Source organism: Vulpes lagopus, chromosome 5 (assembly GCF_018345385.1).
Source record: "Vulpes lagopus strain Blue_001 chromosome 5, ASM1834538v1, whole genome shotgun sequence".
NCBI lineage: Eukaryota > Metazoa > Chordata > Mammalia > Carnivora > Canidae > Vulpes > Vulpes lagopus.
Window position 1 is genome coordinate 76,253,996 of NC_054828.1, and position 121,896 is coordinate 76,375,891.

Genomic DNA, 121,896 nt, shown 5'->3' on the forward strand with positions numbered 1-121,896 from the left:
AATATTTACAAGTGTTATATACTCCCCTTGGATTGACTCCTTTATCGTTATGTAATACCTTCCTTTGCATTTTTTGCAGTCTTTTTTTTTTTAAGTCTAATTTGTCTGATATGAATATTGCTACTCCAGATTCTTTGGATTTACTTTTATATGGACTATAATTTTCCATTCCTTCACTTTCAGCCTTTATGTGTTTTTAGATCTGAAGTAAGTCTCTTGTAGGTTGCATATTATGGGTCTTGTTTTTTTTGGTTTGTTTTTGTTTTTAAATCCATTTAGCCATCTTATGTCTTTTGATTAGTGCATTTAGTCCATTTACATTTAAAGTTATTATTGATAAGTAGGTACTTATTGCCACTTTGTTCATTGTTTTCTGGTTGTTCTTGTAGTTCTTTTCTGTTCCTTTCTTCTCTTGGTTTCTTCTCCTGATGGTTCTCTTTAGTGTTTTGTTGGGGTTACTTTCTCTTTATGTGTTATGTATCTATCGTAGGATTTTGGTTTATGGTTACCATGAGGTTCATAGACATTGACTAATATATATAGCAGTCTATTTTAAACTGTTCGCTGCTAAAGTTCAAATGGTTAATTTTGTTTGGGACTCTGAGCTTCTTGGATGTGGTTGTCTGTTTCATTCCCCAGGTTAGAGAAGTTTTGAGGAATTATTCAGATAAGGTTGTTTCCTCTTACTCTCTCTCATCTCTTTCTGAGACCCCTAGAAAGCAAATGTCAGTACATTTAATGTTGCCCCAGTGGTCCCTTAAACTATCATCATTAAAAAAAAATTATTTTATCTGTTTGAAAGAGAGACCAATCAAGAGAGAGAGTGCACAAGAGAGAACAAGCACAAGTGGGGGCAGGGGCAGAGGGGGAAGCAGACTCCCCACTGAGCAGGGAGCCCAACATGGGTTTTGATCCCAGGACCTTGGGATCATGACTCAAGCTGAAGGCAGACACTTAGCTGAATGAATCACCCAGGTACCCCAAAATATCCTAATTTTTAAAAAATTCTTTCTTTTTTTCTTCTTCTTCTTTTTTTTTTTAGTTCTGATTAGGTGATTTCCACTATTCTACCATCCAGATTACTGGTCTTTTCTTCTTTATCATTTAATCTGCTGATTAATTGATTCCCTCTAGTATATTTTTCATTTCTGTTATTGTGTTTTTCAACCCTGATTGGTTCTTTCTTATATTTCCTAACTCGTTCTTGAAGTTTTCACTGTGTTTGTTCATTCTTTTTCTGACTTTGTTGAGAATTTTTATAACCATTACTCTGAGTTCTTTCTCAGGTAAATTACTCATCTCCATTCCATCAGGGTTTTTTTTTTTTTTCTTATTCTTTCATTTGTAATGTGTTGATATTTCTCCTCTTTTTGTTTGACTTTCTATGTTTCTATGAATTAGGTGGAACAGCTACCTCTCCCACCTGAAGTAGTGGCTTTATAGGAGCACCCCTTATGTAGACTGCATTGCCTGGAAGCTTTGACAGTGCAGCTGGAACTGGAGCAGACACTGTCAGGAGGGGATACCAGGGTGTGCCATACCAGGGCCACCTTGGCAGGCACCTGGGTCACCAGGCTCGCGGGAGTGGAGTAGCCATTCCACAGCTGCCTTGGCAAGCTAGAGCTGGGGCAGGCATGGGTGAGGGTTCTGTGCATACCATGCCAGGGTCACCTTAGGGGTTGACTTGAGCTGGTGTTCACCAAAGGCCAGGGGAATGCTTGGGGGGTCCTAGAAGGCTTGCTAGAGTGACTGGACCTTATTTCCACCTGTACTATTAAGGTTAAAAGGGGACATCATAGTGCTTCAGTCTGAGTTACAGCAGTTCCCTGCTTGTTTGGTGACCACTCTAGGGTTGGTAAATAGATTTACTTCATTTATAGGCCAGTTACCTTTTCAACCACTGTTTTCTCACTGTACCTCAGCCTGGATGAGTTTGTGTGTGGGTCCTTAATGATATCCCTCCCTACAGCAAGCCACTGCATCAGGGTGGGGGGTTCCCATTATTACTATTGTCTCTGTCTCTCCCACCACTCTCTGTGAGATTCCTCTATCATTTGTTGTGCAGAATCTATTTAGCCCTCAGTTCTACTTCAGGAAGAATCGATCTATATGTAGGTGTAAATTCAGTGTGTCCATGGGAGGAGGTGAGTTCAGAGTATTTTTATGCTGCCGTCTTGGACCACCCTCTGCCTGGTAATGAGAACTTTTACTATTTACTTCCTTATCAACTTTCAAATATAAAATTCAAATATAAAATTCATAATATTAACTATAGTGACCATGCTGTACATTATATCCCCAGGACTTACTTATTTTATAACTGGAAGTTGGTACCTTTTGACCCCCTCTACTCATATTACCTACCCCATCCCCCACCTCTGGCAACCATCAATATGTTCCTTATATCTGTGAGTACCATTATATATGTTGATGCTCATATTGTCCCAGATTTGGCCTGTGTGACCTGTTTCAAGTTGGCTTCTATGTCCTTTTAGCAAAATGCTATTTATTTCCTATTTTCTTGCACCATCCCTGGAATCTGCCATTTCTTCAAGAAGCCTTGGTTCCTTTTACTAGGAAAAGATATTTAGAAGCCAAGGACTGAGCTTTAGGTTTGTCCCTTGCTACCTGAGTATCATTACTTCTAGGCCCTTTCAATAGACAGAGCTGAAAAAAAAATTGCAAGTTTGCATTTCTAATATATAAAAGATTAAATTTCTTATATATATGATTTAAGATCATATATATTCATATATAATGTATAAAAATTATATATTTTAAATTGTTGAGTATTTGATAGCTCTAATTCCAGTCCACTGCTGCAGGATTCTTTCTTGCCTTCCCCCTATTCATACTTGTAATTTCATTCTCTGTCTGGGAGTCCTACTTCCCAATAATATCAAATATTTCTTATTTGCTCAACTCTACAGCACATGCAAAGATGTTTTGGAATCACTGCACTTTTAGCACTATTAAAAACAAGCCTACCAAGTACAGTTCAATATTAATTTACTTATTTTAATTTTAGACTAAGGACTATTGTCAAAAGTTACTTAAAATAATTATTTCCTTCCTTCAGAATGATTGTAACTTATTTTAATTACACTTAGATTAATTTGTTCCTGTCTGTGCTGAACTTGAGGATTTTTTTCTCCTATCCCATTTTTTTGGAATATATAAAACATTAACATGGTAAAATAAAATCACTATTAAAAGATATACTTGTAGAAATGTCACTATCTCTAATTCCTTTGCCATTTTCAACCATTTCATGTAATCAATTTTAAGTTTTTCCCTGGATTTCTTAATGCAAAATAAGTTAATAATGTGTATCTTCTATCTTTTGTCACATAAGAGGTAGCAAATCATACATGCACATTTTTGCATTTTTTCACTTAATATATGCCAGAAACCACTCCATATTGATCTAGAGATATGTATCTGCCCCCTCCCTTTTTTTGGTTTACAGAGTACTCTAATGCATGATTGTGCCATGTTTTTCAACCAATATTATATGTATGGGTATTTAGGCACAGCTTCAATATTTTTGCAACTAAATATAATGCTAAAATAAATAAACTTATGTATTTGTATTTCTTATAGAAATGTATCTTCAGGGTAAATATCTAGAAGTGAGATTGCAGTTCTGTTAAATATTCCCCTATAGGGGAATTTGTATTCTAACCGGCAATATAATGAATACCTATTAACTTATATCTCTAAAAAAGTTTGTCTGACTTTTGAATAACAATCTGATAAGTGAGAAATTGCTTTAAAGGGTGGTTTGAGTTTCACTAATCATGTGTGAGGTTAAATATCTTTTAGAACCATTTTCATAAAATTTTGGTGAATTGACTGCTCATCTTTTTGTCCATTTTTCTGATTTTTAAAATCATTTTTATCCCAATTTAAGAGTTCTTTTGTATATTAATAACATCAGCTCTCCATTGATAGTTACAAATATTTTTCTGCCACTTTATCACTTGTCTTTTGAGTTTGCTTATGGTGCTTTTTGTTATGAGGTTTTCTATTTTAAGTATTTGAATTTATTAATTGTTTTGTACTGTATTTTAATTTTTGAGTTATAGTTACAAAGCCTTTATCAAAACCCAGCTTGTAGAAGAATTCTCCCATATTTTTCTAGCATTTATATATTTCCCTTTTTTACACTTAGATCTGATTCATTTGTCATTTATTTTTGTGTATGGTATGAGGTATGGTTCCAATCTTATCTTTTTCCAAATGGTTATCCAATCCCAACACTATTTATTTTAAAGTCCATTTCCAGTAAGTTGAGAATTCCAATTATATACTAATTTTCATTACATTTGTTTCTGGAGTTTCCATTCTATTCCAAGTCTCTGTCAAATACTGTAACATGATCCTTTCACTTATAGGGACTATCATGTTTTAAAGTCTCATTTCAGCTTTTCTTCACTAAATACTAAATATCATGAACTTTACCATAAAGCTCAAGAGGGAAAAAACCACTTGTTCATATTCCTACTTGGATTGCATTGAATTTCTATATTAATTTAGGGAATACTAGTATCATTTAATACTGACTTGTCCTATTCAATTACAAGGAATGTGTTTTCATTGGTTCAAATATACTTTTCTGTCTTGCAGGATTATTTTACACTTCTCCTTGTATATAGGCTTTCTTATTTCGTATTGATTTTATTCTTTTTTCCCCCCAAGTTTTTATTTAAATTCCAGTTAGTTAACATACAGTGTAACATTAGTTTCCGGTGTAGAATGTAGTGATTCATCACTTAACAACGCCCAGTGCTCCTGGGTGTTATTCTCTATGTTGGTAAATTGAACACCAATAAAAATAAATTTATTATTTAAAAAAAAAATAAAAAAATAAAGGGTTAAAAAAATGAAATAGGAAAAAAAAAACACCCAGTGCTCATCACAAGTACCCTCCTTAATGTCTATCACCCATTTAACCTGTCCCCCCCACCTACCTCCCCTCCAGTACCCTCACTTTGTTCTCTAGTCAAGAGTCTGTTTTCTAGTTTGCCTCTTTCCCCCTCCCCATGTTTGTCTGTTTTGTTTCTTAAATTCCACATGTAAGTGAAATCATATGGTATTTCTTTCTCTGACTTATTTCACTTAGACTAATACTTTCAAGCTCCATCCACATAATTGCAAATGGCAAGATTTTATTGTTTTTTATGGCTAACATTCTAGTGTGTGTATGTGTGTATACGTATATATACACACACACATACATACCACATCCTCTTGGAGATATATATACACCACATCCTCTTGATCCATTCATCAGTCAATGGATATTTGGGCTCTTTCTATAATTTGGCTATTATTATTGTTAATGCTGTTATAAACCTTGGGGTCCATGTATCCCTTTGAATCAGTATCTTTGTGTCCTTTGGATAAATACATAGCAGTGCAATTGCTGGATCATAGGATAGTTCTAATTTCGACTTTTTGAGGAAGTCCATACTGTTGTTCAGAATGAGTGTACCAGTTTACATTCCCACCAACAGTGTAATAGGGTTCCCCTGATGATGAGTGATGTTCAGCATCTTTTAATGTGTCTATTAGCCATCTATATGTCTTTTTTTTTGAAAAATGTCTATTTATGTTGTTTCCTTTGCTTGCAGAAACTTTTTATTTTGATGAAATCCCAATAGTTTATTTTTTGCATTTTTTTCCCTTGCCTCAAGAGACCTATCTAGGAGAAGTTATGCCTAATGTCAAAGAGGTTATTGCCTGTTATCCTCTAGGATTTTGGATGGTTTCCTATCTTACATTTAGGTCTTTCACCTATTTTTAATTTATTTTTCTGTAAAATGTGAGAAAGTGGTCCAGTTTCATTCTTTTGCATGTTGCTGTTCAGTTTTCCCAACACCATTTATTAAAGAGACTGTCCTTTTTTCCATAGGATATTCTTTCCTGCTTTGTGGGAGATTAGTTGATTATATGGTTGTGGGTCCAATTCTGGGTTCTCTATTCTGTTCCATTGATCTATGTGTCTTTTTTTGTGCCAATCCCATACTGTCTTGATGATCAGCTTTGTAATATAGCTTGAGGTCTGGGAATTGGGATGCCTCCAGGTTTGGTTTCCTTTTTCAACATTCCTTTGTCTATTCAGGGTCTTTTGTGGTTCCATACAAATTTTAGGATTGTTTGTTTCAGCTCTGTGAAAAATGCTATTGATATTTTGATAGGAATTGCATAAAATGTGTAGGTTGCTTTGGGTAGGTAGTGTAGACATTTTAACAGTATTTATTCTTCCAATCCATGAAATGTTTTTCCATTTTTTGGTGTCATTTTCAATTTCTTTTATAAGTGTCTTACATTTTTCAGAGTACAGAACTTTTACCTCTTTGGCTAGGATTATTCCAAGTATTTTATGGTTTTTGTTGTGCAGTTAGTTGTAAAGGAGATCAATTACTTGATTTCTCTTTCTGCTGCTTCATTATTGGTATATAGAAATGCAACAGATTTATGTACATCAATTTTTGTATCCCGTGAATTTACTGAATTTGTGTATCAATTCTAGTAATTTTTTGGCGGGGTCTCTTAGTTTTTCTATATAGGGTATCATGTCATCTGCAAATAGTGAAAGTTTGACTTCTTCCTTGTTGATTTGGATGCCTTTTATCTCTTTTTTGTTGTTTGATTGCTGAGGTTAGGAACTCTAGTACTATATTAAATAACAGTAGTAACAGAAGATATCCCTGTCTTGTTCCTAGACATAGAGGAAAGCTCTCAGTTTTTGCCCATTGAGGTTATTAGCTGTGGGTTTTTCAGATATGGCCTTTCTGAAGTTGAGATATGTTCCTTCTATTTCTCCTTTGTTAAGGCTTTTTAATCATCAGTGAATGTTGTACCTTGTCAAATGCTTTTTCTGCTTCTATTGAGAGGATCGGATGGCTCTTATCCTTCTTTTTTTAATGTGGTGTATCACACTGATGGATTTGCAAATATTGAACCACTCTGGCAGCCCAGGAATAAATTCCAGTTGATTGTGGTGAATGATTCTTCTAACGTACTGTTAGATTCAATTTGCTAGGATTTTGTTGAGAATTTTTGTATCCATGTTTATCAGGGATATTAGCCTGTAGTTCTCCTTTTTAGTGGAGTCTTCGTCTGATTTTGAAATCAAGGTAATGCTGGCCTCGTAGAATGAGTTTGGAAGTTTTCTTTCTGTTTCTATTTTTTAGTTTGAGAAGAGTAGGTATTAGTTCATCTTTATTAGTTCATCATTATTAGTTCTTAGTTAGTTCATCTAGTTAGTTAGTTCATTAGTTCTTTATTAGTTCATCTTTATTAGTTCATCATTAGTGTGTGGTGTAATTCCCTTGGGAACTCATCTAGCCTCAGAATTTCGTTGGGAGATTTTTGATGACTGATTCAGTTTCTTTGCTGGTTGTTGGTCTGTTCAAGTTTTCTATTTCTGTTTCAGTTTTGGTAGTTTATATTTTTCTAGGAATTTATCCATTTCTTCTAGATTGTCTGATTTGGTGGCATATGATTTTTCACAAAATTCTTATAATTGTTTGTATTTTTGTGGTGTTGGTTGTTATTTCTCCTCTCTCATTTGTGATTTTATTTACTTGAGTCCTTTCCCCTTTCCTTTTGATAAGTCTAGCTAGAAGTTTATCAATTTTATTAATTTTTTTTCAAAGAACCAGCTCCTGGTTTCATTGATCTGTTCTACTAGGTTTGTGTGTGTGTGTTTCTTTCTTTCTATATCATTTCTTTCTGCTCTAATCTTTATTATTTCCCCTTCTTCTCCTAGCTTTTGGCTTCATTTGTTGTTCTTTTTCTAGCACCTTTATGTGTAACTTAGGTCATTTATTCAAGATATTTCTTGCTCCTTTAGGTAGGCATGTATTGCTATATACTTTCCTCTTATGATCCCTTTTGCTACATCCTAAAGGTTTTGGATGTTCATGTTTTCATTTTCATTCATTTCCATGTATTTTTTCCTTCTTTAATTTCTTGGTTGGCCCATTTGGTTTTTAGTAACATGTTCTTTAACCTCCATGTATTTGTGGTCTTTCCAAAGTTTTTCATGTGGTCGACTTCAAGTTTCATAACATTGTGGTCAAAATATGCATGGTATGATCTCAATTCTTTTGTACTGGTTAAGGTCTGATTTGTGACCCCATATGTGATCTACTCAAGTGTCTCATGTGCACTTGAAAAGAATGCATTTAGGATAAAATGTGCTGTATATATCTGTTAAGTCCATCTGGTCCAGTGTGTCATTTAAAGCCACTGTTTCCTTGCTGATTTTCTGTTTAATCTGTCCATTGTTGTAAATGGGGTATTAAAGTCCTCTACTATTATTGTAGTATTATCAGTAAGTTCCTTTGTGTTATTATTGTTTTATATATTTGGGTGCCCCAAAATTGGGGCATAAATGTTTACAAGTTTGAGATCTTCTTGTTAAATAGATCCCTTTATTATAATATGGTGTCCTTCTTCATCTCTTATTATAGTCTTTATAATAAGTTAGTTTAAAATCTAGATTGTCTGCTTCCAAGATCCTTACATATTGAACTGGAAAACAAAAGTCCCCCTAATCATTTTAGTTTTTTTAGCATCACATATTTATTGTTCTTGCAAATATTTTGTCAACATATTGATATATTTGTGTTAATAAAATTTAATAAAATCAAAACTTTGATTTAGTAAAAATAAAAAAATAGAACTGTCAAAAAACAAATAAAAATAATATAAATTAAAAAATAAAATCTAGTTTGTCTGATATAAGTATGGCTACTCCATCTATCTTTTGACATCCATTTGCATGATATATGTTTCTCCATCCCCTTGATTTCAATCTGCAGGTATCTTTAGGTCTAAAATGAATCTCTTGTAGGTGGCATATAGATGGGTGTTCTTTTTTTAAATCTATTCAGACGCTCTATGTCTTTTGATTGGAGCATTTATTCCATTTACATTCAGAATCATTTTTTAAATTAAAAAATATTTTTTGTTTGTTAGGTACACTTCATGCCCAGCTTGGAGCCCAAGGTGGGGCTTGAACTCATGACCTGATATCAAGATCTGAGCTGAGATCAAGAGTTAGACAGTTAAATTACTGAGCCACTCAGGTGCCTTCAGAGTAATTTATAAACAGATATGTAGTGCCATTCTATTACTTCTTTTGTCATTTTCTGGAGATTTTCTCATTCCTTTCTAGCCTTCATCTCTTTTGGTCTTCCCTTCTGACTCAAAGAGTCCCCTTTAATATTTTTTGCAAAGCTATCTTAGTGATCACATACTCCTTTGGTTTTTGTTTTTCTGCGAAACTCTTTCTCTTTCTTTCTATTCTGAATGATAGCCTTGCTGGATAGAATATTATTGGCTGAACATTTTTCCCATCCAGTATTTTGAGTATATCATGCCACTCTCTCTGTCTTGCCAAGTTTCTGTGAAGAGATCTGCTGCTAACACCTTGGATCTTCCCTTAAAATTTAGCTACTTCCTTTGTCTTGCTGCTTTTAGGATTTTTTTCTTTATCTCTATATTTTGCAAATTTAACAACAATATGTCTTGGTGTTCACTTGCTTTTGTTGATTTTGATGGGAGATCTCTGTTGCTTCTATATTTGGATGTCTGTTTTCTTCCCCAGATGAGGAAAGTTCTTAGCTATAAGTTCCTCAAACATTCTGCCTCCTTTTCTCTCTCTTCTTCTGGGATTCCTATTATACATACGGTATTACATTTGATGGAGTCACTAAGTTCCCTAAGTCTACTTTGGTGATTTAAATTTTTTTCTCTTTTGTTCAGCTTCATTATTTTCCATAATTCTCTCTTCTATATCACTTATACATTCTTTTGCTTTTTCCATCCTTGTGGTCATTGCATCCAGTGAGTTTCACATCTTGGTTATTGTATTTTTCATTTCAGCCTGATTGGTTTTTTTTTTTTTTTTTGGTCCCTTATCTTTGTGGTAAGGGTGCCCCTGATGTCATCCATGCTTTTCTCAGGCCCAGCTAGTTTTATGATTGCTTATGATTGCTGTTTTAAATTCTGGGTCAGGCATATTGTTTATATGTTTTGATTATATTAGATCCCTGGTTATGACCTTTTCTTGTTCATTCTTTTGGGATAAATTCTTCCATCTTGATATTTTGTCCAGGTGTCTGTCTTCCTGTGTGTTGGGAAAGCCCATTATTTTTCCTGCTCCTGAGAGTAATGGCTTTATGAAGAAGAGTTTCTATGATGTTCAGGGCCCAGTGCTTCAGGAAGTGTCTCTGGTTTGTGGTGCGTGCCCTCCGTGCTGTGTTTTGGTTGCTCTATCCCTTAAGTCAGTTCTCTGCAGAGTTTTTCCTTACCTACAGTAGGGAGTGTTAGGACATTGGCCAGAGTGTGGTGATTTTTAACTAAGTGTACCCTCGTCTGCTTGCTAAAGGTACTATTAGCAATACTATTTCCATTAGAACTGAAGTCTTGCAGGGATTTCTGGGTAGCTCAGTGGTTGAGCTTTTGCCTTTGGCTTAGGGCATGATCCTGGGGTCCTGGATAAAGTCCCACATCAGGCTCCCTGCTTCTCCCTCTGCCTATGTCTCTGCCTCTCTTTGTGTGTCTCTTATGAACAAATAAATAAATCTTTTAAAGAACTTAAGTCTTGTAGAACTCTCTGGTCAGGAGACATGATGTGGGCAATGGGTTTTGTTGGTCTTCTGGGAAAGAGGCTTACTGTGCTGTGAGACAAACTTGACCGAGAAGGGCAATAACAGCAGAGTGCAGGGGTGTGGGACCTGGTGTAAATGTTAGGCAGCCAGTGTGGGTACTGTGCTGTTTCCTTCAGGTGGCTCTGTGTTTATGCTGAGGAGCAGGCGAGGGAAATGGTACTAGCCTACTCCTTTGTCCCTGGAGAAGGGAGCCCATGCCTGCTGCCCTAAGGGAAGCACTTTCAGAGGAGCGAAAATTTTACCCTCATGCATAACAGGCATTTTTTTAGATCACTAATTTCACACTGCCTGTCTCTGAGTCCCTTGCCTGTCTCTGAGTCCCTTGCCCTTGCAGCAGCTCAGTGTACCTTGGGCTCTACCCTAGCCAGACCTGCTGATTTTTAAAATTCCAAATTTCAGGGGCCTGGTTGGGACCTGCACTGATCCTCTGGGAAAGGGTTTCACTGCATTGGGACTAATGCAGGTTTGGCCCTAGAGGTCTATCACACCAGAGTGCAGGGGTGTGGGATTTGGAGCAAGCAGCTAAACAACCAGTATCCTGCTTAGCTGCCCTCAGCAGGTGTCTCTGCACAAATGCTGAGGGGCAGAGAAGGGAAATGGTGTCTGCTGGTTCTTTTGTCCCCAGAGAGACAATGCCACTTCTCACAGATGCACTCCAAAAAGTACAAACAGTCTCTCCCTGGATTCCTTAAGTGATCCTCAGATAGTGCAGTCTGCCCCAGGGTTGTTTCCCTGTGTCCTCTCTAGGAGTAGAGCAGTGCTCTCAGGGATCTACCAGCCAACCCCAGGAGCCTCTAAAACTCTAATCTTAGAGACCCACTAATTGCAAAAACTCATGAAATTCACTCGGTCTTATTTTCCCTCATCAATATCTTTGGGGAAGTGTTCTTGTGCATATACCCGTGAGCTCCACTCTCGCCTTTCTCCACGACCAGGGCTCCCTCCCCTCTGTAGTACCCATGACCTATTTCTCCTCCATACCATATCTCCACAGTTCCTATCTTCCTCAAAGTGGCTTCTTCTCTCCCTTTAGTTGTACCTTTTGCCCTTTCAGTCCTCTGATTGATTTCTTGAGTAGTCAGAATAGTTTGATATTTATCTAGCTGTGTTTAAGAGACAAGGCAAGCCTTGGGTCCTCCTACTATGTAACCATCTTAGTTCTTCCCATGTTGATTTTATTCTTGAGTATTTTGTCTTCTTTGTTGCTATTTTAGATATGCTCTTTTCCTTTCCTATATTCTAATCAGTTATAGTTGGTATATATGAACACTTGATTTTTATGTACTTAATTTTACATCCTGATACTCTGAGGGGTCTTTTTATTGCTTGAGTTTGTTTTATCATCAATTCTCTAGGGTTTTCTAGGTATACTGTCATATTATCTATGAACATAGATAGTTTTACATCATTTTTTCCAGTTAGACATAAGAATGTCTAATTGTTTTGTCTTTCTATTTGCATTGGCTAAAACATCCAGGGTAATATTAAATAGTAGAGAATGTAACAGGTATTTTTTCTTTGTTATTGACCTTAATAGAAATGGCTTTAGTGTTTTCTCATTTAGTAAATACATTGGCTGTAGGAATGAGGGTGTACACACACACACACACACACACACACACACACACACAAACACACAATTGAAGTGTAGTTGACATGTAATATTAGCTTTAGGTGTACAATATAGTGATTTGACAATTATATACATTACAAAATACAATAAATGTATTTGCCATATCATCATACAAAGTTATTACAATCTTACTGAGTTTATTCCCTATGCTGTACTTTACATCCTTATAACTTTGTTATTTTTTAACTGAAGTTTGTCCTTCTTAATCCCTTTTACCTAGTTCTTCAATGCCCATCTCTCTCTCTTCTGGCAAGCACCATGTTGTTCTCTTTATTTATGAGTGTTTCTTTTGTTTGTTTGATTTCTTTAGATTCCATAAATAAGTGAAATCCTAGGCTCTCTTTCTCTGACTTATTTCACTTAGCAAAATACCTTCCAGGTCCGTCCATGTTGTCATAAATGGCAAGATTTCATTCTTTTTTTATAGCTCAGCATATTCCATTGTGTATAAATACCACATCTTGTTTATCCATTCAACTATAAGTTGACCCCTTTATCATAGATTAATTAGCCATATAAGTGTGAACTTATTTCTGGGCTTTTTATCCTATTCCATTGATTTATGTGTCTATTTTTGTGCCACTACCATACTTTTATTATATTACAACTTTGTAGTATATCTTGAAATCGGGAATTATGACACCTGCAGCTTAGTTTTCTACAGATTGCTTTGGATTTTTGGGTCTTTTATGGTTCCATACAAACTTTAGTATTATTTTTTTCTAGTTCTGTGAAAAATGCTCTTGGTATTTTGATGGGGATTTGAATCTGTAGATTGCTTTGGGTACTATGGACATTTTAACAATATTAATTCTTCCAATCAATGAACACAGAATATCTTTCCATTTGTTCGTGTCATTTCTTTCATCAGTGTTTTATAGTTTTCAGAGTACAGGTTTTTTACCTCACTGGTTAAGTTTATTCCTAGATATTATTTTTTGGTACAGTTGTAAAGGGAAATGTTTTCTTAATTTCTTTTTCTGCCACTTTGTTAACAGTGTATAGAAGTGGTATATATTTTGTATTCTATGCAACTTCATTGAATGTATTTATTAAGCTAGTAGATTTTTGGTGGGGTCTTTTTTTTTTTTTTTTTTGGTTGGGTACAGTATACTTTATTGATGGTACATGACAAGATAGGGCTCTCCAAGCCCCTCCCCTTCCTCGGGGTCTGGGATGTAAATTGGAGGTCAGGAGATTCTCAGTGTGTTGGGGGATTAAGTTGGGGAAGGGATTCCCCAGCAGCTGAGGGCCTCTCTCTTCCTCTTGTTCTTGCTGGGGCTGGTGGTCCAGGAGGCTCTTACTCCTTGGAGGCCATGTAGACCATGAGGTCCACCACCCAGTTGCTGTAGCTGAATTCATTGTCATACCAGGAAATGAGCTTGATGAAGTGGTCATTAAGGGCAACGCCAGCCCTGGTGTCGAAGGTGTCACTGTTGAAGTCACAAGAGACAACCTGATCCTCAGTGTAGCCCAGGATGCCCTTGAGGGGGCCCTCCGAGGCCTGCTTCACTACCTTCTTGATGTCATCATATTTGGCAGCTTTCTCCAGGCGGCAGGTCAGATCCACAACTGACACGTTGGGGGTGGGGACACGGAAGGCCATCCCAGTGAGCTTCCCATTCAGCTCAGGAATGACCTTGCCCACAGCCTTGGCGGCGCCAGTGGAAGCAGGGATGATGTTCTGGGCAGCCCCTCAGCTGTCATGCCACAGCTTCCCAGAGGGGCCATCCACGGTCTTCTGGGTGGCAGTGGTGGCATGGATGGTGGTCATAAGGCCCTCCACGATGCCGAAGTGGTCATAGATGACTTTGGCTAGAGGAGCCAAGCAGTTGGTGGTGCAGAAGGCATTGCTGACAATCTTGAGGGAGTTCTCATACTTCTCGTGGTTCATGCCCATCACAAATATGGGGGCATCAGCAGAAGGAGCAGAGATGATGACCCTCTTGGCCCCGCCCTTCAAGTGAGCCCAGCCTTCTCCATGGTGGTGAAGACCCCAGTGGACTCCACAAGTACTGAGCACCAGCATCACCCCAGTTGATGTTGGCGGGATCTCGCTCCTGGAAGATGGAGATGGACTTCCCGTTGATGACAAGTTTTCCGTTCTCAGCTTTGACCGTGCTGTGGAATTTGCCGTGGGTAGAATCATACTGGAACATGTATACCATGTAGTTGAGATCAATTAAGGGGCCACTGATGGCAACAATATCCACTTTGCCAGAGTTAAAAGCAGCCCTGGTGACCAGGTGCCCAATACGGCCAAATCCGTACACTCCGACCTTCACCATCGTGTCTCAGGGACGCGGCTGGCCCTGCACCAGAAGATGCGGCTGTCTGCGAACGGGGAGGAGCAGAGAGTCCACCATTTCTTATTTTATTTATTTTTCTCTTGACGCATTTGCTAAAGGTTAATCAACTTTATCTTTTCAAAGAACTAGCTCTTAGTTTTTATTTTTAGTCTCTTTTCATTTACTTCCACACTAATTTTTATTTCCTTTCTTCTATGTTTGGGCAGTGGCATCAGTGGCTGCTCTTTCTTTTCTCTTCTTTCTTTCTTTCTTTCTTTCTTTCTTTCTTTCTTTCTTTCATTCATTCATTCTTTTCTTTCTTCCCCCTCCTCCTCTTTTTCTTCTTCCTCCTCCTCCTCCTTCCTTGTTCCTCCTTCTTTTCTTCCTTCCTTTTCTTCTTTGGCTTTGTTCTTCCTTTTAAAATTTCTTTAGGTGTAAAGTTAGTTTGAAGTTGTTCTTTTTTCTTAAGGTAGACCTCTATCACTATAAACTTTCATCTTAAAACTGCTTTTGCTTTGTCTCAAATATTTTAACCCATGTTTCCATTTTCATTTGTCTCCAGGTACCTTTTAATTTTTCTTTCTTTTTTGTTGTTGTTGACCCTTTGGTTGTTTAGTAGCATGTTTTTTTTTTAGTTTCTGGGTTTGTGTTTTTCCAACTTTTCTTCTTGTAATTGATTTTTGGTTTCATACTGTTGTCACTGAAAAAGATGTTTGGCATGACTTCAGTCTTCTAAAATTTATTGAGATTACTTTTGTGATCTAACATGTGATTTGTCCTGGAGAATTTGTTCCATGTGCACTTTAAAAGTATATATATTCTGTGGTTTTTGAATGGGCTATTCTGTATATATTTGGTTTAATATGTCACTCAAAGCCACGGTTTCCTGATTTTTCTGTCTGTATGATTTGTTAATGATGTAAGTGGTGTATTAAAATTCCCTACCTTATTGTCTTATTGTCAATTTCTCTCTTTATGTCTATAAGTAATCGCTTTGTATATTTAGCTACTCCTAAACTGGATGAATAGTTATTGACAATTCTTATATTCTTTCGTTGGATTGACCCCTTTATCATTATACAATGCCCTCTTTGTCTCTTGTTACAGTCTTTGTTTAAAATGTATTTTGTCTGATATAAGTATTGCTACCCCAGCCTTTTCACTTCATTTATATGGAATACCAGTTTTCATCCCTTCACTTTAAGTCTTTAGACTTTATTCTGAAATGAGTCTGTTATAGGTAGGTATAGATGGGTCTTTTTTTTTTTTTTAATCTACTCAGTCACCTTGTATCTTCTGATTGAAGCATTTGGTTTATTTATATTTAAAGTGATTATTGATATGGATGTACTTGCATTTTTTCTGGTTGTTTTCTGGTTATTATTGTAGTTATGTTCCTTTCTTTTTCTCTTGCTTTCTTCCATTGGAATTTGATGACTTTCTTTAGTGTTATACTCAATTCCTTTCCTTTTATTTTTGTGTATCTATTATAGGTCTTTAGTTTGTGTCTACCAAGAGGTTCAGCTATAACATCCTATGTATATAGCACTCTATATTAAGTTCATGGTCACACATACTAAAAACATTACATTTTTTTCTTCTCTATGCTTTACATAGAAGATATTGTATTTTACATCATTTTATTTTATATATCTTTAACTTGCTTTTGTTGGTATAATTGATTTTACTACTTATATGTTTTACCTCCATACCAGCTTTATAAGTGACATCTCCTATTTTTATTGTACGTTTGCTTTTACCAGGGACATTTTTTCCTTTCATAATTTTCTTACTTCTAGTTGTGACCTTTTCTTTTTCACTTGAAGAAGTCCCTTTCACTTTTCTTCTAAGGCAATTTCAGTGGTGATGAACACCTTTAATTTTTGTTTGTCTTGGAAACTTTATTTCTCCAATTCTTAATGATAATCTTGCCAGGTAAAGTATTCTTGCTTGTAGGTTTTGTCCTTTAGGCGCTAGGTATGCTCTACCACTCTCTTCTGGCCTGCAAAATTTTCTGCTGAAAAACTACCTGATAGCCTAATGGGGTTTACTTTTCTCTTTTGAGATTATGCCTTTATCTGTATTTTTTGCCATTTTATTTATTATGTTCCTTGGTCTGGACATCCTTGGATAGATCTTGTTTGGAGCTCTCTGTGCTTCCTGAACCTAGATGTTTGTTTCCCTCTCCAGGTAGGTTAAGATTTTCAGCTATTACTTCAAGTAAATTTTCTATCTTCTTCCTTTGGAATGTTTATAATGTGAATGTTAGTACACTCAACGTTATCAAGAGGTCTCTCTCTAAGATTTTACTTATTTATTTATTCATAAGACAGAGAGAGGCAGAGACATAGGCAGAGGGACAAGCAGGCTGCAGGGAGCCCGATATGGGACTCAATCCCAAGACCCCAGGATCACGCTCTGAGCTGAAGGCAGACGCTCAACCACTGAGCCACCCAGGCATCCCAAGAGTTCTCTTAACCTAGTCTCATTTAAAGTTTTTGTTGTTCAGCTTGGTTGCTTCTCACTACCCTGTCTTCCAGACTGCTAACTTATTCTCTTGCATCCTCTGATCTGCTGATTCCATAGGGTATATATTTTCTCATTTACATTATTCTTCAGTTCCAACTTACTTTTTTATGTTTTCTATGTCTTTTTTTGATGTTTTCATTGAGTTCATTGATTCTTTTTTAAACTCTAGTATCTTTATGATCATTACTTTGAACTCTTTATCAGGTGTAAATTGCTTGTTATCAAAACCAGGTGCTCCAAGGATATCCCTGTGTAAGCTTGTGCAATCTTTTATTTTGGCTGGACCATGAGAACTTCTGGCATGCTGATAGGTGGGATAGCTCGTTACACACCTAAGTTAGAGACTCCGCTGTAGCTACTGCCAGGACACTGGTGGGTGAAGCTAGTGCCCTACTCCCAGGACAGCAGTTCTTTTTTGGGCGAATGCCATTCCTGAGGCTGCCCACTGGATGTGGTGGGATGAGACTCGGATAGAGGGTTACCTGCAAACCCAGTATAGATGGGTTAGGTAGGTAGGGTCTGCAGCGAGAACACCAGGAAGGGCAAGCAGTGCAGCAAGGTAGAGGGACAGTGTCAGAATTGGCTCTCACATTCTTCCATCCCACTAGGCTGAAGGAAGGCAAGAAAAAAAATGGTGCCCACCAGCCTTTCCATTTCTGGAGAAAGCTCCTGCAGGTCCCTGCCTCTTAGGTACACATCCTAAAATTAGTCAATAAATTTTCATGTATACCCCAAGCACTTTTTAAAGTGGTGCTTCTATGCTGTGTCTCATGCTGAGTGTTATAGTGCCCTGGCCCTTTTAGAGTGGAGACTCAGTTTCCTATAGCCCTACACCTCTCCCAGAGCCAAGTCTCACCGATTTTTCAAATCCAGATGTTATAGTGCTTTGTCTTCCCCATGAAGGTCTCCAGGGCTGGGGGTGCCCAGCATAGATTTGATCCCCTCACTCCTCCATTCCTGTGATACCCCTCCCATTTGTGGGTCATTGCTCTAGGAATTTGGTTTGTCTCTGCCTTTCCTATCCTTCTGTGTGGCCTTCTCTTTATCTCTCTAGCACTGAAAGATCTCTTCTTCCAATCAACAGGTTGTTTTTCAAGTGAGTTGTGTTACATATAGTTGTTGCCTTGGTGTGTCTGTGGGAAGATGAATTCAAGATCTTCCTAGCCTACCATCTTCCCCTGCTCTCATATTTCATCATGTTTAGGCTTTTTCCATCAATTCCTATTTGCGTATTTTAAAAAATCACGATGATTACTGAAGTTTGCCCAAGATTTTCTCAGCATCTGTGGTGATAATCTTATAATTCTCCCCTTACATATGTTAGAGAATATTGCCTCAATTTTCCTCTCTCTCTCTCACACACACACACACACATAAGATATATTGTAGGTATAAAGTTAATGATAGTTATATTTCTCTTATACATTTCATTCATTTAAGGTATCTTTCTTTGGTCCTTTGTTTTGAATTATATTTGGACTAAAATGAACATTTGTCAATCTCAATTTTTTTGCTGTTAGTATTCCTTGGCATATACTTTCTACATTATTTTATTATAATAAAGGAAGTAATAGCCCATCTCATACATTGTGCAATCCTTTAGTGGCAACCCAAATATTAGTTGACTTCTTCCCAAGTATGTGCAAACTATATTATTTTTCTGGGATCAAATTAATGGGAAGTTCAGAAATTCCATTTTTATTATACCTAGTATCTATAAGTGTTAAATGAAATGGCTATTTTCTTGTTATCTGTATCAGTAAGCTCTTACTCCATAGAAAACAACCACAAACTCTAAGTGCTATACAGCAATAAGCATTTGCGCTGCAATAAGCATTTATTTCTTCTACGAGCCCTCTGCTTTAGGCTGAGGGAGACCTGCCTCTCACTCACAGTTCTGTAGGTCAGCTGGGGATAGCTCTATTTCACATGTGTTGCTCTAAGGCATAGGCTAATGGGACAGCAGCTACTCAGTGGAACATCACATGGTGACAGCATAGGGAAAGAAAGCAAATTAAACAACTGAGGCCTTAAGACTGAAGGTCAGAATTGCAGAGTATCACTTTTACTCACATTACATTGATCAAAGCAGGTCACATAGCCACCCAAAGTCTAGGAGTGTTGATGTATACTATCCTGATGATGAGGCCAGAGACAGATGTGGATGCAAGAAGTTAAGAGTTGATGACAATTTAACCTCTACATTGACCTTGTACCTATAGTTTTTTTTTTCAAGGATTTTTTTTTTTTGTTAAATCCATTTATCTCCATATAGCACTACAAAAATAAATTTTATATTGTTTAACTCTCACTCATCTCTTGGGATAGCTGATCTATTTAATCTTATCCCAAGTTATTTAAGTTTATCCTCTTTTCTTTTTAATGGCTTTATGGAGATATAATTGACTTAAAAGATTGTATGATACTCAGTGTACATTTTGATTTGTAATATGTATACATTGTAAAAGTATTCCCCACATCTAGTTGACACATCTGATACCTCACCTATTTTTTTTAAAGATTTTATTTATTTATTCATGAAAGACATACAGAGAGAGGCAGAGACACAGGCAAAGGGAGAAGCAGGCTCCCTGCAAGGACCCTGATGTGGGACTCGATCCCGGACCCTGGGATCATGCCCTGGCCGAAGACCGATGCTCAACCGCTGAGCCACCAACGTGTCCCCCACATATTTATCTTTTTTTGGGGGGGGTAGTGATAACATTTTAGTTCTCTCTTACCAAATTTCAGTTATACAATAGTGCTGTCAACTATAGCCACCATATTGTTTATTAGATGATCAGACTTTATTCATTCTATAGTTGAAAGTTTGTAACCCAAATTCTCCTTATTTCTTCTACCTGGGGAACGCTTTTCTACTCTGCTTCTATGAGTTTAACTTTTTTCTTTTAGGATTCCACATACCAGTGATACCATGCAGTATTAATCTTCCACTGTTGGGCTTATTTCACTTAGCATAATGTCCTCAAGGTCTATCCATGTTGTTAGCAAATGGCAGGATTTCCTTTTTCTCGTGGTTGAGTAATATTCCACTCTGTGTGTGTGTGTGTGTGTGTGTGTGTATCATGCCTACTCTATCCATTCATACACTGATGGACACTTAGATTGTTTCCACCTTGGCTACTGTGCGTAATATTGCAATGTACATGGGGATGCATGTATCTTTTTAATATTATGTTTCATTTCCTCTGGATATATACCAGGAAATGGGATTGCTGGATTTTATGTTAGTTTTTTAAAATCTTTTGAGGAACCTCCATATTGTTTCTCTTAATAGCTGCACCAATGTACACTCCCACCAATGATGCACAATGGTTCCCGGTTCTTCACCCTCACCAATACTTACCTTTTTAAAAAAATGATAGTCATTCTAACAGGTGATATAATATCTCTTCATGGCTTCAATTTGCATTTCCCTGAAGATGATTAATGTTGAGCACCTTTTTACATGCCAGTTGGCTATTTGTATGTCATCTTTGGAATAAATGCCTATTCAGATAATCTGCACATTTTTAAATAAAAAAAATTTTTTAATTGAATTGTATGAGTTTTGAATACTTTTATATATTAACCCTTTATTGGTAAGTGATTTGCAAAAATGTTCATCCTACTCCATAAGTTTTCTTTCATTTTTTCATTTTGATGATTTCTATGATGTGGAGAAGCTTTTCTTTTTTTCTTTTTTTTAAGATTTTATGTATTTATTCATGAGAGACACAGAGAGGCAGGCAGAGACACAGGCAGAGGGAGAAGAGGCTTCCTCCAGGGAACCTGATGTGGGACTTGATCCCAGGACCCTGGGATCATGCCCTGAACCAAAGGCAGACAGATGGTCAACCACTGAGCCACGAGGCGTCCCTGGAGAAGCTTCTTAATTTAATATAATCCCACTTACTTATTTTTGCTTTTGTTGCTCTTACTTTTAGTGTCAAACCCAAAATATCATTGCTCAGACTAATGTCAATGAGCTTATCTACTATCTTTTCTTTTAGGAGTTTTATCGTTTCAGGTTTCACAGTCTTTAATCCATTTGAGTTGATTTTAGTAATGGAGGCGTTCAATTTCATTCTTTATATGTGGCTATCCAGTTTTCCCTACACCATTTACTGAAGAAAATGTCTTTTGACCATTTTATATCCTTGACTCCTTTGTTGTAAATTAAATGGGTTTATTTCTGGTCTCTCTTCAGTTCCATTGATCCATATTTCTGTTTTTATACCAATATCATACTGTTTGATTACTAATAGCTTTGTATTATAGTCTGAAATCAGGAAACACATCAGTAGCTTTGTTCTTCTTTCTCAAGATTGTTTTGGCTATTTAGGATCTCTTGTAGTTTGATGCAATTGTTTTTTCATGCTTCTGAAAAATTTATTTTTTTTAAGATTTATTTATTTATGATAGACGGAGAGAGGGAGGGAGGGAGGGAGAGAGAGAGAGAGAGAGAGGCAGAGACACAGGCAGAGGGAGAAGCAGGCTCCATGCCAGGAGCCCGACGTGCGACTCGATCCGGGACTCCAGGATCGCGCCCTGGGCCAAAGGCAGGCGCTAAACCGCTGAGCCACCCAGAGATCCCCCTGAAAATTTTATTTTAATAAAAGATCAATCTGGAAGCACCAGGTACACCAAATGTGCAGTAGCAGTGAATACAGATTTGTCGGAAACAAATCCCTCAAGCCGCTATAAATTTTGTCTCTTGTCTAATTTGCTTTGTAAATGGGGGAGAGTAGGCACAATAGCATCTACTTTTATTTTGGTAAGATATAATTAAAATATATCTTGTATTGCATATTTCCAATTATCCATGCATATTTTAAGATGGTTTGTTCTGTTTCTGTGAAAAATGCCACTGGAATTTTGATAGTGATTGAATTGAATCTGTAGATTGCTTTGGGTATTATGGACATTGTAAATTATTCATTCTTTCAATCCATGAACACAGAGTATCTTTCCATTTGTTTTATTTTATTTTTTAAAAGATTTTATTTATTTATCCATGAGAGACACAGAGACAGAGAGAGAGAGAGGCAGAGACACAGGCAGAGGGAGAAGCAGGCTCCATGCAGGAAGTCTGACGTGGGACTCGATCCCGGGTCTCCAGGATCACACCCCGGTCTGAAGGCCACACTAAACCGCTGAGCCACCGGGGCTGCCCTCTTTCCATTTATTTGTGTCATCTTCAGGGTTTTTTTTTTTTTTTTTTTTTTTTTGTTGTTTTGATCACTATCCTATAGTTTTCAGTGTACAGGTCTTTCATCTTTTTGGTTAAATTTACTTTTAGATTTTGTTTTTAGTTTTAACTTCTAGGTATTTTTTAAATGCAATTTTAAATGGGATGGTTTTCTTATTTCTCTTTCTGATAGCTCCTTATAAGTGTATAGAAACACAGCTGATTTTTATATTGATTTTATATACTGCAACTTTACTAACTTTATTTACTCTAACAGCTTTTTGGTGAAATCTTCAGGTTTTTCTATGTTTAATATTGTCACCTATAAATAGTGATAGTTTTACTTCTTCCTTTCCAATTTGTATGCCTAACTGTTCTGCCAAGTACATCCAATACTATGTCTAATATAAATGAGACTAGCCAGCCATGTCTTGTTCCTGGTCATAGAGGGAGTTTTCAGCTCTTCACTGTTGAGGATGTTAACTGTGTTTCTCATATTGGACTTTTATTATGCTGAAGTATATCTACCCTATACTCACTTTATCGAGTTTTTATCATAAATGGGTGTTGAATTTTCTCAAATGCTTTGTCTGCATCTAATGAGATGCTTATGACTTTTATTCATTTCTTCATTTTCTTCTTCATTTTATCTCTAGAGTAAATCCCAGTTGATCATGGTGTATGATCCTTTTAACGTGCTCTTGAATTCAGTTTAGTAATATCTTACTGAGGATTTTTTTTTTTTTAATCTCCACTCACTAGTGATATTGGCCTGTAGTTTTCTTGTTCTTGTCTGGTTTTGGTATCAGGGTAATGCTTGTCTTGTAAAAATGAGTTTGGAAGTATTTCATTCTTCTTTTATTTTTCAAAGAGTGTGAGAAGGACTGGTATTTTTTTTTTTCTTTTTTAAAGATTTTATTTGAGAGAGCATGAACAGAGGAAGGGGGAGAGAGAGAGAGAACAGATTCCCCACTGAGCAGGGAGTGGGGCTTGATCCCAGGACCCTGAGGTCATGACCTGAGCTGAAGGTAGATTTAACTGACTGAGCCACCCAAGTGCCCCAGATTGTATTATTTTTTTAAAATATGTGGTAGAATTTACCAGTGAGGCCATCAAGTCCTGGATGTGTATTTATTAGGTTTCTGATTACTGATTTAATCTCCTTACGAGTAATTGGTCTGTTCAAAATTCCTTTTTCATGATTCAGTAGTGCAATTGTTGGATCACAGGGTAGTTCTATTTTTTTTTTTTCTCTCTTAGAGACAGAAATAGAGTATGAGGAGGAGGGGGAGAGGGAGAATCTTTTTTTAATTTCATTTATTTATTTATTTATTTGTTTGTTTGTTTATTTTTATTTATTTATTTATTTTTGGGAGATAGAATCTTAAGCAAGCTCCACACCCAGTGTGGTAACCAAGGTGGGGCTTGATCCCATGATCCTGAGATCATGACCTGAGCCAAAATCAAGAGTTGGATGCTTAATAAACTGAGTCATCCAAGCACCCCATTTTTAACTTTTTGAGGAACCTCCATACCATCTTCCATAGTGCCTGTACCAGCTTGCATTCTCACCAACAGTGCATGTGGATTCCTTTATCTCCACATCTCACCAACATTTGTGTTTTTTATTTAGCCATTCTGACAGATGTGAGGTGATATCTCAATGTAGTTTTGATTTGCATTTCTCTGATGATGAATGATGAGCATCTTTTCATGTGTATATCTGCTTTGAAGAAATGTCTGTACATATCTCCTGTCCATTTTTTAATTGGATTTTTTTGGGGGGTGTTGAATTGTATACTTTCTTTTGGATACTAACCCTTTATTGGATATATCATTTGCAAATATTTTCTACCATTCAGTAGGTTGTCTTTTTTATTTCCTTTGCTGTGTAGAAGCTTTTTATTTTGATGAAGTTCCAATAGTTTATTTTTGCTTTTGTTTCCCTTGCCTCAGGAGACCTATCTAGAAAGATGTTGTTACAGAGGAGCTTAGTGTTTTATTTTTTTTTTTTTATTTTTTTATTTTTTTTGAGCTTAGTGTTTTAATTGGACATTACTGTATTTGCATTTACTGATTAACAACATACTGATTTGCTTCTACCAGTTTACTTTTTTTTATGTCAATCTGTGTCCGGTTCTTTTTTGTTTTGTTTTGAAGGGAGTTGTTAAATTGATATTTATAGCTTCTCTCTAAATAAAGAGACCACTTCTTGGTTTAATCCCCACCATACCCTCCAATTCTCACCTGCAACAGCATATGCAAAAATACAATGAGGTACTATTTTTAAAATACTAAAAGAAAGAACCTTCAAACAGATTTCATATCTAGCCCAAAAGTCATTCATACCTGTATGAATAGTAAGAAGATCCTCAGATATATTAAGTTCTTCAAGTAGGATGAGGGAAGCATCTTAGTTGTCCAAGGCAGCCTCTGCTGGTTTTTATTCCTACTTGAATAATTCTGCCAAGTGTTTTTAAATTTTCTTGTGTGTGTGGTGAACTTTGAGGCTTTTGAGATTATACCATAATATGTCTAGCAGTAGGAGGTTCTTATCTCTTCTAAGGTGTGTATTCTTTTTATTGCTTTTATTAGTTTTCCGAGGACACTATCAATCTCAAGTAGTTAATCTTTAAATATAAGAAACTTGTCATACATATATATGCATATATGTATATATATACATAAGTATATGTATAAGTATGTATACTTATGTATATATATATAAGTACATGTAGATATATGTATATATATATAATGTATTTTTTCTATTTCTTTATTCTTCCATTTCCTTTTGTAAGGTCTTACATCTAATTGTTTAATTTTTAACTATCATTCTTCTGAGAAATTCATTCTACTAGTTATCCCATCTTTTGAGTTTTTTCACACATACTTCCATTTGATTCTTTTTTTATAATTTTCATATTGCTGGGATCTTCCTTTAGGTCTTTCAATATAGTTATTTTACATATTGTAAATTCTTAGTTTTTCTGTTTGAATATTATTTTAATGTTAACTTTTTCTATTGAGGCAGTTTTAATCCTCAGGTGTCTTATTATAGTTATATTACCCTGGGAATGTTTGACTATCTTTTAATGTGCATTGGAGGATAGATATCCAGGATCCAGTCCAGACATTCAGATCATCAGCCCTAGTAGCTTTAGAACAGAGGGGAATGAGCCCGAGGGCAGGGAGACTCAGGTGCCACAGATCCACTGTCATCTTTTTTTTGTTACTCTATCCAGCAGTTCCTTAGATCTGAGCTTCACCTTTGAACTCTCAAATAGAAAAACAATATGGGGGAGAGGCACTCCACAGATTTTTTTTTTCCAGCTCTGTGGATTTGAAGAGAAAGGATAGAGGGGTAGGTGCTTGAGGCTGCTCATTCTCAATCTATTGGCCACACAGGTCTTTCTTCCTGCCCTGATTTTACCCTTGTAGTTATCTGGGCTCTTGCCTTGAATTTCTGTAGGGAGGTGGAACGTAACAATGGATCCAAGGGAATGTTGGGGTGGGGTGGTGGTGGCATGATCAGAATAGCTCTTCTTGAACAGCCTCCCAGAGCCACACAAAGGCACTATCTCTATACACCAGTTTAAGACTTTCCATCCACCCTGGAATTTTTAATGTTTGTATTTCTTAGATTCTATGCTTCCATTTTTAGTTCCTCCAGGGTTGATTTTGGAGGAAAGAGCCCAGGTTAAATTGACATTTTTGGCAGGTACTAAAATGTCCTCTTCCAAATTGTTTAGAATATGTAGTCGATGGATACAGAAAATAAGTCATACTAAGAATTTTGGTTTTTACCCTAAGAATGAGAAGCCATTGAAGGTTTGTTTTGTTTTGTTTTCCCATTGAAGGTTTTAAAATGCGTGATGAGAGGATTTGACTTTAAGACTACTCTGGCTGCAATATGGCAATCAGAATGGAAGGGAGTAAGAGTCAATATGTCAATATAAGGTCAAAGTTAGAAGGGCTTGCAGTTGTCCTTATGAGAAACAATGATAGTCAACACTAAAGTGATGGTGGAGATGGAGAAAAGTGGATGAATTCAAGAGATATATGCAAGCCCATTGTGTAAGTTATCACTCATAACTGAATGGATGTATTTGGGATAACTGGAAGGGATTGAGTTAACTCAATTTTGGGTGTGTAAATTAATAATCTCTTTGAAATATTCATTAGACATGTCAAGTAGGCAGCTGAGTATATAGGCTTGGAGTTCAGAGGACACAGCTGAGCTAGCTAGAGGACTCACATATTTATAAATGAATGAAATAACCTTGAGAATTCAGAACAGAAGAAGGGGACCTGGAAATGGAACCTTCAGAAACTCTAACATTTAATGGCTGGGTGTTATAGAGTTGTCCTCCAAAATTTATATTTGAAGCCCTAAGCCCCAGTACCTCAGATTGTGACTGTATTTGCAGATAGGGCCTTTAAAGGATAATTAAGTTAAAATAAGGCCCGTAGAGTGGGCCTAATCCAATCTGGCTAGTGTCCTTATAAGAAGTTTGGACACACAGAGTAACAACAGGAGGGAGCGTACACAGAGGTAAGATCACATGAGGATATAACAAGGAGGCAGCCATTTGCAAACTAAGGAGAGAGGCCTCAGAAGAAACTAAATCTGCTGACACCTTGATTTTGTACTTCAAAGCCACAAGAACTAAGAGAAAATTATTTTCTGTTGTTCAACAGCTACCCAGAGAGTGGTTTGGTTATGGCAACTCTAGCAAAATAATACAGTAGGTTAAAAAAAGATTATGGGGGGAAAATGTACAAGGGTGATAGAAGATAATTCCTGGAGATTATTTTGTCACAGAGGAGTACTTTGTCACAGAAGCCAAGGCAAGTGTTTCAAGAAGTGGGAAGCAGTCAACAGTGTTAAGCCTGGCTGACAGGTCAAGATGAAAACTAAAAATGGTCCTCTGGATTTCGTGAGTTGGGAGTTCGACAGTATTAACACAGATTCTTGGTGGTGTAAAATATAGAGAGGCAGAAAGGTATGGGTTAGAGTGGAGGGGAAGGTGAAGAAATGGCAGATGATTATGGATAATTCTTGAGGTTTGTGATAGAGGAAGGAGGAATGAGGAATGGAGTTCTTTTTAAATGGGAGAGACTTATGAATAATAGTGAAAGGGAATATAAAGGAAGGGAAAAGAAATGTTGGGAAATATCAGGAAGGGAGACAGAACATAAAGACTCCTAACTCGGGGAAACGAACTAGGGGTGGTGGAAGGGGAGGAGGGCAGGTGTTGGAGGGGAATGGGTGACGGGCACTGAGGTGGACACTTGACGGGATGAGCACTGGGTGTTTTTCTGTATGTTGGTAAATTAAACACCAATAAAAGTTAATTAAAAAAATAAAAATAAAAATAAATGGGAGAGACTTGCCTTGTTTTTTCTCTGGGAAGTTTTCAGTTTAAAAGCAGAAATTGAATGTACACACAAAGGAATTGGTAGAATAGCATTCTTCTGAAGGGTGGAGGGGACAGCTGAGATTGGGGAGGGTTGACACTTTATTAACAGAGAAAGAGGGGTCCCTGGGTGGCTCAGCAGTTTAGCACCTGCCTTGGCCCAGGGCATGATCCTGGAGTCCTGGGATCGAGTCCCACATCAGGCTCCCTGCATGAAGCCTGCTTCTCCCTCTGCCTGTGTCTCTGCCTCTCTCTCTCTCTGTGTCTCTCATGAACAAATAAACAAAATCTTTAAAAAAAAAAGAAAATTAAACAGAGAAAGAAAGGCTGGGAACAGATGTAGACACCTTCAGAGTAACTCAGGGGATAGAGGAATGACTGCTTGTGGAACAACTGGTGAAGGTCCTTGGTTTTTAAGCCATCTTTGCTTCCTAAAATGAAATCTCAGCTCAACTTTGCCTTATGGCTAGTGTCATTTCCTCTCATATTCTGGCATTTGGTTGGCTGGTTGTCTCTTTTCAGGGTGGTTGTGAGTCTTCACCTTAATGCCATTGGTATTTTAGTGAGAAGTTTTGAGAAGCTTCAAAGGGCAGCTGCTAGCCAGACACCATAAAAATGACAAATTTCTGTCTTCTCAAGTTTTATATTTAAATACTTAAGCCATCTGGAGTTTATGATATATGGGGGACGTCTGATACTTTTCCCAAATTGCTAGCCAGTTATTTCAATACCATTTCAATTCAACAGATACACTGGAGTGCCTACCAATCACTGTGTGTTATACGAGAAATCTTTCTCAAAGACCTTAGTGTTTCAGCAAGGGTTAAGTAAATAGACCAATAAATGTAAGCTACAAGCAAGAATGTGCTGTAAACATAATTATCATTAGCAGTTCAAACACAGAGATTGAATTTTTGTACAATTATAGGAAATGCCTTTTTCTGGATTCTTAAAGAAAACCAGACCTGACAGGGGTCAGTGGAGAGTTGGAAAGAGGAGAAGGGGTTTAGAGGAGTAAGGAAGTCAGGGAGAGGAACTGGCATGATGAGCAAAAGCCCAAGTGAGAAACTGCAACACATCTTTGGGAAATAAGGTTAGATTATGGTGGAAGGTAAGCAGTGCTCAAGTTCATACTGAGTAGAGAGCAAAGAAAACTCACTGGCCTAGATAGTTTGGGGCTATAAAATGCCTTGAAGCTATACTTAAAGAAGGCTAATTAACTTAACATACACTTTAGATTGATGGGGCAAAAAATTAAGTCATAGGCTTGTTATAAAAGGTAAAGGATAGTTTATTAAAAATCAGGAAAATGTTCATGTTGTACATATGGAAAAAGTTCAACAGACTTATCCCTGCTTATTAAGATAATGAGGATCCTTTCATATTTATGTAGAGGTACAAACTTTTCCACAGAAGCTCATCAGTGAATAAAATCTTGTACTGTCCTCACAACCCTGTCTTAGCATCCTCACAGGGGCAGGCTAGAAGGCATCAAGCATAAGTGGAGAGGCTACTTTTAGGCAAATAGGCTTGAGTGATATAACATAGAAAGGGCCCACTGCAACCCTCTGGCTAAACACAGACAGGCCCATCAGGCAACCCACCTCAAAATATCCACAGGCCTTCACTGATCAATGGGCTACTTACAACCAGGCAGTTATCAAAAAAGGAAGATTCCACATACTGCCATACCTCCTCACATTCCCCCCTTAAAAACCAGGGTGCCTGGGTGGCTCAGTCTGTTAGGCATCAGACTCTTGATTTCAGCTCAGGTCATGATCAAGCCCTATGTTGGGCTCACACTGGGCATGGACTCTGCTTAAGATCCTCCCTCTCCCTCTCCCTCTAAAAACAACAAAAAAACAGCCCCCACTCTGCTTCCTTATAGATGGTTTCTCCTCTGCTGTCCTGCCTGCAGCTCCCTTGTAGTATATTGAATAAACTTCTATCACCTTTGTTCTGCCTTAGGTGGATTCTTTTCATGACCTGTGCCACCCACAGGTTTCTACTTGTCAATATCCCCACATTTGGGGCCCTCATCCAAACAGGAGAGACACCACAATATGCTGTTAGAGAACAAAACCCTTGGGATGAACAGAGTAGGCAGATTTTCTCTTTCCCAGAGAATGACAGTTCTTTGGGAAAAGGGAAGGTATTATAAAAGTTAGGAAAGACTTTTGAAGACATAAGGCAGTGTTAATGACTCTGAAATGCTGAGGTAGACAAGCAAAGCAGGGGGCTGCCACTACTAAGTGACCCCATTTAAGGGAGAATGTGTTTTGAGTTTCCTAATCCTCTGTATTATTTTGCTCAACTTATGAGATAAAGGTTCATGGCCCAGGGCCTCCATCCAGAGGAAAAAATCTCATATGGCTAGAGCATAGAGGACATAGTGCAGGGTGATAATGATGCACCTCTACCCCCAAAACAACTGTGCCCCTGAAAGGTCAGCTATGTTCTCTTTGAGAGTGAGTTCCCTGCTCTGATGCTTCCCTCAGATGTTCAGAAACATCCATAGTTGTCCCTGTGCCTTCAGAAGTGAACGCAGCTTTCCAGGAGAGCATACAGCCTCTGCAAATCAAGTTTTCTTTGCATTTGCTAATATCTATTTGTACCAAAGCTGCTGCTAAGGGCATGACCATTTACCTGTGCATCAGGTTAGGTTTCACTATTCTCCCTTTAAAGAGTTCCAATTCTGTGTCTAGTTATAGGAGAGACAAGATGCCAGTCAAAAGGTTCAAGTTATGGGGATCCTGGGATCGAATCCCACATCAGGCTCCCGGTGCATGGAGCCTGCTTCTCCCTCTGCCTATGTCTCTGCCTCTCTCTCTCTGTGTGACTATCATAAATAAAAAATTTTAGAAAAAAGGTTCAAGTTATGATAACCTGTGTGTCAAGGCCTAGCAGTAAGAGTACGAGTTAAGAGGCAGTAAAAATGAAAGAATTTTGGGGCACCTGGGTGGCTAAGTCAGCTGAGCATCTGACTCCTGATTTTGGCTCAGATCATGATCTCAGGGTTGAGATTGAGCCCTGTGTTGGACTCCATGCTGGGCATGAAGTCTGCTTGAGATTCTCTCTAAAAAAAGGAAAGAAGTTTTAGGAGAAAAAAAAAATGAAGGAATCATGAATTTAGGGTCTAACAGGTTTTCACACAGACGCTAAAATTGTCGAAGGGTGAAGGTACCAGGGAGGGAGTTAAATAGAACAGCACAATCCAGGTGCTATAGATACCACCTTCCTTAAAAGGTCCTGTCCTGGTTCTGCATGCCCCACTAGCCAGGCACCTTGAAATCAAGAGCCCAGGGCAGAGGCTTCTGAAGAGGTCTCTGCAGAAGTGCTGAGGTCTTAAAATCAGCAGAAATTAGGCTGGTTTAGGTCAGCCAAGACTGAGGCTTTTTGTACAAAAGCATAAAAAGCCACAGTTTATATAGCATCTCCCCTGAAAGATTCATTCTCTTGTGGTTCTCAGCCCCTGCCCTCCCTAGTACTACTAGTCATTCTGTGCTGGTTTTGTGCCATTTCCACAATTCCCTTATTTCTTTAAGCTGAACTTGATTTGGTGGAAGGGGAAAGGTGATCCTGTCACATTAGACAGGCCTCTAGGCCAATATTCTGCCTTCTAGATCTTGATGCTGAGCACTGTGAAAAGAAGGGCAGGAGAGGCTCCACTCATCTAGATCAGGAATCTCACTTGTCAGGGTCTGCCCCTCAGAGTCCTATCATTTGTCCCAAGGCATAAAAGGAAGGTGCTTCCTTCTCCAGAGCAACCTGTTTCATTTCTCCTTAATCTACACACCCAACCCTCTGTAAAGAAATTAGTCTGATGGAGGGGAAGAAAACTGGATTGAGGAGAAAGCAAGCAATGAAACCATTAGAGAAAGAAAATTTATTATTATGCAAATAAGCTATGAAAACTGGAGCCCTGGCAAACTGCCAGAGGACTTTCCCAATTAAGGTGTGCATCCTTGTATTACTGATACTGAATCAGAGTAACACATCCTAAAGAACAAAATGAGAATTCAGAAAACACAGTATCTCAGAGGCCCACCAGATCTGGACTCCTTTTTGAAACCCTCTAATTCAGTAGCTCTGGGGAAATATTAACTGCTAAGGCATCAGCTGTCTTGGGGAAGAGGAGGACTGTGGATGAAGAACAGCCACCCTGCTTCTAGGAAAGTAATATCTGATAAGGAGAGTCAAGGAAGTTCTATTTCACGACTTTAAAATCAACTTTACTAAAACTGATAGTTCTCTAATTTAGTAATCATAGAAATAATCACTCTGGAAGTAGCATGACTTAATTCCCTTTCACCATCTCATAAATTCTTCAATACTGTTAGTACTCATTACTGCTGTTATCTCATTATTAAAACTCTTCTGATAGTGTTTGAATTGTACAAGCATATTACATGTGACTTTTCTGCTGTTTTTATGGTGATTTAAGTGTCCTGAAAAACAACACTGAATTAATAAGTAAAAAGATGAAGTTTCTGTATGATTATAACTCTTAGGGGTCAGTTCAGCTTCTGGTGATTATCTTTTTTTAAGACTCAATGTAATAGTTTAAATAATGCTAACTGATACAGCAAAGAGAACATTCAAAGAAAATACTAGTCTGGTAGTACTAAATTATATCCTAATAGTCAATAAGCATTTCAAAATGCATCCTAAGAATACGCTGAATAGGTTCAAAAATAAAATAGTTTACTCATTTGTTTGTTCATTCAATTAAACAGAGTGAAATTCTTAGAATTAGGCCTTGCTACAGGCCTCAAGCATCTCTAGAGACCTGATGTGAAAAGATTCAATTTTATCAAATGACAATTATTCAGTGAACCCCTCCCTTCATACACCTTTTAATCTACTTGCTGGCACCCAGAAATGCTTGGGTGTATTTATCTCCCTGGATATGTACCAGTTATAAAGTACTTCTTAAGTTTTTGTTTCATTGGTGGGGGACAGAGTAAAAAATGTGGCAGAAGCAGCCCAGGCCTTGATTAGTGATACCAGAAAATGCAAGATATTTTCTCTGAGCTGAGAGAGCACATTAATAAGATCACAAAAGGATACATGTAAGTTGGGATGCCTTTTGCAGCCAAGTGTTTCCGAATAAGTCGTTCAGTACCATACCAGTTAAAAGCTTTTGTGGCATGTCCAATGCGTGGAAGATGAACACTTGCTATTAAAGAGGGAAAAAATAGATCATGATGTTGTCATTTGTCAAAAACTTGATTCAGTATAAATATATATAAGAGACAACTATACTTTCAGTCACTTTGTGGTTTCCAACAGACAGAATGTATATAATCATGGTATGCATCCCACACAAAGCATACAATTACAATATCAAAAAAATATTCTGGGGTGGGACCATAGTATGAAAAATTAAGTAATTCTATTAAACACAAAAGACTTACAGGCTCTGGAAGTAAGAAGGTACAATGAACATAGAATATGATCAATGTTGGAGATAAAAAGATTTTTAAGAGGGGGAGGGGGAGAGGGAGAATCTTAAGCAGGATCCATGCTCAGTGTGGAGCCGGACTCAGGGCTCAATCTCATAACCCTGAGATCATGACCTGAGCTGAAATCAAGAGTCGGACACTAATGGATTGACCCACGCAGGTGCCCCATAATAAACAGATTTTTTAACAAGTCAATCAGTTCAACAAACTCTGAGACACAATGGAAATAAAACTTCACTCTGACTTTTGGCAGAAAACTATCTGGTAATGTGGACAGTGTGTGGCTATCCAAGAGGGGATGGACTTTTGGCAGAAAACTATCTGGTAATGTGGACAGTGTGTGGCTATCCAAGAGGGGATGGGATAGGATAAACAGCATTCCTCAATTACATCTAACCAGATTACTACATCTCTGGTCTTCTGCTTCCTCATCTTTAAAATCATGATACAACTACCCAGTGCAGGGAGATGGTCCACAGAGATAATACAAAAGTGACCTGGAAAGGAAAAGAGGCTAAGATGATGTGGTGGTTACTTGTGTGGTCTCTTATATGGGGGCTTACTTTTATCATACATATAGAATGAGGTTTTAACATTTCTCACCTCCCTTTAAAAATCCTATCACATGCCTGGAAATGGAAACGCATCTACTCCTGAGCACAGATGAAAAGCTTACCTTTCTTTTTCTTTGCTGCTAAATAGATCTTCTTCAGGCCCTCTTCTAGGGCTGCCATCTTAATGCCAGACAGGACATTGGAGCGATCACGGTGCTGAGCCACAATCAAGGCCAACTAGGAGGACAACCAACACATGGTTGACTATGACATGAGAAGGCTGCACTGTTAACAAAGTGACCTGCCCATGGGGGGGGGGGGGGGGGGGGCTTTGTCTCCATTGTCTTTGTTTTTTTTTTTTTTTTGTCTCCATCATCTTTGAATGCTCTGCCCTCAAAAACCATGTCCTACCAGATTCATGACTTAATTTTCCATCATCGTTTTATTTTGTAGTAACTTTATACACATGCATTTCTTTTTAAGATATGCTAAAACCAGTGTTCAAAATATGCTGTCTTTCCGAAGTACTCTCAACAGTAGAGAAAGAATTTTTCAGTCTTAGGAGCAGAAAGGACTTTACAGTTTCCTGTATCCAGCCCTATGGCGGATGCTCAAGTCAGCTCCCAACCCTCATTCCATCTCTGTTCAAGTAATTCCCACCTGTCCTAAGTGGGGGAGACTGGAGAAAGTGTCAAGAGAATGTCTGGGACTGACATCTCTACCATCCTATTACAACCGGTTGTAAATAGTTTTGAGTCACTTGAGCATTTATGCCATAACCACTAGGTTGTTCTTTTTTTTTTTTTTTTTTTTTTTAGCATTTTAGAAATGACTGAAAAAAAAATGACTGAATAGGCAGAAGCCACTTTGTTGTCAAACACACAAGTCACCAAACTCAAGATATATATATATGTCCCTTTCAGCCTGGTTTCTAAATTTTTCTCAGTAAGATTTGGCTTTAAATTGAATACGAAGAAAAAAAAATAAAAAAATAATTGAATACGAATTCAGGCCCTTGAGAAAGCCAGGTTAAGTGTGGTTAGTAAAACATCTTAGAGGAATTATAAGAGGACTGGTAAAGTAAGAGACGCTTAAGATGGAAAAGGTGAAATCTTTTTTTTTTTTTTTTTTTTGAAGAAAAAAAGGGTGAGCAGGGGGAGGGGCAGAGGGAGAGGGAAAAAGAATCGCAAGCAGGCTCCACGCTCAGCACAGAGTCCTGTTGCAGGGCTCAATCTCAGGACCCTGAGATCATCACTTGAGCCAAAATCAAGCTAAATGCTTAACCAACTGAGTCACCCAGGTGCCTCAAAAGAGAATTTTAATACAGGTAAAGGAAATACAGATCGGCTCCTCCCCTCTGCTTATGGCTAGCTACTAAACAATCTTTTACACAATTTTTCACATAATAAATGAGGAAATGCTTGGAGTTTTTTTTTTAATTTTTTTTTTTTTTTTTAATTTATGATAGTCACACAGAGAAAGAGAGAGAGAGAGAGAGAGGCAGAGACATAGGCAGAGGGAGAAGCAGGCTCTATGCACCGGGAGCCCGACGTGGGATTCGATCCCGGGTCTCCAGGATCGCGCCCTGGGCCAAAGGCAGGCGCCAAACCGCTGCGCCACCCAGGGATCCCACGCTTGGAGTTTTGAGTCATGTTTTCTTATTCAATGTTTCCTGAGCATTTCCCATGAGCTGGTACTGTGTGAGGTATTAAGGATAAAATGACAAAATGAGTCCACACTCTTCAGGAGGAGACTGCTTTAGGTCAGCGCAGGGAACAAGCCAAGTTAGGGGACAGTGTTGTAACAACTATGATAGACAAAAGCAAGGGAGATGGAGAGAGTGTGGTGGAGTGTGAGGCCCAACCTGCTTGTTATGGGTTGAATTGTGTCCTCTCAAATTCGTATGTTGAAGCCCTAAGCCTCACTACTTTAGAAGTGACTGTATGTGGAGATCGGGCCCTCAAAGAAAGCAAGTAAGCTAAAATGAGGCCCCTAGGGTGATGCCTAATCCAGTCTAACTGCTGTGCTTACAGAAAGAAATATGGATATACACTGAGACACCAAGGATATATACATTGAGACACCAGGGATTGCACAGAGAGGAAAGACCAGGTGAAGACACAGACAGCAGGCGACCACCCCTAAGCCAAGGAGAGAGACAACAGAGGAAACTAGCCCTGCTGGCACCTTAATCTTGGACCAGAAGCTTCCAGAACTAAAGAAATTAATTTGTTTTCTAAGCCACCTAGTTGGTAGTGTTTTATAACAAACTATAGAAATGATCCCTGAAAGTACAGTCTTGGGGTGTTTTGTTAGAGTAGCCCCTGCGACTACTACACCGACAGGCCCACATGAACAGAAGTTTCAAGGAGATGATGTAAGCCAAAATTTAGTTTTGATAAGAGACTTTTTTTTACTTACCAGATCTTGTCCTTTGTTTCTTGACTCTTTATCATCAACAGGAAATAAAAGGACACCTCCCAAATTCAAGTCTGAGGTAAAGTAAAAGAGCAACAGACAGAATGTGAGGTTCACTCCAGAACGAAACCCCTGACAAGGGGCTCTTGTGAATGCCCCTGACTCCTTTCCTTTTCCGGTCAATCAGGTTGCAATCTCACCTTTTCTCATTCTCTTAACTTCAGTCACTGCCTTATAATCACAGTGGATCATATGATCTATTCCTGAGGGTTGTTTTTGCTCAAAAACATTTTTTAAAATGTTTTATTCTGGTAAAATACACCTAACATAAAATTTACCATCTTAACCATTTTTAAGCACACAGTGCAATAGTGTCAAGTACCTTCATGCTGCTATGCTATCCATCTCCACAGTGCTCTTCACCATGCCAAACTGACACTCTATATTCAGTAAACATCATCTCCCCATCTCCCCTGCAACCACCACTCTTTCTACCTCTGAATCAGAATACTGTAGTTACTTCACCTATGTGAAATCACATAATACTTGTTCTTTTGTGACTGGCTTATTTTACTTGGCATAATGTCCCCAGGATTCATCCACGTTGTTGCATGTGTCAGTTTCCTCGTTTCCAAGGCTGTATGAATATATACCGCACTGTTTATCTATTCATCCACTAGACACTTAGGTTGCTTCCACCTTTAGGCCATTGTGTGTAATAACGCAACATGTGTGTACAAATATCTGTTTGAGTCTCTGCCTGCAGTTCTTATAAGAGGGACTGCTGAATCATATGGTAATTTTATTCTTGATTTTTTTCAGGAAACACCAGACCGTTTTCTATAGCGGTTGCATCATTTTACATTCCTACCATCAGTGCAAGTGTTCTAATTTCTCCACATCCTCATAATACTTGTTACTGTATTTTTTTTTTTTGAGAGGTAACTGACATATAACATTGTGTAAGTTTAAGGTGTACAACATACTGATTTTATTATGCTGCAGTACAATTGCCATAATACTTGTTATTGCGTATTTTTTTCATTGTAACTGACATATAGTGTAAGTTTAAGGTGTACAACATACTGATTTTATGCAGTTATGCTGCAGTACAATTGCCATTGTAGCATTAGGTAGTATTTCAATCACATCCGATAATTGTCACTCCTAGTGGTAGGAACAATTAAGACCTAGACTCTTAGCAATTTTAAGGTTTGCAATAAAGTTCTGCTGTCTGTAGTCCCTGCACTGTGTATTAGAACGCTAGGACTTACTTATCTACTAAGTACAAGAATGTACCCTTAAACATCATCTCTACCATTTCCACCAACCCCAGCCTCAGGTAACTACCATTTCATTCTGGTTTGTTTTTTGTTGTTTGTTTTGTTTTGTTTTAGATTCCACATGTAAGGAACGTGTGTGTGTGTATCCATATCTTCTTCCATTTTTGTTGTCAGGCACCCAAGTTGTTTCCATACCTTGACTATTGTGAATAATGCAGAAATCAACATTGGAGTGCAGTTATCTCTTAGATAACCTGTTTTTTCTCTTCCTTTGAATAAATACTCAAAAGTAAGATTACTGGATCATAGGATAGCTCTAACTGTAATTTTTAAAGGAATCTCTATACTGTTTTCCACAATGCACCAGTTTGCATTCCCACAGATCCTGAATGATGGTTTCCTTTTCTCCATATCCTCATCAATACTTATTATCTCTTGTCTTCTTGATGACAGATTGACAGGTGTGAGATGATATTTCATTGTAGTTTTGATTTGCATTTCCCTGATGATTACTGATGTTGAACATCTTTTCATGTCCCAGTTGGCCATCTGCACTTTTTCTGGAAAAATATCTATTCAGTTCCTCTGTTCACTTTTTAATCAGATTGGTTTTTTTGTTTTGTTTTCTGTTGAGTTGTTGGGAGTTCTTTATAAAATTTGAATAGTAACCCTTTACCCGATGTGTGGTGTGGTTTTCAAATATTCTCTTTCTGTAGGTTGCCTTTCCATTTTGTTAGGTTTTTGTTGTTGCTGTTGTTCTTTTGGTGTCTTCCCCCAAAAATTACTGCCAGGGCCAATTTCAAAGAGCTTCTTCCCTAAGTTTTCTTCTAGGAGTTTCATGGTATCAGTTCTTATGTTTAAGTCTCTGATCTATTTTGAGGTAATTTTTGTGAGTGGAATAAGGTAAGGGTCCAATTTCATTTTCCTGCAGGTGGTAATCCAGGTTTCTCAGCATCATTTGCTGAAAAGACTATTTTCCCTATTGGATGTTCTTGGCTCCTTTATCAAATATTAGCTGGCAATGTATGTAGAGGTTTAACTCTGGTGTCTGTATTCTGTTCTGTTGGTCTATGTGTCCATTTTTATTTTGGTACCATATTTGTAGTATAGTTTGAAATCGGGAAGTGTGATGCCACTTGCTTTGTTCTTTCTAATGACTGCTTTGGCTATTCAAGGTCTTTTGTGGTTTCATTCAAATTTTAGTATTTATTCTATTGCTGTCAAAAATGCCACTGGAATTTTGATAGGAAATGTATTAAATCCAGAGATGACTTTGGGTAAAATGAGCATTTTAATGATACTATCTCTTCTGATCGTGAAATATCTTTCAATTGTTTGTATCTTCTTCAAATTCTTTAAGCAAAGTCTTGTATTTTTCATTATCTAGATCTTTTACTTCCTTGGTTAAATTTATTCTTTGGTATTTTATTGTGTCTAACGTTACCGTGAGTGGATAGTTTTCCTTATTTCTTTTTCAGATGTTTCATTGTTAGTACACAGAGAAGGAACTGATTTCTGTGTGTTTTCTTTCTTTCTTTCTTTCTTTCTTTCTTTCTTTCTTTGTATGTGTGTGTATTGATGTTCAATCCTGCCACTTTACTGAATTGACTGATTACATCCACTAGTTCTTTTTCCAACTGATTAAATCCAACATATTGGGAATTTGGGACTTTTAATATATAAGATCACATCATCTGCAAACCATGACAATTTTAATTTTTCTTTTCTGATTTGGATGTTTTTTTAAGAAGTCGTCTTGCTTGATTGTTGTAGCTAGGACTGCTGGTATTATGTTAAATAAGAATGGAGAGAAGAGGCAGGCACCTCTGTCTTATTCCTGATTTAGAGGAAAAGCTTTTGATTTTTCTCTGTTGAATACAATGTTAACTGTGGATAACATATATGGCTTTTATTATGCTGATGTATGTTCTTCTTATATTCTATTGAGGATTTCCATCATGAAAGGATGTAGTACTTTGTCAAATGCTTTTACTGCATCTATTGAGAGGTTCAGTGATTTTTGCCTTTCATTCCACTAATGTACTGTATCACATTTGATTTGCATATGATGAACTATCCCTGCATCCCAGTGAGAAATCCCACTTAGTTATGGTGTGTAAATCCTTTTAATGAGTTCTTAAATATGGTTTGCTAGTATTTTTTTTTTTGAGAATTTTTGCAACAATATTCTTCAGGATATTGGTCTATAGTGTTCTTTCCCTATACTGTTCTTACTTGGCTTTGGTATCAGGGTAATACTGGCCTCACAGAACAGTCTGGAAGTGTTCCTTCCTCTTCAATTTTTTGGGAAGAGTTTGAGAAGGGTTGGCAATAATTCTTAAAATGTTTGGTAGAATTCATCCATGAAGGCATCTGGCACTTTAAAACCTGAGTCAATCTCCTCACTCATTATCAGTCTGCTCAGACTTTATATCTCTTTCTGCTTCAGTCTTAGTAGGTTGTGTGTCTATGAAATTTATCCATTTCTTCTAGATTATCTAATTTGTAGGTATAAAATTGTTCATAATAGTGACTTATGATCTTAAACGTTTTTCTGCAGTGTCAGCTATAATTTCTCCTCTTTCATTTCTGATTTTGAGTTTTCTTTTTAATGGGTCTTGCTAAAAGTCTGTCGATTTCATCTTCTAATTTGTGTTAATAAAACCATAAAACTACAAACAAAACAAAACAAAACACAACAAAAAAAGCTCTCAGAGTCACTGATCTTTTCTATTGATTTTCTGGTCTCTAATTTTATTTATGTCAGATCTGATCTTTATTTCCTTCCTTTTGCTAACTTTGGACTTAATTTGTTCTTCTTTTTCTAGTTTCTTGAGGTATAAACGTGGGTTATTTGAAATATCATTTAATATGCATTTATTGCTATTAACTTCCCTACCAGAAGTGCTTTTGAAGCATCCATCAGTGCTTGGTATGCTGTGTTTCCATTTGCTTTGAGATATTCTTTGGTTTGCCTTTTGATTTCTTCAACTCAATGGTTGTTCAGGAGTGTGCTATTTAGTTTCCATATATTGGTAGATATTCTAACTTTCCTCATTAAAGATCTCTAGTTTCATACCATTGTGGTTGGAAAAGATACTTGGTATGATTTCAGTCCTATTTTGCTATGATTTGTTCTTGCTCTATCATATGATGCATTCTTAAAAATGTTCCATGTATACTTGAGAAAAATGTGTATTCTGTTGCCATTGGATGAAATTTTCTATAGATGTCTATTAAGTCAGTTTGATGTAATATTTGGTACAAATCTATCATTTCCTTGATGCTTTACTCTGGATAATCTGTGCATTGCTGAAAGTGATATATTAAAGTCTCCTATTGGGACGCCTGGGTGGCTTAGCAGTTAAGCATCTGCCTTCGGCTCAGGGTGTGATCTTGGAGTGCCAGGATTGAGTCTGACATCAAGCTCCCTGCAAGGAGCCTGCTTCTCCCTCTGCTTATGTCTCTGCCTCTCTCTTTCTGTGTCTCTCATGAATCAATAAATAAAATCTTTTAAAAAAAAAAGTCCTATTGTTTGTTGTCTATTTCTTCCTTCATAGTTGTCTTCCTTCATAGTTGTTAATATTTAATATATTTAGATGCTCTGATGTTAGGTGCATATATACTACTGTTACATCTTCTTGATGGATTAATCCCTTCATCATCATACCTTACTTGTCTCTTGTTACCATTTTGTTTTAAAGTCTACTTTGTCTGATACAAGGATAGCTATTCCCACTTTCTTTGGTTCCTACTCACATGGAGTTATCTTTCTCCATCCCTTCACTTTGTGTTTTTAAGGCTCAAATTGATCTCTTGTAGGCAGCAGATAGCTGTGTCCTGTTTTTTGTTAGCTTTTTTCCATCAGCCACTCTGTGCCTTTTGCTTGATGAATTCAATCTACTCACATTTAGAGTAGTTAATTTATAGAAGTCCTTACTAATGCCACAGTATTTGCTGTTTTCTAGTGGCTCTGTATTTCCATTTTTTCTTTTTCCCCTCTGTTTCTGCCTACCTTCATACACTGGTTATTTTCTGTGGTGGTATAGTCTATTTCCCCTTTGTCTCTTATGGATCTGCTCTAGGTTTTTGCTATGTTGTTACCATAAAACATCTTACAGATAAAACAGGCCATCTTATCTGATAGTAACTTATATTCAATCGCCTATTAAGGCTCTCCTTTTATCCTTTTTTACCTCTTTTTATGTTGCATATTAACAATTTATAGTACCCATGGTACTTTTTACTGCTCTTTTCCTTTAACCTTTATACATCATCCTAATATAGATTACAGTTACCTAACTCCATCTATTTTTCATTTTGACTAATGTATTGTGTACTTCCATGTTTTCATGCTATGGATTAGTATTTTTCATTTCAGCTTGAAGAACTCCTTTCAGCATCTTGTAGAGCAATTCTAGTGGTGGTGAACTCCCTGAGCTTTTGTCTAGGATATCTTATCTGCAAGATAACTTGGCCAGAGACTTGGTTGGTGGTCTTTATCTTTGGCACTGAATGTCATTCCACTCCCTTCTGGCCTGTAGTTTCTGCTGAGAAATCTGCTGATAGCCTAATGAGGGTCCTTTGTAGGTTATGTTCTTCTCCCCCCTACTCACCCTCCCAGCTTCATTTAAGATTCTCTATCACTGATTTTTCAGTTTCATTATAATGTGTCTTGGAGAAGATCTTTCTGCATTGAGATAATGGGATGACTTATTAGCTTTGTGGACTTATATGTCCAAGTCTTTCCTCAGTTTTGGAAAGTTCTCAGCTATCATTTCTTTAAATAAACTCTGCCCCTGAGGGGCGCCTGGGTGGCTCAGTGGTTGAGCATCTGCCCTTGGCTCAGGTAGTGATCCCAGGATTCTGGGATCAAGTTCTACATCAGGCTCCCCATGGGGAGCCTGCTTTTCTCTCTGCCTGTCTATGCCTCTCTCTCTCTCTCTCTCTGTTTCTCATGAATAAGTAAATAAAATCTCTACAAAATCAAACAAAAAAAAAAAAATCTGCCCTCAAGTCCCTCTCTTCCCTTTATGGAAGACTGCTTATTCTGATATTTCTCTTACTCTGATAGTTGTCTTTTTGATCCAATCCCATAGCTCATGTACTTTCCTTGCTCTTTTTTAATCTCTATTCTTTCATCTCTTCTGTGTTATTTCAAAATTCCTATCCTATAAGTCATGTATTCTTTCTTCCATCTGGTCTGCCCTGCTACAGCTGCTCTCTATTGTATTCTTCATCCCATTCATCAAATTCTTCAGCTCCAGAATTTGTCTGGTTCTGTTTTACAGTCTCAATCTCTTCGGAACAGAACTCATTTTGTTCATATGGTTTATTTCTGATTTCAATGAGTTGCCTTTGAGTTTTCTTGTAAGTCTTTGAGTTTATTCATAACTGCTTTTCTGAATTCTTTATCAGTTAGACTGCAATATTCTGTGCCTTTGAGCTTGGTTGCTGGAGAACTGTCATTTTGTTTCTGTGATGCCAAATTTCCTTGATTTTTCACATTTCTCATGTTATGCACTGCTGCTTTTGCATTTGAAGTAGCATATACCTCCTTAACTCTGTGCTCACTACTTTCAGCAGGTAGTTTTATCTTCTGTAGTATTGTTACTATCTAAGTTATTCCTTGTGCGTGAGGTATACCTGCTCCACCCTTCTTGCTCTCTTGGGACCAAATTTTTAAGTCTTTGTGTCAGCTCTTGTTATTACAATTCACCAGGTTGGCTATTGGAAATAGCATTCTAGAAGAAGCATTCTAGAAGGTTTGAGGTTTTATTCTTTGACCAATGACCATGGCCTATTCTGGGTGTGCTCCCTGTCCACCAGAGCTTGTCTCACAGACACATTTGGGAGCCTGCACAAAGAGCTGGCAGCAGAGTCAGGAAGAAAGGGTTTAGCCTAGGTGTTTTGGGGGAGCCTGTAAACCCAGGAAGGAAATGCCTGAGTGTAGCATTCCCAGAGACTTGTGGGTGAGCTTCCTGTTGTACACAATCCCTCTGATGCCATTCGAAATTCTGATCTGCCTCCTCCCAGTCACAGAGCTCCCACCTTAGTACTCTGGGTGCTTGTAGAGAAAAATGGGTTTCTTCAGCTGTGTTCCATCTAACTGGGACAGCAGGAGCTTACTAACCACTTTCCTTTCCCTTCATAGGGGAGATCACCTCTACTAAATACATTAGTCCATTCAGTGTTTCCTTGGGGGAAAGGCAGCAGGAGAGTTTCTCTTACCACCTCCACTGCAACCAATTCCTATCTTTCTTTCGTTTTTTCCTTCTCCAGTGGTATGCTGGAATCTTCCTACAGGAAGGCTGGATTTCTGCAAGTTCTGTCTCCTCCATGAGTAACCCCCCACCCCTACCCCATCAGCACTCATCTGATTTTTGCCTGACATGGGCAGGAGGGGTCTAGGCAACTGTGCTGTTTCCACAGCCTGTAGGAAGATTTGTCTGTCTCTTCTGGGTGGCAGCTCCTTTGGAGTAAGGTGCTAGGTCCCCAAAGACCTACCAATATGTTTTTGTTTGTGTATGGATGTCTAATTTATCGATTAAAAGAGGGAATAAAAGGAGGAACATTGCTTATGTCATCTTCTTCATTTCCGAATTTTTATGATCTCCCAATTCAATGTCCCCTACATATTACCTACAGAGTACTCCTGCAGGCATTGGAGAGTGAATGCAAACTAGAGACATCTGGGGATGTGAAGGGAAGAGCATTATGAACTTTAAATTTCTTCAGAAGTCTTAGCTTTGTTTTTAAGCACTCAAACATTGTACTCTACTATATCTGTATCTATCTGTACATTTTCCTAACTCATCCAAATCAAATCAAATTAATGCTCTAGAAAAATGTGCTAAAATAATTCTATGGCTTTATGTACTTCGGTTTGAACCCCAATCTTTTAAGTCATTCTAAAGAGTCTACTGGCTCTGTTAGGCCAAGTATCTCCTAAATGACTAACCATTACCCACTAGATAAGATCCTGCTTAGAATGGCATCTCCCTGAAAAAGCCATATGCAACCTTCTATAATGTGGTCCAAATCCTTCTCTTTAAAATCAAACTCTCAGGGTGCTTGGTGGCTCAGTGGTTGAGTGTCTGCCTTTGGCTCAGGTTGTGATCCAAGGGTCCTGGGATCAAGTCCCACATTGGGCTCTCCACAGGGAGCTTGCTTCTCCCTCTACCTATATCTCTCATGAGTATATAAATAAAACCTTTTAAAAAAAATCAAATTCTCCTCTCTTCGTCAGCCTCAACCCCCTCCTCTGGCCTGCCTGGCCTACACACCATTCCCTAAACACATTCACCATGTAACTGCCTGGGTCAATCAATACCCTGTACTGGGAATGACAGGAGTTGTGGGAATATCAAAAAGTATGAGACATAGTCAGGGATCTTTTTCCATTTCTCTCCACCCACTTAAATTCAACCTATCTTTCCAGGCCCAAGATTACTTTCACTATCTTCACAAAGCACTCCCTGGTAATTCTAGCCCACATTTTCATCTACCCTAATTCAGTTCTTCAGAAAAAGAACGTACCCTCTCAACCCTGTTTTGTCATTGACACTTACACCTTAACTCTGCAATGTAGGTTTAATCTTCACAGTCTCCTCTCCAAGGTCATGCAAATCCAATGGCCTTTTCTCAGTTCTCACCCTCATTTGGTGCCTGACAATGCAGACCTTCCTGACATCCTCTCCTCTTTCATTCTCAAGATTCTCTTAGTTGACAATTCCTTCTGTCTCCTCTTCTTGTTGCTTCTCTTAAGTGGAGGTTTTTTCCATGCTTTGTTCTCTGCCCTCTCATTTTCCCATCCTGCTTCCTTCACAGTTTCAGACAAGGATCCAAACAAGCTTTCCTCGGTCTTGATGTCTTAGCTCTGATCTGTCCTGAATTCTCTGCTTTCCCATTGCCCAATCAATATCTAGATCTCAGTTATTTTAACCTATTAAATCTTCTGTCAGTGAGCTATTTTAGTAGAAAGAGTATTCCTTCTAGGTCCTTACATCCCTTTCTACCCTAGAGAACTAGGCAGAAGAATTAGGGAAAACCAATCTGAGGAATCTGAAGGGCTCTTCTCTATTGAACAAACTCCCTTGGCCTCTCAAGTCCCCAGGAAATAATGACAATAGTAATTTTACTCCTTTTGCTACTTTGTGATTTCTCCACATAAAAGAAGGTACCCTTTCTCCTTCTCCATGCCAAAGGAGACTTCCAAGTTCCTCTGGCCCCAAACATCTTTACTTCTGTCTCTAAGAAGTGCTGTATCTCAGCCTATACTAACCTCATAAGACAACCTCTTCCTCTTCAACATTCAACCCGACCTCTTGTTAGCACTTTCATGGTGGGTCTGATTTCTCTCCTACAGGTCTCTGACATTTTTTGGAAATATTCCCTTAGGTAGATGGGGTGAGTTGGTCATAGTGGAGGTAAACAATGAAATGCTCTTCATGCCAATACTTGAACACGCACACAGGGATTGACATTATCAAAACACCTGTATATCCACTCTCCTCATTATAGTCCCATGACGTAGGTAGAATAAGTACTATTCACAAATTACAAATGAGAAAACAGGCACAGGGAGAGTAAGAGACTGCCTCAAAGTCACAAAACTAGTTTAATGATGCTAAAACTAGCTAATGAGACTCCAAACTAGCTCTCTTAACTCTTTAATGTTTCATAACCCATGTGATACCTATCCTGTGCTCTCTCTTCGTTTATTCCATTCCTACCCCTTTTCTCTGCTTTGATTCTTACCTTTCATTTTCCCAGCTAGCTCATATATTCTTCTTGGCTCAGCAGACCGTGTTTCCAAAGCTGTGAACAAACCACCTCTGCCCCAGCGACCAGAATCATCTGATAGAAAACAAACAAAAAACATCCAAATTCCAGTTCACAATTCAAAAACACAAAAAAGTATGCCAACGAGATTTGTAGGAGAATGGTTTTTCAAAGGGAAGAAACACCTATGTGGCCTCCCAGGAATACCACGGGTTAGACTTCTCAAATATGTTTAGGTTTTATGGAATACACCTGGCTATCATAATGGGAAAGATGGAAAGCAGTTGTAACATAACAACAACTAAAGCATTGGTAATACAATAGCATACAACTCCCATTTTACAGGTAAGGAAGAAAAAATGTTAAATGACTTATTTGAGCTGCTACTAACATAGCTGGTTAGTACCTTCTATTTACAGTCATTCAATCATCCTACAAATATTTGTTAGCATGTATTATGTGTCAGACACTGTTCTAAAAACTAGTGTTACAACAGTGGATTAAAAAAAATCCTGCTCCCATGAAGTTTATTTTCCAGTGCAATGAGACAATAATATACACAAACACATACATAATATATCAGGTGGTGATACATGTAATAAAGCAAAATAAGGTAGGAAAAAGGGTAGAGAATAACAGAAGCATGGGGGTGGGGTCTGTTTTATGTGAGGCACTTAGGGGAGATCGGAGATGCAGACATTTAAATAATACTTATTGTGGCTCTCTGTGGAAAGAGAGTCCAGGCAGAGGAAGTAAAAAGTGCAAAGATCACAGAAGTGGGGGGAACATGCTTGGAGTTTTACTTTTTCTCAAAAGATGTCTCTCCCCCCTTCTTAATTAAACACCTTGTGCAGAGAACAGGAAATTATCCAACTGTACCATTAAAGAAACCTGAGGCCCAGGAGATTAGGCTATGCAACCAGTTAAAGGAGAGCACCAAGAGTCAAATCTATGTTGCTGGATTCTAAAACGTGCCCCCTTTTGACCACAGGACTGCACTGGACCAATAATCACCCCTTCGTCAGGCACCATAATCACCCCTTGGTCAGGCTTCAGCCTCCTCCTCCCCAGTTCTTAGCACCATAAAGAACAAGGCACCCATCCTGGGCCGGTACGACTTCTCCTACCTACGCAGTGCACGATGACAGCATCCTCTGCCCCAGCCTGTGGGTGGGTGACATCACCTCTAACATACTTGATGGCAGTTGAATCTGGATCTTCATAATCCAGCTGGGCAGAACTCTCATCTTCCTGGTCCTCTAGATCCTCTGGTTCGCTCTCCTCAGAAGGCAGGCAGAAGGACTGGTAATTGTTGGATTCCCACCACACCATCCTTCAACAGGCCAGAGAGAAAAGGAAATTAACCTGGTCTATCACAATTTCCCTCAGAGCATACTCCATCCTGCTATTCACAAACACCAAGTGCCCAGGGGAAATGCAATTAGACAGTCACCCTGATTGCAGTATTCTGCTCATTTGTAAATCAACAAGAAGTCTTACTGACTAGCCTAGTTGCCTCCTGACTACACTTCAATAAAGAGCAGCCACCAGATGTCCCTTTTTTTTTTTTTTTTTAGATGTCCCTGTTTTTAAGAACAAGATTAAGGTACTTTCAAGTGAACTACTCTTTGTCAGACAGCTACAATAAAATCTTAACATCTTCTCACTTCAACTGAAAGAGTCTTTCTACCTTAGGCACTCAGGACATTTTGCAAAAGGACATTGTTAGGGTTAAAGTCCAATCTTTAAAAAAAATATTCTATTATCAGAAGGAGCTACCAGTTTTATAAAAATTTACTGCAATTTTAAAGTGTTCAACTGCAGATTAAGTGTATCCTTAAAACATGACCCTCACCAGCTTTTTTATAATATCATCGAATAATACATACTTTTTCTCATGTTCCACCTTTTCCTTTTTCCTCTTTTTCTCCTCCATTAGTCTCTTTCTCTTAGCTGCTGCTTCTTGTCTCTTCTTCCTTCTATCCTCCAGTTCCTCTGGGCTCAAAATCCGTTTCCTTTTGGTAGATTCCTCTGAAAGGCCTGGGAGGAGAACCTGGAAGAACAAGATCTATAACTGGGAAGTTGGAGGCTGCATATCCCTTCATGAGTTCCATTCATCTCCTAGAACACATTCTGTGTAGACAGCAACACGCTTAATATTTCACAAAACTGCATCTCCATACCCCCTTGTATGGTGGGAAGTGGTGGCAAGACACTTCGATTTACTGTTCACATTACACATCTCATTGGCCCTGTGACCAGGATAGTCCTCTAAACTTAACCAAAGCACATAGTTGTTATAGCAGTACATCATTTGATTAATTTCAATAGGAATCAGGTACTTCAGAAAAGTAACCTTTTTTTTTTTTATAAAAAGCATACCCTACAAGAGGCCATTTTAGGTTTAATCATTTTTATTTTTTTATAAGATTTTATTTATTTGAGAGCAAGAGACAGAGCATGAGCAGGGGGTAGGGGTAGGGGGCAGAAGGAGGGGAAGAAGCAGACTCTCTGCTGAACATGGAGCCAGATGCGGGGCTCAATCCCAGGATCCTGGGATCATGAACTGAGCCAAAGGTAGATGCTTAACCAACTGAGCCACACAGGTGCCCGGATTTAACTATTTTTAAAGGAAATCCTCCTACAATGTATTATATAATTCTTTCTCAAACATTATTTCAACATCACGATTTATCTTTATAATAGCTAGCATTTAATGAGCACATACTAAGTGCCAAATACCAAGGACATTACATATATTGTTCATGACTGTTACCCTCTCTTAGTGGCATAGGGATAAATTATTGGAAGCATTTTGGTGATCTCTTCTGGGATGGCTAAGATGGACAGGGCTGCTTTCACCTGCATTAAATGGTAAAATACACTCTTCTTGTTAATGTTATTTATGGTAACTTTTACATAGGTTCTATACGAGAGTAAATTATATTTCAACAAATATTTACATACTTATTTCTCAATAAATTACTCCCATTATCATTTTTTATTCTCGTAGGGTGTGAATTTGGGAGAATTTATTCTTTTATATGAGTAGTCCTTACATTGCCTTTATTTCGGAGTAACCGGCCCTCTTGAGTAGTTTTCTCCAAAAAGGTCTTTTGAAGGTTCACCAGTTGTTCAAATGATTTTCTGTCTTCTTTACTAGGCTCCTTGGAATAATCTTTACCTTCAAATAAGTACATATGGTTTTCTAAGAACATAAAACACAAAAGAGAAATGTCAGATACTAGAGAAAAATTGATTAATTCTATTCAAAGCAATAACCAGGGCAAATAAGAGAACAGCCTGTATTCTCAATGGGCTAAGACTAGCTTGTGATGAAGGTACTGATTTTGGATCCCACTAACAGTGACAGGTAGGGATCTCACACATTTACTATTTAAAGGAGAGGACATGGCTAATGCCCTCTGGTCTATCTCTAGTTGGTCTACAAGTCTCTGCTGGATACCTCCTCCCTGTTGAATCCTGGGATCACACTCATCACTAATTCCACACCACTCTTCAGCATAGGTCTCACTGATAATAAGATCACTTAATAAAAGATAACCAAGAACATAATTTTTTTATTCTGCACATACTTAATACTTAACTCTTTCCCCTCTTTTCTATAATATAAAAGGAACAAGTGGGAAATCAGTGAGAAAATGGAGAATCACAAAAATAATCCCTTTTATTCATTTCAGATTTCATGAAGTAACTTTATGAGCCTCCCCACAATCCTGGTATAAGTAACTCTGCTGAAGAAAGGGAGAAATGAGGCTCAGACAAGGATTAAGGGACTCCCTGGTTCTTACCGCTAATAAATGAAGAAGGCAAGATTTTGACTCAAAAGCCAGCATGCTCTTTTCAGTGCCTTACTGTTGTTTATAGAAGAATGGAGAGTGAACAGGCCAGCAAATACTAATTATAGTAGTAACAATAATGAAATAGTATAATCTTGACAGTATTTTATGCTATCAGAACACTTTCACATCTATTATCACATTTGATTTTTCAACTACTTAAAAGAGTAAAGCTACATTAACAGCACCATTTTACAGATGAGGACACAGAGGCCGAAAGGTTGGGTGATGTGCCAAGATCATGAATCACCGATAAGGAGAAGTCATGACAAGCCAAGATCAGCAACCACAGAGAGGTGAGATAATGATTCTAAAGTGAAGCATATTTAATAGCACATATTACCAAAGAATGTATTTTCACAGCATTATGAAATCAGCTTTAAGTATGTTTTCTTTGGAGAGTATGAAAGCAAAACATTTCATTCTCAAGAGATCAATTGCTTCACACTTATACCCAAATCCAACCAGCTGTAATTCTAATTGGCATTTGCTAATTAAATCAGCAGGGGGCTTTCAATGAGGTGCTCTATCAACAAGTGGAAAAAAAAAAAGAGCTGGGAAGTGTCAAATATGATCAACATATGTAGCTTCATACTGCATGTAATTCTCAACTTATAAACATGCTTTTTAAAAAACCCTGCCATTCCAGATAAAGCAATCCTATTTTTTTATTTGTTTTTAATTGGAATTGCTTTAACTAATGTCTTTCATATTCATTTATATTATTTTTAATCATACTCCCTGTTCTCATTCTGCAGCCAAGAGGAGGCTGGAGACCATAGGCCTAGACCTTCATCTATGTCCTGCTAGGAGAACCATCTACCACAGAATGAACATGTACTCACTGATCAAAGACAAGATTCCAAATTTTAATACAAGTAGGAAATCTTTTCTGGCAGCTGCACTGACTAAGGAATAAAATATTTCTGGAAAACAGCAAAATTTTATTTTGTCCTAGTAACATTAGGAAAATAAGCTGAAATTAATCCAGATGAGTGCAGAAATAGGTGCAAGCTTCAGTATTTCATGTAATCCAAGTATAACTTCAAAACACAGTCACATGGATCCATTTAGAGACCTAAAACCCCTAAATGGCAGTAAAGGGATTTTGAAAAGATATGAGACAATAGTGGATGGAAAGTTCAATAACTCTTGGAAAATATAAAAAGTGGCTGAAGCAATGAGAAAGCACAAGCAAGGGGACTGGCAGAGGGAGAAGGAGACTTCCCACTGAGTAAGGAGCCCGATGCGGGACTCAATCCCAGGACCCGGGATCATGACCTGAGCCAAAGGCAAATGCTTTAACCAACTGAGCCACCCAACTGCACTGCCCCTTTTAGAGCTCTGAAAAGCACCACCTGCTGCTTACTCTCTCTCTCAAATAAGTAAATAAAATATTTAATAAAAAAAAAAAGTGGGGCGCCTGGGTGGCTCAGTCAATTCAGTCAGTTAAGCATCTGTACTTGACTCAGGTCATGATCCTGAAATCCAGGGACAGAACCCAGCATCAGGCTCCCTGCTCAGCTGGGGGTCTGTTTCTCCCTCAGCTCCCTATCCCACTTGTGCTCCGCTCTCTTTTGCTCTCTCTCAAATAAATAAAATCTTAAAAAAAATAAAAATAAAAGTTATATTGAATGTCTCAAGAGAGGACATTATGAAAACGGGATGAGATTAAAACTAAGAAAGAGTACTCAAAGAGTAAAGATGGGATACTAATATTAAGAAATTTAAAAGCAAAATATGAGAAGAGTCCAAGATCTGTGTCCTATAGAATAATACTAGCTGCCTAGTAAATTCCAATCTCTCCATATACCCTATGAAACCACCCCTAATCCATGTCTACTATAAAACTAGGAGTTAGAGAACATTATAAACTTCCATTTGGAGGTAAATAGAGAAATAAACATCCAAGTGCCAACAGAGCCAGCTCCTAAGCCCACACCAGAGTACAAAGTGAGGTAGAGACTAGCAGTGTTGGATGCAGACCCCAAAAATAGTGCCACACCCTACATGGGAAAATGATAAGGGCAAAACATCTCAGACTCAGTAGATCAGAACATGGGCTACTAAGGAATTGAAATGAAGGGACCAGAAAGTGCATGCAGCCAGCAATCTGGGAAGGCACTGCTTCTGGAGGAGAAAGAGGCAGTTCTGTGGCAAAAAAAAGGGAAGGAAGTGATTGAAATTGCCAGTTTTATGGCAAAAAAGGTAAGCAAGTGATGGAAATTGGGAATTCTAGAGAAACAAGAGAATCACAAAACTAGAAGTCATGCCTACCCCATCCCCTACCAAAAAAGGAGGCATCATCTAGTAAAGAAACTACATGTCTGCATATCTGTGGAATAAGATACTCTTGAATTAAAAAGTCTAGAGTAAGACTCTCAAACCTCACCCAGTCCACACTGAATCACTGCTGCCACTGGTGCAAGATAAATATAAGTAGAAGATAGCAAGGAACATCCTTACAAAAACTACTATGTGAAAAAACACCTCAAGTCAGAAATTCACGTACCCAGAGCTAAAATGGACAAAAAAGAACAAATGTTGACCAAATTCAGAAAAGATAAAATCATTTCATGGTTAACTGTATTATATCACTTAAAAAAAAATTAGTGGCACCTACACCTTAAGGGGGTATGGTGAAGGTAAAATGAAAAAACAGATATAGAACACATGATGCAGTACACACTTCTGATCAAGTACAGAATAAATGTTCAACCAGTGTTAACAACAATGTAAAAAAACCAAATCATTCTACTGTTCAGAAAAGCAATCACTATGTGGAGGGTGCCATACTAAGGACAGTGGGATTTATGAATAAAGGAGAAGATACTTGCAACCAAGGCAGAAATAGTACAAATTAGAATCTTTGAGATACTACTACAAGTGTTAATATCATTGAGTGAGTTCAAAGTTCAGCTACAAATTGAGAATTTCCAGTCTAAGAAGAATTCTTAGACCAAGAATTTTAAAACAGCGTGCCTAAGATGAGAATAGGGCTGGGTAGGAAAAGATGCCCCAGGGAGCACTATCCAGGACTTTCTATGGGGACCAATCTCACTCAAGTCTAACTCAGGTGGCTGTGCCATTCGCTCTACCCTTACCCCCAACTTACTGCCTTCCTCCTGCTCCCTGACTCCTCCTTCTGTTGTTGCCAAGGCATCAGAGATCCATTGGCCATTTTTTGTTTCTCCCAGGATTCTCTCCAGGTCTATTTCATCCATGGTGCTCCCCTGAGACGATAGCAGTTTATCCAAACCGAATTTGAGTATCTCACTCAACTTGAATGGAGAAAACGAAAAAGTCCAGTTAGTTCTCATGAACCAAGTATTGGATGTCAGTGATTTGTTATGTAGCTTAATGACACAAGGCAAATTCCTTCTCTGTTGGTCAGCCATTCTTCTCTCCCCATGATGATACTGACAAGGCTATTTAGTAGGTGGATGGTTGCCAAGCAGAGAGGTGATAAATCAGTGATGCTGACTTTGACAATTCTCCATAACAACAAGAAAAATTAGTCAATTTTTTTCCTAAAGAATAGTAACATCCTGCATTAACTATAGCACTTCTCAGAATCTTTTTCATGGGCACTTCTAGCAGCCGCATCAGAGACTCAGTTAGCTTCTCTCCCATAGATAAACTTGGAAGAAGACGGCTATACTGGGTACTTTCCCTCTACTATTAACTGACTTATTTCCTTTGGTAACCTGGGTTCCTACCACAGCGCTCTATGGAAACACCTTTACAAAGGCAAGTTAACAACTGACAGCCACCAGACCTGAAGGCCATTTCTCAATTCTAATCTTCTTGGATATTCCCCTGGCACTGTACTATCCTGCTTCTCTTCCCTTATCTCAAATGTACCCTTAGCCTACTACCTGGGGACATAGGAATCACTCAAACAGTTCAAATAATTTCCCTGGCTTTAGCTTCCTACTTCCAGATTTGCAACTTCTTAAAGCACTAACTCTTTGAGATTCCAAATCAAGGTAGACTCATATCTTGGCTTCTAGTTCCTATCTTATCCTTTTAGACTGGGTTAGTTATCTCTAGATGGCCTAGTATTTGTGAGCCAAACATGGTGGGAACATAAACTGTTCCCAACACCAGCTGTTTGAGAGTTCTGTCAGACTTCTTGCCCAGCTCAAGGATACCAGAAGGTTACATTCTGGCTCTAACATCTGCTTTCTCACTTAGTCCATCCAGACTATACTAGTTATCTCTTTGGTTGCCAAAAAAAAAGGTGACAACCCAATGCCCTTGTTTCAAATGAAAGCAGTCTGTTGTTTTAAAATAATCCAATAATAAAAGACGTGGTTGTGGCTTATTAAATCTAAGAGGTATAAGATTTTCAAGTCCTGAAAGAAGGAAGCAGGTTCATTACCCTAGAGAAAGGCAGATGTGAACATTTATTGAATGCTTATTGTACACTAAGTATTGTCTGAAGTGCTTCTGACTATTTTAGATATTTGATCCCCGGGACAAAATGGAAGAACTTAAGATATATTATGAGTTCTAATTTTAACGCAGGGGTTACTATAGAATAACTCAAAGCCTTCTTCCAGAAGAGAAAATCTTCAAGTCATTGTTTGTTTCCTACCCAGTATTCCCTACTTCAAGTAATTAGCTCTATTCGTTCATCCATTTTTCCTAAAGCATAATTTTGAATTCTCATTTTCCCTCCTCTATGAAGATTAGTGATCAAACGGTCTAGGGTTAAGATGAGGTATGGGGGCGGCCCCGGTGGCGCAGCGGTTTGGCGCCGCCTGCAGCCTGGGGTGTGATCCTGGAGACCCAGGATCGAGTCCCGCATCAGGCTCCCTGCATGGAGCCTGCTTCTCCCTCTGTCTGTGTCTCTGCCTCTCTCTCTCTGTATGTCTATGAGTAAATAAATAAAATCTTAAAAAAAAAGATGAGGTATGGGATCCATAATCATTTATTATGCTTAGTTCTTTCATTTATCTAATTTTTTTAAACAATCCTCTGAGGTAACTTCCAGTATTCTCATTTTTTGAGAAGCAGAGTACACCTGAGAGGTTTTAAGGTATCTGCTCAAAGCTACACAGCCACTAATTGACCAGGTGTGGATCTGAATCCAAGTGAGGGGGATCTAAAGCCCATCCTTGTTATTCCATATTCTGCTTAATATATCATGTTCATTTTTAGCTCCTTACCTGCATGCAGTAGATACCATGGCAGATATGTTTGGCCAGGGAACAAATGTATGGCTGGGGAGAGTTGGTTGTTAATGCTAGTTCTTTGTGTTTACTTTCTCACCGACAACAAAGTACTGACAACATGACACATTCTTAAGGGGGACACAATGTATTATACCTGGAGGTCTGCATCGGCTGCAGGTTTCTGGGCCCCCAGAGTAAAATGGCCTCCCTCTATGATTGCATTGGTAAGCTGCAGTTTGGAGGCTGCTTTCCTACAGACTATTTCCTCCACAGTGTCTCGGCCAATCAGCCGAATAACTTTAACAGACCTGTATGGAGTCAAAGGAGAGGAATCTGCTGTGAGGGTCTACACGGGTGAGCACAAGGTTGATATCCCTAAAAGGAAACAACCCAAAATACCACATCCAGAGTACAACTGAGGGGAGACTGTACTATGTGGGCCTGAGCATTTGTTAGAGAGATCTGGCCTGACAAAAGCTTTCCAAGGGATTCAAGGAAGGGATGAGGAGAGGACCATAAATGGGTTTCTGATGGGAACAGAAGAAGAAAACCTCTGGTAGATCTCAATTGTCCTCTGGTCAAAGGATAAGATTCATCTTTTTAGCATAACTCCACAATTCTATAACTTCATTTTTAAACTAAATTAGATCTTAACTCAAGAAAAAGGAATTAAATAACTTCTAAGGGTTCCTTCTAGTCTTTTCAGTGTTTGTGCTTTTAGTGAAGCCAAGTCTGGTAGTCACAGGACTAGCTTCTTCATTTCCTTCCCACGCCAGAACTGCTGAGGAGCCCAGGATGTAGAATAAGGCTGGTGTTGCAATCTCTCACTTGTTCTGGCCAATCCGATGAGCCCTGGCTGCTGCCTGCAAGTCATTCTGAGGATTGAAATCACTGTCGACAAAAATAACGGTATCTGCAGCCGTTAAGTTCATGCCAACTCCTCCTGAAAACAATGCAAAACGAACGTGATGAGCAGCATGCTGGCCAGAACCAGATAATAAAGACGCAAGGCTACAGTGGTATGATTGCTACAATAAGATCCGTCAAGACAATTGGCGTCACCTTGCAAACTGACACCCCATCCCCAACTCCAGGACCTTGTGTGATTAACAGTGCTACCTGGGCTCATATTGCCTGACTTGGGAAAATTTAACTACCAAAAGTAACAGAATGAGAGGAGCAGGGACAAGAAGCAAAAGTGCATGCTTAAATTAGTGCCAGGAAACAACTTTAGAAGGCTTGATGGGTTTTAGGATACTCTTTGTAAGAGGATGCATCCTCTTTCAAAGGAAAACAGCTTTAAATACGCAAGAGGTCTTCTGCTGTGGCGCCATTAAGAGAGGAGTTAATATCCACCTCAGGTTACAACTAAGGTAGCAAGATCCCGGATGCAAGCTAATGAGAATAGGGGATGACATTTATTTTACACTCCTAAGTAGAGCAGGAAACTACCTCCCTCTGACAGGAAAAAACTTTAGAAAGTCTTTTCTGTATCTGTTTCCATATTAATTAAAGAGAAGGTAACAAAACCAACCACAGGACAAGAACACTCCATGGGACAACTTTCTGATCCTTCTTCAGCGTTGTAGGAAAACGGCTAAGGAGGCTCTTTGGATGATGAGAATTAATTAAGAGAACCATGAAAGCAAATTACAGCCTTGTCTTTGATTAATGTGGAAACAAGTACAAAAGGGATTCCCTCTTGCCAGGGGTTGTTACAGCTCATTGCTGAAACAAGCGAGCCTGAAAGGGCTTGTTCCAAGAGCCTGAATTAAGAACTAACTTTTAAGATGGGCTACTGACTCTAGGCTGGCTCTCAAGACAAGTCAGGGAGGAACATTCTAATTAAAGACTTCATATAAAATTAAACTTGGAATAAAGTGATAATAAAGACTGATTACTGAGACATGTTAAATTATACCTTATAATAATGCCAGCTACACTTGTGCTGTGCTTACTACATGCCAGGCACTGTTCTAAGCATTTTACATATTTCAACTCCTTTAATCCTCACAACAACCTTATGAGTAGTGTATTATTATTCTCATTTTATATATAAAAACAGAGAACCCAAGGGACTTAGCAGAGATCTCACAGCTAGAAAGTGAAAAGGCCAAGAGTCAGTCCCACAATGTCTGTCTGGCTTCAGGGCCTTAAGCTTTTATCCACTGCACGTTAATGATCTCTCAAGAACTTATTAACATGTGCTATATAAAAATTATCATCTTCTTCTTGGGTTAATGTCATCTCAGTTCAGCTCTGCCTCATGGAGATGTAAGGTTTTACAAATAAGCCAGTCTCCAGACTTATCGTGAGCTATTACTGCCACCTGGTGGCAATATGCTTGCTTCAATCACAGAAATATTTGAAAGTTTGAGGAAAACCTGTTAAATAAATAATACGCTAATCTACAGCTAAACAGTGATGGCAAACATGACCATTAGTGCTTCAAAAAGGCTCACGTCCAAGAATATTTCAGTTCTTAAAAGATTACTCAGTATTGATTGGTTCTGAGTACTCGTCCTAATTTTAGACTTTTCAAACATAATGATACTCTGAATATGAAAATGATGAAATCAGTAACGCATAAATAGACCTGTTTTCCAACACTGAAGATACACTTGCCCTGATCCTTCCAGTGTCTTCTAAGACCATCACTGAGACAACAGAGAACGTGAATAAACGGCTGATTCAGGGTGCAGTCTATAATGGAAGCAACTGAAGCCAAATGCATGGGATTATACATACCTTTGTAATACAGAGATGAGACATACACAAGTGAAACAATCTCCTTATGGTCAAGATTCTACCTAACACATCTTTTATGCTCCCTTACAGTACGAGACACTTAATAAATACTTTCTAAGAAAGATGGAACTCTCTCTTTATAAAGATATTGATCTACCTTTAATAGAGGACACACATCCCTTTAGTGTTCCTGCATCTATTCCATCAAGATTTAGGTCTATAAAAAACAACATAATGAAACTAAGATTCTAAAAATGCAAAACTAATTTAAGGTTGACTTGCTCCATGACATAAGAATAGTTTCATCTCTAAGAACTGATTTCAAACGACTGAAGCATCTTTTAAAGCAGTCTTTAACAGGTAAAGCACTATAAATGTCACATAAAATATTTATGACTTAGCTCATAAAGATAGTGTTAAAAATAATTCTAAAGAGCTAGTAATTTCATTATAATCACAACTTCTTTTAAAAATGAAATTTTAATTAAGCTTCTACAGCACTATTCCAGAGTTACTTATGGAGGAGGGATAATTAGCAGACAGGCTGTTATCTCACTTCCCAAATTCACAGCTGGCAAGGAAAGTGTTCTTTACTGAATGTGAATAAAACTTTCCACAAAATTACAGACATCGTATAGGACAACCCCAGGTCAGTGGTCAATGCAAATTAAAATTATTTTCCAACAACCCCTGATTTTAGCCGTACTTCTCTGAGCTGGGAGCTTAGATAACTTAGACAGGAAAGAACTCCATGCTAGGGGTTAACTTACAGCCACTCCCTCAATTCCCCTTTTTTTACGTTCCTAGGCAACAACCTCACCTTTCAGAGAATTAAGGGAAAACATACTAATTGTCAGGATGGAAAAGTACTGTGTCTCCCCTATTTGTCTGCTTTTGTCAATACCTATGTGGCCTACCTGCCCTGGTACTCAGAAGAAAAATAAAAACAGCCTGCTGTCCAAAGTTCTTAATGGCCAGGTGTCTCTCTTCTCCTCTCACAGAACCATCCACACGCTCGTAGCTGTACCCTTCAAAGAGAAAAAGAAAAAAGAATAGAAACTCTTTTCATGTATTCTCTGGGGAATAAAACATTGTCAGCTCAAAGCCAAATGCTAATTTTGTCCCTTTCTGTATATAGGTATGCCTCTACTTTAAGCAAATCCCATGGGAAAAATCTAAATTTAGGTGATATTTCATTGTCTTATGAAAGAACTCAACATAATATATCTCTCTGGATATTTTAAGTACATGCAGTTGAAGTACTTGGCATTTGTGGAGTTAACAGTCAATTCTGACTATCCCAACCCTGAAGCACATGTGAACCATGCTATGTAGTAGTTTCTAACTCTGCATGATAGAATTCTTACTTATGCAAGCAGTAAGACAAGTACTTGGGCGCTGGCAAGTGAGCCTGCCCAAAGGCCCAGCAGCTGCCTTTCAATGAAGCTTCTGGCTTTCCATCCATCACCAAGACCCGTTGGGGTCTGTGAATCTGGGGAATCTCAACATACCAATGGCATTTCCGGCAAGTGTCCAATGGACCAGGTATACTGTAGTACTTGGGGCATCAAGTGGCTCTGACAACCCTACTGCAAATTCATGTTTTAAACAGTAAGGTCTGAAGCTGATACTCCCTCACCACTGATCTCAAGGTGAATCAGTGTTATGGCCTTACTCCATCATTCCACATACATTTTGTTATATATTAAACAGATTCCCCAGATAATAACTTACATTCCCTATTGTTTATATAGAAAAAACTTACCCTTAGTTGATATGTGCAATCTCTGTAATTTCATTTTTTCTACTGATCCTGAGAAAGTGCTCAACTGTTGAATGTCACAAGACACCAAAAGCTCTTTTTTTTTTTATCAAACATTTTCAAAGACACTCAACATTTCTGTAACTCAAATTTTTTCCACTACCCATAATTTTAAATCACATCACCAATGGGAACGTGTTTATTTCTGCCCATATGTCTCTACCTGGCTGTCAATCCTTGTGTAACAAACCTCTCCCCTTACTTTCAATCTTTCTTTGGTTCAGAATAATGTTCTTTCACTTCTTTCCTTTGTGACATACCCCCCACCCCAAATTACTCCTCACAGACCTACTAGACTGTTAAGTCTAAAAAAGGCTTAAGCAGAGGGAGGGGCAAGATGGTGGAAGAGCAGGGGTCCTCAACTCATCTGGTCCCACAAACTTATCTAGATAACTTTCAAAACATCCTGAACACCTACAAATTAAAACTGAGATTTTAAAGAGAGAACAGCTGGAATGCTACAGAGAGAAAAGTTTTAGCTTCTAACAAGGTAGGAAGGCAGGAAAAAAAAAAAAAAAAGAATAAGGTGGGGGAGAGGAACTGTGACTAGCAAGGCTAAAGCCAAGTGGGGAAAGCCTCCATGGCAGGAAAGCCCAGCCCTGGAAAAGCAGGAACTCTAAAAACCTGCACTGGAGTTTTCCCTAATGGAAAAGCGCTCAGCAGGGAAATCGGGAGAATTGCAGAAGGGGCAGTGAAGCCCCAAGATTCTAGAGTCATTATAAGAGGAGGGGCGCCTGGGGTAAAGCTCACTGCAAACCATGAGCTTTGCAGATCCAGTATTGGTAAAGGGCTGGAGGGTCGCAGCCCTCCGGGGGCCTTTGGGAAAAGCCCAAGCAGATCAGTACACCTGTGCCTGCCCCCAGGAGCATCTAGACCAATGCAGACTGCGAGACTGCGGTTAGTTACTCCAGGGGAGCTCGATTCAATAGCTGGAAATCTGGTCACCGCCATTTTCGAATTTCCTGTTTCACCTTGTGTCTGGGAGAGGCAGGACAACCAGGGGACAAAGGCCTCACAGGATGAACAGCTCATACTGAGCCCTGTCCCTGGACAGGGACATCTCTGCAAAGGCACAGACACCTGAGAATCAGCACAGCAGACCCCTCCCCCAAGAACTATTGGAAGAACAAGGGAAGAGCAAGTTTACTGAACAAGCAGCGCTGGAAAGCTCCAGGACTGAGAAAAAATAGTATATAGAACTAGAGGGTCCTTTTATTTTTTTTTCCATTATGACTTGTTTTTATATCCGACTAAAAATGTCCAATATTTTTTCTTTTACCACCTTAACTACAATATTTTACCAACTCTTCATTTTTTTAAAAAAAGATTTTATTTATTTATTCATGAGAGACACAGAGAGAGAGAGAGGCAGAGACACAGGCAGAGGAAGAAGCAGGCTCCATGCAGGGAGCCTGACGTAGGACTTGATCCCAGGTCTCCAGGATCACGCCCTGGGCTGAAGGCGGCGCTGAACTGCTGAGCCACCCGGGCTGCCCTAACTCTTCATTTTTAAGCTTTTTCCTTTCTGGCTTTCATATTCCTACAAGTACATGTCTTAGATATATTTTTCACTTCTGGATTCCCTTCAACATATTAAATCTAATTTTGGTAGACATACAAGATATGGGTATTTGTTTTTTGTTTTTCCTGCCTCATTTAGTTTTACAATGGTGGAAGTTAGTGCTTTCTAAAACATGACCAACATACACCCATAACGAAGTGGAACACCATGTTGGTTCACTCTGTGAGATTATATTCTCTCTTCCTTGCCATTCTGCCCCCCTCTTTTATCTTGTTTATGTTTTTATAGTTGATGTTGGGCCTTTATAGAAGTATTGCTGGTTTATATAAATTTGGGATTGTGCATCTTCTAACATACAGAAAATACACTCAGAACCAAGAGGATCACACTCTAGGACCCCTCAGGTAGACAACATTCTCTCCACTAACACTTCCTCACCACCACCATGAACCCCCCTGATTTTTCTCTTTACTTTTTTTTCTTTTTCTTTTTTCTTCTTTGCTTTTGGTTTTTGGCTTTTTATTTTTGCTACTTTGTTTTAAAATTTGTTTTTCACTTTAGTGGTCCTTTTGTTTTATTTTCTTCTGTTCTTCTTTTTCTTTTATTTTCTGGTCTCTGACCTCTTCAGAATCATCTATGGTGTACTTTACTTAGGTCATGGTTGATATTTTTGACAGCCCACTCATACAGCCACATTGCACTGGACAAAATGACTAGAATGAAGAATTCACCACAAAAGAAAGAACTGGAAACAATACTCTCTGCCATAGAGTTACAGGATTTGGAATTAAATATGATGCCAGAAATTCAATTCAGAAGTACAAAAATAAAAATACTGGTGGCTCTGGAAAAAAGCGTAAAGGACTCTAGAGACCTCATTACTGCAGAATTGAGGTCTAATCAGGGCGAAATTAAATCAGATTATATGAGATGCAAACCAAACTAGACGTTCTAACTGCTAGGGTTAATGAGGTGGGAGAAAGAGTGACATAGAAGACAAGTTAATGGGAAGGAAGGAAGCTGAGGAGAAAAGAGAAAAACAATTAAGAGCCCACGAGGAAAGGCTTAGGGAAATAAATGATAGCTTGAGAAAGAAGAATGTATGTCTAACTGGGTTTCCAGAAGAGGCTGAGAGAGAGAGAGGACCACAAAGTATACTTGAAGAAATCATAGCTGAGAACTTCCCTAATCTGGGAAAGGAAACAGGCATTCAGATCCATGAGATAGAGAGGACCCCAAAAAAATCAATAAATCTGTTATTAATAAAATCAATAAATCTGTTATCAATCCCAAAAAATCAATAAAAATTGTTCCAACACCTTAACATTTAAGAGTGAAACTTGCAAATAACGAAGATAAAGAGAAAATTCTTAAAGTAGCTCGAAACAAGAGACTTTTAACTTATATGGGGAGAAATACCAGATTAATAGCAGACCTCTCCAAAAAGACCTGGCAGTCCAGAAAGGGCTGGCAGGACATATTCATGAGAATAACATAAAGCAAAAAATACTTTATCCAGCAAGGCTGTCATTCAGAATAGAAGGAGAGATAAAGAGCTTCCAGGATAGACAAAAGCTGAAAGAATATGTGATCACCAAACTGGCTCTGCAAGAAATATTAAGGGGCTGTAAAAGAAAAGAGGAAGTCCAAGGAAACAATCCACAAGAACAGGGGCTGAATAGGTAATATTATGACACCAAATTCATATTTTTCAATAGTTACTCTGAATGTGAATGGGTTAAATGATCCCATCAAAAGACACAGGGTATATGACTGGATAAAAAAGCAAGACCCATCTATATGCTGTCTCCAACAAGAGACTCACTTTAGACATAAGGATACCTCCAGACTGAAAATGTGGAGAACCATTTACCACTCAAATGGTCCTCATAAGAAAGGTGGGGTAGCAATCCTCATAACAGATAAATTAGAGTTTACACCAATGTAGTAAGTTGAAGAGGGACACTATATCATACTTTAAGGGTCTATCCAACAAGGAGACCTAACAATAATGAATATTTATGCCCTTAATGTGGGAGCCACCAAGTATATCAATTAATAACCAAAGTGAAGAGATATTTAGATAATAATACACTAATATAGGAGACTTTAACACGGCACTTTCAGCAATTGACAGATTTTATAAGCACAACATCACCAAAGAAACAAGAGCCTTAAATGATACACTGGACCAAAGAGATTTCACATATATATACCGAACTTTCCATCGGAATGCAACTGAATACACATTCTTCTCAAAGGCACATGGAACTTTCTCCACAATAGACCACATACTGGGTCACAAATCAGGTCTCAACTGACCAAAAGATTGGGATGGTCCCCTGCATATTTTCAGACCACAATGCTTTCAAACTAAAACTCAATCACAAGAAGGTTTGGAAGAAACTCAAACACATGGGGGTTAACGAGCATTCTACTAAAAGATGAATGAGTCAACAAGGAAATTAGAGAAGAATTAAAAGATACGTGGAAACTAATGAAAATGAAGATAACAGCTATTCAAAATCTTTGGGATACAGCAAAAGTGGTCCTAAGAGGGAAACACACTGCAATATAAGCCTCCCTCAAAAAACTGGAAAAAACTCATATATACTATATATGAGTATATATAGTATACTTTATGTACTAAGCTAACCTCAGACTTAAAGGAATTGGAGAAAGAACAGCAAGTAAAGCCTACACCAAGCAGAAGAGAGACAATAAAGATTTGAGCAGAACTGAAGGAAATAGAGACCAGAAGAACTGTAGAACATATCAACAAAATCAGGAGCTGGTTCTTTGAAAGAATTAATAAGACAGATAAACCCCTAGCCAGCCTTATTAAAAAGAAAAAAGACTCAAATTAATAAAATCACGAATGAAAGAGGAGCGATCACAACCAATACCAAGGAAATAATACCAAGAAAATACAAACAATTTAAAAAATGTATTATGAGCAGCTCTATGGCAACAAATTAGGCAATCTAGAAGAAGGGGATGCCTTTCTGGAAAACTACAAATTATCAAAACTAGAACAGGAAGAAACAGAAACCTGAACAAGGCAATCACCAGCAAAGAAATTGAAGTAGTCATCAAAAACCTCTCAAGACACAAAATTCTAGGGCCAGATGGCTTCCCAGGGGAATTCTATCAAACGTTTAAAGGAGAAATAATACCTATTCTGCTAAAGCTATTCCAAAGGATAGAAAGGGAGGGAGTACTTCCAAATTCGTTTTACGAGACCACATTACCTTGATTCCAAAACCAGACAAAGATCAGACCAAAAAGGAATTATAGACCAATATCGCTGATGAAAATGGATGCAAAAATTCTCACCCAGATATTAGCCAGTAGGAATCAACAGTACATTAAGAAGATTATTCATCATGACCAAGTGGGATTTACCCCCGGGATGCAAGACTGGTTCAACACTCGTAAACAATCAACATGATAGATCATGTCAACAAGAGAAAAAACAAGAACCATATGATCCTCTCAACAGATGTAGAGAAAGTATTTAACAAATTACAGCATCCATTCCTGATTAAAACTCTTCAAAGTGTAGGGATAAAGTGAACATTCCTCAATATCTTAAAAGCCATTTATGAAAAGCCCACAGTGAATATCATTCTCAATGGGAAAAAACTCAGAGCCTTTCCCCTAAGATCAGGAACATGACAGGGATGATCACTCTCACCATTGTTATTCAACATAGGACTAGAAGTCCTAGCCTCAGCAGTCAGACAACAAAAAGAAACAAAAGGCATTCGAATTGCCAAAGAAGTCAAACTCTCCCTCTTCATAGATGACATGATACCCAAATATAGAAAACCCAAAATACTCCATCCCAAGACTGCTAGAACTCATACAGCAATTCGGCAATGTGGCAGGATACAAAATCAATGCACAGACATCAGTGGCATTTCTGTACACTAACGATGACACTGAAGAAAGAGAAATTAAAGAATCAATGCCATATACAATTGAAGCCAAAACCATAAGATACCTAGGTCAACCTAACCAAAGAGGTAAAATATCTACTCTTAAAAACTACAGAATACATATGAAAGAAATTGAGGAAGACCTAAAGAGATGGAAAAACTTTCTACATTCCATGCTCATGGATTGGAAGAATAAACATTGTGAAAATGTGAATGTTACCCAGAGCAATGTACACATTCAATGCAATCCCTATCAAAATACCATGGACTTTCTTCAGAGAGTTGGAATAAATCATCTTAAGATTTGTGTGGAATCAGAAAAGACCCTAAATAGCCAGGGGAATATTGAAGAAGAAAACCAGAGCCGGGGGCATCACAATGCCGGATTTCAAGCTGTATTGCAAAGTTGTGATCATCAAGACAATACGGTACTGGCATAAAAACAGATACATAGATCAATGAAACAGAATACAGAACCCAGAAATGGGTCCTCAAATCTACGGCCAACTAATATTTGACAAAGCAGGAAAGACTATCCACTGGAAAAAAGACAGTTTTTTCAATAAATGGTGCTGGGAAAATTGGACATCCACATGCAGAAGAATGAAACTAGACCACTCTCTTACACCATACACAAAGATAAACTCAAAATGGTTGAAAGACCTAATGTGAAAGAATCCATCAAAATCCTAAAGGAGAACACAGGCAACACCTTTTTTGAACTTGGCCACAGCAACTTCTTGCAAGATACATCTATGAAGGCAAGGGAAACAAAAGCAAAAATGACTATTGGGACTTAATCAGGATAAAAAGTTTCTGCACCAGAAAAGAAACAGTCAACAAAACTAAAAGACAACCTACAGAATGGGAGAAGATATTTGCAAATGACATATCAGGTAAAGGGATAGTATCCAAGATCTATAAAGAACTTATCAAACTGAACACCCAAGAAACAAAAAAATCCAATCATGAAATGCGCAGAAGACGTGAACAGACATTTCACTAAAGACGACATACACTTAGCCAACAAGCACATGAAAATATGCTCTGCATCACTTGCCATCAGGGAAATATAAATGAAAACCGCAATGAGATACCACCTCACACCAGTGAGAATGGTGAAAATTAACAAGACAGGAAACAATAATGTTGGAGACGATGTGGAGAAAGGGGAACCCTCTTGCACTGTTGATGGGAATGCAAACTGGTACAGCCACTCTGGAAAACAGTGTGGAGGTTCCTCAAAGAGTTAAAAATAGATCTACCCTATGACCCAGCAATTGCACTAGTGGGTATAAGATACAGATGTAGTGAAATGCCGGGACACCTGCACCCCAATGTTCATAGCAACAATGTCCATAATAGCCAAACTGTGGAAGGAGCCACAATGTCCTTCAATAGACAAATGGATAAAGAAGATGCAGTCTATATATACACTGGAATATTACTCAGCCATCAGAAAGGATGAATATCCACCATTTGCTTTGATGTGGATGGAACTGGATGGTATTACGTGGACTGAAATATGTCAATCAGAGAAGGACAATCATCATATGGTTTCATTCATATGTGGAATATAAGAAATAGTGAAAGGGATTATGAGGGAAAGGAGGGAAACTGAGTGGGAAAAATTAGAGAGGGAGATAAATCATGAGAGATTCCTAACTCTGGGAAACAAACAAAGGGTTGCAGAAGGGGAGGTGGGTGGGGTTTGGGATGATGGGTGATGGGCACTAAGGAGGGCACTTGATGGGATGAGCACTGGGTGTTATACTATATGTTGGCAAATCGAATTTAAAAGAAACAAATGTAAAAAATAAATAAAATAAAATAAAATAAAAATTAAATTAAAAAGGCTTAAGCAACATAGTAGCCAAGGAATATTCACCTCTGTAGTCCATGTAATCTTGGAGAATATCCAACATCTGGGTCATTTGGGAGAAAAGTAAAACTCGATGGCCCCTGGCAAGAAAGAGAAAAGAAAGAGCTGCCAACTCTAAATTTTTAAGGGGAGTTGTCCTCAGGGGAATCTTACCAACAAATGCAAGCTTATAAATAAATGAAATACTGAAGCGGAAATATAAATACTGTAATCATTTGTAGAGACTTCCTCATAAATAACTCCACAGGTAGCCATATCCTGCAAAGTAGAAGTTCTCAAACCACAGATACATATATTCACAGGAGTATGTGTCAAAGCACCGGGGTTTAGAAAGCCCTATGATAACCAAGGCACCTCTTTCTGGAATGTCAATTTACTAATGGAAAGAAATACACACTTTCATTTTAACTGCGAAATAAATAAATATGTAAATAATAAAATGCAAAATTCAAATGCACAAAACCCAACTCTAAATCCTGAAGAATTTGTGGTCATCCATCTACAGACATTCTCTACTTGGGGGTGTGAAATCACTAGCCTCTCATCTACAGCTGTATTGGTTGAAAAGTCTGAGAAGTATCGCTTTAGAGAATCAAGGGGCAGGTGGCTTCTCATATTCCATATGATACGTTAAAAATTATGTATGGGGGGCAGGGAAAGGAGGAGGCAAAATGAATTAGGTCAAGAATAAAGATAAGCCTATAGCACCCATGCTACCAGGTATTATTTTAAGTCTTCACAAAGAAAGAAATAGGACACTGTCAAAATAGAGGAGTCTCATTAGGAAAACTAATTTAATCTGAGCTTGCAATGTGTGTACAGGAACAATTATGAAAAACCCCTTCAAGACTCTAGCCTCAAATGTGTGGAAAGATATTGAATTTGAGGACCTCAATTCTAATTCCATCTCTGTCATTTGCTGGCTGTGTGACTTTAAAGAAGTCACATGACCACTCTGGGTCTGTTTTCTACCTGTGAAATGAAAAGGTTGGATAGAAGATATTTACGGGTCCTCCTTCACTTGTAACACACTTGTACTAGATATATCAGAGCCAATAAAATACACCACGGCATGCAATTATTTGGTTTGCACGTTTCTTAATGTTGGGTAGTTTTGCCATATCTGAGGTTTAGTGGTTAGTTCAGGCTCACCTGGAACAGTCTGAAATCCTTAGGAAGCTGGGCCTTTTTTTATACTTGTCTTCTCACTGGGGACCAGGAGGACCAGGTAGAGGCTGGATACCAGGCCACTGAACACATAGCTGGACCTTTTAAGACTTCAGAAGTGACTTGGTCTTCTGCTACCCAATTCATGTCACTGGGAAAGAGTCCCCCAAGTTCTCTCTGAACCAAACCCCACAGGTTAACTAAGGTATATATTTACTAAGCCGTCATTAGGTGCCAATTCAATGCAAGATACCAGCAGGTAATTAAAAAAGAAATGCTTGATGCTATCTCTGTCTTTGTGGAACTAAACAATACAGGTGAAGCAAGAAGATTATAACATACCAATTAAAGAGAGAGCAGATTTATCAGATAAAGGACTGGTATTCAAGATCTCTAAAGAACTTATCAAACTCAACACCCAAGAAACAAAAAAATCCAACATGAAATGGGCAGAAGACGTGAACAGACATTTCACCAAAGATGACATACACATGGCCAACAAGCACATGAAAATATGCTCTGCATCACTTGCCATCAGGGAAATATAAATGAAAACCGCAATGAGATACCACCTCACACCAGTGAGAATGGGGAAAATTAACAAGACAGGAAACAATAATGTTGGAGAGGATGTGGAGAAAGGGGAACCCTCTTGCACTGTTGATGGGAATGCAAACTGGTACAGCCACTCTGGAAAACAGTGTGGAGGTTCCTCAAAGAGTTAAAAATAGATCTACCCTATGACCCAGCAATTGCACTAGTGGGTATTTACCCCAAAGATACAGATGTAGTGAAATGCCGGGACACCTGCACCCCAATGTTCGTAGCAACAATGTCCACAATAGCCAAACTGTGGAAGGAGCCACAATGTCCTTCCACAGATGAATGGATAAAGAAGATGTGGTATATATATATATATATATATATATAAAATGTGATATATATATATGTGATATATATATATGTGTGTGTGTGTGTGTGTGTGTATAATGGAATATTACTCAGCCGTCAGAAAGGATGAATATCCACCATTTACTTCAATGTGGATGGAACTAGAGGGTATTATGCTGAGTGAAATAAATCAATTGGAGAGGGTTTCACTCATATGTGGAATATAAAAAATAGTGAAATGGACTACAAGGGAAAGGAGTGAATCTGAGTGGGGAAAAATGAGAGAGGAAGACAAACCATGTGAGACTCCTAACTCTGCGAAACAAAGGGTTGCAGAAGGGGAGGAAGATAGGGGTATGGGGTGACTGGGTGACAGGAACTAAGGAGGGTACTTGATGGGATGAGCAATGGATATTATTCTATGTGCTGGCAAACTGAATTTAAATAAAGTATTAAACAAACAAAACAAACAGGAGACTAAGGCAGTACATTGTGAAGTGCTAGATTAATTAGGACCCTAGGTGCTATAGGAATTCAGGAAAGGGAAGGATGAATATGGAGGGAATGAGGTGGGATGGGATAGGGTGTGGGTGTGGTTGCAGAGAAGGAATCAGAATCAGGGTTTTAAAGAAAGGAAAATTGGAATCAGTCTCAAAAAATCAGTGAATTGGGGTGCCTAGGTGGCTTGGTTGGTTAAGCATCTGCCTTCGACTAATGTCATGGTCCTGGGGTCGAGTCTCACATCGGGCTCCCTGCTCAGCAAGGAGCCTGCTTCTCTCTCTCCCTGCCCCCTGCTCATGCTCTCTCTCACTCTCTCTCAAATAAATAAATAAAAATCATTAAAAAAAAAAAAAGATAAAAGATAAAGAAATCAGTGAATCATTATTTGGTTTTAAAAATTACCAGCTCAGAGCAGAAAATGTGAACAGCCCACCTACCTAGAATACAGGAATGCCAGAAGCTTATCCAGTAGATGAAGTTTCCCACTGGCCTCAATCAAGTGGTCACCAATTTCAAAAGGCTCTGGTTCCACACCTATAAAAGAAGGAACCTCCTCCCAATAATGTGTCCCTGGTCAGGGCAGACTTCTTAAATAGAGAAGCTGATGGTGAGGCTATAGCAAGAGGACAAGTTCCTTCTAACTGATAATGGGCCTAAGTCTCATCTCTCTTTAAGACATTTTAAAATTGTTTCCGTGACAATCTTGGTGCTGCTTAACACCAATCATAGAGCCTAACAACCTCAATATGCCTAATAAATGTCCATCCAAGGAACAAGCCCACTCTAGGAAAGGGAAGCACAAGGATATGCTAAAGGTCAGAGAACTGAAAATTTGAGACTCGCAAGAAAACAAATAATTAATGCTGAGATGTATAAACTAATAATTCTCAAGGTGGAGGGTGGCTGTCAGAATAACCTAAAGGTCTTCTTTCAAAATCTACATGTTCCCAATAACCCCTGCCTTTAAAAAAAATTGTGAAATGTACCTAATTAAGATTCTGTGACATTTAAAACAATTCCTAGTGTTACTTGGCAAATACTCCCTTAAAATGACTGTAGCAAACTCCACATTGATCCTATCCGTTTGAGCACCCCCATGTCCACAGAGGTCCTAGAAGTGTCCCAAAGGCTACTCATCAGAGTAAATCAAAAAAGCCCTAGTTTGAATAAAAATGAAAACACTACAAATGTGCAGTAAGTAGCTTAGAAGGAAATTTGCAACACTTAGAAGGAAATTTGCAGACCATCTCTAAGATGGAGGGGAAGCAGCAATGGAAGCTGAGAAGCAGCAGAGGTAGGCAAATGGAGAAGAGAAGGCATTGTTTCAGAAGCCAAAGGAAAAAAAAAAGAAGTGATCAACCGTGTGAAAGGTTTTGATTAATTAAAGAAAAGAAGTGATCAACCGTGTGAAAGGTTTTGATTAATTAAAATGTGAACTGACAACCACTGGAGATCACTGGTAAACTTGCAAAGTTCAAGGGTGGTGGTGAAAGTCTGACAGTGGAGTGGGTTTCAGACAATGGGACATCTAGGGGTGCCTGGGTGGCTTGGTTGGTTGAGCATCTGACTCTTGATCTCACTCAGCTCAGGTCTTAATCTCAGGGTCATGAGGTCAAGCCCTGCATTGGGTTCCACGCTGGGTGTAGAGCCTAACATAAAAAAAAAAAAAAAAAAGACAATGGGACATCTAATCATGAAGAAATAATCCCTAAATCCAGGTTATGAGACAACCTGCAAGATGGCCTTGAGATTCTTCAAAACTGTTATTTCAGACAAGATCAAAAAGGAAAAAAAAAAGCTGAGGAGTGTTTCCGGATTATAGGACAATAAAGAGACAGACAAATATAATTCACAATTTATGACTCAATTTTGAGTTTTAAAAAAAGAGGAATCAAAGCCATAGGGACACTAACAGGACAATGGAAGTTGGATATGAGCAATATATTAGATACATCAACATAAAACATTAACAAGAAAATGGGACGAAACTAGACGGTAAATACAGGTAATTGCTTTGAAGAACTGTGCGATGATGTTGGCCACAAAAATGTTCATGAAAAGCAATGTGAGAAAAGAGGGCACTGTCTCACCCTCAAACAGATATGGGTGATCCACACACTTTCGAAGCTGGGATAAGACATTTTGAAGTTTGACTTTCTTTGCCATCTCACTTTCAAATGCATCTGAAAACAGAGAGACAGAAAGACACAGACTACTGAATAAAAACAAAAGAACAAAATGAAAACTCTAAGTTAACCTTATTTATTCAGTAATGTATCTCTCAAACCTGTATTAACCTCCTAAATTTCACTGAATTACATGAATTAACAACACATCCACATAAAGTTTACTTAACTATCACTTTGTTTTAAGGAAGCCTAACTATAAAATGAACTTGGGAGTACTTTGTTACTTTTGCACAAATTCCCTTAACTACTGTTGTGAAACTTAGGGAGAAACTCACAAAATGAAAGCCTGTTTTACTCTCTCTCTCTCTCTCTCTGTTCCCACTCCCAACTCCTCTCAGTAAATCTGATCCAACAAAAAAGCTCTGCAATGTGTTAAATATCTGACAGGTTAGGAAGATGAAAGCCATGACTGGCATACCTAGAAGTGTTCACTTAACTAACTTCTAAGCAATAAGGACAAGTGGTGGTGGGGGGTAAATTTCACAAGTGCAACAACCAATAAAGTCTGCATTATGGTAAAGATAATGGTTTCACTGTGGCTGACCTGAACATTATTCAGAATACAAAATTCTATCCCATATTACTATACAAAGTCAGTGTGATAATAAAATATTTCTCTGCATGAACATTACAACCTCATTTATTTTCTAAATCAAATGCCCTCTGATTACCTAGGTCTTTCATCAAAATGGCCTTGTAGTATTTTTTCTGCAATGCTGACATGCCGTGGTATAGCACTACCTCTGTCTTCTTGGGAAGCTCTGTAGCTACCTCAGCTTTCACCCGCCTCAACAGAAATGGCTGCAAGAGTTTGTGTAGTTCACTTGCTGTGCAAGGAAAAACAACCAACAACACAAGAGTAGGATGAAATTTTCAGGCTGGACTAGTATGGTAATTTTTCGTAGTACAGGTGAATCTTGAACATGGTTTGAACTGCTCAGGTTGACCTAAACACAGATTTTTTTTCAGTAAATACAATACAATACTGTAAAATGTATTTTCTCTTCCTTAGGATTTTCTTAACACTTTCCTTTCTCTGGATCACTTGATTGTTAAGAATACAGTATAACAAATATAACACACAATATATGTGTTGACTATTTCCATTACCAGTAAAGCATCCAGTCAACGGCAGGCTATTAATAGTTAAGTTTGGGACGTCAAAAGTTATAACAGATTTTCGACCATGTGGAGGCCGTCAACCCCCCTGATTGAATAGTTAACTGTATTTCTTCCTTCACTGGGTTCTTTTTCCCAACTCCTGAAATTGTTACTGGCTCTCAACTCAAGAGCTAGAAATAAAGAACTTGATTTTTATTAATGATCTTATTTGCATGAAGTTTTACTGTTTCTAGGATACTTCTGCACTTAATCTGATTTACCAGCATAACAGCTTAGAAGTTAGGGCCAAGTAATATTGTTCCCATTTTTATAGCTAAGTTAAGTACACTTTATCCAAAGTCACATGGCTGGATGCTAGTGTTATTATTCAAACTTAGTTATATTCACTTCAACTCCCATGTTCCTTCCCTAGGTGTTATGAACTTCAAAAACTAGGTTGAACTAGAATTTCACTACATGTTGGGTTGCCAGACAGAGCAAATAAAAATACAAGAATGCAGTGAAATGTAAATTCCACAGAAACAACAAATAGGAGTACGTCCCATCTAATATTTGACTAGGTGTCATATATTTTATCTGTCAACTCTAAATATAGGGGCAATCAGAGGAGGTTTCCCAGGTAATCTTCAGCTTGTGGTATGGGCATTTTAGCTATGAGAAGCCCTTCCAACTCATACTCATTTAGTACACAGATACCCACTAGTAGGCATGCCTAGCATTTATTTTGAACAATCATCCTGAGATAAAAGTCCAGGGGTAGATAGAGGGGCAAAGGTGCAAGAGGAAGAAGACTGCAACTGGCAGCTGTATAAACGAGAGCAGCTCCCCTCCTTTGCTTCCACCACCCACTCATCCTAGACTTGGTTTTGGTGCACTGTTAACAGAAACAGCAGTGCTGTGGAATGCTGAAGAGTAGTTTGGGACTATAGCACCCACATACCCTTCTGCCTCAGGAAACAGCCCAGAAAGTTAACAAACTACAAAATTACAGAAGTTATATGGGGAGTGGGGGGAAGCAGATACCTTCTATTTCTTCTAAAAATGATCCATTAAGCCCTACTGTAGAATCATATAACATGATTCTTATCAGGATTCCTATCCTGAATTTTGTGTGGCTCTTTATCTTCCTGGAAGGTGTCCTCTGGCTATCAATTCTCTTTCTTTTCTACCTATGACACTGTATGAATAATGCACCAGGGCAGTTTCTGGGCCCAGACCTCTTGGCATGATTTCTAAGAAGGGAACTTGCCTGAGTCGGACTCTTTCTCAATATCCTGGTAACGCTGAACAAAATCTCCCACCTGCTCCTTGGGAAAGAGATCAGGCTCCACAAAACTGAGGAGAGAGTAGAGCTCTTGGAGGCTGTTCTGGATGGGAGTTCCGGTCAACAGGAGACTGAAGACTACTGAGAACTCAAATACATAAATAAATAAAGTAAAAAATCCATAACCTTAAAAAGCAAGACTGAGTTCCCCATCACAACCTTCACCTGTACAAAGAGAGGCATATTTTAATGGGATGACCGTGAAGACACGAAATAAGAAGATTCAGATTCAAGTGGTATACTAGAGATCTGATGTAGGAAATAATACCTCTTCAGTTGTAAGGAGGGGAAAATAATCCTGTGAAGGAGATACTGTTATAAGGAGGTAAGTAAAATCGGTGTGTGAACTCTGAAGTACTACATAAATATTTGATATGGCTCTTGTTATTCAATCTTAGTGAGGATTCAAGCTGTATTTTATTACTCACATGGCTGAGTCTAGTGAGGCATCAGAGGAACATGGTATATATTCAAGCAGTTTGAAAAAGCTATAGATAGCATCAGGCCCACCATGACAAGCAAGATCTATACGAAAAGAATATGTCCTTCTATAAAACTTTACAGTACAGCACATCCAAAACATCAAGTCTTCTGGATGTTCCAGGGCCTTACATAGCCAAAATGAAAGATATTCTTTAAATTTTGAGCAACAGATAAGAACACGAAGAATAAGAGACTAATGAAATAAAAGGTTAGGAAAAATAATAACAGCTATTAGGTTAAGCAATGGACAACCTCTAAACTGACTTTAGTGAGAACTTATGCCATTTGAGTTAAATAATGCAGCAAAAATGGAAAGCCATATCCTGTTTATGCTATTTTAAATACTGGAATACAGTAAGGTAACATATACACGTATGTGTAGATAAACATATCTTATAAATATAAAAATACAGTATGTTTTGGTTTTTAAAATAATATATATGCATATTTATGTGATTGGGTTTTCACACAGTAAAGGCAACAGATATACCAAATGTTAACATATGCAAGGGAGTAAGATAATTATTGTTGGTTTTTATTTTAATTCTTGTGTTTCTGTATTTTGATTTGGGAGGGGGTCATAAGAAGATAGTGATTTTGTATTAAGAAAACATGTCAGATCAGATAGAATGACACAATTAAAAGTGATTTGAAAATGCTATTACTATTTTTTTCAAACTCCTTTTTTTGTTTTCTTTTAAAACTGTTTAATCAGTGCCCACCCACTCATGCCTGCTTTGTTGGTAAGGGCAATGTTTTCTTAGAATTTAAGTATAGGAACTGGTCAGAAATAAATGCTTTCAACAATCAACTCATCTTTTTATGGTATGTGGTCACCAAGCAAAGAGCTGGGTTGACCAAAGAAATATGAAGTCAAAAAGATAACCAGGGTTAGTGTTCACTACAGTCAACTTATACTGTCCTATGAGCTAATACATTTATTCACAGTAGTGTCCATTTGGCATCAAAACTTTTAACTGGGTGAAAAAAATCCAGAGATGATCTCTTTGTATACAGTATTTTTAAAACTGCTTTTTTGTAAGGTATTTTGCAGACAATTCTTATGTTGTTAAATATTTTTCTACATAATCTTTCATGGCAGCCTTACTTTGTCAAGGTATAGTACTTACTTTGTGAATGTACTTTATAAATGTAAATGAGGCACACTGCATAAATTATATAACCAACTCCCTATGTTCCACTACAAAGTGTTTCCAACTTCTACAAACAAGCTGGAAACAGTATTATAAAGGGGGGAAAAGGGCACTACCCTTCTCCTCATGTCAGCCCTATCAATAAATGCAATTCTTTCCAACCAACAAGTTGTCTGCAATTCAAAGCTCACCTAAAAAAGAATGCGTAGATGACACAGAAATTCCTCACATAATCCCTCTGAGACTTAGTTTCCTTATGAATAATAAGGAAAGGCTCTGGGACATGCAACAGAACTTGGTTTCCCCACTCCAAACCCAGGGTTCCTTTTTTTTTTTTTTTTTTAATTTTTTTTTTTTTTTTTTATTTATGATAGTCACAGAAAGAGTGAGAGAGAGGCAGAGACATAGGCAGAGGGAGAAGCAGGCTCCATGCCCCGGGAGCCCGACGTGGGACTCGATCCCGGGTCTCCAGGATCGTGCCCTGGGCCAAAGGCAGGCGTCAAACCGCTGCGCCACCCAGGGATCCCCCCAGGGTTCCTTTATACTGGCTTCTCTTCTCTCATCCCATTACACATTAGTAAACTGCCATGATAGTTTATGAAGCAGTCTCTTATAGGGTTAGGAGCTACTATATGAAAACCTCTTGGGAAAAAGATACTGTTAAGTGTCCCTAAAAGAAGCCAAAGACATCATAGAGAGAGGGGGCCCCACTGGGAAACAGCAATAACGTCTGAGAGCGGACTAGTAATAGACAGTGACAGTACCTGCATTAAAATGCTAAAAACTGCAGCTTTTAGACCATGAATTGAGAATTCAGACCTAAGACTTTCCTCCAAATCACCTTTAAATTTATTAACTGATTTGTTACAGGATATGATGTTATAGAAAAGGGACCAAACTTCAGTAATGGTTACAGGAATTCACATATGTGGTCTCATTTATAAGGTCAACAAGAAGGGTACCTGTTACTTACAAGCTGTTCCACGGGCTCCTCTGAAAAGAGGGCAAATCTAAGGCTACACTGACATTTCTCATTTCTCACCAGGCCAGAATGGTGCCAGAGATCGGGGGAAGGGAATGAGATCAAGGGTATCAAGACTTAAAAGTGTGACAAAGACAAGAGAGACTGGAGCTAATAGTCAATGGCATGCACTGGGGTCTCTTCATTACTCCATGTGAATGGTCAAATCCTTAAAAAAGGTAAATGGGAGAGGGGCAAAATATGTCAGCATTATCTGCTCTTGCAGACAGAAGAGTTATAATAGGATTATTTTTAAAGAATTACCCCTCTGAAGATCAAAAGAGAGTTGAAACATTTCAAAAATACAGCGTTATTTTACTGAGGTAGTATCTTATTATTTGATACCCAGATTTCAGTAAATGTCATCTCTTACATAAAAGATGAGAGCAAGAAGTTAGGCCATATTAAGTACTACCTGTCACTCACAAAATGTTTATACAGCCCTACCGAAATCGGACTAAAAAAATCTTTCAACTTACCTAACTCTATACAGGCCCAAGATAGTATTTTCTTTAAAGGGAGTTGAATAAAAACTAAGACTATCCTGTGAGTTTACCTCCAAAAGTGTCTTATGCAGCAAGGAGTTTTGGTTTTTCAACCTGTGAGCTTCGTCCACAACAAGAACACTCCAAGGGAAGCTGTGAGAGAAAAATCCAAGCTTTCAGTTTTGTGTAATTCAAATATGTATCTCCTACCCAAAAGCCATAAAACTGTAACTAACTGGAAAGACTAGTATTAAGCCCACTCTATTAGAAACACATTCAAACTGCCTTTTTTTTTTTAAGATTTATTTATTTGAGACAGTGCATATGTGCATGATTAGGGGGAGAAGCAGAGAGGAAGAATCTCAAGCAGACTCCCCACTGTGCATGGAGCCCAACACAGCTCCATCTCAGGACCCTAAGATCATGACCTGAGCCGAAATCAAGAACTGGATGTAACCCAGGTACTCCTCAAATTGCCTTATCTAAAGCCTGCCACGTACATAAAACATCTGCATAAGGTAGTAAACTTAAGGGAATTTGTTTTCTAGGACAGGAAAGATCTGTGCATAGGGGCAGAAAAGAAGGAGCTAGAGACAGAAAGTAAAGGAAACTCTTATGACCACCTACTATGTGCGAGACCCTGTGTCATGGTTGGGACTTTATGTCTGTTATCTACTCCAAAAGAATAAGGTGAGTAGACCTTCTGCTCATTTTACCAACAAAGAGACTAAAGCTCAGAGAGGTTAGGTGACTGGCTCAAAGTCCTAAAGCTAGAATCAGGCAGAGCTGAGGTTTAAATCAGAAGAAAAATCAAGAAAAATGATGTCACAGTAGCTTAAAAAGGGTTTTAAAAATGGAAAAGCAGAGAATAAGATCAAACATTTCAGACGGACATTTGAGAAGATACATCCATTGAATATATTATGGAAGTCACTGGTGGCTATCTATAGAGCATAAAAAAATTCAAAATACGGAAAAATATGTTTGTATGAATATGTTCCAAGCCACAATATTTAAAATAGCAAAAAGCTGGAAATAAATAAGTCCACTTATAGGTGACAAAATATTAGTTAGTATTTTAAATACTATGATTATCTTGCAATAAAAAGGCCTATATAAATTAAAATATATATATACATATTATGTATCCCTTTTCACAAATGAGAAACCATGCAAGAGATAAGTGACAGCTATAAGATTTTTAAATTTTTATTTAGTGAAGAGTCAGATGCTTACCAACTGAGCCATGCAGGAGCCCCTCATTGGGTTTATGTTTTTATTTTTATTAACGGATTTATATATTTAGGTACTCCCAAGTTGGGGACATAAATACTTAAAGTTATTAGATATTCTTGTTGACTGGACCCCTTTATTATGATATAGTGTCTTTTTTCATCTCTTGTTACAGTCTTTGGTTTAAAATCTAGTTTGTGAAGATGGCAGAGGAGTAGGGTCCCCAAGTCACCTGTCCCCACCAACTTACCTAGATAACTTTCAAATCATCCTGAAACCCTACAAATTCAACCTGAGATTTACAGAGAGAACAGCTGGAACATTACAGAGAGAAGAGTTTGCACTTCTAACAAGGTAGGAAGATGGAAAAAAATAAAATAAAATAAAAAAGAATCAAGTGGGAGAGGGGCCCCGCAAGGAGCTGGGCTAAGGCTGGGCGGCAAAAGCCTCCTGGGACAGGAAAGTTCAGTCCCAGAGAAGCAGGAACTTTAAAAATCCACACCGGATTCTTCCCGGACAGAAAGGCGCTTAGCAGGGAACTCGGGCAGAACCACAGGAGGGGCAGTGGAGCCTCCAGTCTCCTGGGGTCACTAACAGAGGAAGTGTGCCTGGGGGAAAGCATGCCCAGACCACAGGCCGATCCTGGTAAAGGGTTGGAGTGTGTGCCCGGTGGGGCCTTGGGAGAAGCTCAAGCGGAGGATCCAGGCAGAGGGGGCTGCGCTCTGCTGCCTTTGGGAGATACAGCCCAGGTGTGCAATTCCAGCAGCACAGGCCCCAGTTTCCAGGGTGCTGGGGGACACAACCCAGGATCCTGCACTCCCCCACCCCCAGGGCAGGCGGAGGCAGGGAGGGCACAGGGCAGCAAGGACGTTCCTGCCACCAGGCACCCCCAAGCTGTGCAGGTCAGCACCCCCTGCGCCTGGGAGCATCCAGGCCAGTGCAGACTGGGAGACTGTGGTAGTTATTGTAGGAACTGACTCCAGGGCTGGAGAGCTGGCTGCGGCCAGTGGTGTTGCCCCTCCTGGTGTCACCCAGTTCCTGGGATGAAGCAGGGCCACCAGGGAAAAGAGGACTCATGAGGTAAACAGCTCCACCTGAGCCATGCACCTCGCAGGGGGTGGGGCAGCACCTCCAGGTACAAACACCTGAGAATCGGCACTGCAGGCCCCTCCCACAGAAGACCACCTGGAAAGACAGAGGAGGAACAAGTTCTTGACCCAGCAGCACTGGAAAGCTCCAGGGGAAGTCAAGGGATTTACAGTATATAGAACCAGAGAAGACCCCTCCTTGGTTTTTTTTTGTTGTTGTTCTGTTTTTTCTTTTCTTTTCTTCCTTTTCCCAGTACAACTCAGTTTTAGCCACAATGCACTGAGCAAAATGACTAGAAAGAAGAACTCACCACAAAAGAAACAATCAGAAACACTACTCAGTTACAGAATTTGGATTACAATTCAAGGTCAGAAAGCCAATTCAGGAGCACAATTATAAAGCTACTGGTGGCTCTGGAAAAAAGTATAAAGGAATCAAGAGACTTCATGACTGCAGAATTTAGATCTAATCAGGCTGAAATTAAAAATCAATTAAATGAGATGCAATCCAAACTGGAGGTCCTAACAACAAGGATCAATGAGGCAGAAGAAAGAGGGAGTGACATAGAAGACAAGTTGACAGCAAGGAAGGAAGCTGAGGAAAAGAGAGAAAAACAAAAGACCACAAGGAAAAGTTAAGGGAAATAAATGACAGCCTCAGAAGGAAAAATCTACGTTTAATTGGGGTTCCAGAGGGCACTGAGATGGACAGAGAGCCAGAAAGCATATTTGAACAAAACTTGGCTGAGAAAATCCCTAATTTGGGGAGGGAAACAGGCATTCAGATCCAGGATATAGAGTCCCGCCCTAAAATCAATAAAAACCATTCAACGCCTCAACATTTAATTGTGAAACTTGAAATTCCAAAGATAAAGAGAAAATCCTTAAAGCAACAGGAGACAAGATATCCCTAACTGATATGGGGAGAAATATTAGATAACAGCAGACCTCTCCACAGAGACCTGGCAGGCCAGAAAGGGCTGGCAGGATATATTCAGGGTATTAAATGAGAAGAACATGCAGCCAAGAATACTCTATCCAGCAAGGCTCTCATTCAGAATGGAAGGAGAGATAAAGAGCTTCCAAGATAGGCAGAAACTGAAAGAATATGTGACCACCAAACCAGCTCTGCAAGAATTATTAAGGGGGACTCTGTAAAAGAAAGAGGATGTCAAAGAAATAATCCACAAAAACAGAGACTGAATAGGTATTATGATGACATTAAATTCCTATCTTTCATTAGTAACTCTGAATGTGAATGGGCTTAATGATCCCATCAAAAGACGAAGGGTTTCAGACTGGATAAAAAAAGCAAGATCCATCTATTTGCTGGTAACAAGAGACTCATTTTAGACCTAAGGACAACTATAGCCTGAAAAATGAAAGGCTGGAGAACCATTTACCATTCAAATGGTCCTCAAAAGAAAGCTGCGATAACAATCCTCAAATCAGATAAATTAAAGTTTCTCCCAAGGACCTTAGTAGGAGAAGAAGCGAGACACTATATCATACTTAAGAGATCTATCCAACCAGAGGACCTAACAATCATGAATATTTATGCACCTAATATGGGAGCTGCCAAGTATATCAATCAAATAACCAAAGTAAAGACATCCTTAAATAATAATACACTTACACTGGGAGACTTAAATACAGCACTTTCTGCAAATGACACATATTATAAGCACAACATCACCAAGAAACAAGAGCTTTAAATGATACACTGGACCAGATGGATTTCACAGATATTTACAGAACTTTACATCCAAATGCAACTGAATATACATTCTTCTCAAGTGCACATGGAACTTTCTCCAGAATAGACCACATACCGGGTCACAAATCAGGTCTCAACCAATACCAAAAGAATGGGATTGTCCCCTGCATATTTTCAGACCACACTGCTTTGAAACTAGAACTCAATCACAAAAATAAATTTGGAAGAAATACAAACACATGGAGGTTAAAGACCATCCTGCTAAAAGATGAAAGGGTCAACCATGAAATAGGAGAAGAATTAAAAAGATTCATGGAAACTAATGAGAATGAAGATAAAACCGATCCAAATCTTTAGGATACGGCAAAAGCAGTCCTGGGAGGGAAATACATTGCAATACAAGCATCCCTCAAAAAACTGGAAAAAACTCAAATACACAAGCTAATCTTGCACCTAAATGAACTGGAGAAAGGACAGCAAATAAAACCTACATCGAGCAAAAGAAGAGAGTTAAAAAAGATTCGAGAACTCAATGAAATAGACACCAGAAGAACTGTAGAACAGATCAACAAAACCAGGAGTTGGTTCTTGGAAAGAATTAATAAGATAAACCATTAGTCAGCTTTAATAAAAACAAAAGAGAAAAGACTCAAGTTAATAAAATCATGAATGGAAAAGGAGACATCACAACCAATAGCAAGGAAATACAAACGATTTTAAAAACATATTATAAGCAGCTATATGCCAATAAACTAAGCAATCTAGAAGAATGGACCCATTTCTGGAAAACCACAAACTACCAGAACTGGAACAGGAATAAATAGAAAACCTGAACAGGCCAATAACCAGGGAGGGAGGAAATTAGGCAGTCATCAAAAACCTCCCAAGACACAAAAGTTCAGGGCCAGATAGCTTCTCAGGGGAATTCAATCAAACATTTTAAGAAGAAACAATACCTATTCTACTAAAGCTGTTCGGAAAGACAGAAAAAGATGGATTACTTCCAAACTTGGTCTATGAGGCCAGCATCATCTTAATTCCAAAACCAGACAAAGACCCCACCAAAAAGGAGAATTACAGACCAATATCCCTGATGAACATGGATGCAAAAATTCTTAACAAGATACTAACCAATAGGATACAACAATACATTAAGAAGATTATTCACCATGACCAAGTAGGATTTATCCCTAGGATGCAAGGCTGGTTCAACACTCGTAAAACAATCAATGTGATTCATCATATCAGCAAGAGAAAAACCAAGAACCACATGATCCTCTCAATAGATGCAGAGAAAGCATTTGACAAAATACAGCATCCATTCCTGACCAAACTCTTCAGAGTGTAGGGATAGAGGGAACATTCCTCAGCATCTTAAAAGTCATCTATGAAAAGCCCACAGCAAATATCATTCTCAATGGGGAAGCAGTGGGATTCTTTCCCCTACGATCAGGAACATGACAGGGATGTCCACTCTCACCACTGCTATTCAACATAGTACTAGAAATTCTAGCCTCAGCAGACAACAAAACGACATTAAAGGCATTCAAATTGGCAAAGAAGAAGTCAAACTCTCCCTCTTCACAGATGACATGATACTCTACATAGAAAACCCAAAAGACTCCACCCCAAGATTGCTAGAACTCATACAGCAATTCGGCAGTGTGGCAGGATATAAAATCAATGCCCAGAAGTCAGTGGCATTTCTATACACTAACAATGACACTGAGGAAAGAGAAATTAAGGAGTCAATCCCATTTACAATTGCACCCAAAAGCATAAGATACCTAGGAATCAACCTAACCAAAGAGGTAAAATATCTATACCCTAAAAACTATAGAACACTTCTGAAAGAAATTGAGGAAGACACAAAGAGATGGAAAAATATTCCATGCTCATGGTTTGGAAGAACTAACATTTGTGAAAATGTCAATGCTATCCAGAGCAATGTACACATTTAATGCAATCCCTATCAAAATACCATGGACTTTCTTCAGAGTTGGAACAAGTCATCCTAAGATTTGTGTGGAATCAGAAAAGACCCCGAATAGCCAGGGGAATATTGGAAAAAAAAAAAAAAAAAAAAACAGAGCTGGGGCATCACAATGCCAAATTTCAAGCTGTACTTTAAAGCTGTGATCATCACGACAGTGTGGTACTGGCCCAAAAGCAGACACATATATCAATGGAACAGAATAGAGAATCCAGAAATGGGCCTTCAACTTTATTGTCAACTAATATTCGACAAAGCAGGAACAACTATCCACTGGAAAAAGGACAGTCTCTTCAATAAATAGTGCTGGGAAAATTGGACACCCACGTGCAGAAGAATGAAACTAGACCACTTCTCTTACACCATACACAAAGATAAACTCAAAATGGATGAAAGATCTAAATGTGAGACAAGATTCCATCAAAATACTAGAGGAGAGCAAAGGCAACACCCTTTTTGAACTTGGCCACAGCCACTTCTTGCAAGATACATCCATGAAGGCAAGAGAAATAAAAGCAAAAATGAACTATTGGGACTTCATCAAGGTAAGAAGCTTTTGCACAGCAAAAGAGTCAACAAAACTCAAAGACAACCTACAAAATGGGAGGAGATATTTGCAAATGACATATCAGATAAAGGGCTAGTATCCAAGATCTATAAAGAACTTATTAAACTCAACAGCCAAGAAACAAACAATCCAATCATGAAATGGGCAAAAGACATGAACAGAAATTTCACAGAGGAAAACAAACATGGCCAACAAGCACATGAGAAAATGTTCCACATCACTTGCCATCAGGGAAATACAATTCAAAACCACAATGAGATACCACCTCACACCAGTGAGAACGGTGAAAATTAACAAGACAGGAAACAACACGGAGAGGGTGTGGAGAAAGGGAAACCCTCCTGCACTGTTGGTGTGAATGTGAACTGGTACAGCCACTCTGGAAAACTGTGTGGAGGTTCCTCAAAGAGTTAAAAATAGATCTACCCTATGACCCAGCAATTGCACTGCTGGGGATTTACCCCAAAGATACAGATGCAGTGAAATGCTGGGACACCTGCACCCCAATGTTTATAGCAGCAGTGTCCACAACAGCCAAGCTGTGAAAGGAGCCTCGGAGCCTCATCGAAAGATGAATGGAGGGGGGAATCCCTTGGGTGGCTCAGCAATTTAGCACCTGCCTTTGGCCCAGGGTGTGATCCCTGAGACCCGGGATCGAGTCCCACATGGTGCTCCTGTGTGGGGCCTGCTTCTCGCTCTGCCTGTGTCTCCACCTCTCTCTCTCTCTTTGTCTGTCTCTGTCTCTAATGAATAAATGAATAAAATCTTAAAAAAAAAAAAAAAGATGTTTGGATAAAGAAGATGTGGTATGTGATACAATGGAATATTACTCAGCCATTAGAAACGACAGATACCCACCATTTGCTTCAACATGGATGGAACTGGAGGGTATTATACTGAGTGAAGTAAGTCAGTCGGAGAAGGATAAGCATTATATGGTCTCATTTATTTAAGGAATATAAAAAATAGTGAAAGGGAATAAAGGGGAAGGGAGAGAAAAATCAGTGGGAAATATCAGTGAGGGTGACAGAACATGAGAAACTCCTAACTCTGGGAAACGAACAATGGAAAGTGGAGGTGGGCAGGGGGATGGGGTGACTGGGTGATGGGCCCGGAGGAGGGCACTTGACTAGATGGCACTGGGTGTTATGCTATATGTTGGCAAATTGAACTCCAATAAAAAAAATATACAAAAAAAATAAAAAATAAAATCTACTTTGTCTAAAAATTTTTTTGTTTGTAAACATTCTATAATCTCATTACATTGTTTCTTTTTTTTTTTTTAAGAATTTATTTGAGAGAGAGCACTAGCAGAGAGACGGGGAGAGGGAGAAGCAGACTCCTTACTGAGCAGAGAACCCAATGAGGGGCTTTACCCTAGAACCCTGAGATCATGACCTGAGCCGATGGCAGACATTCAACAACTGAACCACCCAGGCACCCCCTCATTACAATGTTCCTAGACTTAAAAAACTAAATGTATATACAAGTAAGACAGAACACTGGAAAGATAGTAATTATGGAACTAGAAATCAAAGATCAGAGAAAGATCTTGAGTAGATGTTGGCCTTACAAGAAAAAACCCTTTTCCTCTGAGGTTACAGAGAAAATCCAGAAAACAGGTATAGAAACAGAAATCTATTGAGTCTACCTATTAAGAATGACAGTGAGAGGGAGAATTTGGGGGCAGGCGGGAGAGGTCCAAAGAGAGTAGGAGCTGGGATCATTCCTGCTGGGTATCATTTGGAGGAGAGGCACTGAAGAATTACAAGGAGTAAGTGTCCAACCAAGGATAGACAGTGGTCATGAGATAAGGTGGCAAAGTGGCCATAATAAAGCACCTGGCCTGTTAGAATTAGCATTCAAAACTATTTAGATCCTATTTCCTTGTGAAGAATTGGGTATTTAAATTTTATACTTGGTAAGCATGCAGTAAAAGCTTATTCAATGAAATAGCCTCCAGGGAAGGTGGATGTGGGCTCAGTGAAAGTAAGGAGGGAAGAACACCAAAGTACACTAAAGGATACTCCCTGAAGGGGAAGAGGTGGAGTGAATTCTAGCCCTGAATGTACAGTGGGGTGAGGGAATTTCTAATCTTCTTGACCTGACAATTTCATAGTTCTATTATCCAAAAAAATTTCGTATTTTTCATATTGGTATGTGCACAATCTTAATTCCTCATTAAATCCCTTTAGGGCAGATATTACATTACACTTTCTGGCTCTTCTCAGTGTGTGATATAGTAATATACAAAATAACCTTGTCAAGTATATCAAAAGAATAAATCTGTGTCCCTGGGGTTCATACTGTTAGCAACATTATAAATGCCTCCTTATTACTTAGGTTCTTAAATTCATGTGGAATGGATTTAAGATGGATGATCTAATATAAAAAGATTATATTTCTGATGAATAACGTGAAACTCCAGTGCACCTAGATAATTTGAGAAGGTGTACCTGGTGGTTTTGTTTGTTTTTTCTGGAATCAGTATCAGATGTTTGTTTGTTTGTTTATTTATTTATTTATTTATTTATTTATTTATTTATTTATTTCAGAAGATCGCTTTAAAAGTCTCCTTAGCACTGCATGCTGCATCTGGATGTCTAATTTGCCATTATTAGCAATGTAGCCCTGGCTGGGTAACCTAATCTCTTACTTTCTTCATCTATAATGTGGACAATACATAATACCTAACTACTAGGGTTTTCATGAAGATTATGTAGGATAATTTAAGAACCCCAAAACATTTATGTCCCCATCTTCTAGCCTTTTGAGACTTCCCACATCTTGCCTTGTATTATGGATATCCAAATACTGCCTCTCCCTCTAGTGGAATCCATGTCCTGTTAGGGAGCTCTATAATTTACTTTCCCGGCACTGCTGGCAACTCCCAAACAGCATCTTTCCAAAGAAAAGATCTTCAACAAGTATTAAGTTGGATATTAAAATAAAAAAAGAAAAAGAGAGGGAAAGCCTATTTTCTTCTTAAGAAAAGTAAGATAATGTGCTTACTTAAATGAAACTTAAGTGAACCAAAATACAGGGCGGAAATCATGAAATCTATGACTGGGCCTTTAATATCTCAAAATAAGATGAAAATAGAAATCCAACTCCAAAGAACTTGGATGAGAATTAACATTTAAAATACTGATAAAGCACTTTAAAGACAAAAGTTTCTGAATAATAAAGATGCAAATCCCCACCTAACCACATCATAACTACGCATGCAATAGAGAATGAAATCTTGTCAATAAATCTTTTCTTATCCACCTAAAGTATGGCTAATGTTTAAAATTTACATTGGAACCTGTAGTCTTGACCTTATACTGCAACATTATTACCCCAAGTATCAGATGGTATGAAGAATTAAATCTAAGTTTACTATACTTTATGAGCTGATATGAAAGCCTGAAAGCTAAGCACTTAAAAGTATATTTAAAACTTCCTTAAAATCGAATTTTATAGCACAAACTGCTTTAGGACATTTCTAGGAAAAGGCTCAAATAATTCACTTCCTATATTATAGTAAAATCTCCAAATAGCAGTCCACAGAAGATATGCGATTTACAATGTAAAGAATCTAGTATTGGGCAACCCAAGTGGCTCAGCGGTTTAGCACCGCCTTCAGCCCAGGGTGTGATCCTGGGTCCTGGGATCAAGGCCCACATCGGGCTCCCCACATGGAGCCTGCTTCTCCCTTTGCCTGTGTCTCTGCCTCTCTCTCTCTCTCTCTCTCTCTCTTTCTCTCTGTGTCTCTCATGAATAAATAAAATCTTTAAAAATAATAATAATAAAAATAAATTTAAAAATTTTAAAAAAAGAATCTGTATTTATTAACCACATACCATGTACATCTTATTTAATCCTCACAACAGCCATCTGAAGTGAGATTTAATTATCCTCATTTCACAGATGAAGAAGCTGAGGTTCATTAAGGTTAAGTAACCCAAGGACACACAGCTAATAAGCAAGGGGCTATAGAGCTGGACTCCTGTTATGTCATTTGCCTGCAAATAAAACTTGTGGAAGACAAACCAGGAAGATATACCAGACATACCATGAAAGAGACAAAGTACTAAAACGTAAAGGAAAGACATGACTCTCATGATATATTTAAGTTTCTGAGGCAGGGCAACATACTCACGATTTTAGAAATGATGAATCTTTCAAGCAAATCTGAAAAATTAAGAGAAAAGACACAGTATAACTAGTATTAACTGATACTATAAACTAGTTTTTTTTTTGTTTTTGGTTTTTTGTTTTAGCTAAATCCTGCAGTTTAAGAGAGTTTTACATCTGATTCATTCACCAAGTAAAAAAAGTTCGGAGCATAATTTTTAAGTAGCACTATCTCAAAGGAAAACAAAATATGGGCACAAATAAGTGGAAGGTCTTGTTTATGGTGACTCAGTCTTCACTTAAGAGAATAGCAGCTTAAAATGAAACTGGAATGGAGTGTCCTCCACTTCCATCCTGCAATAACAGAAATGCCTCAGCCCACAAAACCCTTTCTCCCACCTGCTTGCTCCTTCTATTCACTGGCCAAGTGCCACCTCTTCCCTTGATGCACAAGGAAAGAGGGAGAGATAGCCAACTAATCCAGAACACAATGGTCGTCCTTCACTTTCTTTGTTCATGGTCCCTCTCTAAGAATCTAATGGAAGTAGACTTTTCTCCCAGAAGAATGTATGGTCTCGAAAAAAGTGAAATTTAATTCCAGTGGATTCTACAACTTCTGTGGTCCCAAGGTAAGAGATCTTGCTATAGAGAAATAAATGGATACCTCATAGGTAGTTAGCAGCACATGAAAACGTGACTCTTGTTTTAGGTCTTGCTGTAGGCGGGCTCTTTCCTCCTTGTCACCTGCATACATTACACAGGAAAGCCCTGGAGCAAATCTGAATCCAAGAAAAGAGGTAGATGAACACCAATGCAGGGCCAAAGGGAAGGGAGGACATATCCGGAAAATTACATTTCCTTCAAGGATTATGGACATGCAGACTTCATGATGTCCTACAAGCAGAAAGAGTACTAGGATCTGGAATCTTATCTAGGGTAACATTAAACGTATAGGTAAGTTTCTGTGTGAATAGGTGAAGGGCTGGATGAGTATCTATAAGGGCACTGTACTAATTCTAAAGAGAAAATTATTTTTTCCATGTTGGTTATTTCCCAAGTCACTGTGAAAAAGATGGTTTCTCCTTTAGTTCAGCAAAATTTACTGAGTACTGATCTTCAAATTGCCAAACAGTAACAAAAACATCCACTGAACCCTCCCCACCATCAGATTTTTTTCTCTACCTACAATGTCTCAGGTCTGAGTTTTCTGGAAGAAATAAAATCACTAGTTGGGACAATATGTTGGTAGTATATTTCACAAACTACCCAGAAAAAAAATCTTAATCAATGAAAAAAACAAAATTTCAGCTACATTTGCTCTGTACCTCTCCATCTCTTCTGTCCAATTGCTCAAAACAGACAAGGGGCAAAGAATCAGAAATGGTCCTTCATCATTTAATCTTCCTGCCAAGTAAATGAAGAGAGCAATAGTCTGGAACACACAAAAAGAAGGCAGTTTTTATCACATTTCAACATGAGAAACAACCACAAAGTTCCCATGACCTTGAAGGGAACACAAACGCATACAGAAGATTTAGTGTATAAAAAAATAATGTACAATTTTCCACACATAGAGTCCTCCATTTCTAACATGAAATCATATAAGCCTAAATATATAATTGCCAAAGAAATTTATGGTACTCAATTACATCAATAGTTAACAAACAGTGGTGCTCAGTATTTATGTAATTGAACCCTGTAATGCAAAAGGAAAAAATCAGGAAAGATACAGAAATAAATGAAAACAATGCAAATAATGCACAAAATCAAGAATACTCTGAAAACATGAGGCAAGAATGTCCAAGATGTGACTCCCACGTGGTGGCCTCTGCTGCTTGCCACTTTCTCCTGAGGGAAGATGTTCTCCTTCCTAACTTCTTCCCCCATTTCCCTAATGTTTTCCTTCCTTCTGCCTGCATTTATAGAGCGCCTTCTATTTGTTAAGCACTATTCCAAGTTCAAGTATATAACAGTGAATAAAACAGACAAAACTCCTAGCTCTCGTGGAGCACACATTTTATGAGGAAAACAAACAATAAATAATACCTCGTAAACTTAAGTAGGCATAGAAAACAAAAATCTTTATAAAGCCAAACAGGCATATCTTAGGACATGGCTATACATACTTTCAACTAGAAGTTTTTTTAAGAGGTTGCTGTGATATACAGAGAAAATAGCACTTTATAAAAAAATGTTTGAGGAGCCCCCATCCCCAAATGCTGAACCATTCTGAGAAAATCTATCCTAAAACTACAATCCAAAATCCTGAAAAAGCTATATATCCAAAGATGTTCACACAAGGTTAATATAGCACAGAAAGAGGGGACACCGGCCATTTTTCTTCTATAGAATATTTAAATTAATGATGAATTCTCTTAATGGAATATTAGCAGAAGATGACTGAAGAATATAAAATAGATAATCACAATGACAATGTTGGATTAATAAAATACAAACTACCTTTTAAAACACTGCTATTCATACTTAATGGTAAAGTGTTGTGGCTGTAGGGTGACAGTTACTTTTTAACTGAGATTACATTTATTTTATAATGGAAATAATTTTCTTTAAAAAAAAAAAACATTCCTTTTTTAACTATCCATTGCTTCTCAGCCCAGGTTGTACCAGAGCAATCACCCAATAAGTACTTCCTGGAATAAAATCATTCTGTTTAGCTTTTGCTGAGGATACTATTGGGAGAAAATTTATCTTTTGTTAACCATAAACCAGATGTATCTACAAAATTAATTTAGATTCATTAGTGAATTCTACTAAACATTTATAGAAGAAACAATGCCAATTCTACACAAATTCTTTTAGAAAACCAAGAGGACAAAACTTCTCAATTCACTCTATGAGTACATCTTTACCACAACACCAAAACCAAAGACATTTTAAGAAAAGGAAACTACAAATATTTTTCGTGAAGACAGATGTAAAAATTCTAAACAAAATTTTAGTAACAAGAATTTGGTGGTATATTATTTTTAGAGGACACTTAAAGTAGAGCTATATGAACACTCTGGAGAAAGGTAAAGGACAAGTGGAATTTGCTGGCTCCGAACAAAGTCCAAGGGATTCCCATGTACAAAGCAAAGGAGACTGCAGGGAGGGCTATGTACACGATCCACGTAGTCTCATAGCTTGGCTCCCAGAGACATTCAGCATTCAGTAACCTTACCTTTGTTCTAGCTCCATAGCTCTCATGTTAGCAATGTACTAGAACCAGATTTATTTGCCTGAGAAACCTAAAGGTGACAAATGAGGCCCTTGAGGATACCATACTCAGAAGTCATTTTGTATTCTGAATAACCCCAAGATCAATGAGTTATATCTGGCTTAGATAAAGTAGTAGTCTCCAACATGTAGTCAGACAGAATGTGTAGAACTTTGTGCAGAACTGCTCCAACTGGATCTTTATGTATGTGAGGTCAGACTTACAAGGGGCAGTTGACCTTCTAAAGGAACCAATTACACCTTCACTCATTCTAGGTGTTTACTGGTAAAACCTTCTTGGTATGCATAAACTTTTAAGTCCATGGTTTCTGATCAACTGACCTCTACTGTATATCTGGACTTTACTGACTTCCTTTAGTATCCTATAAATGAGTAAACCTTGTGTGACTAGCCCAAGAGATGTCTGTGTCTGGACTTTAATCCAACCCTACCACTGACATCTGTCAACACAGGGTTGTGTTGGTGATCATCCTACCAGAATAATCAATCTAAACACATCACCTGCCTTAGGATCAATGCCCAAGGAAGCCACATCTGATCCTCTAGGTCTCTAGACTGGGTCCTCCCACCAGATGGCCGAGGCATTTTAGAAGACAGGATTCTTCCTCTGCACTTCTTTACTAGCATGCCAGAGAAAAGGGAAGTAGTCCTACCAACTACTGAAGAAGGGAGATAAATATTAGAAGTGATCCAGTTATTTAAACAGAAGTATTGCTAAGGAGGGCAGAGTCCATTTGATCCCAGGGGACAGGTATATTTACATAGAGAAAAACCCTGCCCATTAATTGCAATCCTATGTCAAGTGACACAGTTCAAAACCATCCCAATACCTAGAAAAGTCAATTCCAAGGCCATGATCTTATAACAAAGGTTCAGGCATTTCACCTCCTAGGATTAAAAACCCATAGTAGTAGCTAGCAACTGGAGATAGTAACGAGTTGTGAAGAGGTATTTCAATGGACGTGAACAGTGGTCACTCCACAGTAACATACCTGGCATGTCTTACCCAGGCCCATCTCATCCCCCAGGATACAGCCATTCTGACAATGGAAGCACCGGGCGAGCCAGTTGACTCCCTCCAGTTGATAAGAGCGTAGACGAATCCCTAGAAACAAAAAATATGGCAAATCTGAAAAGCAGCCATCTCAGCACACACAACCTATCTTCTAACACTTCAACTAAAGAACACACAGCTGTATCCTTTGCTAGGAACTTCCAGATGTAAACATGTGCTGACTTTCAAATGACTTTTTTTTCCCTTCCAAAATGACTTTTCGAACAGCTTTAGTCATCATTATATTTGAAGCCCTAAAACAGCCTCTCTATGTCACAGGATTCACTTGACAGATAAGAAAGTCAACCTGGGATTTGGCCTCTACATTGCCTGGCTCTCCTCCATTCTAGGAAAGAGGCATTACTAATGCAACATAACCACAAACAGCAACACTTGGAGGTTATATGCACCTGGCTGCTTAACTGTAACCATTTAAGTGTGCCAGGGGTGCTAAAGGAAAAAAAAAAAAATCAAGAGAGGACTAGATTAAATTGTTTCAATAGAGGAGCAGCCCTGCTAAGAACTGAAATGATGTTGCATAGAGTACATTTAACAATGCATGAGAAGAGCAGAAAATATCTGAAAAATCCACATGGAGCTTCTGCTCTTTCTCTCCTTTGGGAAAAAATAACCCAATTTCCAAGAACAACCCTTTCTGGGGGAAAAGGAAGATCCCAAACATACTTTAACAAAAACTCATGAACTCATGACCTTTAAAAAAGAAACCAGACAGTGTGTAAGTGTGTATGTATGTGTGTGTGTGTGTGTGTGTGTGTGTATATACATATAATAACTGTAGAACATTAAAAAATGAACAAATTATTTTTATTAAGCACTTGCTAAATCAAGGAAGAGCACAGCAAATACTTTACAAAAATTGTCTCATTTGATACTTATCACAATCTCATGTACTAGGTATTGTCCCCATTCATAGGTAAGAAAATTCAGATAACTGAGATTCCAGTTCAAGATGGCAGTGTAGGGGTGGTGGTGAGGGGATGGGCAAAATGGGTGAAGAGAAATGGGAGATACAGGCTTCTGCCAGATGGCAGCTGCATTTGTAATGAGCATATAGAGAGCACAACATACAGAGTTGAATCACTATATTCTACACCTGAAACTAATGTAACATTGTGTGTCCAACTATACTCTAATTAAAAGTAAACAAATAAAAGTAATTAAGAATTAAATAACGTTTTAAAAATACTGGAACATAGGAAGATCCCAAACTTACTTCCTCCCAAGATACACCAATCTACAGCTACATATGGAAAAATTTCCTCTGAAAAGAACTTAAAAACTGTGTTGCAGGGTAGGGAAAAAACCTAAAACTTAAAAACTGGCCGAAGGACTTCTTCACCATAGGCAAAAGAGAGGGAAGCCACGTTGCAGAAGGCAGGAAAGGCTGAGACACAATCTCACAATAAACCCCACCCCCAGTGATCTGAACCACAGTCAGGAGGGAGTGAAAGGTTCACACCTCACATTGGGCATCCAACTCTTAAGACCAGCACCTGAGAGTGGAGTGCCTGAGTGTCTCAATTGGTTGAGTGGCCAACTCCCAATTTCAGCTCAGGTTGTGATTTCAGGGCTATGAGATACAGCCTTGAATTGGGCTACCTGCTCAGCGGGAAGTCTGCTCCTCTCTCACACCTTCTGCTCACATACATGAGCGTTCACCCTCTCCTCTCTCTCTCAAATAAATAAATAAACCTTAAAAAAGACCAGCACCTGAGAGGAGCCCCCCAAACACCTAGCTTTAAAGACCAATGGGCAATGGCATCTGCCAGACCCATAAGGCTGTGGTAAACTGAAGAACGACTCTAAAAGGACCTGCATGCAGACTCACCAGCCCCAAGGCCCAGAAAAGCGGCAGCTCTCTGAAAAGTGCTCAGCCTTTCTATGAAAAAGACTCACTTCTTAACTGTAGATACATATGTAGATATGTAGTGTGAGGGGCAGGGGCCTGCTGGGGTACTCTCCAGGGATGGAGGCTGGTGGGCACCATCTTCTTGCACTCTTTCTGCCTTGCTAAAACAAGAAGGCATTTTCTCCCCCAGCTTTTTTTTCTTTCTTCAGCGGATGTCATCTTCACCTTATCCCTTTGCATACTCTAGAACACCAATATCTCCCAGAAGGGAGCTTCTACACACATTTCATGTCCTAGTTTTTACTCCTGGTGACCTGGTTTCTACAAGTGCTACCCAGAGGATACTCCTTGAGTGACTGGCTCTGGAGGCTAGGAGAGCTTGTGTTGCTGGGTCCCATGGGACAGTAATAGGAGATTCTGTTCTTGCCAGACTACCACCCTCAGGGCACTGAACAGCCAAGAGACAGAAACATGCCCCCAGTCATTCTGAGAAAGCCTCTGCCTGTCCATGAACTTGGCCAGAGAGGCAGGCTTCTGGTTTGGCACACTTACAGGGGCCTACAGAGTTGATCTCAGGGAACAGAATATGGTAGATGCAATCTTTGCACTTTTCCTTAGTCTCATCCAATTCACCAAATCCTTCCAAAAAGAAGATCATATCCTTCTCCGGCAGGCCATGATTTTTGCAGCTATTACCCAGATACATCTCTACATTGTCTAGCTCTGGTGACTGGCAGGGTTTACAGCCACGGATTTAGAGGACTCCTAACTAATGAAGAGAGAGTTCTTAAACAGCTACCACCCCCAGGGCACAGCAAGAGGCAGCAAGCCCAAGGGCTCAATCTTTCTATGAAAGAGGTCTATATATCTATGTCCTGAGGGACAGCTTATCAGACACACCTCTAAGGCTGACTATAAAGCTTTCCTGAGACCTAGGAAGACAGGCACTATGTTCACACTCTTGCTCTGTGACTCCAGAGTGCCAACACCTCTACAGGGGAGCTCTTATACATGTCTGGTGCACTGGTTTTTCTGACTGCCACCCAAGGGATTTCCTGTGGCTGCCTGGCCTGGTGGCTAGGGGGATTTATGTTCTGGGGTCCCACAGGTCTATAACAATGACATGGGATGCTGCCACCCCCAGAGCAGTGAACAGACAAGAGACTGAAACATCTGAAAAGACCTTCTTACTAGTCCTGGAACTACAGCTTTGGGGTGGTCTTTACCTTTGCTCAATCTAGAGGCTACAAAGGTGCTCTCAGAGAACACAGCCTGGATGGTACCATCTTTGCACTCTCTGCCTCCCGGCTATAGCTCACTGAAATCTCCCAAAAAGGTGCTTACATACTTGTCTAAAACCCAAATTTTGTCACTGCTGCTCAGCTAATACCTTAAAATTGCCTGGCTCTCAGGGAAGTGGGGTTTCTGCTTGCAGTCCAACAGAACCGTATATATTTGCATTCTTTTTTTTTTTAAGATTTTATTTATTTCAAAGAGAACACACACAGGTGAGGGGAGGGGCAGAGGGACAAGCAGACTCCCCGCTGAATATGGTGCCTGACACGGGGCTCTATCTCAGGACTCTGAGATCATAACCTAAGCTACAGTCAGACACTTAACTGACTCAGCCACCCAGGCACTCCAGGACTATCATTTTATGCATAGAAATCAATACAGAGAGATAAGCACAATGAGGGAACATAGGAATATGTTCCAAATGAAAGAACAAATAAACTCCTGGGAAAAAACTTCAAAGAAACTGAGTTAAATAATTTACGTGATAAAAGAATTCAAAGTAATGGTCATAAAGATGTTTATCTAATTCAGGAGAAAAACAGATGAACTACATAAGAACTTCAACACAGAGACCAAAAATATGAGTTCCAAACAGAATTCAAACAGCTAAAGAACACATTAACTGAACTGAAAAGCAAAAAAAAAAAAAAAAAAAAAACTATTTAAAAAACCAACAACAGAGGAGTTCAATAGCAGACTAGAGGAAGCAAAAGAAAATACCTGTGAACCTGAAGACAAAGCAGAGGAATTCACCTAAACAGAGCAGCACAAAGAACAAAAAAAAATTTTTTTAAATGAAGATACCTTAAAGGGACCTTTGAGACAACATCAAACACACAAACAGATGTATTATAGGAGTCCCAGAAGGAGAAATGAGAGAAAAGGAGGGAGAAAACTTATTTAAAGAAATAATGTCAGTTTTCAAGGAAGATGGTGAAGGACTAGGGAACTCTAGTTTCATCTGGTCCAGGAATTCAGGTAGACAGGTATCAAATCATTTTCAACACCTGTGAACTCAACTAGCGATCCAAGGAAAGAATTGCTGCAATTCTACAAACAGAAAAGTGACCATTTTTTAAGAGGTAGCAGGTACAGAGAAGTGAGTCTGAGGTGATATAGAGGAAGATAGAATCTAGGGAGGGGAGCCTCCATAAGCTGGCTCCTGGAAAGTGAAAAAGGAGTCTATAAAGTTTGGAGACTGAAAACGGGGTCTCCTGCCTGAGATAAAAATGCTTGGTGTACAGACTACGTGAACACAGAGTGTGGAGGGAAACCAGGGAGAAAAGAGTGATTACTTTTCTGTGAGGGCTCACTGAGGAGTAGGGGGTACAAACTTTCATCTCCAGGGCTAGAGATTAGGGCAACAACATTGTCGTTTTCATTTCTATCTCTGAAAGTAGTACACAAAGCCTTCAAGGAACAAAAGCCACATAGAGCAATCCGGAGCCTCTTACACTGAGCTTGGCCTCCTGGTAAGGGGCATGCAATTCCACCTGAGCAATGACACCTAAAAATCAGCACAAAACACCCCCCCACCCCCGCCACCCTGGAGAAGACCAGCAGAAACATTTGGCTAATACCAACTACACTGATCACAGTTTTGTGCCGATCACAAAACAGCAAAACTCCATCACTAGGGGAAAACAATATATGGAATTAATGGATTTCCTTCTCATGATTCTTTAGACAGTTTTAAGTTATTTTTTCCTTTTGAACTAATTTCTTACTTTATCAACTTTTTTAAGTCCTTTTTAATTTCCATTTTTACATTTACTTTTTAAATATGTTTTTAATTTTTGGCTTTCATTCATTCATTTCATTCGATTTTACATCTTGTATATAGATATATACAAGAGTATATATAGAAAGAGAGATAGATATACATATATACCTTTTTCTTTCTTTACAATTTTGGGATCTACTTTCTTCTAACAAACAGACCAAAATACACCCATGATCTAGTGTATCACTCTATTCTGTTCACCTGTTGGATTACATTCTCTTGTTTCTTTTTTCTTTCTTTTCTGGTTTCTGATCTCTTCCGATTTGTTTCGTGTATACCTTTCTGGGGTCATTGCTATTTTTGTATTTTGTTATCTCCTTCAACTATTTTCTTCTGGACAGAATGACAAGATTGAAGAACTCACCCCAAAAAACAAAACAAGAGGCAGTACTAACTGCCAGAAATTTAATTAAGATGAATATAAGTAAGATGTCAGAACTACAATTCAGAACAAATGTAAGACACTAGCTGAATCGGCAAAAAGCATTAGAAGACATTAGAGAATCTCTTTCTGGAGAAATAAAAGAACTAAAATCTGATCACGTTGAAATAAAAAAGGCTATTACTGAGATGCAATAAAAAATGGAGGCTCTAATGCTAAAAGAGGCAGCAGAGAGAATGAGTGATATACAAGACAAAATAATGAAAAACTAAGAAAAAGATAAAGAAATACTCGATCATAAGTGGAGAATTCAAGGTAAGTGATGCCCATTAAGCAAAACATTAAAATAATTGGGGTCCTAAGGAAAAAGAAAGAGAGAGAAAGAGGGACAGAAGGTATATTTGACCAAATAATAGCTGAGAACTTCCCTAATCTGGGGAAGGAGATAGGAATTCATGTCTAGGAAGCACAGAGAATCCTCTCTAAAAACCAATAAAATCAAGTCAACACCTTGACATGTAATAGTGAACTTTATAAATTTCAGACACAAAGAGAAAATCCTGAAAGCAGCTTGGGACAAGACGTCTTTAACATACTATGGCAGAAACATAAGGCTGACAGCAGAACTATACACAGAGACCTGGCAGGCCAGAAAGGGCTGGCGTGATATATTCAGGGTGCTAAATGCGAAAAATATGCAGCCAAGAATACATTATCCAGCAAGGCTGTCATTCAAAGAGATAAAAGAGCTTCCAGTACAAATAGAAACTAAAAGACTTTATGATCACTAAACCAGCCCTAAAAGAAATATTAAAGGGAATCCTGCAAGTGAAGAGAGAGTCCAAAAGTAACATAGACCAGAAAGAAACAGAGACAATCTACAGAAACAGGGACTTTACAGGTAGTACAAGGGCACTAAATTTATATCTTTCAATAGTTAGTCTGAATGTAAATGGGTGAAATGCTACAATCAAGACACAGGGTATTAAATTAGATAAAAAAGCAAGACCCATCCATATGCCATCTACAAGAGACTCATTTTAGACCCAAAGGCATCTCCAGATTAAAAGTGATGGATTGGAGAACCATTTATCATGCCAATGGACATCAAAAGAAAACTGGGATAGCAATCCTCATATCAGACAAATTAGATTTTAAACCAAAGACTGTAGTGAGGGATAAGAGGGACACTATATCATAACTGAAGGGTCTATCCAACAAGAAGATCTAACAATTATAAATATTCATGCTCCTAACTTGGAAGCAGCCAATTATATAAAACAATAACAAAATTAAATAAACATTCATAATAATACAGTCATAATAGAGGACTTCAACACCCCACTCACAGTAATGGAAAGATAATCTAAGTAGAAGATCAACAATAAAATAAGGACTTTGAATGACACACTGAACCAGATGGACTTCATAGATGTTCAGAGCATTCCATCCTATGGCAACAGAATCCACATCCTTCTTGAGTACACACAGAATATTCTCCAGAATAGATCACATACTGCGTCACAAAATAGGTCTCAACTGTTATCAAAAGACTGAGATTACTCCCTGCATATTTTCAGACCACAATGCTTTTAAACTTAAACTAAGTCACAAGAGAAAACTGGGAAAGAAGTCAGACACTTGGAGGTTGAAAAGCATCCTACTAAGGAATGAATGGGTCAACCAGGAAATTAAAGAAGAATTTTAAAAACTCATAGAAACAATGAAAATGAAGACACAACTGTTCAAACCTTTGGGATACAGCAAAAGCAGTGCTAAGATGGAAGGATATAGCAATACAAGCGTTTGTCAAGAAGCAAAAGTCTCAAACACACAACCTAACCTTACACCTAAAAGAGCTGGAGAAAGAACAGCAAAGAAAGCCTACACCCAACAGTAGAGAATTAATAAAGATTACAGTAGGAATCAATGAAAAAGAAACCAGAGAACAGTAGAAAAAAATCAACTAAACTAGGAGCTGGTTCTTTCAAAGAATTAACCAAAACGATAAACCCCTGGTCAGACTTACCAAAAAGAAAAGAGAAAGAACTCAAATAAATAAAATCATGAATGAAAGAGGAGAGATCACAACCAACATGAAAGAAATACAATCATAAGAACACATTAAGACCAACTTTATGCCAAAAATTAGGCAATCTGGAAGAAACTGATGAATTCTGAGAAACTTAGAAGCTGCCAAACTGAAACAGGAAGAAACAGAAAAGCTGAACACATAACAAGCAAAGAAATTGAAGTAGTCATCAAAAACCTCCCAAAAAACAAGAGTCAAAGCCCAGATGGCCTCCCAGTGGAATTCTAACAAACATTTAAAGAGAAATTTATACTTAGTCTTCTGAAGATGTTTTAAAAAAATAGAAATGAAGGAAAATTTCCAAACTCATTTTATGGGGCAAGCGTACCTTGAAACCCCCATCAAATAGGAAAATAATACACCAATATCCCTGATGAACTTGGATCCCAAAAAACTCACCAAGATACTAGCAATAGTATCCAACAGTACATTAAAAGGATTATTCACCACAACCAAGTCCGATTTATTCCTGGACTGCAAAGGTGGTTCAACATCCATGGATTAATCAATGTGACACTACATTAATAAAAGCAAGGACAAAGGCACCTGAGCATCTGTCTTTGGCTCAGGTCGTGATCCTGGAGTCCTGGGATCAAGTCCCACATCAGGATCCCCACAGGTATCCTGCTTCTCCTTCTGCCTATGTCTCTTCCTATCTCATGAATAAATAAAATCTTTAAAACAATCAATAAATAAAAGCAAGGACAAGAACCATATGATCTTCTCAATATATGCAGAAAAAGATTCTGACAAAGTACAGAATCCTTTCTTGATTAAAACTTCCCACAGGGGATCCCTGGGTGGCGCAACGGTTTGGCGCCTGCCTTTGGCCCAGGGCGCGATCCTGGAGACCCGGGATCAAATCCCATATCAGGTTCCCGGTGCATGGAGCCTGCTTCTCCCTCCGCCTGTGTCTCTGCCTCTCTCTCTCTCTCTCTCTGTGACTATCATAAATAAAAATAATAAAAAAAAAAACTTCCCACAGGATAGGGCTGAAGGGAACATACCTCAGTATCATAAAAGCCATCTATGAATGGCTTCCGTGGGGAATTCTATTAAACGTTTAAAGAAGAAACCATACCTATTACACTAAAGCTGTTCAGAAAGATAGAAGATAGAAGATAGAAAGAGATGGAATACTTGCAATCTCGTTCTATGAGGCCAGCACCACCTTAATTCCAAAACCAGACAAAGACCCACCAATAAGGAGAATATCCCTGATGAACACAGATGCAAAAATTCTCAACAAGATACTAGCCAATAGGATACAACAATACATTAAGAAGATTATTCACCATAACCAAGTAGGATTTATCCCTGGGATGCAAGGCTGGTTCAACACTCGTAAAACAATCAATGTGATTCATCATATCAGCAAGAGAAAAAGCAAGAACCATATGATCCTCTCAACAGATGCAGAGAAAGCATTTGATAAAATACAGCATCCATTCCTCATCAAAACTCTTCAGAGTGCAGGGATATAGGAAACATTCCTCAACATCTTAAAAGCCATCTACGAAAAGCCCAGGGCAAATATTATTCTCAATGGGGAAGCACTGAGAGCCTTTCCCCTAAGATCAGGAACAAGACAGGGATGTCCACTCTCACCACTGCTATTCAACATAGTACTAGAAGTCCTAGCCTCAGCAATCAGACAACAAAAAGAAATAAAAGGCATTCAAATTGGCAAAGAAGTCAAACTCTCCCTCTTCACAGATGACATGATACTCTACATAGAAAACCCAAAAGACTCCACCCCAAGATCGCTAGAACTCATACAGCAATTTGGCAGCGTGGCAGGATACAAAATCTATGCCCAGAAGTCAGTGGAATTTCTATACACTAACAATGACACTGAGGAAAGAGAAAGTAAGGAGTCAATCCCATTTACAATTGCACCCAAAAGCATAAGATACCTAGGAATCAACCTAACCAAAGAGGTAAAATATCTATACCCTAAAAACTACAGAAAACTTCTGAAAGAAATTGAGGAAGACACAAAGAGATGGAAAAATATTCCATGCTCATGGATTGGAAGAATTAATATTGTGAAAATGGCAATGTTACCAGGGCAATTTACACGTTTAATGCAATCCCTATCAAAATACCATGGACATTCTACGGCGAGTTAGAACAAATTATTTAAAGATTTGTGTGGAATCAGAAAAGACCCCGAATAGCCAGGGGAATATGCCCCATAGCTGGGGGCATCACAATGCCAGACTTCAGGTTGTACTACAAACCTGTGGTCACCGAGACAGTGTGGTACTGGCACAAAAACAGACACATAGATCAATGGAACAGAATAGAGAATCCAGAAGTGGACCCTGAACTTTATGGTCAACTAATATTTGGCAAAGCAGGAAAGACTATCCACTGGGAAAAGAACAATCTCTTCAATAAATGGTGTTGGGAAAATTGGACAGTTACATGCAGAAGAATGAAACTAGACCACTCTCTTGCACCATACACAAAGATAAACTCAAAATGGATGAAAGATCTAAATGTGAGACAAGAGTCCATCAAAATCCTAGAGGAGAACACAGGCAACACCCTTGTTGAACTTGGCCACAGTAACTTCTTGCAAGATACATCCACAAGGGCAAGAGAAACAAAAGCAAAAATGAACTATTAGGACTTCATCAAGATAAGAAGCTTTTGCACAGCAAAAGATAGTCAACAAAACTCAAAGACAACCTACAAAATGGGAGAAGATATTTGCAAATGACGTATCTGATAAAGGCCTAGTATCCAAAATCTATAAAGAACTTATTAATTAAACTCAACAGCAAAGAAACAAACAATCCAATCATGAAATGGGCAAAAGACATGAACAGAAATCTCACAGAGGAAGACATAGACATGGCCAACACGCACATGAGAAAATGCTCTGCATCACTTGCCATCAGGGAAATACAAATCAAACCCACAATGAGATACCACCTCACACCAGTGAGAATGGGGAAAATTAACAAAGCAGGAAATCACAAATGTTGGAGAGGATGTGGAGAAAGGGAACCCTCCTGCACTGTTGGTGTGAATGTGAACTGGTGCAGCCACTCTGGAAACTGTGTGGAGGTTCCTCAAAGAGTTAAAAATAGATCTGCCCTACGACCCAGCAATTGCACTGCTGGGGATTTACCCCAAAGATACAGATGCAATGATATGCCGGGACACTTGCACCCCGATGTTTATAGCAGGAATGTCCACAATAGCCAAACTGTGGAAGGAGCCTCGATGTCCATCGAAAGATGAATGGAAAAAAAACAAAAAACAAAAAAAACAAAAAAAAAAAAAGAAAGATGAATGGATAAAGGAGATGTGGTTTATGTATACAATGGAATATTACTCAGCCATTAGAAACGACAAATACCCACCATTTGCTTCAATGTGGATAGAACTGGAGGGTATCGAAGAAGGACAAACATATGGTCTCATTCATTTGGGGAATATAAAAAATAGTGAAAGGGAATGAAGGGGAAAAGAGAAAAAAATGAGTGGGAAATATCAGAAAGGGAGACAGAACATGAGAGACTCCTAACTCTGGGAAACGAACTAGGGGTGGTGGGCGGGTAGGAGGGCGGGGGGTGGGGATGACTGGGTACGGGCACTGAGGGTGGCACTTGATGGGATGAGCACTGGGTGTTATTCTATATGTTGGCAAATTGAACACCAATAAAAAATAAATTTATTTTAAGAAAAAAAAGCCATCTATGAAAAGCCCACAGCAAAGATCATCCTCAATGAGAGAAAAGTTCAGAGCTTTTCCCCTGAAGTCAGGAACACGACAAGGATGCCCAATCTCACCAATGTTGTCAATATAGTACTAGAAATTCTAGCCTCAGCAATCAGAGAACAAAAAGAAATAAAAGGCATCCAAATCAGCAAAGAAATTAAATTCTCACTCTTTGCAGATAACAAGATACTCTATGTGGAAAACTGAAAAGACTCCACCCCAAGATTGCTAGAACTCACACAGCAATTCAGCAACATGGCAGGATCTAAAATCAATGCACAGAAATCAGTTGCTTTTCTATACACTAATAATGAGACAGAAGAAAGAGAAATTAAGGAATCGATACCATTTACAACTGCACCAAAATCCGTAAGATATTTACAAATTAATCTAACCAAAGAGTTGAAGGATCTGTACTTTGAAAATTACATAACACTCATGAAAGAAATTGAAGAAGACACAAAGAAATGGAAAAACCCATGCTCATGGATTGGAAAAACAAATATTGTGAAAATGCCTATGCTTTCAAAGCAATCTACACATTCAATGCAATCTCTATCAAAGTGCTATCAACTCATTTCACAGAGCTGGAACAAATAATCCTAAAATTTGTATGAATAAAAAAAGACCCAAAATAGCCAATGGAATGTTGAAAAGAAAACCAAAACTGGTGGCATCACAATTCCAGACTTTAAGGTCTATTATAAAGCTGTAACTATCAAGAAAGTATGGTACTGGCACAAAAACAGACACATAGATCAATGGAACAGAATACAGAACCCAGAAATGGACCCTCAACTCTATGGTGAACTAATATTCAACAAAGCAGGAAAGACTATCCACTGGGAAAAGAACAATCTCTTCAATAAATGGTGTTGGGAAAATTGGACAGCCACATGCAGAAGAATGAAACTGGACCTTTCTCTTAGATCATATACAAAGATAAACTCAAAATGACTGAAAGATCTAAGTGTGAGAGAAAAATCCATCAAAATCCTAGAGAAGAACACAGGCAACACCCTTTTTGAACTTGTCCACAGGAACTTCTTGCAAGATAAATCTATGAAGGCAAGGGAAACAAAAGCAAAAAGGAACTATTGGGACAAAAAGGATAAAAAGCTTCTGCACAGCAAAAGAAACAGTCAACAAAACTAAAAGACAACCTACGGAATGGGAGAAGATATTTACAAATGATATAGCAGATAAAGGGCTAGTATCCAAGATCTATAAATAACTTATTAGACTCAACACCCAAAAAACAAAAAATCCAATCATGAAATGGGCAGAAGACAAGAACAGATATTTCTCCAAAAAAGTCATACACATGGCCAACCAATAAACACATGAAGAAATGGTCCACATCATTTGCTATCAGGGAAATACAAATCAAAACCACAATGAGATACTATCTCACACCAGTGAGAATGGTGAAAATTAACAAGACAGGAAACAAATGTTGGAAAAGATACGGAGAAAGGGAAACCCTCCTGAGCTGTTGGTGGGAATGAAACTGGACCATTTTCTTATAACATACACAAAGATAAACTCAAAATGGTTGGAAGACCTAAATGTGAGACAAGAATCCATCAAAATCCTAGAAGAGAATACAGGCAGCAATCTCTGTGACCTTCGCCACAGTGACATCTTGGTAGATACATCTCCAAAAGCAAGGTAAACAGGCAAAAATGAACGACTGGGACTTCATCAAGATAAAAAGCTTCTTCACAGCAAGGAAACAGTCAGCAAAACTAAAATACAACCAATAGAACAGGAGAAGACACTTGTAAATGTCTTACCAAATAAAGGGCTGGTATCCAAAAGCTATAAAGAACTTATTAAACTCAACAGCCAAAGAAAAAAATAATCCAGTCAAGAAATGGGCAGAAGACATGAACAGACATTTCTCAATCTGTTTCAAGAAATCTCAATCATTTCAAGAAAACAAATGGCCAAGAGACACATGAAAAAAAATGTTCCACATCACTTGGCATCAGGGAAATGCAAATCAAAACCACAATGAGATCCTACCTCACACCAGTCAGAATGACTAAAATTAATGAGTCAGGAATCAACAGATGTTAGCAAGAATGCAGAGGAAGGGGAATCCTCTTACACTGTTAATGGGAATGCAAGCTGGTGCAGCCACTCTATACAATAGTATGGATGTTCATCAAAATTTGAAAATAGAACTACTCTACAACCCAGCAATTGTACTAGTAGGTATTTACCCCAACAATAAAAATGTAGTGATCCAAAGGGGCACCTGCACCCCAATGTTTATAGCAAAAATGTCCACAACGAACTATGGAAAAAGCCCAGATGTCTGTTGATAGATAAATAAAATATATGTGCTATATATACACAATGAAATACTACTCGGCCATCAAAAAAGAAATGAAATCTTGCTATCTGCAACGACATGGATGAACTAGAGGGCATCATGCTCAGCAAAATAAGTCAATCAGAGAAAGACAATTTTCATATGATCTCACCCATATGTGGGATTTAAGGAACAAAACAAAGGATCACTGGGGAAGACAGGAAAAAATAAAACAAGATGAAATCTGAGAGGGAGTCAATGCATAAGAGAGTCTTAACCATAGGATACAAACTGAGGGTTACTAGAAGAAGTGTGGGATGATGCGGAAACTGGGTGATGAACATTAGAGAGTGCATGTGATATATACTAAGTACTCAGTGTGACATACAACTGATAAATCGCTAAACTCTACCTCTAATACTAATGCCACTATATGTTGATTAACTGAATTTTAAAAAATTAATTAAAATTTTTAAAGAAAGAAACAAAGAAAACAAGCAAACTTCCCTAACCTAAGAAAGGGGGAAAAAAATTCACATCCAGAAAGTCCAACAAGTTCCAAAAAAGATAAATCCAAAAAGACCCACAAGTACATTCTAATTAACATGTCAAAAGTCAAAGGCAGAAAGGAAATATTAAAGGTAGCAAGAGAAAAACAACTTGATATGTATATGGGACCTCCTTTAAGACAATCAGCAGATTTATCAGCAGAAACTTCGCAGGCCAGAACAGTGGCACAATACTTTCAAAATGCTGAAAGAAAAAAATTTCCAAATAAGAGTATTCTACCCAACAATGTTACCATTCAAAATTGAAGAAAAAAAACGAGTTTTCCAGAGATGCAAAATTTAATGGGCTTCATCACCCACAAACCAGCCTTATAAAAATTTTAAAGGGATTTCTTTGGCCTGAAAAGAAAGGAATTAGTAACAAAAAACATAAAAATATAAATCTCACTGGAAAAAGTAAAGGGAGTAGATTAAGCACTTATAAAAATAGGATGAAAATTAAAAGACAAAAGTATTAAAATTACCATAACTACAATAATTAGATAAGGTACACAAAACATGCTAGTGAGGGAGGAGTAAAAATGTAGAGCTTTACAATGAGTTCAAAACTAAGTTACCATCAATTAAAGTAGACAGTTATAAGTTTTATAAATAAACTTCATGGTAACCACAAAGCAAAAACCTATAGTAGATACACAAAAATAGTAAGAAAAGCATCCAAGCACACTCGCTATAGAAAGTCATCAAGCCACAAAAGAAGAAAGCAAGAAAGGAACAAAAGAACTACAAAACCACCAGAAAACAATTAACAAAGTGACAATAAATACACATTCTAATAATCACTTTAGATATTAATGGACTAAATTCTCCAGTTAAAAGACACAGAGTGGCTAACTGGATAAAAAAACAAGACCCATCTATATGCTGCCTACAAGAGACTCACATCAGACATAAGTATATAAACAAAGTGAAAGTAAAAGAATGGAAAAAGATATACCATGCAAATGGAAACAAAAAAAAAATAGGGATAGCTATACCTATAACAGACAAAATAGACCTTGAAACAAAAACTGTAATAAGACACAAAAAAAGGGAATTTCATAATCATAAAGGGGTCAATTCAACAAGATGATATATCATTTGTAAATATTTATGCACCCCAAAACAGGAACATCTAAATATATAAAGCAAATGTCAACAGTCCTAAAAGGAAAATACAATAGTAAGAAATACAATAATAATAAGACACAGCAATACAAGAATAGTAAAAGATTCTAATACCCCAATTTACAACAATGGTTAGATCACCCAGACAAAAAATCAGTAAGACATCAGCCTTAAATGACACATTAGACTAAATGGACTTAATAGATATATATAGAACATTCCACCCAAAATCACCAGAATGCAGAGTCTTCTCAAGTGCACATGGAACATTCCCCAGGATTGATCATATGTTAAGCCACAAAATAAGCCTGAAATATCAAGCATCTTTTCTGATGATAATGGTGTGAAACTAAAATCAATTGCAAGAAGAAAACTGGAAAATTCTCAAATATGATTAAACAACATGCTACTGAACAAATAATGGATCAATGAAAAAAATCAAAAGCAAAATTAAAAAACACCTTGAGACAAATGAAAATGTAAATACAACATACCAAAACTTATGGGATGCAGCAAGAGCAGTTCTAACATGGAAGTTCACAGAGAAAAATGCCTACCTCAGGAAACAAGAAAAATCTCATATTAACAACCTAACTTTACACTACAAGGAACCAGAAAAAGGAAAAACAAATAAAGCCTAAGTTAGCAGACAAAACAAAATAACAAAGATCAGAGCAGATATAAATGAAAGAGACTAAAAAGACAAAGAAAAGATCATTGAAACCAAGAGTTAGTTCTTTGAAGAGATAAACAGTATTGGCAACCCTTTAGGTAGATCCACCAAGAAAAAAAAAAGGATTCAAATAAACAGAATCAGACATGAAAGAGGAGGGGCACCTGGGTGGCTCAGTTGGTTAAGTGTCCAACTCTCCGTTTTGGCTCAGGTAATGATTTCAGGGTCATGAAATCAATCTCCACATTGACTCAATGCTCAGTATGGACTCTGCTTGAGACTCTCTCCCTCTCCTTCTGCCCCTCCCCTTGTGTGCAAGGTCACTTGCTCTCAAATTAAAAAATTTTTTTTTAAAGATTTTATTTATTTATTCATGAGACACAGAGAGAGAGAGAGAGTCAGAGACACAGGCAGAGAGAGAAGCAGGCTCCATGCAGGGAGCCCGACCTGGGACTTGATCCCGGGACTCCAGGATCATACCCTGGGCTGAAGGCAGGCACTAAACTGCTGAGCCACCCAGGGATCCCCTCAAATTAAAATTTTTTAACAAATTAAAAATAAATATAAAATTTTAACAAATTAAAAATAAATAAAAAATTTTAACAAATTAAAATTTAACAAATTAAAAATAAAAAATTTAACAAATTAAAAATAAAAAATAAAAGAAACAAAAGGAGACATTACAATTGAAACCACAGAAATACGAATGAGCATAAGAAATTATAATGCACAATTACACACTAATAAACTGGACAACCTAAGTAAATACATTTTTAGAAACATACAACCTGGGACACCTGGGTGGCTCACTTGGTTAAGCATCTGCCTTTGGCTCAGGTCATGATCCTGGGGTCCTGGATGGATCCTCACATTGGGCTCCCTGCTCAGCAGGGAGTCTGATTCTCCCTCTGTCCCTCCCCTTCGTTCTCTCTCAAATTAAAAAAATAAATAAAACATACAACCTTCCAAGACTGAGTCTTGAAAAAACAGAAAATCTGAAATGACCAATTACTAGTAAAGAGATTGAATCAGTAATCAAAATCCTCCTAAAGGGCAGCCCAGGTGGCTCAGAGGATTAGCGCCCTTTGGCCCAGGGCCTGATCCTGGAGACCCAGGATCAAGTCCCACGTCAGGCTCCCTACATGGAGCCTGCTTCTCCCTCTGTCTGTGTCTCTGCCTCCCCCCCGCCAACCCCGACTTTCTCTGTGTCTCTCATGAATGAATGAATGAATGAATGAATGAATGAATAAATAAATAAATAAATAAATAAATAAATAAATAAAATATTTTTTAAAATAAAAATAAAATAAAATCCTCCTGAAAAACAAAAGTCCAGGACCAGATGGCTTCACTGGTAGATTCTACTAAACATTCAAAGAAGAATTGATACCAATTCTTTTCAAAATTTTCCAAAAAAAGAAGAGGGAGGAACTCTTCCAAATTGTTTTTACAAGTTTGATATTACCCTGATACCAAATCCAAACAAGAAAATTATAGGTCAATGTACCTGAAGAACATGGATGCAACAACTTCAACAAAGTATTAGAAAACTGAATTCAGGGGCAGCCCTGGTGGCACAGTGGTTTAGCACCGCCTGCAGCCCAGGGCGTGATCCTGGAGACCCTGGATCGAGTCCCACGTCAGGCTCTCTGTATGATGCCTGCTTCTCCCTCTGCCTGTGTCTCTGCCTCTCTCTCTCTGTCTCTCACGAGTAAATAAATAAAATCTTTAAAAAAAGAAAAGAAAGAAAACTGAATTCAGTAATACATTAAAAGTATCTCACACCATGATCAAGTAGATTTACTCCAGGAATAAGGATAAGCATCCAACAATTTGATATACCATATTAACAAAATGAAGGATAAAAATCATGCAACCATCTCATAGATGCAGAAAAAGCATCTGACAAAATCAACACACATTTATGATAAAAATTCTATACAAAGTGGGTATAGAAGGAATTGACCTCAACATAATAGAGGCCGGGATCCCTGGGTGGCGCAGTGGTTTAGCGCCTGCCTTTGGCCCAGGGCGCGATCCTGGAGACCCAGGATCGAATCCCACGTCAGGCTCCCAGTGCATGGAGCTTGCTTCTGCCTGTGTCTCTGCCTCTCTCTCTCTCTCTCTCTCTCTCTCTCTCTCTCTGTGTGTGTGTGTGTGCGACTATCATAAATAAATAAAAATTTAAAAAAAATAATAGAGGCCATATATGATAAGCCCACAGCAAACATCAATATTCAATGATGAAAAACTGAAAGCTTTTCTTCTAAGATCAGGAATAAGACAAAGATGCCTATTTTTGTCACTTTTATTCAACATAGTATTGGAAGTCCTAGCCACAGCAATTAGGCAAGGGGGAAAAAAAGGAATCCAAATCAGAAAGGAAGAAGTAAAATTGTCACTATTTGCAGATGACATGATACTATACACAGAAAACCTTAAATATGCCACCAAAAAACTATTAGAACAAATTAATTCAGTGAATTTGCAGGATGCAAAATGCACAGAAATTTGTTGCATTTCTACACACTTATAACAAACTATCATTAAAACTAAGAAAACAATCCCATTTTATCCTCTCCCAACCCTTCTCAGATTTATCATGGAATCATTATTATGTAGGCATCATCAATCATTTAACTTCATTTTCAGCCCTTTTCCCATCTCAAGAGAATGGGGGACAGAGCTGCAAATTCCAAGCTTCTAATTTCGGCTTGTTCTTTATTGTGACTAGCCCCCACCCAAAAGCCATCCAGGAACATACTCAAATACCTCATCAGAACAAAAAATACTCCTCTCACCCAGGAAATTACAAGGATTTTGGGCATTCTATTCTGGGAACCAGAAGGCAGAGTCAATATGTATTTTCCATTATCTCACAAGATCATTACTCCGTCAGCTCCAGGACTGTACCCACATCATCCACAATCTGTGCCAGTAAAATGGATGTTCAGTATCCACCTAATCTCCCTGAAGTTAGGTCTAGTCTCCAAGGGAAATGTAGAAAACCGAAATCCCTCCTAGACTGTGGCTTTTCCTTCATTTCCCCTTCCAAATCTCCCACAGTCATCATGCACAACAGAACTATAAGGGAGTCTGGGAAATGTAGTCTTTTGTTTTATAGCCTCTAGGATGTGGTAAGGCAGGCTTAGGGTTCCAGGAAACAATAAATGTGAGGGTGACCATCAGCTATATCTATCACAGAGCTGTTTGAATTCTCTTGCCCACTTCTCAGGAGGATGAGTACGGGCATACCTCATATTATTGTGCTTCACTTTACTGCCCTTTACAGATGCTGTGTCATTTTTGTTTTGTTTTTATAAATTACAGGTGTGTAATACTGAGTTAAGCAAGTCTGTGTCATTTTTCCAATAGCATTTGCTCACTTTGGGTCTGTGTGTCATATTTCGGTAATTCTCACAATATTTCAAACTTTCTCATTGCTGTATTGGTTATGATGATCTGTGATCAGCGATTACAACCCACTGAAAGCTTAGATGATGAGTCAGCATTTTTCAGCAGTAAAGATTTTTTAAATTAAAGTATGCACATTGGGTTTTTCTGACATTGCTACTGCACACTTAATACAGTATAAGTATAAACTATGTTATGTTTATAATATAGTATAAACATAACATTTATATGCACTGGGGAAAAAAAATTCACTTGACTTGCTTTATGACAATATTCAGTTTATTGCAGTAGTCTTTAACCAAACCAACTTGCAGTATTTCTGAGGTATGCCTCTCATGGAAAAGCAGGCAAAAACACCAAGAAGTAATAAGTCTGTTTATTCCAAAAACAAAGCGGTCCTAACATACCTTTATGATCCAATGTATTTTGGGTTTCTGAAGTTCACTAGAATGTATGGAATGTATCTGTGACACTCTTCAGGGGAAGAAGATCAACTAAGAGTCTTTTAATAACTAGAAAGGATACTGCAGAACAAAATACTTGCTTTAGCACTTTTCAAAAAATGGGTAAATCATTACATATTTGAGAGAAAAAAAGACTGTCAAATTTCTTCCTAATATATTTCCATGGAAATAAAAATTTAAATATAAAGCGATCCTAACTGTACTAGAAGAAAAATATTAAGGGGTGCCTGGGTGGCTCAGTCAGTTAAGCATTTGCCTTCTGCTCAGGTTGTGATCCCAGGGTCTTGGGATCAAGCCTTGCGTTGGGCTTTCTACTCAGAGACTAATTCTCCTTCTCCCTCTGCTTGCCACTCTGCCTATCTCTGCACCTGCTCGCTCTCTCTGTCAAATACATAAATAAAATCCTTAAATAATGAAAATTTTTTAAGAAAGAAAATATTAAGCCAACAACAATAAACTTAGAGTAGTAAAGTCCCGCCAATGCAAAATACTAAAGGCAAAAATCATTTAGAAAAAGGCTGAAAGATTTGACTACAAAGAATGTATTATTTGCAGTCTGTATCAACGTGCACACTTCATTTAGTCTTCCCCCACAAATGTTCTCAAAGCATACCTAAAAACACATGCAAGGAAACAGACACAAATACGTTAAGATACCCACACAAACACCAGTCCATAAATTCCTATTTAGATTGGATACACACTCCTTACAGACACAGATGCAATCATTCACAAAGTCTCAGAGACACAGGAAAGGAGAGGTCTTTCTCTTTCCTGTCTGTATCCTACCCATTCTTCTTCATTCCTCTTCTAAGGTGGACAGAGAAATGCATCTTCTGTTTCATTCTGAGAATGAACAAAACCTCACACTTCCTTGGCATTTAGTACCTAACAAGAGTTCAATAAATACTAGTTTATACTTCTGGAAGCACTCACAGTCCCCAATGTAGAAACTCCAGGAGGGCAGGGCCCAGTGTTGATTTGATTTGCTCATCTCAGTACCTAACATCTCACTGTATGTGGCTCTCAGTAGCAGTGAATAAATAATGAATTTAACGACTACACCACTGATTATTATTGATCCAAGTTTCTATAATACAGTTAAAGCCTGCACTGCATTCCCCATTTTGTAATTCAAAAAATCGAGGATTGGAGAGGTTAGGTGGTGAGTCGGACGAAGGCCGAGCCAGGAAATAAAATAGGGCCTGACTTTTTCCATCCACAGGAAATGGTGTCACCCTTGCTGTCTGTGCACAATTTTCCAGCTTCAAAGTTTCAAGGGAAGAACTGGTATAAACGAAACACGATCTGCGATAAGGACTAATAAATGTTTCTCAGCTGCATAGTGGAAAATAGAGTACTGGGGGAGAATGAATCAATGGGAAATGATGTAAGAGCTTGTACGTGCACGGTGAATGAAGAAGAAAGCTGAAGTAGGCGAGTTCTGACAGTTTTATAGGACAACTCACGAAATCCCCCAGGCCAGGCCTCCAAATCTGCCGGTACGGAAACTTTAAACTCATATCCTTGGGGCTCCAGGACGTCCTCCGCATCCTCAGAAACAAAGGTTTCACCTTGGGGGAGGGGTCTCCCCCTCCCCGAGTTCCTCCGCTCTGGCGCGGGTGTGCCGGGCCGCGGACCCGGAATCTCCTCCACCCCGCGCGGCGCAGGCGAGGGCAAGGGCTACCCAGCACCTCCGCAGTGAGGGGGAAGAACGGCCCTGCCCGGAGTCCGCAGGGAAAAATCCCACAGGACGGTGCGCCTAAGGCCCGTTCCCGGCGCGGGGTCCCCCGGCCCAGCAGAAGCGAGTCCCACCGAGTTGGCAGGCTCCGGAGGAAGCTGGCCCCGGGCCACTAACCTGTCAGGCCCCACTGCTGTAGGTCCTGCTCCTGCACCCGTGCCCGCGCCGCCTCGCCTCGGCTCCGGCTCTGAACCGCACGTAGGAAGCCCGGCATGTGGCCTCCGCTCCTCCCGGCGCCCGGGCGCTCCATACCCGCCACAGAGTCCCGCGAGGCCCGCGCGCTCCATCCAAGCCGCAGAGGCTCCGCCCCCCAGCGCCCGCGCGCTCCGCCCAGCGCGCACAGGCTCCGCCCCGCGGCGCCCGCGCGCTCCATCCAAGACGCAGAGGCTCCGCCCACCCAGCGCCGCGCGCTCCGCCCAGCCCGCACAGGCTCCGCCCCGCGGCGCCCGCGCGCTCCATCCCGACCGCAGAGGCTCCGCCCCGTGGCCCCCGCGCGCCCCGCCCAGCCCATAGAGGCTCCGCCCCGCGGCGCCCGCGCGCTCCCTTCCCGAGCCACCCGGTCGACCCCAGCGCGCAGCCGCCGCCGCCGCCGCCAGAGGAGGTGTCCTGCGCCGAGTTCTGCGCGCCGGCTTTGCTCCCAGTTAACCCTTAGGCTCTCATTTTCGCGGTCTTTGTGGTTGAGCACTGCCTGCATTCGGCCGGTCGGGAGGTCGGACTATGCTCACCATTCATTTATTAGCAACACTAACTATGCTCCAGGTGCACATATACTCTGGGGTTAGAGAATTGAGTAAGACATGGACCCAGTCCTCCAGCGAGCGAGTCACAGCAAGAATGTAAAGGACTGTGTGCTCAGTTCAGTTTGCACCGGTAATAAACTGGTTTGGGCCCTGAAATCCTCTTACCCGTTGGCTATAGACCAGTATTAGGAACTTCTGAATGGTAGGAGATTAAAATCATGAAAACTGTCATCACCACCACATTTCTCAAGTGAATTATGGGGAGCAAATTGAAGCAATGTGTTAGGTTAGGGGTCACCATCACAACATCAGCTTTGAGTGGATTAATGATGTAGTAATTTATAATTAGTGTACAGATATAAAATTATAATAACCAAATATTAATGCAGTTAATGATGCAGTTAGAGGTGCTGCCCTAAGAGTTTTACAAGGATTTATTTTCTCATTTGACCCTCACAGTAACCCTATAAATAGGTACTAGAATTGTCCCCACATTAGATGAGGAAAGCTAGAATAGGAGCCATATTATTCTCCGGGTAATGCCATCCGAATACTAGTCCCATTTAGGTTAACCTTGGTGCTTCTATCTTGAGGAAACTCAGATTAAAATTGCACCCACCACCACTCCCCTCCCAGTTCTCATCTACCCTTAAAATAAAAGGGAGAGATTAGTTCTGAGCTACAAAAAAGACGACTTCGGGTTGTTTTATTCATAAAAACCCAAAGCACTGTTTTGTGAAGCTAATTTTGTGTGGAGTCATTCTGTAAATACTAATTGAGTACCTACCATGTGTCAAACACTCTTGGCACTAGAAACAGAGGCCACTAGTCTCATTTTCTTTCTTTCTTCTAAGATTTTATTTATTCATTCATGAGAGACAGAAAGAGCTAGAGGCAGAGACAAAGGCAGAAGGAGAAGCAGGCTCCATGCAGAGAGCCCCACATGGGACTCGATCCCAGGACCCCAGGATCACACACCAGGCCAAAGGCAGGCGCTCAACCACTGAGCCACCCAGGGATCCCACTAGTCTCATTTTCAAGACATTTAAGTAAAACATACTTATATTAGACTTACATTTTAAATTAAGTGTATATTTTAAAAGGAAGATACAGGCAATAAGCAAATAAAAATCAGGTAGGGTGGATTGAAGAGCATGTCATCAAGAAGGTGACATTGGAGCTAAGATCTGAATGATGAGGGATCCCTGGGTGGCGCAGCGGTTTGGCACCTGCCTTTGGCCCGGGGCGCGATCCTGGAGACCCGGGATCGAATCCCCCATCGGCTCCCGGTGCATGGAGCCTGCTTCTCCCTCTGCCTGTGTCTCTGCCTCTCTCTCTCTCTCTCTCTCTCTCTCTCTCTCTCTCTGTCTCTCTGTGACTATCATAAATTAATAAATAAAAATTAAAAAAAAAAAAGATCTGAATGATGAGAAGCCTGTGGTGTGAAGTCAGGAAGAAGACTGTTCAAGATAGACCACAGGACAAAGGCACTGAGGCAAGGTTAGCAAAGATTCTTTAGGTTGTTAAGGGTACAGCAGGAGACTCGGTCATTGACTGGATATAGGGCTGAGGAAGAAAGAAATTAAGAAATTATATTGATGCTGGGGGCTTTGGCCTTGGATTACTAGGTGGATATTGATACCAGTACTGAGATAGAGAATACAGGAGATAACAGCTGGTTTGAGGAAAGGAAGATAAGGATTTCACTTAGGGATATGTTGAATCTGTACATAGAACAGTGGTCAGCATATAAATGCACTCAATAAGTAGAATTACTGGATGTTTGAATGAGGTGCCTAGAGAACAATTCTAAAGTCCAGGAGCCATGATCATTATAACCCTGAAGCACAAGAGAAGACATTTCCCAGATGGGCAAATTTAGGCAACATTGTTTCTAAGAAGTCATTGCTAACAGCCAGAATAAAATCTAACCCCAACTCCTTTTAAAATTCATTGCTCAGGTTATGAACAAATAATTAGTATGGTTTCATATTAATTTTTGGAACAGATAAGAGATAATTAATATGAAACCATAGTAATTATTTGTTTTAGTACTCTACAGAGAAGGTAAATCCTCTGGCAAGAGCCATTCAGTAAGATTAATGTAACTAGATTATGCCCTTGATGGGTCTTAGCATCTGCTCACCCTATGAAAACAAGCGTGATCACACACAGGTTAGCAAACAAGTTATTTGTTGACCATTATGTTCCTGTTGGGTAACAGCAGGATACTGGCTAGCAGCATCCAGTGAATTAGTAATAAAGCCTGAGTAAAAGCTTTGACCACGGATGAAACAAATCTCTTCTTAGGTACATAGACTTAGACCTTCGGGCTCAGGTCAGGCTGAGGTCAGGGCCCTAAAGTGGAAAGATCATTCTACTGGGAGGATAGAAGAGTTTTCTCTCTCCCAAGAAAAGAGAAAACTTCATTTTGACTTTTGATATGATTATCCATCTTTCAGATCAAATATCACATAATAAATTTAAAAGCTGGAAATTCAGGGGAATGTACTATAGAGAGTACACATTTAAGTATATCAACAAAATAAATCTGGTTTACAGATTTATTTATTTACTTTACCCAGTCGGCTTAGAAAGTTGCCACTACTCTTTAATACCAAAGGTGAGGGTATAATACTGGAATATTATCAAATTAATCTCTGAGGACAAAGATTATAAACTAGCCATGGGTCAAAATTTTCCCACAGGTGTTTTGGATTACAGAGCTGGGGTTTTTTTTTTTTCTTTTTATTTGAATGCCTTTCAGCTGTCATGCCTTGCCATTAAATTTACCATGTGCAATTTCACACTCTTTTCTTCATTAAGCACAACATATAACGTTGTGCAATCCACGTACCCTGGGCACAGAAAGCTTTTGAGTTTGCCAACTCTGGAATTTAACTTCTGTGACATATTTCCACAGAAGGAACAGGACATTTCTATAACAACCATGAAGCAAAATGTTTCTCGTGACTCAGCCTGCATCAAAATATCTTTCAACAGTGTGATCTTGCTTGCAAAAGATACAATCCTAAAAATTCTCTCCTGCTCTGGTTGACAAGAGCCCAAAGCTATGTTGTGCCCTAACTCCATAAAACCTGAGTCTTAGGTTTCAAAAATGAGCACACCCATTGCACACATATCTGCATTTCTCAGAAATGCACTGTTGTAACATTGATGCAAGGGAGTTGTCATACTTCCATCCCCTAAAACTGCTCAAAATTGGCCTGTAAAATTAATCTTCATAATCAGAGTTTTAACAATCAGAAAGTGCTTCTGAAAGGCCGAGGATATAATTTATAATGAGGATAATAACAGCTACCCTATAGTGATGTTCTGAAAATGAAATTAAAATTGAATAATTTTTAGTAAGGAACTAAACACAAATTTAAATGTCCAGGGCATTGTGAAGGACCAAAAAACTTAAGTTGGGAATGAGCCTGGTGATCACTCAAGTATCTACACCTCAGGGGTGGAGACTCAGGAAATTAGAAATCATCCCTCATTGTTGAGGTCCCATTGTAACCTCATTTGCTTGGCAAATCCACCAGAAAGTGGTCCATCGTGTTTTTCTTATGAGTGTGGTCCACAATACAAGTTCTAAAGGTAAACAGAGCACACACACACAATGTGGCTTTATACTCAGTGGTGGGGTTATGGATAGCCAGCTTTAGTAGATTGTATTACTGTTCCAAACTATTCACATGTGGCTATTCATATCCTATAAAATGATTATACATCTATGCCCTTTTCCATGTGACTTCAGTGCCTTCTGATAGGTGGACTCTGTGTAACTTGCTTTGGCCACTGGAATGCCAAATGGATGTGAGGTAATCTGGTACATGAGTTGAAGCTTTAAATGTGTTTGCTGAGATTATTCCAATATATAAATATGTAATATTTAATATATAAGTTATTTCAAATTTTTCACTATTCATGCCACCTACTATTTGTTGAACTCTGTGTGCCAGCCATATGCTAAGCGCTTTACATATATTATCTTCTTCATACATCAGAGCAAACTTCTGGGGTTTGTAATAGCCTATTCTTCACTTTACAAATGAGAAAACAGAGATACAAACATGTTAACTTGCCTAAGGTCTGAAAATGAGTTAGTGGTGGAGTTCACATATAATCTGCTTCCAGCACCTTAGCTATACCCTAAACAATGCTGCAATAAACATTTTTGTTTATACACATGTGCAACTATTTCTGGAGGAAATTCTGCAAGAGAATCAGTGGGTAGAGGGTACTTACAATTTTGATAAAACTATTCTATATGAAAGCTTGATCAATTTATCTTCCACTCACGGTGGATGAATATGGATGGCATTTCCATCACTTTTCCCATTCTCAATATGACCAGTCTTTTTGTTTTGTTTTCCAGCGCAATGAGGAAAACAGCTATCTCAGTCTAAATCTTTGGTTACACATGACTGAAGATTATTTTAGAAACTGGCCATTTTTAAGTTCTTCTTCTCTTGAATGAACTGTTCATATCCTCTGCTTATTTCCTTAATGTATTATTTTTCCTTATAGTTGTATGGAAGCTTTTCACACATTTTAAATTTTAATCTTTTGTTTAAAAGGTTGCAATAGGGATCCCTGGGTGGCGCAGTGGTTTAGCGCCTGCCTTTGGCCCAGGGCGCGATCCTGGAGACCCCGGATCGAATCCCACGTCGGGCTCCCGGTGCATGGAGCCTGCTTCTCCCTCTGCCTGTGTCTCTGCCTCTCTCTCTCTGTGTGACTATCATAAATAAATAAAAATTAAAAAAAAATAAAATAAAAGGTTGCAATATATTTTCCTGCTTATAGCTTTTCTTTATCCTTTGTTCAGTGTTATTTGTGTACAGAAGTTTTGAATGTCCACATGTAAAATTTTTCCTTCACTGTTCTTAAAGAAAAGCTTCCCTTTTCTCCCAGATTATAAAATATTTTCCTGTATTTTCTCCTAGTATTTCTCTAACTTTGTTTTTATATTTATCTATGGAGTTTATTTTTTATACATTGGAAAATCAGGACCTTACTTTAACTTTTTCCCTGAATAGATGATAATTCGTCCTTTCCTCCAATAATTTGAAATACCATCTTTACTGCAAACTAATTCCTTTGCATACATGAGACTATCTCTGTCTACAGCAATACCACACTATTTCAATCATTATAATGTTGCAGTTTGTTTTGAAATATTTCTTTTCAATTTTTGTGTTCTTTTTCATTTTTTGTACAGTTTCTTTTCCAGTATTGAAAATAAATTTGAGAATCAACTTATCACAGTCCATAAACAATTCAACTGGAATTATTTAGATTGCCATTACATTACCGGTTAATGTTGGGAGGCTGGGAAATTTAATAATCTTTGCAATACTAAGATTGTCTGCCTGGCAACATTTATCAAGTCATATTTTGTGTCTTTCAGTCAGGTTTTATTATTTTCCTCACATAGGTCTTGCATATTACTTTCTTTCTTCCTTTTTTTTTTTTTTTTTTTACAGATTTTATTTATTTATGAGAAACGCAGAGAGAGGTAGATAGGCAGAGGAAGAAGCTCCCTGTGGGGAACCCGATGCAGGAGCCCAGGACCTCAGGATATGACCTGAGGCTACTCCTAATGGGCTCCTTTATCCTATTGCTTTTTCTAATTGGCATATAGGAAAGAAATTGATATTTTATGTTGATCTTAAATTTTGCCTCTTTATTGAACTCTTTTTAGTACAAGTAGTTATTCAGTTGATTCTTTTGGATTTTCAAAATTTCCACTTACAAAAAAATGTTACTACACATTATGTGTTTAATGTGTGGTTTAAAAGGTAGAACAAATGTGTTTTCAGAGTGAGAAGGACTCCATGATAAATAGAACCACACGATAACATTAAAAAAATTCTTGTGTACATGTGACCAGAGAGGATAAATAGCAACCACCCTATTTTATGGCACTGTTATCCATTGTACTGTGGAATGTGTGGACTTTCAGTTTGACCCAAGATGATGAGTCCAACCTCTAATATATTTCAACCATAATTTATGGTTTTAAAACTTATATATAGCAAATTCATTTTGGGTTTTTGTTTGTTTCTTGGGTTTTTGTTGTTGTTGTTGTTGTTGTTTACTGTTCCGTGAGTCTTAGTGAATAGATTCTTATAATCAACACCACAAACAGGATACAGAACAATTCTAACATTCCTTCATCAGTCTCTACCTCTCCCTCCATCTCTAACCCCTAAAAACAAGTGATCCATTCATCACTATAATTTTATCTTTTCCAGAATGTCACATAAATGGAAATACACTGAATATAACCATTTGAAACTAGTTTCTTTCCCTTAGCATAATGCATTTCAGATTTGTCCATGTTGTTTGTATATTAATAGTTCACTCCTTCGTATTGCTGAGTTGTACAGATACACCATGTTGCTTGTCATTATAATGTTGCAGTTTGTTTTGAAATATTTCTTTTCAATTTTTGTGTTCTTTTTCATTTTTTGTACAGTTTCTTTTCCAGTATTGAAAATAAAATTTGAGAATCAACTTATCACAGTCCATAAACAATTCAACTGGAATTATTTAGATTGCCATTACATTACCGGTTAATGTTGGGAGGCTGGGAAATTTAATAATCTTTTGTTTAAAAGGTTGCAATATATTTTCCTGCTTATAGCTTTTCTTTATCCTTTGTTCAGTGTTATTTGTGTACAGAAGTTTTGAATGTCCACATGTAAAATTTTTCCTTCACTGTTCTTAAAGAAAAGCTTCCCTTTTCTCCCAGATTATAAAATATTTTCCTGTATTTTCTCCTAGTATTTCTCTAACTTTGTTTTTATATTTATCTATGGAGTTTATTTTTTATACATTGGAAAATCAGGACCTTACTTTAACTTTTTCCCTGAATAGATGATAATTCGTCCTTTCCTCCAATAATTTGAGAAGTGTTAACTTTCAACAAAGTCTAATTTATCAATGTTTTTATGGATAATACTTTTGGTTTTATATCCAGGAAATCTTTGCCCTACTCAAGATCATGAAGATTTTCTACATTTTCTTCTCAGAGTTTTACAGTTTCACATTTTACACTTAGGCCTATTATCCATTTTGAATTAATTTTATATATGACATCAGATATAGGTCAATATTCATTTTTTGTGTCTAGAGGTC

General features: G+C 38.5%; 1 protein-coding gene and 1 pseudogene across 4 annotated transcripts; both read right to left on the bottom strand.

The window, feature by feature from the left end:
- Nucleotides 1-13,624: 13,624 nt before the first annotated feature.
- Nucleotides 13,625-14,967, bottom strand: LOC121491468 (annotated as a pseudogene).
- Nucleotides 14,968-31,623: 16,656 nt separating this feature from the next.
- On the bottom strand, nt 31,624-114,301 carry CHD1L (chromodomain helicase DNA binding protein 1 like). Of its 4 annotated transcripts, XM_041756071.1 has the most exons (23): nt 114,122-114,301; nt 92,496-92,608; nt 89,592-89,698; nt 88,931-89,045; nt 88,292-88,323; nt 77,620-77,701; nt 74,331-74,493; nt 72,631-72,786; nt 71,861-71,953; nt 70,208-70,304; nt 67,218-67,291; nt 58,962-59,072; nt 56,125-56,239; nt 55,451-55,604; nt 53,232-53,397; nt 49,316-49,464; nt 48,146-48,309; nt 47,384-47,589; nt 46,233-46,331; nt 36,193-36,263; nt 33,894-34,008; nt 32,823-32,931; nt 31,624-31,935 (listed from the first exon to the last, which is right to left on the bottom strand). In XM_041756071.1, exons 1-23 carry the CDS (start codon nt 114,252-114,254, stop codon nt 31,860-31,862), a joined length of 2,700 nt encoding a protein of 899 aa, XP_041612005.1. In that variant the 5' UTR covers nt 114,255-114,301; the 3' UTR covers nt 31,624-31,859. The 4 variants fall into 4 exon arrangements, with proteins under 4 accessions (XP_041612005.1, XP_041612007.1, XP_041612006.1 ...); XM_041756073.1 differs by lacking the exon at nt 77,620-77,701 and having other exon boundaries at nt 74,331-74,416; XM_041756072.1 differs by lacking the exon at nt 72,631-72,786.
- Nucleotides 114,302-121,896: the final 7,595 nt, after the last annotated feature.

Coding starts and splice junctions, on each gene's coding strand:
- CHD1L (XM_041756071.1), bottom strand. CDS start 114,254: ATGGAGCGCCCGGGCGCCGGGAGGAGCGGAGGCCACATGCCGGGCTTC. Junction 89,699..92,495: donor GCCTGGGTAAGACATGCCAG/GTATGTTACTGT, acceptor TGTGTGTTCCAG/ACTATTGCTCTCTTCATTTA. Junction 74,494..77,619: donor TGCATAAGACACTTTTGGAG/GTAAACTCACAG, acceptor TATGTATTTGAG/TTCTCAGTAGTCTTCAGTCT.